This window comes from Podarcis melisellensis, assembly GCF_964234715.1.
Source record: "Podarcis melisellensis genome assembly, chromosome: 14".
Lineage (NCBI taxonomy): Eukaryota > Metazoa > Chordata > Lepidosauria > Squamata > Lacertidae > Podarcis > Podarcis melisellensis.
The window spans coordinates 29,086,966-29,230,587 of NC_138546.1; the positions used below are offsets into that span (position 1 = coordinate 29,086,966).

General features: G+C 45.2%; 2 protein-coding genes and 1 long non-coding RNA gene across 8 annotated transcripts; 1 reads left to right on the plus strand and 2 right to left on the minus strand.

Annotated features, from left to right (window-relative positions):
- Positions 1–8,298: 8,298 nt before the first annotated feature.
- LOC309356956 lies at positions 8,299–14,560 on the minus strand. The gene is made up of 2 exons (XR_014162960.1): positions 9,491–14,560; positions 8,299–9,445 (listed from the first exon to the last, which is right to left on the minus strand). It is a non-coding gene; the product is annotated as an uncharacterized lncRNA (long non-coding RNA).
- Positions 14,561–16,843: 2,283 nt separating this feature from the next.
- Positions 16,844–80,577, plus strand: CHD2 (chromodomain helicase DNA binding protein 2). 6 transcript variants are annotated; one of them, XM_081888368.1, is made up of 40 exons: positions 16,844–17,586; positions 17,932–18,070; positions 33,586–33,805; positions 34,951–35,037; positions 35,696–35,761; positions 41,406–41,467; positions 43,759–43,884; positions 44,523–44,672; positions 46,343–46,476; positions 47,192–47,417; positions 48,259–48,359; positions 48,624–48,668; positions 48,806–48,981; positions 49,623–49,747; positions 51,192–51,408; positions 52,433–52,522; positions 53,607–53,797; positions 55,042–55,230; positions 56,323–56,485; positions 57,586–57,738; positions 58,885–58,956; positions 59,703–59,852; positions 61,064–61,212; positions 61,359–61,455; positions 64,255–64,347; positions 64,876–65,049; positions 66,112–66,287; positions 66,691–66,732; positions 67,768–67,907; positions 68,044–68,182; positions 69,289–69,439; positions 70,405–70,527; positions 71,028–71,156; positions 72,007–72,147; positions 72,354–72,488; positions 72,997–73,175; positions 74,474–74,573; positions 76,050–76,260; positions 77,295–77,544; positions 78,779–80,577. In XM_081888368.1, the coding sequence occupies exons 2-40, from the start codon at positions 18,009–18,011 to the stop codon at positions 79,110–79,112; spliced, it is 5,568 nt and encodes a 1,855-aa protein (XP_081744494.1). In that variant the 5' UTR covers positions 16,844–17,586; positions 17,932–18,008; the 3' UTR covers positions 79,113–80,577. The 6 variants fall into 6 exon arrangements, with proteins under 6 accessions (XP_081744494.1, XP_081744493.1, XP_081744496.1 ...); XM_081888367.1 differs by having other exon boundaries at positions 16,845–17,586; positions 76,047–76,260; XM_081888370.1 differs by lacking the exon at positions 35,696–35,761 and having other exon boundaries at positions 16,845–17,586.
- Positions 80,578–86,759: 6,182 nt separating this feature from the next.
- RGMA (repulsive guidance molecule BMP co-receptor a) lies at positions 86,760–119,584 on the minus strand. Its single transcript, XM_081888674.1, has 4 exons — positions 119,383–119,584; positions 109,465–109,580; positions 89,911–90,422; positions 86,760–88,825 (listed from the first exon to the last, which is right to left on the minus strand). The coding sequence occupies exons 1-4, from the start codon at positions 119,394–119,396 to the stop codon at positions 88,115–88,117; spliced, it is 1,353 nt and encodes a 450-aa protein (XP_081744800.1). The 5' UTR covers positions 119,397–119,584; the 3' UTR covers positions 86,760–88,114.
- Positions 119,585–143,622: the final 24,038 nt, after the last annotated feature.

The following is a 143,622-nucleotide window of genomic DNA, read 5'->3' on the forward strand; positions in this document are numbered from 1 at the left end:
AAACTTGTTTTTCTGTATGTAGGGTGTTGGCTTTTAACTCTTTCTAAACTACCAGTAGAAAAACAGGCTGTGGAAAAAAACTTTACTTTGAAATGATATGGTGAAAATATATATACACAGACAATTTATTTGTGCGTGTGTTTTAACCTGAAAGTGCCAGTGATGCCTTTTTATGCTTTGGGCTTAAGATGAAATATTTAGTGAGCTTATTTAAATGCATAAGGATTTTTGGTATGTGCCAATTGTACAGTTGAGTGAACTTCTAAATTAGAACTGGAAAACATAAGTGGAAAGTGCAGCTTAGTAAAATGGGATGCAGTAGGATAAAAATAAGAAATTAGGAGTTTAAAAGTCATAGAGGGGATTTTTTATTTTAAGTATGTCAATATATCTCAGAAGCATCAAAGTTGTTCTTAATGGAGTAAATTTAATTTTAAAATCTATTTCCTTTTACCTGAATTACCGGTAATAGTAAATGCTTAAAATGGAATATTGAGCAATTGCTTTTCCTTGGCTTCCTGGAGTCTTTTAATACTTGGATGTTATGCCTTAACATTTGGGGTTTCTGTTTGTAGAAGAACTGCAATTATATTTTGTTCAGGTGTTGTGTTAACTACTTTGTCCTTGTTCTAGAATCTTCCTGTTCAGGCTTACCATTTAGGTGGCTTGGACACTGTGTGACATAAGAAATTTATCAGAGATAAAGTTCTACCAATGAAACAAGTAGTTGGTATATCTTTAGCATGTTAGCAAATTTATTTTATATTTTTGAGGCTTATTAGTTTAAACTGATGATAGAACAACTATTTGCCATGCAGATAACTCAGTTTTATTTTTTAGGTATGTATATATAATAAAGAATCAATATCAGTGGTTAATTTAATGTATCTTCTGAAATTGTGATCTTCTAAAAAAGAGGAAATTTATAGTGTGCTCTTATGAATAAAGTTAAGTGTGACCAAGTTACATAAAGACTTCTACATCAATGCAAGAAAACAGATGAATTCAAGTGCAAACATGAAGGTTGTAGAATTTAGATACTTCACGGGACTGATAAAGATGAAAACTTCACAGAGACTCAAAAACAACACTTAGAAGATTATCAGTTTAGGTTGTCTGCTTTGGAGTTTCAAAGTGGTGGTAAAATATTAAGTGTTTTGCTGTTTGATGTAACTACTCAGAATTTTGAGATTAAATACTGTATAAAGGGTAAACACTTTTGAGAGTAAATGCAAAGGGTAAGCACTTTTGACTAATACTTTTATCTTCAGATATACTCACACTAGCTTGAACAGTGGTTTAGGGATAAACATCCATAACGATGCTGTTACTATTTTGTATATGAAAGTACAAATTGAACAAAAAGCCTGTTATGCCTTTATTAGTTATGTTATGCTAAGTTTGAAAATTGCTTAGCTTTAGGAATGCAGCTAGCACAGACAACCCTTCCAAAACATAATATGCCGCTACGAAAATATGAAATACTTTTAGATAAACCTAAACATGCTTTTCCTTGTTTAGGTATTCGTGAATGTTTACTACTTCTGTAACAACTGTGTTTTAGATGACCTGTACAGACTTACTGTTTGTTAAGGTAAGAATGGTTTTGAACTTCATTTTTTATCCTGTACACTGTTTTCAGTATGCTGATTAGTTGTATATAATTTCCCCTAATAAGAATGAAATAATGAATTCTGTTAAAATTGAATGCAGTGTGGTTGTTTCTATTTATCTTCTTAATTTTTAATTGAATAAATAATAAATCTAAGATTTCTGACTAATAAAACGAATAGTGAGAATACCTAATTGGAAATATTTTCAGTTGAAAATCAACAGGACTTTTTCTAAGTAAGTGGCTTATGGTCGCTATCGAAGGTAGCAATAGGATATGCTTCAGGTAGCCAGTGATAAATAAGTGGCATTTACTTCTAAATTTAGATATATTTAGAATTAAATTGCAACTTTAGGAAGTGAATACGCAGTGGGCAAGAAAATGAATCTCAACATTGAGAAGAAAAGGATGGGCGACCTTGAATACCCAATGTAACTTTAGAGAAGACAACATATATTTACTTAAAGTATATTCCAATAAACACCTCAGTAGAATGTTATTGGAATGTAGGACCTATCTGTAACTGTTTAAAAAGTTTTTAAATTTTGTGATTCTTTGGAACAAAACACTCGTGCTCAACAGCGCAGTTGGCTGTGTTGTGTGTTCCTATTTTAACACAAATATGTATGTTTCCTTAAAGATCGCGTCAGGATTCTGGTAACTGGGAAGATTCAGATGGCATCAGAAGAAAACATGTCATGCCCTTCAGGTATGTTAGTTTACCCAACTTCTAACAATAGCTATTTTGTATCTTCTGCGGTTTGCAGCTTGCAAGTTTTTTTTTTTACAGAGTTCTTGCTTCTGTTTAAATTAAATACTTATAACTTCAAAGGCCCTGGGTAGTATTGCCCATGTCATCTTCTAAACAAGGCATCAACCTTACATATGTCTTCTTAAACAACTGAGGCACTAGAAAATATGAATATTGTTTTAGCATTACAAATGAAAGTAGCTTGGAATAAATGTGTAGCTTTATATAGCACTTTTGTGCTCAAAATGACTTGCATATATTAGCTCATTCAACAAGTCATAGGACAGATTATGGGGCCTAATGCCACCCGTAACACGTTAAGGTTGAGCAGAGATTTTAACCAGACACCCCAGCTTATACTTTAAGCCATGACATGATCCCATTTTCTGATGCTGATTTCCAGTAGTCCCATTTCTTAATGCATTGCGTCATATACAAAACTGAAGACCACCACGGTAAAGTACATCCTGTTACTTTACTTTTGGATATCTGTACTTTGGTAATCTCAACTATGTTCTGTCTTGCTCAGTCACTGATTTTTGAATGTGTTGTTTTAAGGTAGTTATAGTGCATAATATTTTAAGTAAATGTACATATTTGTAAGCTGCTGTGGAGCCTTTTCAACTGAAGAGCACTGTAAAACGCTATAAAGCAAATGCAATACAAATTTGGAATCCCAAGTCTGATGGTTGACACAATTTTCAAACTAAATTTATTTGTTTAAAGTCTTTTCATGTTTTGACTGAACAATAGCAAAAGTCAGTGCTGCTTTGTTTAGAAATAATTATTTAATATTCAAAAATATTTCTTATTAAAATGCACCTACATCTTTAGTGCAATTTAAACCTGTAATGCAGTTTTCCCCAACGTGGGGCCTTACAGATGTTGCTGGAGTATAGTTCTCATCTCTTACTTACCATTGCCTGTGCTGCCAGAGACTGATGGGAGTTAGGGTCAAAACATCTGAAGGGCACCAGATTGGATTAAATAAATATTTAATGCTAATGTAAAACACACAATGGAATCCGATGCATGTTTGCACATAAGTAATTTCTATTGAGTTCAGTTTGACTTGGACTCTTGAATGTGCATAGGATTGCAATAATAATTAAATAAAATGGACTTAAATTGGGAATACTTAACTGCAAACTGTCACATCTTTTGTATTATTTATAATACAAAATAATACAATAATTTTATTATTTATACCCTGCCCATCTGACTGGGTTTCCTCAGCCACCCTCAGCCACTCTGGGCAGCTTACAGAATACCTAAAAACATTCTTTGATGTAAAACTCACTCAGAAATCTGCTTTTAATTGAAAGATAAATTTATACTTCCTGTGCCACTCTGGTGAATATCATAGAACACAGACCATGATATTTTAGTGTTGAAAGTTCAGAGGGAAATGCACAAAGTTTATTTGATTCAGTCTGTGCTCTGGATTCAACTGCAAAAACCTTACATAAATCCCTTTAGTATTCTAGATTAATTCCCATGGCATGTGACAGGACATTGAAAAACACCTGTGCTCTCTTGAGGGTCTAGATGTGGTGCAATTGGAAGATAAGTGGTTGTATATGTAATTCAGAGATTGAGTTGAGGAGCTATTTGGATATTTAAATACCTGGTCCAAAGCAGCCCCCCCCCCATTTCTAACTTTTATAGTTTTTCTTGTTGGAAATTACCTGACTCTGGTAATTAAATAGTTCTGAATGAAGTAGCAAGTTATTAACATCTGAAAATTCTAAAATAATGTTAACTTAAGTTATCTTGTCCTTTGAATGTATTTAGTGTCATGTGTTTTATACCATACTTTATTCCCGAATTTGTTAATGAAATAATCTTAGTAGCTTGTTTGGTCTGAATACAATAACTTCTCCAGAAATTAAAAATTCCCAGTACAGCCAAACCTCTAATGTATATTTTTGGAAATGTTCTACTTTTATATATTGAAATTAAGGTTTGCCAGGGGATCTCATTGTGGTCTGCTACATGGTGAGATCATACTATTAATTTTGAACTTCTTGCTCATTCATCTTATTCCTGTTCCAATCTCTAAAACTAAAGCCTTTTCAACAATGGCAGATAAGAGAAAAACCTAAATTGTCAAGCGACTTAATAATGTGTATGCCAAAACTGTTTTTTAAGCACAGCTGTCTGAAAATAAGTTCTGTGAATTTGTGGGACTTGTGTTGAAAAAGTACTCTGGGACAGGACACTCATACTTGAGGTTGATTTCTAACTGAACTCAACTCGCTAAGAAGCCTGGTGTTTTCTTTGGCACACAGCAAAACAAATGGATTCTGCTACAATTTTAGCTACAAATTGGCAACATACTTACAAAACCTGTGCTAATTCCCATACTATTTTTAGATTTACGTTTGGGTAAAGATGTTTTAACAGTATTGCATGTTGGAAACAGTGCATCTGGCCCAAATCTTTGCTAAATGTGTGTGTGTGTGTAATACAGTGGTGCCTCGCAAGACGAAAAGAATCCGTTCCGCGATTCTCTTCGTCTAGCAGTTTTTTCGTCTTGCGAAGCAAGCCCATTGACAGCTTAGGATTAGTGCTACAGCGGTCTAGCGGCTTCTAGCGATCAGCTGTTAAGCGGCTTAGGAAAGGGGGGGAAAGCGAAAAAAACCCGCGGGGACTCGCAAGATTTTTTCGTCTTGCGAAGCAACCCCATAGGGAAATTCGTTTCGCGAAGCGCCTCCAAAACTGAAAACCCTTTCGTCTAGCGGGTTTTCCGTCTTGCGAGGCGTTCGTCTTGTGGGGCACCACTGTATAGCCAGAATAGATTGTGGAATGAGATCCCATGAAGGAACGTGAGTTAAGTGCTGAATATTTTAATTACCAACAACTTTGACTGTTTAGAAAGCAGATGACAAACTATAGTATATTTCACCTTTGAAATGAGGTTTTAAGAGTGCTAGGGAACCTCTTGGCCCTCCAAATATTGTTGGCTTCCAAATCCCCTCAGCTCGAGCTAGCATGGTCAGTGGTCAGGAGTGATAGAAGCTGGAGTCCCAGCAACTTCTGGAGGGCAAATTTGCAACTTGAAATTGCTTCACCTCTTCCTCCTAAAAAGAAAAAAGAAAGGGGGGGGAGACTGGCTGTAAAGGCAATGCAATCACAAGGTCACTTTGTATCTTAAGCAGTTCTGCACACAGGACAAATTCTGGTATTGTTGTACCCTGAGCGAGGGCAAAATTTGCTGCCCCACAAAATATTTCTTATTTTTACAACAATTCCTTTTGGTACAGCTATTTTTAATGGAGGTGGTATTATTATTATTATGATTATGCCCTTTGGCTCAGTGTCCTGTGCAAGGGAACTGTCCGCATCACCCTAACTCCAGTTCTGCTGCACGTCATAATAGTACAGTGGTGGTTCCTCTGTTTTGCTTCCAGAAATTCTTCAGCTTCATTCTGTTGTATTATGCTTCAGGTTTGGCTATGGAACAATAGGACAGGGAAATAAGCTTGCAGGATAAATTCTATATTGTGGTGGTGTCGATTTGATGATAATTTTTGACAGAGGAAGCTTATCATGATGTGAAAATTGTAGGCTGCTATTCAAAACCTGATACATACTGGGGTCTACAATTTTGGGGGACAGATGATAGGATTTAGCTTGGGGTGCAGTTTTGAACCTCATTTAAAGGGAAAGAACACTCACTAAACAAATAGCTTGACTTCTTTGTAGATGTTGACAGAATCATGTTGCTGATGTATTTAAAATCCATTCAATGAATCTAGTGTGTTAAAACATGTCTTTCCAGGTATGTTGAAGATCTGGATGTGTAAAATATCTGATGCTGATTGAAGCACTGGTAAGTTGCTTTCTTGTGATTTAAAAAGTTTTTTTAATCATATATGTTGGATATTTTTATGGAAATGTCTTAAATTATGGATCTCTGGATCTATAATTATAATCTTGATTAAAATAGCCATTCAACAATGATAATTAGTAGAATCAACTGGTAAAACTTATAGAGCTACAGCAACCAACACGGTGCTCTTCAGATGTTCACAGAATCATAGAATTGTAGAGTTGGAAGGGACCCAGATGGTCATTTGTTCAACTCCCTTCAATGCAGGAATCTCAACTAAAGCATCCATGACAGATGGCCATCCCACGTCTGCTTAAAAACTTCCAAGGAAGGAGAGTCAACTACCTGAGGGAGTCAGTTCCACTGTTGGACAGTTCTTAATGTCAGAAAGTTCTTCCTGTTGTTTCGCTGGAATCTCCTTTTTTTCTTTTAACTTGAATCCATTGGTTCAGGTCCTATCCTCCAAAGTAGGAGAAAATGAGGTTGCTCCATCTTCCGTGTAACAGCCCTTTAGATATTTGAAGATGGCTGTCATTTCTTCTCAAGTCTTCTCTCTACCAGGCTAAAAATCATACCCAACTTCCTCAACCGTTTCTCATAAAGCTTAGTTTACAGACTCTTGATCATCTTGGTTGCCCTCCTCTGCACATTTTGCAGCCTGCCAACATCGTTTTTAAACAGTGGCACCCAGAACTGGAGACAGGATAGAGTGGTATTATTGCTTCCTTTGATCTGGACACTATACTTCTGTTAATGCAGTCTAGAAGAGCATTAGCTTTTTTTGCTGCTGCATCACATTTTAACTCATGATATCCTTGTGGTTTCATGCTAAGCTAGGATCCCTCAATCCTTTTCATATGTGCTACTGGTAAGCCAGGTGTTGCCCATCTTATATTTGTGTAGCTGGTTATTACTGCTTAAGTGTAGAACCTTACATTTGTTCCTGTTGAAATTTATTTTGCTAGTTTTGGCCCAGTTCTCCCAATTCTATATTCTGTGGCACTAGCTATATTTCCTAATTTGATTTTATTTGCAAACTTGATGAGCATCCCTTCAATTCCTTCATCCAAGTTGTTTATAAAGATGTTGAACAGCAGGCCCAGGACAGAACTCTGTGGCACCCCACTCGTTACTTTTTTTCCAGGATGAAGAGGAATCATTAGTTAGCACTCTGGGTTTGTCAGTCAACCAGCTACGATTCTACCTAAGTTTCCTCATTCAACCCACATTTTACCAGCTTTCTCGCAAGAACATCGTGGAGGACTTTGTCAAAAGCCTTACTAAAATCAAGATTCACTACATCCACAGCATTCTCCTGATCCACCAAGCTTGTAACTCCTATCAAAAAAAGATTCATATGGCATAACTAGATTTTGAGATACCCATGCTGGGTCTTGGTAATCACAGCATCTTTTTCCAAGAGCTCGCAGACCAAATGTTGAATTATCTGTTCTAGGATCTTTCCTGGTATCTACGTCAAGCTGACTGGTCAGTAATTATCTGGGTCTTCTTTTTTCCTCTTTTTGAAGATGGGGACAACATTTGTCTGCCTCCAATCTGAAGGGACCTTACCTGTTCTCCAAGGATTCTCAAATAGTATAGACAGAGGCTCTGAGATTACATCTACAAGATCCTTTAGTACCCTTGGATGCAGTTTATCAGGCCCTGGATATTTGAATTCATTAAAGTAGCTAGGTGTTCCCTTACTACCTATTCCTATCTTGGGCTGCAACTCCTTATTGCATCATTTATTCTGTTATCACCAGGTTGAGCACTGCTTTCCTTTTTGGTGAAAACTGAGGCAAAATAGTTGCTGAGTGGTTCTGCCTTTCTGTTACCTAATAGCATTTTCCCGTCTTTTCCACGCAAAGGACCTACCACCTGTTTTTCCTCTTCAAACATAGCCAAAGAAAACTTAGTTATTATTTTTAACCTCTCTTGCAAGCCTGAGCTTTAGTCCACCTGACCTTCTCCTTGCAAGTGTTGGCTATTCATTTATACTCTTCCTTTGATATTTATCCTTCCATTTATTATACATGTCCTCCTTAAATCTCAGCTCATCTGTTAACTCCTTATGCAACCACACTGGCTTCTTTTGACACCTCCCATTTTTGTTTCTTGATGGAATTGTCTGCACTTGTGCCCTCAGTATTTCACCTTTAAGAAACTCAAGTCCATCTTGGACTTCTCGTTGAGTAGTTGACTATATCTCATCCAGTAGTTCCTTAAGCTTTTTGAAACAAGCCTTCTTAGAAGCCCACAGTACATGTTGGACTACACTCAACTTTCCCTTGTCTCTTCATCATGAAACCCACAAGGACATGGTCACTTTCCCCCCAAGGTTTCCACTATTTCCACCTCATCGAGCAGTTATTGAGGATCAGGTCCAAGATAGATGAGCCCCTTGTTGCTTCTTCCACCATCTGGGAAGGGAATTTGTCAGTGAGACCTTAAATTCTTGGTAGAGTTCGAGTTCCAACAGATATTAGGGTAGTTGAAGTCTCCCATGACTACTATTTAGCTCTCCTTTTTGAATGTTTGGTAATCTGCTTTAGAAAGACATCCAAGTCTTCAGGCTACCTTGGAGGTGGCAGACACCCACAGTAAGGTCACTATTGTTTCCCTCTCCTACAGTCTTTGCCTATTTACTCTCAATCTGTCTTTCACGCTCCAGGTTGTGGATTTCTTCACTGGTGTACACATTATTTATATATAATGCTATTCACCCTTCCTGTTTAACCTGTTCCTTTTAAACTAGTTACACCCCTCAATTTCTACATTCCAGTCATGAGTCTCATCCACTGGGCTTCAGTAATGCCTATTGAGTCATATTTGCCATTCTGTATAGAGCTCAAAATCATCTTCCTTGTTTCCCATCCTCTGTGCATTAGTATACAGACAACTGAAATGATTCCCTCCAGCTGCTTCCTTCTTGTTGTTTCATTCCCTTTAGCAGGTTTCTGTAGTACCACCTCAGGTTCCTGTGCATCAATGACACTATTATCCCCAGTACCAGGTGTTCCCCTGACATATGTAATATTGTTTCCCACCCCTTCAGGATTTAGTTTAAAGCTCTCCTGATCAGGTTTGCGAGATTCTTAGCAAACACAGTCTTGCCAACCACTGTGAGGTGCAATTTATCTCTTGCCAGAGGTCCTTCCTCAAGGAAGCAGAGACCATGGTCCTAGAGCCAAACTTTTCTTGATGACACCACCTACGCAGCCATTGGTTTACTTCCCGTATTTTCCTCTCTTCAAATGGAAGGAGTGATGAAAAAACCACCTTTGCTCACCTTTCAGTTACTGCCCAGAGTCTCATAGTCCCTTGTTATACATCAAAGGCTGTGTTTGGCAGTGATGTTTGTACCCACATGAATCAGAAGGAAGGGGTTGTGGTCAGTGGGCTTTATAAGACTCAGCAACTTTTCTGTCACATTGTGAATCTTTGTACCTGGAAGACAGCACACCTCCCATGTGTCGAACTGTTCTTGAACTAAAACTTCCATCATCCCTTCCCATCAGCTATGCTGGCTGGGACTGACAGATTCTGTAGTCCAGCAACATCTGGAGGGTACTACATACGCTATTCCTGTTCTGGGGTGGACCACTGTAGGCTGCAGGGAGAGAAATTACACATTTGTATACTTATATAGAAATTACTAAGGACAACCTAGCACTCTGGGCTAGTCTGTAATATGTGCTGGTGTTTTTTACATGGGAGATGTTCAAATGCAAGATTCCCCTACTTGCAGCCCAAATTAGCCCAGGAAAAGCTTTACTCTTCTTAATTCTGTCAATGTTCAGTTTTGTGGGCTGGTTTATATGATTAACATGTGTGTTGATATGCAAGTTCAAATCCGTTGTGCATGTAGAGTACTAAAATTGTTGCCTGTTCCAGACTACTCTGGATTGTGTGTTTAAATCAGTTAGCCACTCTACCTTATGGGACTGAAAGTGAGTCTTAGTGAGAGATATAGTACATAAATTTCTTAATTTTCAAGTATGCTATGATATTTGCAATCCTGTAAGCATTCTAGAATACTTTCTGTCACTTTATGTCTGTTAAATTGAACCTTTTGAATGTGCATACTGGCTTGTATACGTCTTAAGATTTTTTTCAGTCATCTTTTTGTGCAGTAAGCAGAAAGAAGGGTATGCTAGACACTCCTTTAAGTTTAGGAAGTCCAGGCTTTATTTCCCTTATTGTTCCTCTAGTCACAAATGTTGGTGATCAAAAATGTATACTACTGTTCCAGGGTACCAACTTGTTAAATTAATTTGAGACTGGTGGGAAACCTTTCAGTCTTTGGAGAAGAAAAATTGATTTTGCTTAAAAGAAAAAAAATGCTCTCATACTGAACACAAGTAGCACTTGTGTGGGAGAGTCACTTTAAATAGCATGCAGTGGATGTTGCCTTCATATGGATAGCCATTCTTCTAAAGTGACCCACTATATATAGAGAAGGCTAGTGTTAGATCAGTATATGGTAGCTCCGCCATGGAGTGGGTTGCTTCACAGACGCCACTTACGTGGTGTGATTTAAAATAGCTGTTAAGGTGTGAGGTGTTGTGTGGCTTTGCTCAGAGCAGAGATTGGGAACGTGTGACCCTCCAGATGATGTTGGGACTTCAACTCTTATCACTATACCAATGGTCAGGAACTATGGGAGCTGTATTCCAACAGCTTTTGGAGGGCTGCAGATTAGCCACCCCACCAGAACTTAAGTTTCATTTGCTCAACAACCTCATGCCACTTAGGCACTTTTTAGGACATTCAAGTTCGTTTGGTACTCTCTTGTGTTGACTCTTGCAACTATTAAGTTCCTAATTCCTAAGCATAACTCTCAGCATATTGCCATATTCTTAAGCATACTGCAGTATTCTTCAAACAGGTATATTTGAAATTCCACTTTAGCAGTAGATTTTAGATTCATAATTGGTAACTATAAGTCATTGAGTGAAAGTGCTTCCTGTACTAAAGTGCTATTATTCAGCATTTTTTATGCTATCAAGCTATTCTTAACTCCAAAACTATGACATTTATCCGGAATTGGTTGCTTTGAATTGAGTGCCATATTTCAATAAACGTCTGTCAAGACCAGTGCCTTCAAACCTTCTGTCTTCAGGGGAGGCTTTCCTTATCATGCCTGCTGAGCAACCAATAAGTTGCATGGGATTCTGAGCATGTTCTAGGGTAGACAAACACCAAACATGGACAGTGATGAAGCCTGAATGACACAGAGATCTATGTATTAGAACCTGCCCAACATTCCTCTATGCCTGTTGCATTGGAGGGAGTTTGGTATTGGCATCCAGAGTGAGGCAGTCCAAGACATTTTGGTGTCTTAGAAAATCCAGAGGTGTCCGCCCCCATAAAAATATTGGTATATGATATCCCTAATTTGCTATCTTTCTTCACCTAGCAGTCCTCCTTTCAATTAGCTTGCCCACCATTTTGGATCTTATTATGCTTCTGAGGAAACACAGGATTCCTTGGAACATTGCTCTAAGTCAGCCTTTAATTTGTGATCTCCTGCTGACTTTTCTTTACATTATTCACCCCACGAGTCTTCCTGTTGCTAACAAGTTCAAAAGTGTTTCTTAGAGATTTCTGTTCACCATTGGTCTCTTTACTCTTCTCCTTTTCCATGTTCTGTATCTACCATGGATTGCCAGTAGCAATTAGTAATAACCCAAATGTGTGTTTATCTTGGCACTTTGCAAAGTATCAACATGCGAGTCAAACCTGAAGCTTAACATTATATTTAGACAAAAATGTAAATGTTTGTTAAACACTGCTAATTAGTTCTCTTGACCTCTACATGCTACTTTCAACCGTCAGTCTTCTTATAGGAAGCAAAGTATTGAATATGCTGCATAGCTTCCTAAAATATCTGTGCACACACTTAAAATGCTGCTGAGCTTATTTTGCATCCTTTACTTCAGTTTACAATGTTGCTGATTTTAAAAGAACCTTTGTAGAGGTATATCCTTCTGAAAGTACTAAATAATAAAATGTGGAAGAAGGTCAATACTGCAATATTAGTGTACCTTGATCCAAAACACTTTTTTTAGTTTTCTCTTAAGACAGGGAACCTATGGCCCTGCTCTTGTTGGGACTTGCAGCTCGCATCATCCCTGACCATTGGCCATGCTGTTTAGGGCTGATAGGAGTTGGTAGTCCACAACATCTGGAAGGCCATAGGTTCTTCATCTCTGCTCTCCTAGTGCAGGTCAGTAATCACTAAATACTTGGTTATGACTTGGCTGAATTTATGTTTGACCAGTTTTTTGTTGGAATGACCCAATGAAAAATGGATACAAAGGAGTGGTAAGCTGCTCTGAATGCCATAATTGTAGAGTATATTGGAGGATAGGATCACTAAATGAAGAAAGCAGATAGTAGTGTCTAGAAATGGAGATAGGTTTCCTATAACCTACTTTGAGACAAGTGCTGCCCTGAGTTTTTGTGGATGTACCATAAGTCTGGCTATGGTCTTCTACTATGCTGATGCATCTACAGAACATTGTGGTAATGGTAGATCAAAATATTTTTTCTGGGGCTGAAAAAAACACTTGCAATGTTTTTATATCTGGGCGAACCAGTTAAGTGTTCTGTGAGTCCTAGCTTCACTACTCACTTATATTATTAGACTTTCTGCTCGTTAAATTTTTTAATAGTTCCATGTTTCAGGTTTGGCTGCAGCAGGGTTTCTATGCTATAACCTGAAGTAAGGAAATCTCTGGTCTTGATATTGATAATCTTACCGTTTGTACATTAATATTTGGACAATGATTTTGTGAGAAGTGCCAACATGATTTAACGAATTAGCTTAAATTTGAAGTTTTCTTCAAAATTGAATTTGTAATTTCAAGAAACTATGTTGCCCGAGAGCCAAAATATTATTACAACATTCTGTTGTATTGACAAATCTGCTCCAAGTTTAAAATCATCCTTTTTTATTTTATTTCATAAAATTTATACACTGCTTGATGGTAAAAACCCCACATACTTCAAAGCGGTTTAAACCCTGAAGATCTCTCCACCATAATTGGTGCTGTCTCATTCATTAAATGCTATTCCTTGAGACCACAGTCACACCCACTGTAACAGATGGGTACAGTTAAGAACTGCACAGGAAGGAGGTGGCAAATGTGAAAGGGCTACAAAACCAGACCATCCAGAACACCCGGTTGCCCTTGGGTGTCAATATAGAATTGAACCTAGTGAATAATCATTCTTAAATCAGGAGAATTAATTTGAAGGGAATACTTACTCCTCTTGGAATTTGTAGCAGGATTATAAATTTTTGCTGTTCTGTTTATTCTATTCATAGGGATCAAAATGAAACAAACCCATTTTTTCATTTGGATCTTGGGGCCAGTCATATAACCAAAGACCAAGCTGAGATAAATTAGTATCTAGCCAGTTCTACCTTCTAGTAATGTTCTCTGCCCACACCTTCCCATGACTTCTTCAGTCCTTATTAAATCTGTAAGGACAGCAGAACTTGTTTAGTCCCCTAGTAGTACTGTATTGCTTATGTTTTAGGCTATTTGAAATCTTCATTTTGTTGCATCTATATAACATCCAGGTGTAGTGCCCATTGGTGTGGGAGTTCACTAAACTGAACTACATATAACCAGGCCTTTGGCTGATTTTATGGCGTTTTAAATGTGTTCGTGGGAGAATATTATGTATTTTGTGTTCTAAATTTGTATTTTTATGTTGTGAACTGCTCTGTGATCTTCAGATGAAGGGCAGCACACAGATTCAACAAGTTAAATAATATTTAGGGCTGTGTCCCATGCTAGTTCTTCTCAGAGCAGGCACATTGAAATGGATAAAAATAAGGTAGCCATGGGTCTACTCAGTTTTCTTCTGACTGGCATGTAGCATAACCCATAGTCTTAAAAGTTTGGGAAGTGATGTATTCGCCAGCTGTGCACCTTATGAATTAAATGTGTAACCACACAGAATTGTATGAAATTGAACAAAACTTTATGAATTCAAAACAAAATGTTTCTTTTATAGATTTTTTTTAAAAAAATATTCCTTATAGTATTTTTGTTGTGAATCTCATGATCATAAAGACTGTGTCTAGAACCAGTACATTTCCTTTCTTGTTTTAGTGGTTTAAAGTAAAAAATTCTGCCTATGTCCTTCCCTATAGCAATCTTGAAAAATGGCTGGTAATTTTCTCAATACCTTTCAAATGCTCCTCTGACATCACTAATTTTCACATTTTTTGTTATTTGAAAATACATTAAAATGTGTTCAGATATGATAATTCAATGTTGGTTGCTTAGTTTAAGGATAAAATTACCTGTATTCCAACAGAATTTTTCTTTTAATTTTTTTTATAAAGAGTCCAGACAAAGGAAGAATCTCAAAGGGAGACAACGAGTTCCAAATCAAGATGGCAGTTCCACAGATTGAGAGGTTGAGGAATGAACTATTGCATGATTGCTGATTATGTCCAACCAAGAGGGGCACTTTAGGATGAACTTCAGTGTAATCTAAACCAGAGAAGATTTGGGCTAATGATCATCTGATAAATGGATTTTTAAAAAAATCAAATGATTTCTGACCCTTCCAATATAGCTTATTTGGTATTGGGGATGGAATGGGCTGACTGAATTTTCAAACCAGGAATGTATACATACTTTTCTCCCCTGTTGGCAGAAGTGCTGTGCTACTTTAAATGGCTTAAATAAAAGTGGTTTTTTTTACATTTTTATCTTGTTTGTCGTCTTTCAGGCTTAAAGGTTCTTAATGTATTGATCTTTCCTGTCACTGGTTGTGTTGACAAGAACTGTTTGATTACCGAAAGAATTTAATATTTTGTGAAATGATATTTCAAATACTTGCTAACTTTTCAGATTGCTGTCTGTTTTTAGTAGGATCTTATTCTTGGTTGGGGCTTTATATTCTGTGTTTTCTGGCTAGGTGCAAAAGGTTGTATCCTCCTAAGGGTTTCATGTCTGCCTAATCTAGGATAAATGGTGGTAGATGTCAGCAAGACATTTTCAGAACAATGCCACTATCTTAAAATGGTACGAATATGTGGAGTCATCTCACCATCACACTATGACCTAGAGTCTCCTATGACAGCTCTAGCGTTGGATAACATACGCATATTGAAAAACTGACTCTTTTTCTAAACATTTAATTATAGTTTTATTTCCTTATGGTGTGGTATGTGGGTCTGATTTTCTTGATCATACTTAACAGTGTTTTAAATGAATTGCTGTTTGTACAAATCTGTAATGTTTTGATTCTACCATGTTGGTTAATCAACCCTAGCTAGATAAAGAAGTTAGGTTGAATAATTGCCTATGCACACCATTAAAGTTAACCTTATGCATTTTATTGTATTACTGAATACCTATTGCCACTTCATGTCTACCAAGTAACTCAGATCTGGTAGCTTGATACATAATTTTGGGGTTAGAAGGTCCATTTTCTTTCTGACATACTGCTGTGAATAATCATTAAGGGGAAACTTGATCTAAACTGCCAGATTGCTGTTGAAGATTTTTATTGATGGGTATGATGTTCATGTTTCTGATATTAATGTTGTAAAGATGGCAGTTGCGCAATTACCCATTCTTAATGTGTATTCTGTATGGCTTGCCTAGTGGTGGTTTGGGTTTAGGCAAGACACCTGAGATTCTGACTAGTGTGATTCCTTGGATATTTAATTCTGCTTGAGGTACTACTCAGAATCTCAGGTGGCCACTAACTTTGACCCAAAGGTGTTCATCAATTTGAAGACTTGGAACCTACCTTCAAGATTAGCCTTCTTCCATTATAGAGAATTCTCAACTAAATTCTTCAAATTGCTCACTTGAAATTATGTATTTTGTACTAGCTTTGTTGGGCTGAAATAATGTGGGGAAGTGGCAACAGATTGTTTCTCGTGATGGAACTTGTCATTTGCTTGGACCTTCTGCTCTGTCACTGGAGGATAGACATTTGTCCATCCATGGTACTTTTCAATGGTATAACATGCTTTCCATATGTTTGGGGTTATGAGAAATACCCAATATCCCAATCAGGAAGGGAATGGTCACTGGACAAGCAACTCTTGTGCCACCTTTTCCATAGGAGTTCCAAATAGTTTTGTTAATTGTTGATGTTTGAGACGTAAGCTTTTGTCATTGGAGTGTGGCTGAAATGAAGAGCTCAGGAAATGGGTCATAATACCATGACCATGTTAGAATTATTTTACACCCTCTTGGTAACCAGCAAATTGGAATTCCAGCACAACAATTTTGTCCTTTCCAAATAGAACCACTAGGGTGGCGCTATTGAGTCAAAAGGGCTAATAGATATCTCTTTTTGTGCCCATTGGAATTACTTTTATACAATTAATGGCTTTGGGCTATTTGTGTCTCAGTGCCTATCAGAAATAAGCTACTTGAAGAATTGCTTTAAAAATTACCCTTTGGGGGTATTAGCCTTCCCATGTGAACCACTGGTGCCAACCCACTGGATACCAGTCTTGCTTCCATTCCTTCAAAATGGCTTGCTACACCACAACTTCCTGTCCAAAGAGGAAGTAATTGTAGCCCAAGGACAGTGATCTAAGGCAATCCTCTCCAACAAAAGCAACCAATAATATCTCTTTTGGCTTGGAAAGGGTGTCTGAACCAGATGGGGTTAAGTTGCCTCCTCCACAGATTTGAGTTGGGTATGAAGATGCCAGTGATGGGGGGTATGCACCCTTGAGGTGGAGGCTCCCCCTCTCTTTTTGGGTGGAAATGAAGGGGTGGGTCTATGGTACATCACCTGAGTTGTGGGGTAAATGTAGAGAGTGTCAATCAAAGGCAGAGCTCAGAGCTGGGAAGAAAGCTCTAGATGGCGGCTGTGCCTTGGAGAGCGCATTGAGCCTCCCTGCTTTTTTCCCCCTCCTCCGCCACTTTTGCGCAACTTTGCCCAACTTTTTGGCTACCTCAGGGGGCTCCTGCGGCCCCTAGCCTCTCGCGGGGACTGTCGTAGGGGGCATCGAGCGTTTTTCGGGCAGAAAAGCAGCTTTTTGGGGCGCTCTCCCTTCGCCTTGTTGGAAAGAAGCAGCCGTGGAGGCAGCCCAGGTCGTTGTTTTTCCTAGCTTGGAAGCCATGGCGTACCTCCATTTTTGTGCGCTCTCTTAATGAGCTTTTTTCTCCGGATCTTTTTTACCCATCTTTTGGCTCTAATTATCGCCTCTGGCAATTGAACGAATGCAGATCGTTTGGGATTAAACGCCTTATTTTATTGTTTTTCAAAAGAAATCCGGCTTTTTTCTTTCGTTCTCTGTGTTGCCGTTGAAATATTTTGGAGCTAATGTTTTCCCACGACCCGAAACTAATATCGGGTTGGACCTGGCGCCGGTGCCTGAATCAGGTAGGTGGGCGATTATTAATTACCATTTTGAAGGTTTTTTGTCCTTTTTGAATACTTTTGATTCCCCCCCCCTCGACCGGTTTGAACGACCCTGGAATGACGCAATAAAATACCGAGAATACTTGCTTCCAGGGTTACTTTAGGAAAGTTTGTAGGATGCTCCCCAGGGCTGTGTACCCTCGTGGTATTTTTTTTTTTAAAATGTATAATATTCTCCGTTTTCCCCGTGTTGATCAGCGTTCTGCATTATTGTAACAAATACCATTGCAGCGTCAGGACTTTGTTCTTGGTATTGAAAGCCATAGGCACAAACTGGGACCTTACCTTTCTTTCAACTTTTGACAGTAAATACCTGGGCACAGAACTTCAAAGCAAACACAGCCACCTCTCTACCTTTCTCTTAAATATTTAAGAATAAAAAGATGATGAGAGATACGGATAAAAGCCAAGGAGAGGAGGGTTCAGTCCACAGCAATGCTTCGAGGTATGATCTCTCAACTTTATTATTTTTTTATTAACCTGATTTCATTGTTTACCTTTTGACACCCTTGGGTTGCCACCAGGAGAGAAACAAAATATATATTTCAATGCTTTTGATTTTTTTTCCTAAGGAGTGACCTTGAGCTTGCTAATATGCCACACCCTGATTTTCTTTTTTTTGGGTTGCAATTTCTGGAAGTTGTGGTGTGATTGAAAGGCCCCATGCCATAGTTAAAAGGTAAAGCACCTTTCTACAGATGGAACCTTTTCCTGTATATTATGCAAGTTTTAGCTTCTGAATTTTGTGTTTTTGAGGGGTTTGTGCTGTGAAAAATGACCTTGCCTATATAGCCACTGCTGCATTGCACCATTTTACATATAAGGGATTTTTTTTTCCTTTGAAGAATTTGTGAAGTCTAAACTTTAGTTGAAGGCCAGACAGAAGCCTGATAGTATTGTAAATAAGAAACTACACAAAGTTTTATGAATGAAAAAAAATTCATTTTATAATAAAAACCAGAACGCGTGTGTGTGGTTGACACCCTTTGCTTCATATTCAATTTGGCTTTACAGAACTTTGATACTGTTTTAGGTATTTTAATTTATTTTGATACACTTTAACCAGATTTCCCCATTGATAGTAGATTCTTCCATTTAAAAGAGAAATGAACTAAGTGGGACACCTTGGAATCTTGTCTATTTTCTCTTTAACTTGAAGTAAATTTTTATGTTTGGGATTTTTTGTGTATTTTTTTTTTTTGGCAGGTGTTGGGATGGCAAGTCTAATAAAAATATTTTTAATTTGGATCTGTCACTTTTTTGCTTAACCCTGTAGCAAGGGAATTCTAGCTGTGTGTCCCTGATAATTCTGATGATAATTTTCTGCAACATATTTACTGACCCTAGCTTGTTTTGTTACTTAAAATCCCATTTTCAGCTTTTTGTGTTTATAATCCTGAAAATAATTTGTGTACCAACCTGTTCCTTGTTGTAAGTGTATGAATGATACATTGTGATGTTTAGATTTTAATTCAATAGATTATTAGAATTTGAAATAATACCATGTGGTAGAAAAACCCTAGGGGTTGTGGATGTTTTCCTATAGTATGTTATGCACTAAGAGATTCAAAGTTTAAGCAATGTAAAATATTACAGTGGATGTGGATATATTTATTTGATGATTAAAACTGAAGGCAGCTGTAATTTTTGATGGGGGTGAAAAAGCCATTTGATTCCCACACCTAGGTACAAGAAAGCATGGATCTCTTTTTAGGAATCCATAATTTTCAACTCACAATTCAGACATGCAGTTGTGAGTCAAATTGCTGACTTGGTAACAACATTGTTTTTGAAATTAGCTGGTTAATCGGTTAATCCACGTTGATAGAAACCCACTGCATTTTAGTAATAAATAAATGTGATAAACTGAACAAAGGGGTTTAGTATCGTGAGGGGCAGCAAACTAAACCTTTAAAAAGCTGTGAAATGTGAATTGAATTAGAAAATTAGATTAACCACCCCTTTGACACCCTCCCCTTTTTTTCTTCCCCATGGGTATATTATTTGCATAACCTCCACACATGAACTTTTGCTTTCCTGGTAAGCATTATGTTAACACCTTTTGTATTGAAATAAAGATCCCTATTCTCCCCCCTCCCCTTGCAGTTCTTCAAAGGAAGATATTTACTACTAGCAATACTTTCTCACGGGGACCAATGGAAAAAACAATATTTACTGTAAACAATTCCTCCTTGGAGTTCATTTTCTGAGCTGTTGGTTGTCTCAATGTTGTAGAAGGTGTATCTGTGGGGAAAGTACTTTTAGGAAGGCCACCTCAAAATTGTACACACACATCCTACTTGCAACTTCCTTTCTGTATCTGATTGGGGTAGAGAAACGTCATAGATGGTTTACATCAAGGCCTCTCTTGATTGGGAGTTAAGTGATAAGACTGGGGTGCTGGTTGAAGGGTGGGTAAATGTGTATATGAGACAGAGAGATGGGACTAGTCCCATGCTCCTTATATTGTTTTTAGGAGAAAGAAGTAACTTACCTTCATTTGCTTCCCCCACCATGCAAAAATTGGCTCAAGATTTCTTTTCCCTAAGTGTTATGCTTTGGTCCACAAGAATACATTGTACAGAGAACACAATTCCTACTGGGAAATATTTTGAGAACATATTTTGTTCTTGCAGGAAGTTTTGCTTTTTAATACTTGCTCCACAGTTTTGGAATAGGGATTCTATGTGGCTCATGATCTTTAGGGTCACTTGTTCTTCTCTTCTTCTTCAATATGCTATTATATTGGATGGGATAAAAATCCCAAATAATATACAACTCAAGTCCATGTTCTGATGCAGCTTGTCATTGCACAATGGTTGCCTACTATAGTTTCTCTGGTTTTATAACCTTTAATCCTATTCATAATTATAATGTTACACACTTCTTAGCCTAACAAGTGGATGCTGTGAGTGAACAGTGAATATTCTCATGTGGTTATGGGCAAGTATGTTGAATGTAAAAGCTGTGGTGGCATATTCTGCAACAAAACCTGTTATGGTTTAAGTTGGGCGGAGAACCTGTGGCTTTCCACATGCTGTTGACCTACAATTGTCATCATCCCTGACAATGGGCCACACTGACTGGGCCAAAGGGATTTTTTAGTCCAACATCTGGAGGACCACAGGTTGCCCACCTTTGGTTTAGGTTATAAATAGCTTGGAACACTTCCAGTCGTTTCGAAAAAAGATTTCGTTCAAAGCCCAAGCTATTAAGAACTTCACACAAGGTTTGTCATGGAACCATATTATTCCCAATATGCTCATGAACCAATTAATTTTAAATTCCCATACCACTGCATGTCAAAATGTTCTGCAATGCTTACAATAAAAACAGAAAATCAAAACACAATGCAATATTTTAAAAAGAATAGAGAAACACACTCCCTCTTAAAACCTGGCTTAAGTCACAGTCCGATGCATGTTATGTGGAACTAAGTCCTGTTGAACACAGTTGGGCGTCTTGTGTTAATGAAAAGCACTTTTCAGCGATGAAAATGTTTCCTGTTGCTGCCTGAAAGCTAGGGAAGGAAGATACCAGGTTAATCTTCCTGGCAAGGGAATTTGCTAACTGGGGTGCCACCCCCAAGTAGGCTGTTGATTGGGATGGGCCACCAGTGCCTCTCCAGCTGTTGCTGTTCTGTACTTTCCATCATCTTTGATCCTTGGCCATGCTACCGGGGCTGCTTGAGTTGGGAGTCCCAACAGCTTCTGGATGGTCACAGGTTAGTTGCACCTCCTGCAAGATCCTTAGCTACACCATATTTAAGATGGGAGCACCTGCAACAAATACTACCTATACATAAGAAGTTCCATGAGGCTGCACAACCTGACCCTAAGTATAAGTTAAAGAAAACTTGCTTCCAAGTAAACATAGTTGGGATTGGGTTGTTACTTGGAAGTAAGCTCTGCTGTACCCAATGGAGTCCTGGTAATCAGTACACAGGATTGGGGCATTCAATAACACATGAGGGGAGTCTGCATAACGTTACGATTTCTTACAAATAGCTGTTTGAGACTTGTCTTTTGTGCTGTTTGAAATGCATGCTCACATCACAAATTCTTCGGTATGGCAACATTTATGTTTTCCTCCATGCACCACAATCTATAAACTAGTTAAGACTACACAGAGTTAATATAGCATTTTTGTTATGCCCGCTAACGCTCTCCCTGCAGGCTGGGGGCTTTATTTCCAGAGCAATTTCTCATTAAAGCTGTAAGCAGTAACTGTAAGCTGCATCTTGCAGATTTCTGTTAACAAGCACATTCAGCTAGTGGCGGCCATTTTATGAAGCACCACTCGTATTTAAAATGAGGATTTTTAGCTGGGGACAATGAGCAATGAGGGTGGAGGGGAGAGAGGGAGAGAATTACTGGCGGGGGAGGGGGGCCTTAATATCTCTTGCGGTGTGAGGCACAAAGCATTTATTTTGGGGGAGAATAAATGGGCTTGGTGGGTCGGAGCAAAATAAGAAAACGCTAAGCATTTTACTGCAGGTCTGCTTTGTCACAAAATGGCTGTTCCTTTGTGCCGCAGAGCTGACAGACATACTGCATTGCACTGTGTACTCTTTTTTTTTTTTTAAGCACAGCAGGAAGTTGCTGGTGGATAGTTCAAAGGCCATCTTGGGCTGGACGAGAGCTCTGGTTGGCTGCCGGCTCACTTGGAAACAGGAGGGTCAACAACGGCAGAGCTCTGTGTCAGCCGGAGCCCTGCCTTCCTGGTGACATCACAGTACTCTCATTTCTCACAGCCAGACAGCTTTCTGCCTGCTCCAGCCAACCAGGGCGGATTAGAAAGAAGCCTTTTGCATGCAGCGTGCTCACTTCTTACGCGGTGCTGGAAAGCAAGAGGCTGAGAGCAACGCAGTGCTTAAAAAGCATGAAGCTTTTTTACAAAACGAAACAAAAACTGTGTGATGGCAAAATAAAAAAAGGATGTGCGTCTTCATAGCCAGTGGCAACATGACCAATAAACCAGAATATGCCGCTAAAAATTGCTGGTTTTTCCCTTGAGTAATCTACTTCCCCTTATGCTCAAACCATTTTTGGAAGAATAGCAAGAGAACGGCTTTTCAGGCAACATACTTTTTGAGGAACGAGCTTTTTTTCAGGCTAGAGCACGCTTCGTCGGCAGTCTCGTCAGATATTGGGGAGAACCCAACCATTTCTCCCTAAGCTATTTTGCTTTAATGGTTACAGAATGTGTGTATGTTTAACTATGTCTGATCTGGCGGCAGTTTAACAAAGGAGAACACAGTCCTTTATACTGGAAGAAGATTGCTATTTGGGGCAGCCTCACACATTAGATCAAATTTAAACAGGGATTTCACAACAGGAAGGTTATGTTAATACCCTATAATCCCCGGCACCTGGCCAGGTGTGGAATAATTCAGGTGAAGCACTTTTACAAACATTTGCTGAAATGTTTCAAATTGAGATTTAATAATGACATAGGTGTCTGCATTCACAGCTGCTGAAAAGCCACATTGCCTATCCTGGAAAGCTCATAATTTTGGAGGTGTTGTTCCCTCAGGTGTTTAGGGAAATGCATTCTATACATTTTACACATATTTCCTCAAAATAGGTGATGTTCCCTTAACAATTTAAGCCAGCTGGTAGTGCTTTGGCAACCTTTGAACTGAAAAGTTTGTGTTTCCTGTACTGTGAACTCTTGCTACTTAATCCCAAACTCTTTTCTTTTGGATCCTGTCTGGTGCTGCATTGAACTTTCTGAATCATTGCAAAACTCACCCTGATCTCAACACCAGAGGTTTACCTTGTGAAGAGTATAGGTCAGAAGAGTGCCTGTGAAGAACATATTTAATGCAGTTAAAGATGTAAGAGATCTGGAATGTCACAAGACTAGTGTTTGTCTTCCGCCTTCCTCTGACTTCCCCATTGTTTGAGATGTGAGTCACAGATGGCCTCATTCTTGCTGTTTGCAAGCTAGCAATTGCTGCTAATTAATGTAGAAGCAGCCCAAGTAACTGGATCTGGTTTAATGAAGAGAAGAGGAATGGCCTCATTCTGCATAACTTTAAAGTGCCATTGTCTCTTATGCCAATGAACACAAGTACAGGAAAACAAAAAAGCCCTTGCTCTGTGTACACAAATAACGATTGCAGACTGGCAGGTTTTCAACTTGTGTGCCCTGTAACCCTGCCTCAATTTGTAATTGTTCGGTCATCAAAACTGTTCCTACCCCAAAATGGCAAAATATGGATCCGAGTTTTTAATTGCTCTGTGAATTTTCATCCGTCTTGTGGGCACTTCACACATGAAATGGTAAACGCCAGTGGGTGATATTCAGTAGGTTTGTCTACTCTAATCAGGACTATTTTGATCTATTGGTACATGTGCACCTTAAATCTGGTAGGCTGCTCGTCTACAAATGATTCATTGCTTTCCAGGCACATTTGCCAAGGCACCTGGGTAGTTTCCATCTTTTTGAGGTTTAATTATTTTTAGCAGACCATGCCCACAGCGGCTCACAATAAATATTTTTTTAAGAATCAACAATTAATCACCAGGCATGCTGACAGCTTCAAATAGGACAGAGTCAAAAAGTCAGCTTCAATACTACAGTGACTAGAGAGAAAATGCAAATTTCAAAGGGGATTTGCATCTGATGGACTCTAGTCCATGAAAGCTTGTGCCACAATAAATATGTTAAGCCTTTAAGATGCCACTTTTAAGGTTTTAATGAAGTGCAAATGCAAGATAAAAAACAGCAGCGAAAACAAAAAGACTAGCTAGCCAAACTCGCAATTCCAGTGCTGGTATTGCTGAACTCCAGGGGAGCACAGAAGAGTTCAGTCTGAATGCAGGTAAGATATTGTCAATTTGGAGGGAAGATAGGCTGTATGCCCGAGTCCCTTCTAATCCCTGGATCCAGCAAGGGTTAAAATCTAAGCAAGGATTAATTTGTTGGAATAGCCAGGCCAGCTTCTTTGTAATGGCTCCCTAAGTATGGGTCATTAAGGTAACAAAGGAAGTGGCTCTGTGCCAGAGGCGAAATAGGTGCCCCCCCTCAACTGGCTGGTAGTTAGAAATACAAAGTCCAGAGTAGAAGCTAGAAGCAGGAGGCAGGCCAAAGCCTGAGAGACATGCTTGATTTCTGCTTGAATCCAACTCTCTGGCTATGGGAGAAGCAAGACCACTTTGGGGTGTTAATGCTTTCAGCACCTCTAGCATAGGCTTAGGTTGTATATGTGTGTAAATAAACCATATATCTTAAATCAGGCATAGGTAAACTCGGCTCGCCAGATGTTTTGGGATTATTAACTCCCATCATCCCTAGCTAATGACCAGTGGTCAGGGATGATGGAAATTGTAGTCTCAAAACATCTAGAGGGCCGAGTTTGCCTATGCCTGTCCTATATAAACCACAGTCTCCTCTGTACCTCATTCTGAGGAAACTAAACCCTGGGTAAAGGTAAAGGTACCCCTGCCCGTACGGGCCAGTCTTGCCAGACTCTAGGGTTGTGCTCTCATCCCACTCTATAGGCCGGGAGCCAGCGCTGTCCGCAGACACTTCCGGGTCACGTAGCCAGCATGACAAGCTGCATCTGGCGAGCCAGCGCAGCACATGGAACGCCATTTACCTTCCCGCTGGTAAGCGGTCCCTATTTATCTACTTGCACCCGGAGGTGCTTTTGAACTGCTAGGTTGGCAGGCGCTGGGACTGAACGACGGGAGCGCACCCCGCCGCGGGGATTCGAACCGCCGACCATGTGATCGGCAAGTCCTAGGCACTGAGCTTTTACCCACAGCGCAACCCACGTCTCTGAACCCTGGGTAGGCACCTGAAATCACCCACTACTCAGAGATCGGGGTGGCATGCAACAATACATTGGGTATGGGTACCAAGCTAGCTTGTTTTCACTTCGGGGAGACCCTTGTGGCATCTGCAAAGCAGGCAGCCTGGGAACATAGGGAGCTGCTCTATGCTGACTTTGGTTCCTCTAGTTTAGTATTGTTCACTCTGATCATAGGGTATAGAATGATTGGTAGCAGCTATCTGGCATTCCAGGCTGCGGTCTCTCCCAGCCCAAACTGGCGATGCTGGGAATTGAACCCAGCATTCTGCATTCAGAGCAGGTGTTCTACCGCTGAGCTACAACCCTTTCCCAGGTTTATGGGCAATGGTTTAGGGTTAGGCTTAATTCTACAGCGAACCTGGTGATGTGGGTTTAATGTAAAATTATGAATTGGAAAATTGTCCTATGCAGATTAGTCTAATTTGATTAGGCTATGTTGCGTCGGGAATTTTCCAGCTTATATTGGAAACATTTTTGATGCTTCAGAAAGTGATCCATTTTAGCAGGTTTATTTGTGTTTGGCAAAACTTCCAAGTTTGTTTAGTGTTGTATTTGCAATCACTGTGCATTTATTGTTCTTAAAAAAAATACTTGCCCCACATTCATGAAAACAGGAAGCCTCCAATGAAAATGGCAAAAAAGGCAGATCTGTCTCAAGGATGCTGAATAGCAATGCTTTTATTAGTGGACATTCATAAAAAGTGTTACTCTTCAGCTTCTTTGAGATTGATTTGCCTTTTTTGGTCACTAATTAACTTGTGAAATGATTCCCACCCCCACCCATTCCATACGACCTGACCCTGCTTCCAGTAGAAGTGCTTGATTGTGGGCTGTGACTCACACCAGTGTTGCTTCCTAAAGGTGGTGAGGTGTGTGTGTGTGTGTGTGTGTGTGTGTGTGTGTGTGGAGAGAGAGAGAGAGAGAGAGAGAGAGAGAGAGAGAGAGAGAGAGAGAGAGATGGCTCACAATTTCAGAAATTATGCTTAAACCTACTCAATTTGGTTTCCCTTCCTGTTCAAGAAGACAAGAGTTTGCAAGATTCTTGTGAGGAGTTGTGGTTTGTGGGTTGGTCAGAGTCTTAACAGAGCCAGTGATGCCACAGACCAAAAACTTGAAGAAGTGATACAACTTCTTTAATTAGAATTATAGTTGCTCAATATTCTGGCCGTGAGTTTCTGCAGTCATTGAAAGCAAGATTATTATTATTATTATTTATTTATTTTAAAAGCTGAATTTCCTTGGTTTGGGTTCGAAGAACACAAAGTTCTACCAAGTTAACATTTTCCATGAATTTGTGTGTTTGTAACTTTGAGCCTGGGTTTTATCCACCTTCAATGTGCGTTCAAAGCAAATTTTCACCCTCAAAGAATTCTGGGCAATGTAGTTCACCCCTCACAGAGTTACGATTCCTAGCAGCCCTTAAACAAACCACGGTGCCCAGAATTCTTTGAGGAAAAGAGTGTGTTTTTAAAAATGTCGTGTGTACCCAATTTATGTCACACCCAGAAATCAGTTGCATTCAGTTACGTTATACTCAAAAATAAGCCCACTGAAATTAATGGGCCTAAGTTAATAATGGCCGTTAATTTCAATTGGATGCAACCCTGTATCTCCCCCTCCCCATGCTTATGCCTGAAAAAAGTATTGTGTAACTTGAAAGTAAGCTCTCATCTGTTGGGGTGCTCCCCACCCCCCATCACATTGCTGGGACAATTACTTCATCTTTTGAGTCCAAAGTAGCCTTTGGTTTTTCCTCTCTCTTTCGTGAGTGTGAACTGGGAAGAGGCTTCCTATAGAAGTTGTCAGAGATGCTCTTTAATCATGGGTGGTGGTGATGGGCCATTATGCTTGATCTCTTTCTTTGCTGCACTTTTTGTTCACTCAGTAAAACATCCGTATCCCTGGCAACCTATTATTCCCTGATGGAGGCCACATTCACAGGGTTAAATCCAAGCAACTCCCCCTCTGGATGTTGAAACTCCAGATGTCACAGAACAACGGAAATCTTGTGGCCTTGCAGCAAAAGCAGCCTATGGGGGCGTATGCTCTGGAGTCAGGCCCCTCCAGTTTGCATTCAGTGGCTGTCTGGGAACGGGCCTGTGTGATGTATTAGGAAACTGAAAAAGAGGGTGAATATGAGGATCCTAGAGGGTTTTTTGGGGGTGGGCAGGCACAAAGAGGAAAACGGTTATGAGAAAGTTTCCTAAAAGCAATGCAAACCATGAGAAAAAGTGTGCTGTGACAGTGTGTCGTATGGGGAAGAAAAGGAACTTCCTAAAGGTTATGCCATAGTAAGTTTTTTAGTCTTCAAGGTTCCGCAAGAAATCTCTTGTTTTTGCTGCATGACGCTAAGGCCACATTCATACATTTAAAGCACCGTGATACCGCTTTGAACAGCCAGTTGCTTTTACTGGGATACTCTGGGAATCATAGCTCTCTGATCTACACCCTTCATGATACACAGTTTCCAGAATTCTTTGGGGGAACCCATGGCTCTTTAAAGTTGCATCACGATGCTTTAAATGTATGGAGTGAATGTGCCCTTGCTATGCAGATAGGACTGGACTAGATGGGGGCAATATGGCAAAGGAAGGGTCTTTTGAAGAAGCCAGGCTTCAACTCTTTGGAAGCACATCTCGCTGGAAGGGATAATCTGTGGAATAAGATGGCCATTTTGAGAGAGCCTTCAGGTGTCCTTGGAGGAGAGAAGGGCCATCATCACTGTCCTCTGCAGGTATCAGCTTAGCAGGAGGTCAATTCACACAATAGAGGAACCAGGCCTTGAGCTTTGTGGCACCTGACCCTTGAAAATTCCCTCAGGTTCATTATCAGACAGAAGCTGTATCTGTTACCTTTTCTGTACCTTCTGAAGACAAACCTTTTAAGTCAGGGGTCAGCAACCTTTTTCAGCCGTGGGCCGGTCCAACGTCCCTCAGACCATGTGGTGGGCCAGACTATATTTTGAAAAGAAAAATTGGAACAAATTCCTATGCCCCACAAATAACCCAGAGATGCATTTGAAATAAAAGCACACATTCTACTCATGTAAAAACACCAGGAAGGCCCCACAAATAACCCAGAGATGCATTTTAAATAAAAACGCACATTCTACTCATGTAAAAACACTGATTCCTGGACTGTCCGTGGGCTGGATTGAGAAGGCGATTGAGCCGCATCCAGCCCACAGGCCTTAGGATGCCTACCCCTGTTTTAAGTGGAGATGTTTATCCCAGTCTATATCTGCTTTGGAATTGTCATTAGTACGTTTTATGTTTTTGTTTCGTCAGTTATGGATCTGCAGCCCTGGCCTCCTTAATAATGTTGATGATGATGATGATGATGATAATCATAATCATAATCCTCATCGTTCAAGCTGGCTGAGGCTGATGAGTGTTGGAGTCAAACAAAATCTGGAAGGCACCACTTTGGCTACCCCTACCAACCAAAGTTTGAGTTTAGTACTGTACTACATTTTCAGATGAATATACATAAACAGAGCAACTTTCTTGTGGATGAAATTGCTCGAGAGACGTGTTTATGAAATGCACTCAGAGATCAGGCATGTGCACCACCACTTTTAAGTTTGTTAATAGCAGCTTCCTGCAGTTGAAGGGGAAATCCCCTTTTCTACCAAAAGATGCATCACAGAACTGGGTGTGTGGCTAATTTTGCAGGTCCTTAGACTGCTCGGTATGTGGTTTGTGTTAGGAAGCTGAAAACCCTTTAGATTTCTCTGGGGAGGAAAAGTAGCTTCATTGTCCCATTTAAATCTTGCCTGTGGCTCTTGTGTTTGGCAGAGGCTGAGCCTTTTCAAATGCTGTCTATTTTCCTGTATTTACTTTAAAAACCTGTTGGTCCTTAAGAAAAATTCTAAAACGTTTATTAGTGCAATATCTTTATTAGATCAACCAAATGAACACAAAATACTCAAAATATTTGCACACTATTTTTGGGACATTTTTGGTTGGTCTAATAAAGATATTGCCCTAATAACTATTTTGGCTTATTTAGCGTTGCCCTATTTCAAAAAGTAAAAACCAGGGCATCCTGAAAGTTGTTAAAACCCCCCCAAAATTTGGAAACCCCCCCCCCCCAAATTTTGTAGTACCACCTTTCGGAAATCCCCCTCTGGACGTCAATTCTGCCTTTGAAATCCTGGTAATATGCGGGGAAATCCGGACCTATCCAGCCCTAGATCATTTATTTTTGGTAGCCCATTGAGATACTGATCTACCACAAAGTAGCCCATGTATATTCTAATTACGTTTATCCCCACTTCTCCCTAACACAGGCTGCACACTCTGGTCTGCTCTTTTGCCTTTAGTATCAGATTGATTTGTATAAATTGGAAAATGGAGATATTAATCTCTGTGCCATGAAAAACTCCTGGTAATTCTTACAGATCAGTTCACAGCTAGGAGGGTGCCAGCTGAAACTTTGGTTACTCTACTTTTTGCTTGGCAGCACCAACTGATCTCTAAGCTAGCATTCACAGACCCTCTTCAGCAGAGGCATAGCTAGGGGAGGCAGGGGGCACTGGGTGCCACACCGTGGAGGGTGGCACTTACCGCGGGGCCTGCAGCACGCCTGAGCTGCACGTTTCTCCTGGGAGTAATGCAGTGGCTTGGGTGGCGTGGGGCTTACGTCTGCCTGCCTTTTCGCTGCTCGAAAAAGCGCCGCGGGCCTGCAGCGTGCTTGTGTGGAATGTGGTTTGGACACTGGGATTCTGGCATGCCCTCACCTCCCAATTTGGAACATCACAAATGTGCTGAAGAAGAATAATCACTAGAAAAGTGCCTCTAGGCACATGCAGAGTGCATTTGCCTCGCACTTGAGCAACCACAGCTTCCTGCATTGCAGCTAGGATTAGGAAGAAAGGCCTGAGGATGAAATTCAAGCCCCAGGGTGCTCTATGTGGCCCTCAGAACTTTCACCAAGTGGCACCCAGCACTGGCCCGTTTCCCCCCACACTCTTGGTGACTGCTTCTGTCTGGTTGGAAAATGTGTTTGAACTCTGATAATGTCTCTTTCTTGTCTGGATGGAAGACACAAGAGGGATGTCTTTGTGTAGAAACCAGCCTCTGCCCAACCCACCACTAGTGTGTGGCCAATGAAAGGTTGCCCAGAAGGTAATATGGCCCTTGGGCTGAAAACAGTTGTCCCACTCCTGTTGTAGGTAAACAAACAATGGCTGGGCACATGCTAGCTTCTTTTCCCTTGTGAAGCTGAACAGTTGTGTTTTGATAGCCTTTTAAGGTGGTGACCTTTGATAGCCTTTTAAGCTAATGTGGTGACCTTCAGATGCTGCAGGACTTCAGTGTCCATCATCCCTGGCAACTGGCCATGCTGCCCAGGGTTGTTGGAAGATGGAGTCCTATAGTATCTGGACATGGAAGTCCAATAGCAGGCCAGGATCATTCAGTGTGCACCTTAAAGGGTTACTTCTGTTAATTTGTCAACTAGCCAAGGGGTGGCAGCAGAGGTGTTGCTTAGCAACCAGGTAGAGTTGCATGATCTTCACTGTAGTAGCATGTGCCCTGATTGGTTGTATAGTTCTGAGGGAGTTTTACCTCTGTACATTTGGTTGAGTACCTTCCTTCTATGTAAAATACCTGAACTAAGAAAGAAAATCTCTTATTCCTTTCTCCTCGGATTGTACTGTTTTGTTCATTTTCCTCAGTTATCAGGTTTTCTTCTCTATTTAAGTGCTAACATTCTGGCGCTCACTGCATGGGCTGCCCCTGACCTAGTTTTATTTACTGCCAGTTTTGATATGTAACATCCTTTAGCCTTGCTGCCTGCATCCATGACTCCTGCTCCTGTTTCATCCTCACAGTAACCCTGTGAAGCAGGTTAGATGTACGTGTTACCCAGGGATATTTATGGAGAGTTTGAACACTGCTCGCTTTGCTCCTTGTTCCAACACTCAACTGCTCAACCGCATTGCTTCTTTTACTCTTTCCCTCCAAAGACCCTGAGAATTCATGTCAAACTCAGCAGCCTTACATACGGAGAGTTTGGGGGACCTGGGGTAGCTCAGTGGAAAGAGCACGAGACTTTTAAACTCAGGGTCATGGGTGCAAGCCCCACCTTGGGCAAAAAATTCCTGCATTACAGAGGGTTGGACCAGATGACCCCCGTGGTCCCTTCCAACCCTATGATTCTGTGTCTCAACTGAATCAGTCAAGACGCTGAGGATTAAGCAACTAAACATGGGGGCAACTCCCCTGGTTAGTTCAGAACACTTGATGATTGCAAAAAAGCCAGGAAATGGGATTTTATTCCTTTTACTCTTTGGGAGGAGGGCTCGTGAACATATATTTGTTGCAGTTTGAATGTCCCCTTCTCTAGTTCCCCCAAAGAGGTAACGGAGGGAAGGGCCATAGTTCATTGTTAGAGTGGCCGCTCTGCATGCTGAAGCCCAGGCTCGGTGCCTAGAACACCCTCTTGTCTGAAACCCTGGAGAGCTGCTGCCAGTCTGTGTGGGCAATATTGAGTTGATGGGCCAATGATCTGACTTGATATAAGGCAGCTTCCTCTGTCTAGGAAAGGGCTGCAGTTCACTGGTGGGGCGTTTGCTCTGAGTGCAGAAAGTTGCAGGTCCAATTCTCAGCATCTCCAGGTAGACTAGGAAAAACACCCACCCACCCACCCTCTGTTTAAACAGCTGGAGTCAGGACTCTTGGCACTTTGAAGAGCCTCTGCTGGTCAATGTAGACAACCTTGAGCTAGGTGGGCAAAGTTTGAGGCAGCTTCCTTGTTCCATGCTCTGAAACAGGCAGTGAATACATAGCTGCTGTCCAGTTCAGCAGCTAGTGTGATGCATGCAGTTTTCTGAATCCTCTGCACATTTTTCTTAAATTTGCCTTCTGTCCTCTCAAGTGTTTTTCAAAGGCCATTCTGCTTAATTGTGCTTTTCACAACACACTTCTTCCCTTTGGGTTATCGGTGAAGAAAACAACGCAGGGAGATCTGTAAGATGGTGGAGAGAGGAACAGAGAATCTTTTAAAATGGCTTCTGGCTCTCTGCCTCTGGAGCTGTTTGTGTCTGTTCTCCCCACCAACTCTCTGCCTGAGTACCTCTATATTGCCCTCTGCCAGCTTCCCAAAGAAATGCATTTTGTGTTTTTGACCTTTTCCCTCTTATATTAAAATATTTCAACTTGTATTTTTTTTTAATATTGTGTTAAACCCTGCTGGAATAACATTCCAACCTCTGTGCCAGATATCAGTTTAAAGCCATTTCGTATTTTAGCCACAAATATTTGGATTTGAAGTATTTCTTAGTTTATAACCTCCCCCTCCCCCTTTCTTAAAAAAAAAACAAACACCACAAAAAATGCAGTTGGCAGTGGTTCTTGAACTTTCTTTCTCTTTGGGCCACACTTTCAGGAGAAAAAAAATGCTTGCACCACAACAAATTTTTATTGATGAGAAATACATTGGAAGGAAACAACCCATAGCAGTGTTGGATTTCGAAGAGATATTTGTTTGTATTCTGCAAATAAAATCTATATTTTGATGCTATACTATCACGTACCTACTTTAGCAAAACAAAAACAAAACAAGGCCATCTAGAGCAGTTCAGGTTTACAATCAAAAACTGCCTTTCCCATGGAAAATGAGCGAGGTCCCAACCAAAGAAGAATGGCAACTTAAAATGATGCAATATGCGCAGCTTGTGGACCTAACTCATAGAATAAGAGAACAAGAAGAACATAGGTTTAAAGAAGATTGGACAATGTTTATTGAATATATGGGGGGAAATTGTGTACATTCGAAAACGTTGGCAGCATTAAGATAAATTCAACAGTGTAAATAAGTTTTGATGGATGTAATAATGGAATACACTGAATGGTTTAGTTTATATAAGATATGCAGGGATTTATGTTACGCAAAATGAACCAGGGAAAGAGAAGAAGGGAAGTCGTTGATATTTTATGGTAGTCCAGCAGCATCTGAAGCGCACTAGGTGACTCACACCTGCTTAAGAATAATAACAACAATGACTTTATTATTTGTACCCTGCCCATATGATTGGGTTAACCCAACTACTCTGGGCAGCTTCAACAGGTCTTAAGTGTGTGAACTTGCAAGATGGTTGACAATGATGAAACCCTCTCTTCTTCCTCCACAAGTCACTCGGCATCAGAAGAGGCCTCGGGGTCTGACTCGGCCAGCCAGTCCGACAGCGAGCAAGGAAGCGAGCATGGGAGCGAATCCAACAGCAGCTCGGAGACTTCCGAAAGCCAGTCTGAATCCGAAAGCGGCTCGACGGGCTCAAAATCTCAGCAGACGCCTCTGGAAGCCAAGGAGAAACCAACATCCAAGAAAGAAAGGCTCGCCGATGTCAAAAAAGTATGTTGTTCCCTTGCTGGTGGGTATGTCTAACTCAGTTGGGTAGCCTTTGGCGGAGGTGGCAAAGCACAGCCTGGTCTCTTGCCATCTACTACAAGGTCTTCTGTTTCCGGGGTTTCAGGTTTTGGTTTGATATCCTGATATTCATCTGCCTTTGCCAACCTGCTGGCTATGGCTGATGGGAATTGTAGTCTAAAAGGTCTGGAGGGCAATGACTTGGCAAAGCCTGAATTGTGTACCCTTCTGGATTCTTTTGTGTGTTGTCGGAATTTGGCTGAGTTGCCTCTTTGGTACCGCTGAAAGAAATTCTGAAAAGAAGGGACAGTTTGATTGGAAGGTTTGCAAAGAGCTAATCATGATGCGTTAAAATAAAATTTAAAAAGTGGCAGGGAAAAGACATAGAATGAGGAATGTATTAAAGGTCTGCAGAATTAGAAAGAGTTTGTAGGAAATTCTATCTTGAAGGAGAGGCGAGCTTGCAAAATCCACACACTCCATGCTATTCCTACTTTTGTTAGATAAGAATTTAAGGGTTTCTCTGCTGGATCAGGCGAAAGGCCTATCTAATCCAGCATCCTCTTCTGACAGCAGCCAAGCATTTGCCACTTTTGGAAGCCACAAGCCATCCTTGAGTGCCGGCGATGCACCAATATAGGGCTAGAGGCAAGGAGCTTGTAATCAGTCTGTGGAACTCACTGCCACAAGATAATTTTGTTTATTCATTATTTATTTAGCATATGAGTGATGGCAGGCAACCCATCTGCATGGCTTTAAAAGCAGATTGGACAAAATCACAAAGCCTTGGTATGTTAGCTGGCCGTGATAGTGGAGTTGAACCTCCATGTTGTTGTTTTTATTTTGATTATGTACTTTGCGATTTTATATTCTGATTTTATCCTGTGAATCGCCCTGAGACCTGTGGGTAGAGGGCGGTATATAAATTCAATAAATAATAATAATAATAAAGTTCTTTTGAGTACTGATCCCTGGTTATAAGTGACAAGAGGAAGCCATTGGTGTCTCGCCATTCTTGCTTCTAGCCTTGTAGAGTTCTTGGGAGCATAAGAAAGAGGGAACATCTGTCGACTGCCCTGAATCCATGGATGAAGGATGCAGTACAAATGTGATTATGATTTATTTTGCAGATGTGGGAAGAATATCCAGATGTTTATGGGGTGAGGAGGTCGAACCGAAGCAGGCAGGAGCCCTCGCGCTTTAATATAAATGAAGAGGTAAGGGGAGGGAGGATAAAGAGGAGGGGAAAGACATTATTGGGAATGGCCAAGCCATTCTGTTCAGTGTTGCCTTTGAAACACAGAGGTGGCGCCATGGCAGTTGCATTTTTCCATTGGACGTGCCGTGCGCCATTCCTGCAGTCTGACCTGAGCAAGCAGCGCCCATGGAATGCCCCTGAACTTTCAATGTTATGGTTAAAAAGTTCCAGTTGCACAATCCGAATTGGAAGTCTGATGTGGTTGTGATGTAAATGCTGGGAAAATGATTGCAGGAACGGCTGTGCTTGGAACCTCAAGAGGGACCATTGAGATGAATTCATTTTGTGTGTATGTAGGAGTGTGTGTTTGCATGATGTTTCATTTCACTAAATCATTTCCCTCCCTTTCGCACCTGTAGATAATTAGTCATCTCTTGAATTCAGTGCATGAAATGAACTCAGTTTGGGGTTTTAATCATCTGTTGGCTGAGACATTTCTCTCCTTCCCTGCCTTCCATCAAATTCTGCTAAGAACAATGTGGTTCTGGAACTTGCGACCTTTTATTTGCTGTCCATTTTGTGAGTTGCTTTTTTCTCCCCCCTCCCTTCAATATTCCCCCACAGCCTACCAATTTTTAAGGAGGGTAAGCAGTGGTTTCGCCTTCTGTTTTTTACAGATGGAGAAAATGAGGCTCAGGAAAGTTCAGAGTCACACTGAAAATGTCCAAGTTGGAAACCCAAAGGTAGGCACCTAAATTTATATTCAAGCACCTGAAAATATAAGCGGCACCCGCATCTCCCATTCGGGAGTCCTCTGAAAATGGGTCCATTTATGCTTGGGTGCCTATATATGGATTTAGGTGCCTAGCATCAGGCACCCACGGTTGAGCATTTTGTCTCAAAATGCAAATTATTGTTCTTGGCCACTTGCGGCCAACTCGGAGCTGAGTTTTGATTAGATTTGGCTTTCCTCCGTGTGCAACTTGATAGCACACTGACTTGTGTTGCATCTCCAGGGTCAAAGCTGGGATGCATCTGAGGACCAGTTGCTGGGGTGCGAGGGAAAGTGCTGTGGCATTCATATCCTGCTTGCAGGCTTCTCAGATGCATCTGAGAGCATGCTGCAGGACTAGATAGCCTGTTGGTCTGATCCAGCTGCCAGGCTGTTCTTACATTCATAAAAAAGGTGGTGCAGAGTTGGCCAGAGATGGTCTTGTTTCCTACCTTTTAATACAGTCTACCTGCCAAAACCCTCGAGGCAGTTTACATTTTTATAATAAGCACTTCTGGATTTAAGATCTGTCCATCAGGACAAACTCACATACTAACACATAAGGTCAAACACACACTTGCATATTCAGGTTAGGGACAGGGCGCCTGTGGCTGTCCATATACTCCTGGACTACAACTCCCAGCAACCCTGACTATCGGCCATGCAAATTGGGACTGATGGGTGTTGGAGTACAGGCAATTCCCTGTTTGCGTGGGAGTTGCGTTCCAGGTCATGGTTCGTGTTGGCGGTTGCGCATCAATCGAACACACACAAAATAGCCTCTACCTGTATATCAGCATCTCGAGGGCCACAGGTTCTCTATCCCTACAGTATATATATCTGCATTCTGCAATGTTTCTCCCGCTTGACTCCCCAACACTTTCCACAAATACCAGCTGTGTTTTACTCTGTAATGCATGGGGTGTGTTTGTGTGTGGACGCAAGGAAAGTGCTTAAGCAAATGCTCCCCTCTATTGTCCACCCAACTTCCCCTCCTTTTTCTGCTGCTCTGGGGAAACCCCCCTCCCAAGTCCCAGATGTGGGTGGTCCAACATCCCTTCCTCTTATTGCCTCACAACAGTAATTAAGCAACCAAGCGCCCTTTACAACGGTGCTGCCTGCCAAGTGCCAAAGCCTTAGGGCTGCCTCCATGTTTTGTTTTATAACTTTCACAGTAATGGTAAGCACATATTCTCATCTCCCATATTACAGGTGAGAGAAAACAGACTTGCTCACTGAGTGAGTTAATGATGGAGGCAGAATTTGATTCTCAGTCTCCTAACTATCACACTGAGCCAGCTCTCAAGATGCTGGCAAAGAGATGCACCCCGTTTCTATACTACTCACCCATGGCACCCATTTTTCTGCAGTACTCTGTGGCCAGATTGTTGCTCCCTTCCTGTCCTATGATACTTAGTGATCCCACGATCACAGATGGTGTGTGTCCCCCACTTCAACTCCTCCACCTCCCAAACTTCCTAGTTTCCATTATGAGATGGGAAATGAGAAAGCCAGGGGATACTTTGCAGACCATTGTAGTTGTTTGCTTTAGGGGTGATCACGCTGCCTATGGCCCTTCAGAGGCTGCCAGACGTCCAGCCATGCACACAGGACAAAAATGAACAATGAGATTTGCTAGCACAGGAGATAGTAAGGGCCACCAACTTGGATGGCTTCAAAAGAGGATTAATTGAGGAAATGGCTATCACTGGTTACTGGCCAGGATGCCACATTATGCCTCTGAATACCAGTTACTGAGAATTTCAAGTGTGGAGAGGGCTGTTCCATCCAAGTCATGCTTGTGTGCTTCTCAAAGCCTTCTGTAAGAACAGCATGCTGGTCTAGATGGGCTTTTGGCCTATCCACCAGGGTTCTTCTTATCTTCTTAACTCTTATCAACACAGACCATCATCCACATTGGTGGAGGCTACTGGGAGGCAGATTCCAAGAAAGTCTGGAGAGTTACATGTTCCCCATTATTGACAAAAATCCACAGATCCTCCCTCCCCGTCCCCCAAGAAAGGTCAGATCCAGTGGGCTGTTAGCATGCCATTTATGCCAGCTTTTGTTTTCCTTTTTCCCAAGTTCTGCAAATACTAGGCTCTCTCTGTAACGATGGCCCAGCATGCACTGTGCTGGTGATGTCACACCCACCTCAGATCTCCGCTGCAGACGAAAGCAGCTCCCTCTAGGGGCTCAGGTAAGTCCTGTCCTTTTTTTGTTTTACAATATTATGTGGTCTCGTAACTATTGGGCCCATTTCCTCCATTGCCATTGGCTATGCTGTAAGATAAAGAGTTGAAAACAAAAACAAAAAAATACACACATATGTGTCGTTCAGTAGGAAACTTTTGCTTATACCACACAATATTGTAAAACCCAAAAAAGAACGCTCCTCTTCCCTTCTGAAATGGAGGTGGAAACGCAGAGTAGGCCCATAGCTCACCACATGGAACAGATGCTTCCTTCCATGGAACAAGGAATGGGGAAGTTTGCTGGCGCACAGTTAGGAAGCTGTGGGAGATTCACTGCTCCCTCACTCCTGCCACCAAGTGATGGTTTGGCTTAGTGTTGTGTCCCAACCTGGGTTCGGGATTGGTCTCACTTCAAAGGAATCACAAGCAGTAAGCTGAGAACAAACCTTGGTTGCAGCTTGTGGTTTGTTTGGAGCGACACAAAGCCCAGTGCCGGGTTGGGACATAGTGCTAAGCCCGACCTGTGCAAGTAGTGAAGCGGCTGCAGTTTTTGTCACTGTGCGCCAGCATGCTTGCTCGCTTGCCTTAAGCCATCGTTTGCCCCAGCACTGTGTTACACCAGCCTCCCTCAGCCATGGATGGAGTTCAAATCAGTTAAACTGAGCTGATGCAAAATTTCTGCATGTGGACACTGTGGTTGCTAAACAAGAGGCATTTCTTCTTAGGCTGTTCTGGGAATTCTGTCTCACTTTATGTTTTTTAAACCAACACCATTCAGTGAAGGAACACCTTCACTTGCGTCAATTTGCACCTAATCCCAGAAGACACGAAACCTGTTTCTAACTGGGACATAGATACATGAGATCCTGGGAAATACATATTTAGCGTTCTCTTAGCTGTCTCCCACCCCCAGGTTCACTATCAGGATGGTCTCCTTATCTGATTGGAACAGGACAAAAAGGGGCACTTAAACCTCCCCCCCTTGGGCAACTTTCTAATTGAAATTGCCCCTCCCAGTCCATTTCCCACTGCTGTTTTGCCCATGTAACCCTAGAAGATTCCTTGCTGTCTTACCTCGTTTGTCTTTCATTTAAAAAAGGTGCTTTTTTCTTCATTATTATGTACACAAAATAAAAATGAAGGAGACAACACCTACAAGCATGTGAGGAGTCGTATGGGTGGAAACGAGACCTTTTGTCTTGGCCTGAAAATGTCTGAAGTAGACACAACGGGTGTGTAGGCAAATGTTGGGGAAGGACCCCTCTCCAAAATAAGCCACAGAATGAAACTAAGCTCTTCCATGTCCACTAGCAGTGGTTTGATTTTTGCTCATATGTTTTGGATTAGACCTCAGGACTTCTGTGGTTTTCAGGTCCACACCGGCCACATGGCTGCCACTTTCTTCTCATCTCCTCTCCTGCCCCACCCATAGTGACATGACCCTCCACTTTTGTGTGGGTGTTGGCGGTTGGGAGGATTCTGCGAGTGCCATCTTAGGGTAGACCGGGCACGAGATGCCCTACTAGGCTTCTTGCCTGATGACAAAGCTCTGAGTTCAACCTCTGGCCTCCAGATACTGTATTTTGGATGACAGCTCCCTGATAGGAGTTGCCTTAGACAGCCAGGACCTGAAGCAAAGCTTGGGGAGGCTCTTATCTGCAGCAGAGAGTGCCAACGAAGGGTGAGACATGCCCACTAGCACAGCACAGAAGCTTTGTGGTGATCGGTAGCTGGCAGGTGGGACTGCCTCGTGTTTTGGGGCAGGGAGCATTGAAGTTGACAAGCCTGGGCCTGTACGTTGGTGCATGTTGGTGCTTGCAAAAGGGGGCTTGCTTAGGGTTGGCTGACATGTCAAGCATTAGCGGTTCTTGGGAGGTGAAGGTTGCTTAAAGTAAGCAAATGGTTCACATCACAGAGCCATAGAACTGTAAGGTTGGAAAGGACTCCAAGGGTCCAGCAGCTCAACTCCCAAATCAAGGATGTAAGTGACAGTGAATAAGCATGTTCCCTCGCCTTTGAACTCTGCAAAGCTCTATTTCATTCTGTTTTGGGTTTTCTTGCCCCCGATGTGCCTGCCTCAAACCCCAGAGAGCTGCTGCCTACCCGTGGAGACAACACTGAGCTCTCACACCCCCTTCTTGACCATCTCCCTATCCCCTCTCATATGACTCTTGCTTCTGCCCCTCTTCAATCCCCCCCCATGGTTGCTGATTGCTTTCTCAAGGATCTTGCTGGTATGGGGGCAACTAGGGGTGTTTTCTTGCCATGGTGCTGTGTGGTTGTCCATTGTTGAGAAGCTACTTCTCTTTGCCTTTTAATTGCAAACCGCACTTGTATGTAACACATGCCCCCTTCTTTGGGGTCCTGCAGAACAACGGTTTGAACTTTCTGGAGAGGGGTGGCTGACCCTCTTCTTCCCAAGGGACAAAATTCAGCCTTGGAAAAGCCTTTGGGGGCTACATGCTAGTGATGGATGTGACCTCACACACAAGAAACCCAGCTGCCTTCCTCATCTTTGTGGATCAGCTGAGGAGGGTTTTTCCTTTTCGCTCTTGCTCATCAAATGATTCATCTCATGACCGGGGAGGGGGCATAATTGGGGTGCTCCACTGGGTGGAGATATTTCTGCCTACCCTAGTACTCTTTTTGCATTTATTTTTATTTTTCTACCACTGACAAAATTGGTATGTTCTTACTGGAGAAGAGAGGAGATGCAATGGAAACAATTTGCTTGGGAGGCTGAATCGGGCCAGCTCTGATCTAGAGCCTAGCCTGTCACAAACTTTTTTAGACATGGAAGCCCATGCCCCTTAGAGAGGTTGTCAGAGTCACACGTGGGGAAAGGCCGTAGCTCAGTGGTAGATCATCTGCTTGGTATGCAGAAGGTCCAAGGTTCAATCCCCAGTATCTCCAGATAGGGCTGGAAATGCTTCCTGCCTCAAACCATGGAGAGCTGCTGCCAGTCAGTGCAGACAATACTGAATGAGATGGACCAAGGGTCTGACTCTGTACAAGACAGCGTAAAGGTTATTGATAGATTGCCTTGTGCACTTGGTTTTGTTCTGTTACTCATTTTAGTCTCCTTCCCTTTTGGGGTTTTTATTCCTTGCTGTGTACTCCCTTCTTCACCCATTTGTGCACCTGTAGCAGAATAGACCTTCTTTTTGGGTCAGGGCTGCAGGCGTTCGGGTGCTTGCCCAAATGGCAGATTTTTAATTTTTTTGCTTAGGCAAGGAGAGCCATCTTACTAGTGTTTTGTCCCTGGTAGTTTGGTGTTGCAGCTTTTGCAGTTTGGGTGTGAACGACTTCCATGTCCGACCACCGTTAGCTGATCGTGAGCATTCAGCAGCAGCAGCCAGGTTGGCCTCCTGCGACCAGCCTCGTTCACGGTTCCCCTTCCTCTCTCCTTTTTCGTTTAAGGGAAATAGCGAGTCTGAGAGCGAAAGCCCCAAAAGAAGAGGCCAAAAGCAAATGAAGAGAACGTAAGTTTTGAGGGCCCTGTAAAACTCTGCATCCTTATTTCTATGATTGTTTGATTGATCACATTCTAAACCACCACCTCAAGGTGACTTCCACATAAGAATATTAAAAACAGCTAAGAACACAAAAAACAACAAATGCATTTATAACAAGACTAAAACCCTAACAGATTGATCCTCATTGTGAAGGCCCATTTGTCCAGCTGAGAAAACCTGTTGGAACAAAAATGTCATCCATTGATTCCAGAAAGTACAGCTAGGCTGGGAGTGGGCTGTCATATCTCAACAGGAATGCTGTTCCACAAAACATGGGCAGTCACACTAAACACCGTGCTCGCTGAGTTCTTTTTTCAGGAGGGTTCTTGCCAACCCTTTATGCTTGAAATGTTAATCCCTCTTGAACATAGTAGAATCATAGAATTGTAGAGTTGGGAGGGACCACAAGGGTCATCTAGTCCAACCCCCTGCAATACAGGAATCTTTTGCCCAACATGGGGCTCAAACCCACAACCCTGAGATTAATACAGCCGCTCTCAAACTGGTACCCACCAGATATTGCTGGACTCCAACTCCCTTGAGCCCCAACCAACATGGCCAGTGGTCAGGGATGATGGACATTGTAGTCCAGCAACGTCCAGAGGGCATTGCAATGTATTCTTCATGTCCTCTGTGCAGCCTACATATGAATTGTGTGTCTACTCAGAGCAACATTTGTGGCATTCTAGAGCAGAGGTAGCCAATGCCAGGTCCTCCAGATGTTGCAGACTACAGCTACCATCATCCCTGACCAATGGCAATGCAGGCTGAGGCTGGTGGGAGTTGTACCCCATTAACAACTGGAGGGCACCACTTTGGCTATGCCTGCTCTAGAGCAAAGGTGGCTAGCCTGTGATCTTCCAGATCAGGGTTTCCCAAACTTAGGTCTCCTCTCCAGCTGTTGTGGGACTACAACTCCCATCATCCCAAGCTAGCAGGACCAGTGGTCAGGGATGATGGGAATCGTAGTCCAAAAACAGCTGGAAACCCCAGTTTGGAAAACCCTGTTCCAGATGTTAGACTCCAGCTCCCATCATCCCTGGCCATTGAAAGTGCTGACTGTGGCTGATGTGAATTAGGGTTCAGAAACATCTGAAAAACCACAGGTTAGTCACCCCTGTTCTGCAGGGAAGCCAGTCAAGCATTTTTAGGTATGATAGCCTATAACATGGGCTATATTGTTTTTAATGTTTCGATCTCATATGCCTTTCTCTCCTTCTCTAGGGCAGGGGGATCATATAGCCCTCCAGATGTTTTCAAGCTACAGCTCCCACTATCCTTTGATCCATTGGCCATGCTGAAGTCTAACATCTGGAAGGCTACAGGTCTCCATTCATACTCTAGATGCAAAAGGGGACATCTTCTGTGTAACAGTTGCACAGAAGAGAGAATTTTGGATGATGCAACTTTTTCCTCGCTCTAAAAGCAAAGAGCCCTCCTTGTTGTTGTTTCGTTTTTAAAAAGGAAAAAAGGCAGGGGGAAAGTTCTAGCCAAAGGAGTGGTGGTAATGTTTTTCAGTGCAGTCTTCCACCCAGGCCAAGCTGTGAGTGCTGAGCTTCTGGCTGAAGACCAGTAACTCTATATCAGTGGTATTTCGTAGTGCAATGGTCAAGAGGCACATAGAGCACATTATCCTAATGTGTATAATAGAGTAAAAAGAGTCAAATCAAGTACAGTTTATGTATCCTTCCGGTTACATAAACTTCAGGACATGTAAGCAGCAAACCCGGATGTATATTTCCGGGTTTTTGCCACACACACAGAAGCGGTTCCTCTGGTTGCGGAAACCTCGGGATCCGACCGGCGCTCCAGAACAGATCCCATCTGCAACCGGAGGTACCACTGTGCAAAAAACACACCATAGAATGAAATAAAATGAGTGTCAACATTTTGCTCTGTTCGCATCACAAACTCCAAAGAGGAAAAATGGCAAAATGTCTGGGGTCAGTTCCTGGTGGGTTTTCCCTTGCTTGCAGCTTAGTACTTGGCCGCACCGAGCACGATAGATGCCTTTTGATCTGAGACAAGTGAAAGGACATAAAACACATCTGATCATCCTGGCAGATTTGACGAGAGGGGCTCTGCAAATGTTTTGTTGCACATCTCAGTAAAAAGGAGCAAAGCAAGGAGGACCTTGGGTCACCGACTCAACTTCTCCAGAGTTGCAGGAGTGCTTGTGCTCCTGGCATGTTGTGTGTTCCCTCCGGAACCGGACATTATAATGATAACCCTTGTTGGGGTTTTGCTTATAAATCTAGGGAACGATGGAAGAGGGAGGGCTCTGAGGACGATGGTGAGGAGGAAGACGGACAGGAACAAGGCACCAGTGCAGAAAGCGAACCAGAGCAGAAGAAAATAAAAGCTCGGAGACCTGTCTTGAGGAGGTAAGAAGGGGTTGGGCGGGTGCTGCCTTCCTTGGGTTTTCCATGCTTCCCTCACCCACCCATAGACTCTGCTTCTGGGCTCTTTTAACAAGCAGCCTGACCTACATATATGTGCAGGAAATGAAAATTTTCCTGCCCTTCCCTGGCTGGGCTTGAGGCTCCCAGGGGAGACTGGGCTTACCTCCCCCTATCCTCAACTGCTGCAGTTGGGCCCCCTTGCTCTCCCCAGCTTCTCCCCTCCCCGACACACCTCCCCCCAGTAGGAACCACCACCGACAACAACAACCTCCCACAAATATAAAATGGTGGAAACAATTATTGGGCTCCCATTAGCCCCAGACAGCACAGTTAATAGCCAGGGATGATGAGTGATGTAGTCCCAACAAGAGCAAACATAGGCAAACTCTGGCCCTCCAGATGTTTGGAACTGCAATTTCCATCATCCCTGACCACCGGGATGGTCTGTTAGCTAGGGATGATGGGAGTTGTAGTCACAAACATCTGGAGGGCTGGAGTTTGCCTGTGCCTTATCTAGAGGGCACCAAGGTTGGGAAAGGCTGTCCTTGCTCAGCTGCTCCCTTTGTATCCCACGGTCTGTATAATACACACCGTGGTCTGTTTTCATGCTCGTTTTTTAGAGCAGCGAGCAAAGCGATTGCGAAAAAGGTCTACAAGCCCCAGCGTGGAAAGAGGCGGAGGAAAACAGAGTCATCTGAGGACGAAGATGATGATGAAGATGACGAGGCACCCAAAAGGCAGACCCGGCGCAGAGCAGCCAAAAACGTCAGGTAATGGCGGGCAGGAGCCCTGGTGCACGGAGAACGACCATTTCTAGATTTGTATATGGGCAGAAGCAGACCAGTGTCTGCATGTGAACCCCTGTGTTGTCTTCGGTCCTCTACTAAGAGTGGCCTCTTGAGAAAATTCCCAAAAAATGTTATATTGATGGTATTTGATGCCTTGGAAAGTATTAAAAAATGTACAAAAATGTCCCAAATAATTGTTGGAGATGTGGGGAACCAAGTGTCAATATGTTCCATATGTGGTGGGTGTGTAAAAAGATTAAAATATTCTGGAGTGATATTTATTTGGAACTAAAAAAAAAAGTTAAAGGTATCCCTTCTTAAACAAACCAGAATCATTTCTACTCGGTATAACAGGCCCTGACATTCCTCAGAACGTAAGAAAGGTTTCCCTATATGCTACAGTAGCTGCAGGAATATTTATTGCTACACACTGGAAAAGTGATAAAGTCCCCTCCAAATCAGAGTGGCTATTGAAAGTTGTAGAATATGCTGAGCTAGATAACCTTTCAGAAAGAATCAAAGATAAGCCAAAGCAGAAGTTCATCTCAAATTGGGAAGTTCTCAAGAACAGCTGAGAACAGCTGCTGTGACTTAAATTCTGTAACAGCCTTTGAATAACCTCTGTAAATAATTTCTACAACAAGAGAATGATACAATTATTTGTACTTTATTACTAAACAAATGGACAAATCTATGCAATAGGTTTCAAGAGAACAAAATATGGAAAAGACGGGAAGTCTGACGCTTTGGAAGAAAATTTATTGTTAAAATGTTAGTTTTCCCCCTTTTTGTATCAGTTTATTGGTAACAATGAACTCAAGTTTATGTTGTACAGTTGTAAATAAGTGTAATAAAGCATAATGAATTTTTTAAAAAAGAAAAAAAAGTGGCCTCTTGAGGGAATGTTTTGTGTATCAAGTCGGAAGGTGCTTTACACTGAGTCAGATCACTGGTCCATGTAGCTCAGTACTGTCTACATCAGTAGTTCCCAGTTAGCTAAGTACTACAGACCCCTGTTTTTCAAAAGCCAAGCCATGGGCCCCCTGCTTTTGAAGATGTTTATACAGTGGTACCTCTGGATGCGAACGGGATCTATTCCGGAGCCCCATTCGCATCCTGAGTAGAATGTAACACCCGACTGCATGTGATGTCATTTTGAGCGTCTGCGCATGTGCGAGCGGCGAAAACCTGAAACCGGGTCGCCGCGGTGTGCAACCCGAAAATGCTTAAACTGAAGCTACTTCAACCCGAGGTATGACTGTACTTCTTTGGCAGTTTTTGTTATGTGAATGGTGCCACCATAACCTCCAACACATATCAGCGCAAACCTGGGGCGCACTTCCATGCAAGAGCGTGACACCCCAAAAATGAGTGTTTTGGGGTGCCGCAGTCTCATGTGAGTCGTGCGTCTTGCACGTTTTGGGGTGCCGTGCTCTCATGCTAAGTAGGACAGGGGACCCAACATGTCAGCAGCCATGGGGGTTGAACCCAGCACTGTCTTGTGACCTCGCCACTCCAAGAGGGATTGGAGCCCCACAGCACAGCAGAATATAAGCACATTTGTGTGTATATATATATATATATATATATATATATATATATATATATATAGAAAGAGACTTATGCTGTTGCCTTTTTGGTCCTGCCTGAAGTTACAAGGAAGACGATGACTTTGAGACGGACTCGGACGACCTGATTGAAATGACAGGAGAAGGGACTGAGGAACAGCAGGATAACAGCGAGACCATCGAGAAAGTGATAGACAGCAGGGTGGGCAAGAAAGGAGGTGAGTGTCTCCAAGAAAGGAGGTGAGGGGCACCTGCCTTGTGCCAGTGGTCTCACTTGGTATATTTAGCTAAGCTTGGTCAACTCCCGACAGGGTGATGCACAGGTACAGATAGAAAAAAAAGCCCCCCATGCAATAGCGTTCAGCAATAAAACAACATAAACGCAAAAAACAGCAGTGCCATTTAACCAACTGAATTATAAAACAAAAAACTTAAAACCAGCTGTTCAATATGCTGGAATGTCTGGCCAAAAAAACAGAGGCTTCAGTTGGCTGCGAAAAGGACAGATACCAAATTGGGATGATTTTAGAAGGGGCCAAAGAGACAACAGAGAAGGCGCCCATTTGGTATTTAATGGGAGGGAGTTCCCAAGCATTTTTGCAGGTTTGAAGTTTTCTCACTGCAAAACTCACTTCCGCAGGAGGCCGTGATGGCCACCAACTTGGACGGCTTAGGAAGTGGATTGGGCAAATGCACAGAGGACAAGGCTTTCTGTGGCTACTAGCCAACGGCTACGCTCTGGTTGGAGCCAGATGCTGCAAACCAAAGGAGTTGGTGGGGGAAGAGTGCTTTTGTGCTGCATCCTGCTTGCTGGTTCCCCACAGGGATCTGAGTTGACTCCTGAGAAAACAGGATGCAGGACAAAGATGGGCCATTGCCCTGACCCGGTGGTCTCTTCCTAACGTTGATTAACTTCTGCTGTCTCTTTGACAGCCACTGGCGCTTCCACCACTGTCTACGCGACAGAAGCGAACGGCGACCCTTGTGCCGACTTTGATCCTGAGAAGGAGGAAGGGGAGCTTCAGTACCTGATTAAGTGGAAAGGCTGGTCGTACATCCACAGCACGTGGGAGAGCGAAGATTCCCTGCAGCAGCAGAAGGTCAAAGGGCTGAAGAAGCTGGAGAACTTCAAGAAGAAAGAGGACGAGATCAAGCAGTGGTATGTCTCCTCTGTATTCAGGGGTCCTCTTCCCAATGAAGGTCACTTGCACGAAGCAGGATGCAGGTCTAGCCACACGGAGCGAGCTCCCACACCACTTCCATGTTGGTGTAGTGGTTAGAATGTTTGACTAGGACCTGGGAAACCAGGGTTCAAATCCCCACTTGGCTGGGAAGCTCTCTGAGTGACCTTGGCCCAGTCACGATCCCTTAGTTTAGTTTAGCTTCACAGGGGTGTTGAAGGTAAAGGGATCCCTGACCATTAGATCCAGTCGTGACCGACTCTGGGGTTGTGGGGTTGCGGCACTCATCTCGCTTTATTGGTCAAGGGAGCTAGCATACAGCTTCCAGGTCCTGTGGCCAGCATGACTAAGCAGCTTCTGGCAAACCAGAGCAGTACACTGGGGCCGTGGCATAACACAAGATGGCTGCCACATCTGAAAGAGCAGAAAAAGAGAGAAGGATACAAAATGGTGCAAGACTACCAAATCAAACACACTCATCGGTGAGGGGGAAAGGCACCTATTGTCAGCCACTGCTCTTACAGAAAGAAGCTCCTCTTCTCTGTTTAGAATAGAAGAGAGGGTGGACGTTCAGTTTTGGCACCCAGTAGAAACATGGTCACATTTAAGAGTGTGTGTTCAATGTAAGAGAGACTTAGCCAGTGCAAACAGGAACTGAGCATGAAGAGCAAACAGTCTCTTTCACATTGTGGATTTTTGAGGAGTTAGGTTTGGAGACCTTTTGTGGGCACCTCAGGGCAGCACATTGGCAGCCTCCTGTTCTAGCTTTTACCTGCACTCACTCTGCAAAGGGCCTTTATCTGTCTCTTTCCTGCACAGGCTGGCAAAGGTGACTCCCGAAGATGTGGAATACTATAACTGCCAGCAAGAGCTGGCTTCCGAGTTGAACAAACAGTACCAGATAGTGGAGAGAGTGATTGGTGAGTCCAGAGCTCTGTGTTCGCCCCAAGTATGCCACTGAATGCTAGTTACCAGAGTCGCAGGTGGGGAGAGAGTGCTCTTGCACTAGAGTCCTGCTTCTGAGCATCCAGTGGATGCCTTTAGCCACTGTGAGGACAGGGTGCTGGACCAGATGGGCCTCCTTTGGCCTGATCCATCTTCAGGGCCCTTCTTACATTCTTTTGATGGTCTTCACAGTTCTACATCGCTGTATTTATTGGTGCTGTTCTGTTCTTGATACGCAGCTGTGAAGACGAGCAAATCGGCAATCCCCGGGTCTGAATTTCCAGGTAACTTTTCACGCTTTTAATGGCTTCACTGAAACAAACGGCGCCAGTTTTTTCAGAAGGGGCCTCGTGTAGGGTAGCACCTGTCAAAGATGACACCAGGCCTTTCCTGTTTTGTTGTTTTGTTTCAACACCTGTAGCTCACAACCGCAAATCCTCCTCCACTGATCCCGAATACCTTTGCAAGTGGATGGGGCTTTCGTACGCAGATTGCAGCTGGGAGGATGAGGCCTTGATAAGCAAAAAATTCCAGCACTGCATTGACAGCTTCAACAGTAGGAACAACTCCAAAACGATGCCCACCCGGGATTGCAAGGTTTGTCTGCTTTTCCTTTACCTCTCTGGACTTTGTTTTGTCCACACACACACAAAATAGATTTGATTTCTCTCCAGTGGATTGTCGCCAGCTGGAAAAACCATATGCTTTCCTTCGTAAATGTTGGTGAACCTTTCAACTATGTGATGCACTCTTTGTAATGACAACAATAATAACAATTATTATTATTATTATTTATACCCCACCCATCTGGCTGGGTTTTCCCATCCACTCTGGGCGGCTTCCAACAAAATATTAAAATACAATAATTCATCGAATATTAAAAGCTTCCCTAAACAGGGCTGCCTTCAGATTTCTTCTAAAAGTCATATAGTTGTTAATTTCTTTGACAACTAATGGGAGGGCGTTCCACAGGGGGGCACCACTACCAAGAAGGCCCTCTCCCTGGTTCCCTGTAGTTTCACTTCTCACAGTGAGGGAACCACCAGAAGGCCCTCGGTGTTGGATCTCAGTCTGGGTGGAGATGCTCCTTCAGGTATACTGTACCGAGGCTGTTTAGGGCTTTAAAGGTCAGCACCAAGACTTGGAGAACCTGCACGGAGAACCTGATTGCCTTTTCCAACTTTCAAACCCTTCAGTTTTATTCAGTTGACCAAGAGTCGATTATCTTGCCTTCCCAGGTGCTGAAGCAGAGGCCTCGATTCGTTGCCTTGAAGAAACAGCCAGCTTACATTGGTGGTGAGAACCTGGAGCTCCGAGACTACCAGCTGGAAGGCCTCAATTGGCTGGCTCACTCGTGGTGCAAGTAGGTGAAAGGAAGTTGGCTGGAGGGATGATCGGGTTTGAACTTGAGAGTGAATCCAAGCTTTTCGGGACCCTTTTCCTTGGCTTTCCCCAGTGTTGTTCAACCTGGGCTGGTGGTAGTGGTTCACCTGCAAATCACAGGCATCCTCTGTTGTCATCAGAACAGAGGGGGGGGCTGCTTTATCCTAAGTCAGACCTTTGGTCCATTTAGCTCAATGTTGTCTACACTGACTGGCAGCATCTCTCTGGGGGTTTCAGAACAGTGTGTGTATGTCTTTCCCAGCCGTATCTGGAAATGGCATGGATTTAACTTGGGACCTTCTGCATGCAGAGCAAATGCTTTGTCACAGAGTTAAAGCCCAAAGCCCAGATTTGGGATGTGTTCCTATCCATGCCAATGGTCCACTTAACTTCACCTTTTGTTGTGCCCCTGGCATGCGGACCTGGGAGGTTAGCTATGAAGGAGCTCCAGCTGAAAAAGATCCCCCACCCCTGATGTAGACAAATGCTGAGCTAGATAGTCAGCTTCCTTTGCAATTACCCTTCTGAAGCATGTACACTTCTGAAAAATCTACTGCTTTTGTATATTCAGTGACTGGGGCCCATTTTATTTTTTTTAATAGTTGCCCACTGAGCAGAGTTGGGGGTTTTTTTGGATATAATTGTTGGAGGTGGATGGGAAGTGTCTGCCGTTTCCTGAGCTCTTTGCAGGATCGTTTGGATAAAAAAGCAATTAATAAATGAACTAGAAGTACCTGCCAAATGTGCAAATATGTTTTCTTAAAAAAGAAAAGAAAAGGAGACTTTGACCTTTGCTGAGAACATTATATAGTTGTTAAAAGGTTGTTTTTTTTTAAGTAAGCATGAGACATGCTCTTAAAGGGAGATGCCCTCTTCCCCCAAATCTGTAATACTAATATACTGTTTCATCTGATGAGAAACGCAGGCTATTCCCAAAAGAATGTTCTTAAGGCACTTTGCATTTTTGCAATGCAATCTTTAATATAACTTGGTGGAGGTCTTGGAAGCCTCGCCATGACCCTGCTAAAATCTCTTCCCTCCCACTTTCCCTTTCTTGGAAAGCAAGAAATGGCTCCTCTGGCTATTGGCTTCGTCAATAGGAATCAGTTGGTGGATTTATTTCGGATTCTTTTACGCTGCTACTCATGTGTGCAAGATTCTTGTGGTATCCACACGATGTTGTCCTCATCAAAATGTTTCTGCAGAGTTGGTTAAAACAAAAAACCCTTTCTGTATTTTCCAGGAAAATGGTAAATCTGAATTAAAAGAGGAAAATAAGTAGGACAATGCTTTGATTAGGATGGCATGCATGAAGAAGAAGTATAAACCTTCTGGCTTATACCAGAAATGCGTTGGAAATGTGAGCTGACCAGTGAGTCGTGGGCATTGATCGTTTCCTCCTCTCTTCTCCTGTGTCCTTTCAGGAGCAACAGTGTCATCCTGGCAGATGAGATGGGCTTAGGGAAGACCATCCAGACCATCTCTTTCCTCTCCTACCTCTTCCATCAGCACCAGCTGTACGGCCCCTTCGTGATCGTGGTGCCCTTGTCAACGCTGACCTCGTGGCAGAGGGAGTTTGAGATCTGGGCCCCGGAGATCAATGTGGTCGTCTATATCGGAGATCAGATGAGCAGGAACGCTGTAAGCTACAGCCCAAGAAGCTGGGTTAACAGAGAACGTGCAAATGGGAGCGTATCTTGGGGTGGGTTTTGCAAACACAGGGTCAAAAAAACTCAGCATTCCTGAAGGACTGGGCTGGCAGTGCATTGAACAGATAATTACTTTTGTAAAAACTTCAAACTGTTTCATGTCAATGTGTTTGGCTTTTCTAAAGAAGTAGTAATGCAAAGTGAATGTTGAATCGTCCTCCCCAGGGCAAGCCTATATTGACTGTGCAATCATTATTTCTCTTTTCTCCTTATTTGTATTCTTCTTATTTGTAAGAAAGTGCTGAAGCCCCACTAGAAATCTTGACATACATTCAAATGTGGGGAATATTGCATTAGTTTTCCTCACTACCGTATTGGCCTGAATATAAGCGACACCCGCAAATAAGCTGCACCTTTAAAATTCAAGGGGGAAAAAGAAAAAAAAGTCAACAACCTGTATATAAGCTGCTCCCTTAAAATTGGGTTACAGGCTGAAAATTGCTGTGGTTGGTAGAATTGTAACTCCGAGCCAATTTTAAGCCTTTGATCTTGTAAACCCGCAAAAGTTATCGTACAATCGCTAAAATCGCAAATCGCTATTCAATTGCTACAGTTCTGCAGGCACTCACACCCATAAATGGCAAATGTAGAAGAAAACCCTACGGGTTAATTTCACAACAGTTTCAAGTTCGCAAACCAGCAATAAAGCATTTTTTTTGGTTCCGTTTTACCGTATGTCTGTTTCAGCAGTGATATCATAAAAGCCCATTTTTGTAAGGTCACGAATTTAAGCTGCACTTTAACTTCACGGTTGGAATTTGGAAGAAAAAAAGCGTGGCTTATATTCGGGCCAATTCGGTATCATGCTAGCACTGCTTTCCTTTCACACTGATGGAGCAGCTGCATTGCATCCCAGGTCCAATCCTTGGCCTCTCTGGGTAGAGCTAGCAAAGACCTCCGTCTAAGAACGTGCCTTGCAAATGAAGCTCATGCTTGAACTTTTGCCTCCTCCTCAGATCCGTGAGTATGAGTGGATCCACGCACAGACCAAGCGGTTGAAGTTCAACGTGCTCATCACAACATATGAGATTCTCCTGAAGGACAAGGTGATTGCATAGACAAGGGCAGGACTGTTGTCTTTCTCCTTGGAAATGGGCACTCCTTCGTATACCACTGGTGACAAGAACCTCCTCCTTGTTTTCATTGGCTCTCCTCTTGCAAAACGTCTGTGTTCAATGGTACATCTTCAGCTTAAAAACAGGGCATGTGAAATAAATTGCGGAGCAAGGATTTTAACCTGGGTCTTCTGGGCCACAAGGGACTCTGACTTGTTAACGCAGCTTCCTTCTCTCCATGCAGCTCCTTCCTGGGCTGCAATACTTGGGGGGCCGAGTACCCTCTGTAAAAAGCGACTTGCTTGCTTTGTGTCCCTCAAGGCACCATGAGGTAGCCATAGATCTCCTCCTTGCTCCCAGAGACACAGCACTTAAGTTTTGCCCTGCTCTGAAGTTGCCATTCAGACATGGAGGATAAGGCAGCTAGCCACCATGGCTCTGCTCTGCTGCTGCCATCTGAGGCAGTTACAGTTCTGAATATGCTGGAAGGGGAGAGAGTGCTCATGTGCTTGAGGGTATCCAGCTTCCCTGAAATGGGAAGGGGGCCAGGTCTCAGCAGCAGAGCAGATGAGTTACGTGCAGAAAATCCCCAGCTCAATTCCTGCAACAAGCTTGTTGCAGGGGATGGGAAAGTTCTCCTTCTGCCCAAGACTACAAGGAGCTGCTACCAGTCAGAGTAGACAATTCAGAGCAGGATAGAACTGCTGTTGGTATGTGGGCAGAGTGTGTAGCCTAGAACGTCCCCCAGAAACTTCTGCAACACACTGTGGCCCCACCTGCATTATAAAGCAGTATCCCAGCCCTTTAAACAGTCAGGAAGAGTGACTGATGGTTAAACCCTTCTGGAAATTGTAGCTCTGTGAGGATAGTAGGGGTCGCCTCACAATTCTCAGCACGAACTACAGCTCCCATGATTCTTTGGGGGAAGCTGTGGCTGTTTAAAGTGGTATCATAGTGCTTTAAATGGAGATGGGGCCTGCGATTTTCTGTGCAGAGTTCCTTTGGCAGATGTAGAAAAGAGCTTGCCAGAAGAGCTAGTAGGTTTGAAAAAGACCTTGTTGATGTGTTGCTCTAGACCGTTCTGGGGAGCATTAACTGGGCCTTCTTGGGTGTGGACGAAGCGCATCGCTTGAAGAACGACGACTCCTTGCTGTACAAGACGTTGATCGACTTCAAGTCGAACCACCGGCTGCTCATCACTGGGACGCCCCTTCAGAATTCTCTCAAAGAGCTCTGGTCCCTGCTGCATTTTATCATGCCGGAGAAGTAAGCCTCCTTACTATGCATCAAAAGTTACACCTGCCTCCAGGGCAAATGGAGCACAAAGGGCGCAGAGCGATAGGAGCATGAGAGTTTGGAAGAAGCTGTGGGGGTGTTATGAGATGTTGCAGAGGGAGCCACCAAAAGTGCAGGGATAGGTATTCTGAGCAGTCTCTTAAGCCTTCCTTCCTTTGTTCCTTTTTTGGAAAGGGCTTCTAGACCCTATGGTCAAAAGTGAAAATAATAATAATAATAGTAATAATAATAATTTTCTCATTATTTATACCCCATCCATCTGGCTGGGCTTCCCCAGCCACTCTGGGCGGCTTCCAACAAAATATTAAAAACAGTAATGCATCAAACCTTAAAAGCTTCCCTAAACACGACTGCCTTCAGATGTCTTCTAAAAGTCTGGTAGTTGTTGTTCTCTTTGACATCTGGTGGGAGGGTGTTCCACAGGGTGGGTGCCACTACCAAGAAGGCCCTCTGCCTGGTTCCCTGTAACTTGCCTTCTTGTAGTGAGGGAACTGCCAGAAGGCCTTCGGCGCTGGACCTCAGTGTCTGGGCAGAATGATGGGGGTGGAGATGCTCCTTCAGATATCCTGGACCGAGGCCGTTTAGGGCTTTAAAGGTCAGCACCAACACTTTGAATTGTGCTCGTAAACGTACTTGCATGCTTCTAGTCCTTAATGCAGAAAGAGTTGGCTTGAAAGGACATTGCCAGTGGCTGGGCAGGGAGCTCTGTACAGAGCTCCTTGCCCCCTGCCCCCCATGATTAGCAGCAGAAGAAAAATAGAGAATAAGATAAAAAAGAGAGAGAGATGCAAATGTACTCAACAGAGCTCCAGTTCTTCCAAGCACAGAAAATGGCATAGGAGTTTGTGGCTGAGTGTGAATGCATGCATGGACATGGGTGTGTGTGTGAGCATGTGCCCAGGTGAGTGTGAATCCAACTGTGTGTGCCTGTGAGTACAAGCGTGCATATATGTGAGTGTGCAGACTCGGGGAGGATGCCCAGCACCTGCCCCTTTCATCTTCACCCTGCAGCCTCTTTCCTTCCTTGCCAACACAAAGTGAGAATCTGCTGCAGATGGTTTTGAAAGCAATTCTGTTCTGAACCTGCAAACTAGTGCAGAATTTGGGTAGCTTTTGATATTTTTTGAGGTTGGGTGGGTCAGAAAGAGGAGGAAGAGGGAGTCCTGCCAGCTCATCTTCACCGTCCTTTTTTTGTGCCCTGTTCTCACTGTCAGGTTTGAGTTGTGGGAAGATTTTGAAGACGACCATGGGAAAGGGCGCGAGAACGGCTACCAGAGCCTCCACAAAGTCTTGGAGCCATTCCTCCTGCGCAGAGTGAAGAAGGACGTGGAGAAGTCTCTCCCTGCCAAAGTGGAACAGATCCTGCGGGTGGAGATGTCTGCCTTGCAGAAACAGTATTACAAGTAGGTGCCTGGTGTCACGGCCAGGACTTCCCAGAGGCTGTGCTGTAAGAAAGATTCTCAGTACGCCTCAATGCACCATGGGGAATAAGGTTATTAGATAAAGGCCCCTGTGAACCCCAATATCTCCCCACAACCCGAAGAGGTTGCCTGATGTATCTCTGTGTGATTTATCCTTTCCCCATCTCTGCATGTGATTTGGAGTATTTGTTTCCCTCCTGATGCAAAGATAGAGTAGCATTAGCTCCCCGCAGGAGGTTCCCTGTTGCATCTCTGCATGAGTCACTGCCAGAGTCCTATCTGGGCCAGTGACTCGTGTAAGGGCACAGGAGGCAGGTTCCTCCAACACTAGTAGTTTTTGCTCCTGGCATCCTCTTTGCCAGCCTGGTCACCCTCTAGATGTTTGGGCCACAAGTTCCACCAGCTTCAGCCACCTGTGGTTCAAACTGTCTGAAGGGCAGCCTGTTGACAGAAGCACAAACACCCTTTCAGCTTTACAAGTGGCCTCTGAGTTTTAATTCAGAACCAATGAGGCCCTCTGCTTTCTAGAAGACACGGGGTTTGCGTAACGTCAGGCTGTTTAAATTGCAAGTGGCAAAAGCTGCATTGTGGATGTCCTTAAATTCCAGGAAGCAGGGAATGCCTTTCATAGTTATAAGTGAAATCTGCTGCAAAATGCAGCAGTATGGAGTTTGCCCGGTCAGCCACACCCTCGTCCAGGATACTCCATTCCATTCTCCCCTGCCCCCCTTTTATCCTCCCATCAAATTTCTGTGTTCGTGGCGCTTTCTCTGTTTTCATAGTTCTCATTTGGAGGGCGCTCCCGCCACCTCAAATACCTTGAGGGTTTTCCTCCTAAATATTATCTTTTGTACTTTTGCAAACCTCCTGGTGATACCTTTGCTTTGAGCATGATTGCTACCATTGTGGCTGAATTCAGGACCCATGCTCACATATGAATTCCTCACTTCCCTTGTGCTCAGTTTCTGTGAACTTGCAGCACACCCACTTGGTTAGGATCGTCTCCCCAAGTCCCCTTACTAGCCTTGGAAGTAACACAGTTGGGAGTTCATGTCTTCCTGGCTTGCTCTGCAGGTGGATTTTAACACGCAACTACAAAGCGCTCTCTAAAGGCACGCGCGGGAGCACGTCCGGCTTCCTGAACATCGTGATGGAGCTGAAGAAGTGTTGCAACCACTGCTATCTGATCAAGGCCCCCGAGGAGAATGAGAGGGAGAACAGGCAGGAGCTGCTGCTGGTGGGTAACGTGGAGGGAGGGAGGGGGACAGCAAGGAGGGAGCACATTGGCCCATGTGCTGGTTACATAAGCCTGTGGTGCGGCTGCATTCAGAATGCTGCTGCACATCAGCTTCACTGCAGCAAGGTCTTGCAGAGTTGGAGAAGGGTCAGAAAAGGGGAAACCAAACGGTCAAGGGCATGGAGCAACTTTCCACTATGAGGAAAGATAGTCGCATTTGGGACTTTTTTTTCCAGCTTAAAGACAGGTAAGAGGCAACATGATAGATGTTTATACAATATGCAGCATATAGTTAAACTGTGGAACTCCCTCCCACAGCATGGTCACCAACTTGGATGGCTTTAAGAGAGGACTGGGCAAATCCATGGAGTAGACTTATCAGTGGTACTAGTCATAGCGGCTATGCTTGTCCGTCATGCTTCTTACCACAGGTGGAGAGTGTTCTTGCACTTGAATCCTGGTTGACGGTTTCCCACAGGCAATCTGAGAACAGGATGCTGGACAAAATGGCCCATTGGCCTGATCCAGTAGGCCCTTCTTATATTCCCCATTGCACACTGCTTCTGGACATCTGCTGTGTTAAATGTGTACAGATGTGTAACACTTGTATAGCAGTTTTAAGTGTTTGAAATCCTTCACATGCATTGTCTAGCTGTAATCCATGGGAGAGCTTCGTAAGGCTCTGTTAGGCTACATTCCAGTAGCCCCACACGACCCAGAGGTTTCCTCACACCTAATTTCTTCACCCAGGCAAACAGAATCACAGTGCAAGAATGCTTTCCGGCCATGCAGAAGTACATGAGCAGGATATGTGAGGTCTGTGGCCTGGGGCAAGTCCTAAGGGCCAGATAGATTTTCCTAGAGGGTCATACTTGGCCCCTGGCTCTTAAGTTCTCCACCCCTGCTGTAAGTTAAGCCAGCAGCATTGTCACCCATATTACAGATGGAGACACTGAGGCTAAGACAGATCGGCTTGCCTAAATCCCCCTATGTCAGTTCACGGCTGACTAGGCGAGATTCAAACGAGGGATCTTCCTGATTTGTAGGGCTCAGTCCAGGTTGGAAGCGCCATTTGCAAATGACCACCATGTCCCCTTCAGTCTTTAATCAGGAGCAGCGGGAAGCTCATCCTCCTGGACAAACTCCTGAGCAGGCTGCGCGAGAGGGGCAACCGAGTCCTCATCTTCTCCCAGATGGTGAGAATGCTGGACATCTTGGCAGAGTATCTGGCCATCAAGCACTACCCTTTCCAGGTGAGGCTGCCATGGGTGAAACAGGCATGAGCTGCTGGCTTGCTTGGTTCAAAGGAGACGGTCTTAGATAAGCTTCAGATGTGGAAACCAAAGGTGTATGGGAAGAAAAGGAGGGGATTATGCATTTTGTATTTTTATTATTGAATTTATACCCCACCCTTCCTCCCAAAGAACCCATGTACTCCTTATGCATCACACATAAGTATGCAGAGGACTTCCCTTTGATGTTAAGATACTGTGGGCATACAGAGACAGTGTAGTTCGGTTTCCTGAGAATCTCGGCTTTTATTTTAAAGCGAGCAAGTTTCTAGTCCTTACAGTGTTCAGGGGGCACATCTCAGCCCAGCAAAAGTACTTTTTAACTGGAGACATTTGCTGGTTTGGCATGGGACTTCATCCAGTGAAGCTGAATGATGGAATATTCAGGGTGGATAGAAGAAAGTCATTCTTCATACAGCACATCATCAAACTATGGAACTCACTCCCACTGGAGGCAGCGATCAGATGGCTTTAAAAGAGGATTGGACAAATGCATGGAGGAGAAGGCTATCAATGACTACTAATTGCAAGAGCTGTTCTCTGCTTCCATGGTGAGAGGCAGTAATGCTTCTGAATACCAGAAGCCACAGGGCGGAGAGTTCTCTTGGCCTTGGGTCCTGCTTCCCACAGCCATCTGGTTGGCCTCTGTAAGAACAGGGTGCTGGACTAGATGGGCCATTTGCCTGATTCAGAAGGGCTCTTCTTATATCCTTATGGGACCCTCTGCACTGAAATCTGCCACTGAGCTTTCCCCTTTCCACGTGGCCTCTTGTGTCTTATGCCTCCTCATGCATTTTTTTTTTAAATAAGCGCTTCCACAAGCAGTTCCTGGCTCAGGGCTTGTAATGGGAGCTGCGGAGGCACCTGGTGCCTGTTGAGGCTTCCCAGGCACCGTCCCCTGCGGCAACAAGGTTATTTTTAATCACTGTTATTTTTAAAGTGTTGCCTTGCTCCAAGCTGGTAGAAGCTGGACAGGGATTTGAGTTTCTGAACCATTCACTGCAGCAGTACCCAGGGCTTTGTTTGTTTTTGTGTGAGTGTGTGTAAGTGTGTAAAAGCAGTGATTCCACCAGTGTCCTTTGATTCAATCCCTGTTGTTCTTTGCAGCGCCTGGACGGCTCAATCAAAGGCGAGATCCGAAAGCAGGCGCTGGATCACTTCAATGCTGACGGCTCAGAGGTAATGATCATTGTGACCTGCCCATTCAGAGGGAGGGCAGCAGCTGGCAAGGTCTTCTGAGGGAAGGCAGCGAGTACCACAAGGGCATGTCGTGTTTATCATCTTTATCAGCCCTTCGTCGCTGATAAAGATGGTGGATTACACCGAAATGGCGAAAATGGCCGGGAATATCAGAAACCAGGAAGATAGAAACTTTAACAAGGAATGGGGGCAATTTATAAGTTATCGAAGAGAACACTGTCAACGACTAAAAACTTTGGCAGGATTATAGTAACACTTGTAATGTATGAAAAACTAATGTAAAAATGGATTTTTAAGATAAATGGAGAAACTATAAGATGCAATAAAAAAAAGTTTGACAGTGGAAATCATGGAGGGATGGAGGGAAGCCTAAGGGTTCAGGAAATGATTAATGTTTAAATTCAAATGTATATTGTAAAACTGAATTAAAAAAATTAAAAGAAAAAAAGAAAGGGGATATCGTTGCAAACATTCTGCAAAAAGTTTTTTTGGGGATTGAAACTTTTCCTTTCTATCCAAGCTTTGTCCCTGGCTAGCCTACCAGATCTCTTTTTCAGCCTCTTATCAGAAACATCTCTGTGCAGAAATCTTCCCTCTAGTTCCTCAAAGGTTTTCCCTCCAAAGGAATACGTGTGTCTATGTGGTTATTGTATTGCATATCACTTCTTTGGAATGCCTCAGGGATTCATGTGCTTAGCGCTGAGGCCCTTTTTTCTTCTCCTCAGGACTTCTGCTTCCTCCTGTCCACGCGAGCTGGTGGCCTGGGGATTAACTTGGCCTCTGCCGACACGGTGGTCATTTTCGACTCGGACTGGAACCCTCAGAATGACTTGCAGGCTCAGGCCCGGGCTCACCGGATAGGGCAGAAGAAGCAGGTCAGAGAAAGAGCCGAAGCTCTCATGTTGCAGCCATGGCTGGGTGGCAGCAGCCCCTAAGATTCTGGAACGCCCACAAAGTTCCTGCAGGCCGTTTTCCTGGGTTGTTTTTCTTCGGACATGACAGTTACCTCTTAGTTCTGTGCCAGTTGTTTTCTTCATTCCGTAGGTGGAGAGGGAGACGGAAAGATAGAATTTGAGGTAACACCAGGAGAAAGGGATATTTTCTGCCCAATTTCAGTCATGGAATCCTTTTTTGTTTTTGTTTTTTTAGAGGTTTAATAAGATGCTATTATTCATTGTTATTATTGAATTTCTATCCTGTCCTTTCTCTCAAGGGTGCCCAGGGCTGCAGACATCTAAAAGTTTAAAAGAGGATGAGACAGATTCATGGAGAAGCTTTTTATTGGTATTTTAAAAACAATATGAAGACCAATAATAATAATAATAATAAACATTTGAAAATCATCTAATAACAGTCGTGGCGCTCCCCAAAGAATTAGTTTGTTGGGAGACCCCCCTATTTCTTTCCCAGAGCTATATTCCCAGAGTTTTCTGGGAAGAGGGCTTGATTGTTAAACCTCCCTGGAATTGTAGCTCTGTAAAGGGAATAGGGCAGGCATGGCCAAACCTGGCCCTCCAGCTGTTTTAGGACTATAATTCCCATCATCCCTGACCACTGGTCCTGTTAGCTAGGGATGATGGGAGTTGTAGTCCCAAAACAGCTGGAGGGCCAAGTTTGGCCATGCCTGGAGTAGGGGGTCTCCCAACTACTCTCAGCACCCGTACCAAACTACACTTCCCAGGATACTTTGAGGGAAGCCATAACCATTTAAAGTGGTATCATATTGGTTTAAATGTATGGTGCAGACGGGAGCCTTTGTAGAGAGGTAATTCCGCAGTTGGTTCAGACCTCTACTTTAGAAGCAGCCACAGTCGTAAGGCATTAAGGGGAAAGAAAACCTCTAAGCTGTTTACATGTGGCACCTCCTTCGATCTCCTCTGGCTTGCAGGGCAGGAGTCAGGGGCAAAGTAGTAGCTCATCAAGCAGAAGGACCCCTCAGGTTCAGTCTTTGTCATCTTCAGTTAAATGTTGCGTTTACGGGAGCAAGAAAAGCTTTTGTTGGCTTTCATGCTCTGGGGTAAGAGAGGAACCGGTATCTGACTCTCTGGAAAATGGAGCTTTTATCTGTACCTCCCCCCCCCCACAGGTGAATATTTATCGATTGGTTACCAAGGGGACGGTGGAAGAAGAGATTATCGAAAGAGCCAAGAAGAAGATGGTATTAGACCATCTGGTGATACAGCGCATGGACACCACTGGTCGAACTGTTCTGGACAACAACTCTGGCAGATCCAAGTAAGGGGGATGAGAGAGGATGGGGACAGGTTCTCTTGAGGACTACAGATCCAAACTAACTAGTCTCTCTTGGGTGTATATCAGCCTTCCTTGAGATGCTGCCCTCCGCTAGGTCCAACGTCCACTTCCTTCTTGTTCCCTTGCAGCACAAACCCCTTCAACAAAGAGGAGCTGACGGCCATCTTGAAGTTCGGTGCGGAAGACCTGTTCAAAGAGCTGGAAGGGGAAGAGTCTGAGCCACAGGTGAACCCAGCCGGAAGGGTTTTTGGTTGGCACACTTTGTTAGAGATGGTTTCCCCTCTGAAGGTTGTATTCAAAGCTACAGTGGTACCTTGGTTTTCGAATGTCTTCGTCGACGAACATTTCGGTTTTTGAACACCGTAAACCCAGAAGTAAATGCTTCGGTTTTCAGACGTGCCTCAGAAGTTGAACTGGAAATGCTGCTTCCGTATTGAGTTTTCCGTTTTGAGGCTTCCATACTGAGTTTCGATTTTGGAATTCGAATGGTCTTCTGGAACGGATTACGTTCGAAAACCGAGGGTCCACTGTAGTCCTACCCAGACCAGACCCATAAATCAAATCAAATCAAATCAAATCTTTATTGTTACAGTCAATGACCAGTATTCAGTAGACCCATGAAAGTTATTAGAGCTAAGATAGTTGCGTTAATTAATTTCAGTGGGTTTACTCTGAGCAGGACCATCCCAATGAAAAGGAAATGCAAGAAAGCAAAGTGGCTGTCCAACGAGGCCTTACAAATAGCGGGGGAGAGAAGGCAAGCAAAATGCGAGGTAGTGAAAGATACAGGAAATTGAATGCAGATTTCCAAAAAATAGCAAAGAGAGACAAGAAGGCCTTCTTAAATGAGCAATGCAAAGAAATAGAGGAAAACAACAGAATGGGAAGAACCAGAGATCTGTTCAAGAAAATTGGAGATATGAAAGGAACATTTCATACAAAGCTTACCATGATAAAGGACAAAAGTGGTAAGGACCTAACAGAAGCAGAAGACATCAAGAAGAGGTGGCAATAGTACACACCAGGTAGTGTGGTTGCTGACCTTGAGCCAGACATCCTGGAGAGTGAAGTCAAATGGGCCTTAGAAAGCACTGCAAATAACAAGGCCAGTGGAAGTGATGGTATTCCAGCTGAACTATTTAAAATTTTAAAAGATGTTGTTAAGGTGCTACACTCAATATGCCAGCAAGTTTGGAAAACTCAGCAGTGGCCAGAGGATTGAAGAAGCTCAGTCTACATCCCAATCCCAAAGAAGGGCAGTGCCAAAGTGCTCCAACTACCGTACAATTGCACTCATTTCACACGCTAGCAAGGTTATGCTTAAAATTCTACAAGGAAGGCTCAAGCAGTATGTGGACCGAGAACTCCCAGAAGTGCAAGCTGGATTTAGAAGAGGCAGAGGAACCAGAGACCAAATTGCAAACATGCGCTGGATTATGGAGAAAGGTAGAGAGTTCCTGAAAGACATCTACTTCTGCTTCATTGACTATGCAAAAACCTTTGATTGTGTCGACCACAGCAAACTATGGCAAGTTCTTAAAGAAATGGGAGTGCCTGATCACCTCATCTGTCTCCTGAGAAATCTCTATGTGGGACAAGAAGCTACAGTTAGAACTGGATACGGAACAACTGACTGGCGTTCTCTGGTCCATGGGGTCACGAAGAGTCGGACACAACTAAACGACTAAACAACAACAACAACAACAACACTCTGAGCAGGATTAATTTTTGATACAAGCTTGTATGTTTCTATGATACCAACAGAGGTGAACAACCCATACCAGTTCCCAAGCTGGTGTCCCACAAGGAATAAATCGATTTCATTTTTTATTCTTTCATTTATAGGATTCCTTACCTACCCCTTTCACCGCAAGGTCCCAGGACAGGTTACGACGATATTATAATACAGTTATAAAATCAAATAAATCAGTTTATGATTGTAAAACTAGCAAGACCATTATAAATGGAACAGGGGACTTTAAATTCAACAAAAGGAAGTGGATCCGCCAAAACAAAATACGGTGGTACCTCGATTTAAGTACTTAATTCATTCCAGTGGTCTGTACTTAACCTGAAACTGTTCTTAACCTGAAGCACCACTTTACCTAATGGGGCCTCCTGCTGCTGCTGCGCCACCAGAGCACAATTTCTGTTCTCATCCTGAAGCAAAGTTCTTAACCTGAAGCAATTTTTCTGGGTTAACGGAGTCTGTAAACTGAAGCGTATGTAACCTGAGGTACCACTGTACCTTAAGTTCCAAGGGTCAGGGAAAAAGAGGTGTGTCTTCAGCACCTGGTGGAAGCTGTGGAACAATGATGTCAGGCATTGTGGGGAGGGAGTTCTAGAACTGAGGGGCCATCACAGAGAAATCCCTCTCCTGGGCTACAACTGCCAACACTTCTGAAGGTGACGGAGCGACACTTAGGTACTCCTCTGCCAGTAGCCTGGGAGGGCCTGTAGGCAGGGATGGAGACAATTTTTCAGATATTTGGGGCCTTAGTAGTAGTTGCTCTGTGAGCAATGCAGAAAATTATTTGTGAATCTTAATTTTGGTGTTGAAAGGGGCACATTCCTTTACAGTCGTACCTTGGTTGCCGAACGCCTTGGTACTCGTACGTTTTGGCTCCCGAATGATCGAAAACTGGAAGTGAGTGTTCTGGTTTTTGAATGATTTTCAGAAACCGAACGTCCGGTGTGGCTTCCAATTGGCTGCAGGACGCTTCTGCAGCCAACCGGAAGTTGTGCCTTGGTTTTCGAACAGTACCGGGACTCTCGGAACACATTCTGTTCGAGAACCAAGGTACGAATGTACTTTTGAAAGAAGCAAAAAACCAGGTGTCTTTGCTTTTAGAAAGTTTGGGAAATGCTGGACAACGCTATGCGGTCTCCTTCCATCTTCTCTAAAGCACTTAGCACACTTGTCCCACATCCCACCCCACTGAGTTCATTCTTACTCAATATTCGGTTATTGCAGATTCTCTCTTACGGGCTGTGATTCCCTCCTGTCTTCCCCACCCCTTCCAGGAAATGGACATCGAGGAAATTTTGCGCTTGGCCGAAACCCGAGAGAACGAAGCATCCACGAGCGCCACAGACGAACTTCTGTCTCAGTTCAAGGTATGGACCTGTGTGGGTGGAGCATAATGCAACGTTAGCATGCTTTCAGTTATTTTTTATTGAATTTATATCGCAGCCTTCCTCCCCAAGGAACCCAGGGGCAGAGGATAAGACAATTTAAAAATGAAATGAAAGCATTCTCAAATAGGAGCCCAGGGGTGGAATATGACCAACCCTGTGATGGTTTCAGATCTTACAAGAAGTACCAGCACAGATGGCAGATAATTTTGCCAGTGGCAGTAGAGCAATTGTGTCCAAACTTCATCCCCACCTCACTCCGGAAAAATTCCTGCAGACACTCATGATTGTGACCCGGGTTCAAATTCCTTCACGGCCCCGGTGGCCTTGGAGAAGGCATGCACTCGCAGCCTCAGTTTCCCTTCGTCTTAGCGGGTTCCTTCTCACACGGTGTCATTGTGAGGAGACACACACACACACACACACACACAGAAGCCATGGGATTGGTTCGAAATATTTTTTAACCTGGTGATGAGGAATGAAACCAGGCACATGTTTTATCCTTTGTAGGTGGCCAACTTTGCAACGATGGAGGAGGAGGAAGCCGAGCTGGAGGAGAGGTCTCAGAAGGACTGGGACGATATCATCCCGGAGGAGCAGAGGAAGAAGGTGGAGGAGGAGGAGCGGCAGAAGGAATTAGAGGAGATCTACATGCTTCCCAGAATCCGCAGCTCAGCTAAAAAGGTATGGCCACGGCAGGGCGTGTCCTCCTCAAGTTGAACCCAGACCAACCACTGCCATGTCCCAACAGCTCTTGTCAGCTAAAAATGTAAGAAGAGCTCAACTCATTCAGGCCAAAAGTCCATCTAGTCCCCCTGCAACCTCTCGGGTGCCTTTGGGAATCCCGCATGCAGGAGCTGAGTGCAGCAACGCTCTTCTTTTCTACATTTAAGGCATTCACACAGAGCCTGCTGCTTCAGTGAGGGACATATGGCATTTATTATTTCCTCTTAACAATGTGGGGCACTTGATAGGGAGATGTAAGCAAAGGTGGGTGATTGCCCCCGAAGGGTTTACATTATAAATTTAGGAAGTTGGGAACGTCAGAGACTGGGCTTAGGAGGTGTGAGAGAGGGCAATACAGGACTGGAGACTGCAAAATGGGTTAAACGGGTCCCTTGCAGATTTCAGTTTCCCCTCTTGCACAATCTGCTTTTTGAAATGCAAAGCATGGCCCCTCGTTGGGAAGGAAGATAGGAGGCTGACTTACATTGAGCCAGACCATCAAGCTCAGTATCACCTACTCTGGCTGGTAGCTGCTCTCCATGGGTTCAGACTGATCTCTCCCAGCCTTGCCTAGAGATGCTGGGGATTGCACCTGGGGCCTTCTGCCTGCAAAGCAGATGCTTTACCACTGAGCTGTGGTCCCGTACCTTTAAGGAATATCAGCCTTAAACCAAGTCAGACCATTGGCTCATCTAGCTCAGTATCTTCTACACTGGTACCAGCTCTCAAGGGTTTAAGGCAGGGGGCAGTCCTAGCCCTAGCTGGTCTCAAACCCGGGGCCTTCCTCATGCAAGCAGATGCTTCCCACTGAACAATGGCCCTTCCTGAACAAGTGGGTCTGCTTTTATAGGCAATAGCCAGCACATCAAAGCTCCAGCTGGACACTGGAAGCCTTTCACCCTCCTCCTCTGCCAAAATATCTGGAGCATCCTGAAGTGATGAGAGCCCAGGGGCTAAGATACCTCCTGCTGCAAGCAAGCAAGCAGCCTGGCTGATCTGTTGTCCTTTCTGCCCCCATAGGCTCAGGCCAATGACAGCGACTCGGATGTTGAGATGAAGAAAAAGCTGCAGGGGTCGTCCGGCTCGGAGAGCGAGACGGAGGACTCGGACGATGATAAAAGACCCAAACGAAGAGGGCGGCCCCGCAGCGTCCGGAAGGACATGGTGGAAGGCTTTACGGACACAGAAATCAGGAGGTCAGCACTGATGCCTGATGGGGTTTCATCTGCATTTATTCCTCCCCCTGCCCAGGAGTCTTGAGCAGGCTCCGATACGTCTTAAGCTCATTTTCATTTAAGCGAAAAAGCCCTCCCCTTTTTTTACAATCCAGAATTACTTTATATACCAGGCAGCTATTTCCCCCCCCCCCCCACGCAGCCCAGCAAAGTTTTGTGATAACCCTTGGAATTCCAGGGAGATTGTGGTACTCTTGGGATGGTGGCACAATCATGATTTGGGAGCTGGAGTTAGCAGGATCCCTGAGTGCCTTTTGCAATAGTTAGGTGACCAGCTCCACAGAACAAGTTTATTCAAGTAGGAATGCACTTGCTGGAACTCTTCTGACAGCTGTTGCCCCATTCTTTTGTTTGAATCCCGCAGGTTTATCAAGGCCTACAAAAAGTTTGGCGTTCCCCTGGAACGGTAAGTGCTGATCTATTTAGTTGGGGGTGCCAGGGATTACACTGAGGGTACTGTTACTATTTTTTATTTTACTGGATTTTTCATCATGGCTTTCCTCCCGGCGAAGCCCAGGGCAGCAAACAATACATTTTTAAAGCAAAAACATTACAAAACAGATTAAAATATTCTAAAAACAATTTAAAAACATGTTAAAACAATTAGAAACATTCATTTATTATTTTCTTATACGTCACCTTTATTTACGATGTAGCATATTTTTATAAAAAAATTATAAACAGCAGCAATTGCAATTTAAAAACAGTCTTCCATCCCATGATCTTGAGGTTGCCACAACATTTGTGGGCCACCAATTTTTGGATAGACTGGATAGTTTTCAAATTATGCCTGAAAGTTGATAATGATGGAGGCAGGCATACCACACTAAGGAGGGTAATTCCCAGAGTTCCCTGGGAAGAAGGATTGATTCTTTAAACCACTCTGGGAATTGTCACACTGTGATGAGAATGGGGGTCTCCTCACAACCCTCCGCACCCTTAACAAACTACAGCCCCCAGGAGTCTTTGGGGGAAGGCTGTAGGATGTGGCATTTCATTTCATTATTTCATTTTTATTGATTTATCAATAGACATGTGGTACAGACTAACACATGATACAAACCATAACAGAATGATACACGGAGCATATTCAGTATATAAGTCAAATTAAAGAGATGCAATTTAATATAGCCAGTTTCTTAAGATGCGTCTACGTAGCCCAGGAGTGAGTCATAGGAGGAGTACATCTATGGGTCTCCCTATTTATATAATTAAAAAAAAAAGTGGAGACCTGTCTGCGTCAAAAATGTCTGATTTGGCTCTGCCCCAGATTACACGTCTATGTCTGAACAGATGTTCAGATAAAATCACATCCCATACATTGATAAACGATGACTCTGGAACTTCTGATGAGTTCCAGTGTGGCACTGGGCTATGAACAGTCTGCCGCCACGAGGGAGCTGTTTCCATTCACTTCATTGTCCTCTTCTCCCTCTTCCAGGCTGGAATGCATTGCCCGAGATGCGGAGCTGGTAGACAAATCGGTGGCCGACCTCAAACGCCTCGGGGAGCTTCTTCACAACAGCTGCGTTTCGGCCATGCAGGAGTACGAAGAACACCTGAAAGAGAACCCTGCAGAAAGTAAGTGGAGAAGAGTCTTGCATCCAGGAAAAAAGGATTGGTCAAAGCACTTGGATCCTCATGCTTTTCAGATAAGCAACTCACCCCTTCCCCCCTGTTGCTTGTAGCTGAAGCATCTGTGGCTCTTTTTTTCCAGACAAAGGACCAGGGAAGAGAAGAGGCCCCACCATTAAGATTTCTGGCGTCCAGGTGAACGTGAAAGCCATCGTTCAGCACGAAGAGGAGTTTGCAATGCTGCACAAGACCATCCCAACGGACCTGGAGGAGAGGGCAAGGTGAGTCTGAAGGTTCCTGGGTACGCAGGGAAGAAGAGCGCAAGGAGGCGAGAGTTGGCGTAGAGCAGGGGCAACAGACTTTCAGCTGCTTTCCAGATTGCAGCTTTGGTTAACCTGTAAATTAATGGGACTCATTGAGCTTCAGGCTCACTCCTTCATCTTCAGACTCCCAGCTTACTTTCCTTTCTTAAATGAGATAGGCAGAAGAGAATATTCACGAGGGAGCCCTCAGCGGGTCCAGAATGGAGTCCTGCCTCTCAGAAGGGGTGTTCATCGTATGTTACATTCAAACCAGTGTACCATCTCTGGACATATCTAGTTGGGGTGCACAAACAGTTGTGCTGTGGACTCGTGGTTATTTGTATGTAACACTCAATGTATCTAGCTGTGTACACACCATAGTGGAGCTGTGCTCAACAAGTGTACACTCTTTTCACACACCACCACTTGTACATGTGGAGAGGAAGCTTGCACCTCAGTGTAATGGGTGAAGAAACCTAAAACACTGGAAAGTTTAAGTGAGAACAACACAAATTTGTGCCTTCTCTCTCTCTCCCTGTCCCCCTTCTGTTGCAGACCTTTAGAGGCATAGAAAAATAACTCTGATGTAAAAAGTGAAGCGCCTGCCAACCTAGCAGTTTGAAAGCACCCTCGGGTGCAAGTAGATAAATAGGGACCGCTTTCTAGCGGGAAGGTAAACGGCGTTTCCGTGTGCAGCTCTGGCTCGCCAGAGCAGCGATGTCACGCTGGCCACGTGACCCGGAAGTGTCTTCGGACAGCGCTGGCCCCCGGCCTCTTAAGTGAGATGGGCGCACAACCCCAGAGTCTGGCAAGACTGGCCCGTACGGGCAGGGGTACCTTTACCTTTTTAAAAAGTGAAGAGAGACAGTGTCGTTCAGTGGTTATAGTGTTGGACTTAGACCTGGCAGGCCTGTGTTCAAATCCCTACTCAGCCATGGGTGACCATAGGCCAGCCACCCTTAGCCTAGCTTACCTCACAGGGTTGTTGTGAAGATAAAATGGGGAAGGAGGAAAACCATATATACCATCTTGAGCCAAACAACAAAACCTCTTACCTGTTTTTCTGCTCTCCCATTAAATTGCAGGTTCTGCCTGACTTGCCGTGTGAAAGCTGCCCATTTTGATGTGGATTGGAGTGTGGAAGATGACTCTCACTTGTTGGTGGGAGTATATGAACATGGCTACGGGAACTGGGAGCTCATCAAATCAGACCCAGAGCTGAAATTGACCAACAAGGTACAAGAAACCTCACCTGCAGAGGGAGGCCTGGTTTGCATGTATAGCACTAAGCCACGGTTAGTTTAGCCAAAGAGTGGTTTATTTGGCTGTGCAAACTCAGCCAACAGACTAACTGAGGTTTGTTTCCTCCCAGCCAAACCACAACGTGAAGCCACAATTTGCTGTTGGCTTACAAACTGTGACATGTTACAGCTATGGTTTAGTGTTATCTTTGAAACCATAGCTTTGCTTAACCATGGTTTGTTAGGCCACTCCACCCTAGACGCTCACTAAGCTGTGGAGGCAAAGCTAGCTGGAAAACGAAAGCTTTGGAGAAACAAGATGCGCCTTGTTTTCAGGTCTGTGAACATGGTTTGTTGAACGAGCCATAGCTACAACAAACCATGGCACACTGTCATGTGTGAACGCAGGCAGTGTGTGTCTGCAGACAAGTGTTTGGCTTCCTCCAAAGACAATTCCAACCCTCCACTGAGCAACCAGGCTTTAATCAAAACAAGTAATAGCAAGAATGGTGTAAAACAACATGTCTAGAAGTCTGTTGTGCTCAGGGAAACTGGGTATAAATTCTGTGGTTCAACTGGCAATGTATTTTGCTGTTGACTACACCCCGCAAAGCTCACGGAAATCTGGGCAGAAGAAAAAGAAACGAGGAAATAGGAAGCAGAGGGAGGGTTTCTGATTGCTTTGATCCTGACATGGCGTGAGCTTCTGTGCAGACCTGGCCATTTATTTATTCTCTTAAAGAATGCTGCCTCCTAGAGCAGAAAACACTGCTCTAGTGTTTGGATTACTGATGGGTGTCCAATTCCCCCCACTTTGAATTCTTAGTCCACTTCCCCATTTTCTTAGTTGTAGCTTTCTGTATCTTATAATTGGAAAGTATATGGGGGGTTCTCTTGCTGTCAGACCTTTGCTTTCGTTGATGCCCATGTCCTTAAAAACATTTCTCTCCCCCCCCCAAGATCCTTCCTGTTGAGACAGACAAGAAGCCTCAGGGGAAACAGCTCCAGGCACGAGTCGACTACTTGCTGAAACTACTCAAGAAAGACATGGAGAAAAAGGACGGAACGAAAGAGGTGGAAGAGGTCAGTTCCACCATGGATGAATCACAGCAGAAAAGGCAGAGTCACTAGACCAGGCCTTGTGCATTTCACACATCTGACTTGGCACTTCAGTAGTGCACAGGCCAGCTTTCTAGTCCCTGTGGAGGCAAATGCATGCTTTGGAAACATATGGATGGGGCTTTGTAAAATCTCTCAAACCAGAATGAGGGCTGAATAGGACCCCCAGGTTTTTTAAAGCATCATATGCCAAGCCTGGTGCCTTCCAGTTTGGACCACAGGTCATCAGCCTCAGCCAGCACAACTGTGCTTCTGTTAACATCAGCATCATGCAGCCATGCCGCCTAGGGCTGATGTGAGTCGTAGCCGGTCCAGAACTCACGAAAAGGGGGCACCATGTTAGCAGAATGCGCCGTGCGCTACGAGGCTCTGCATCTGGGTCTGTGTGTCATCTGGGAGGGAAGCTTTCCTTGGGAAGTTGCAGTTCTCCTGCTCTTGACTGACTTCTTCTCCTCTCGCCTTAGACCAAGGCGAAAAAGAGGAAGCCCCGCACAAAGAAGGAAAACAAGTCTCTCAAAGGGAGAGATGAGCATGGGAATGAGGTCTCCTCTCCTCGACACTCAGACAACCCCTCAGAAGAAGGAGAGGTCAAGGTAAGCCCAGTTTGGCAGGTCTCCTGTGATTCCACATGCCCACCTGTGCAATATCTGATGTGCGGATTCTATTGTGTTGAATAATTTTTTTTATATACAGCTGGCAGATGAAGAATCGGAAGTTCTCTTTTTTCTGTCCTTCCTTCCTTCCTTCCTTCCTTCCTTCCTTCCTTCCTTCCTTCCTTCCTTCCTTCCTTCCTTCCTCCCCCCCCCCTCTCTCTCTCTCTCTCCTGGTCTGTGTTTTTATTTAGATCAGCTTTTTAGCTTTGATAAAGCAAGTATTTGATAGTTTTGTATTCCTTTTAAAATTTATCCCCTCCCCCACAAAAAAAATCCACCAGGAGCCAGTGGCTAAGATTATGTTTCCCAGATGCCTCACCTCAGGCACAGCCAGCAGAGCCCCTTTCCCTGTTCAGCTTCTGTAGTCTTTCTCCGCTCCCCACAACAATAGCTTTGAAAACCAGGTTTGTTTGGTTTTTTTAAAAAAAACCCAATAATAGCTGTGCACATTAGCCTCATGTAGATGATCCATGCCATTGCTGTTCCATTCAGATTATGGCTTGTATAGACTATAAATTGGCTCTTCAGATGTTTTGGACTACAACTTTCATCATCCATAGGCAGAGGCGTTATCACACTTCAAGGATTCATTCCAGCTAGGTAGAAGCACTTAAGGGCTGGTGAGGAAGAGAAGGTGGGGTAGAGGAGGGGCCTGGATAGAGTCACTAGGGCCCGATACAGAGGCGCAGGGGACGAAATTCACCACCACCTAACCTGCAATCCCTCAGCCCTGAAATAAATGAAATAGGTTTGATTTCCCCCCCCTTCCTGCTTTCCCCCTTTCCTACAGGAGGATGGCTTAGATGGCAGCCCTGTGAGAAAGAAGCCGAAGAAGAAAGAGGACAAAGAAAACAAGATAAAACAGACGGCAAGCAAGAAAGAAAAGGAAGAGGAGAAAGAGAGGAGGAAGACAAAGGGCAAAAGAGAAAAGGTACCGGAGATTGTCTTTGCTCCACAAGGAAAAATCACATAGGAATCAGTTTAGCAACCCTGGGTGAGATACTGAGTAATAATTTCTCACGCAGAACTGTATCAGGAACTGGCTTCAGGCTGGCCTCATCTCTCTCCTGTGTGAAACTGCTGCAAATTCTGTGCTTTGTTTTTATGTTTGCCATGCCTCGTTTTGTCTTTTTACAGGCCAAAGGCAGCGATGCCAAATCTGCAGGCAAAGGGAAGAGATCTCAGGGCCCCGTCCACATTACAGCTGGGAGTGAGCCCATCCCCATTGGAGAAGAGGAAGAGGATGACTTGGACCAGGAAACCTTCAGCATAGTAAGTTTTTCCTCATGGGGTCAGAGAGGAAGGGGTCCCATTCGTCATTCCAGCCCCGTATGGTTTAGACTAGTTGATCTCTTGCATCTTTGGGCTTCAGAATTTTTGCAAGCTACTTTATTCAAGTCAGCAGCATGTACCCTTTCATTCATTTATTTAGAAGCATTTTATATATGGCTTTGTATTTCAAGAAACCCTTAAGCAGGGCACAGTAGGCAGTGGTATGAGCAGGTTGGGTTTATGGCGGGTGGTTTGGACTACAACTCCCAGCATGCCTTGGTCAGGGCTGATGGGAGCTGTAGTTCAAAACATCTGGAGAGCACCAGCTGTCGAAAATGTTGAAAAGGCAGAATGAATGATGGAAGTTCTGTCCCATATGTGGTGGCATGAGCACAAATAATCCCGAATTCACAATTTTCAAAAGATGGCTAGGGCCGCTCCCTGTAGGAAGGCAGTAAATAATCCTCAATAACGTGTAGCTTTGCTCTCTCTGCTGCTCCCCTCCCAGTGCAAAGAGCGGATGAGGCCTGTCAAAAAGGCTTTGAAGCAGCTGGACAAGCCAGACAAGGGACTGACGGTGCAGGAGCAGCTGGAGCACACGCGCAGCTGCCTGCTGAAGATTGGCGACCGCATCTCAGAGTGCCTGAAAGCCTACTCAGACCAGGAGCTCATCAAGCTCTGGAGAAGGTAACCAGCTCCACCTACCCACTTGCCTTCCTGCCTGTCAGACCTTCCACTGCGCTCTCACGCTAGTTAGCTACTGAGGTCAGGTTTAAGGAAGCTGGCTTGGCCCACCTAGCTTGGCTCACCAGGTTTGATCCCTTGGAGATCTGCCGGTCAGTATGGACCTTGGTGGACCATAGATCTGACTTGGTATGAGGTAGTTTCTTCGGTCCCTATACCTTTGGGGGAAAGAGCATCCAATTTGTGTGCAGAAATCCCCAGATACAATCCCCAGCTATTCCTGGTAGGGCTTGGAAAGACTGCCTCTCTAATGCCCTGGAGAGCGGCTACCGGTCAGTGTGGACAGTATTCAGGTAGAAGGATCAGTGGTCTGCTTCTTTTATAAAGAAGCTTTCTGTTCATTTCATTTATTAGACTTACTAGTTGCTCGTCACCTGAAGGTCTCCAAGCAACTTAACAGCAAGGACAAGATATACAGCGCACCCTGTGCTGTAAGCTACCCTGGCAGAAATGTAATATAAGGAGTGCAAAATGTAGGAAGTTGCCTTATACCGAGAAAGACCATTGGTCCATCTAGCTCAGCATCATCTTCTCTGATTGGCAGCAGCTCTCCAGGGTTTCAGGCAGGGGGCATCGTGTCCCTACGTAGAGATGCTGGGCATTGAATCTGGGACCGTCTGCATGCAAAACAGATGCTCTCCCACTGAGCTTTTACATTGCAAAATATGTTGGCTTAGAATTTAGATTTAGGGTTTTTTTTAATGAAAGAGTTAATGATACCAGAGTTTAGACAGTAAAAGCATGTGTTGTAAAACAGCTAATAAAATGGAGTAAAAAAACAAACATTAGGGAAGGGCAGGGTAGGGTAGGAAATCAAGAAGAAATAGGTTTTAAAATGTTTAACTTTCTGGAATATTTTTGGAGGTTTAATAAAAATGATTGGGGGCGGGCGGGAAGAATTTAGATTTAGTTTTATAAGAATAAAAACTATAACATTACTGGCACACACAGCACGGCAGGCTGGATTTCTTGGGTTATATTTGATTTGACGTTCTGCATGGCTCAGGCCTTGAATGTACAAAGTAATCCCAAAGAGAAGATATGCTCCTGAGCATATGCAGAGTGTGCCTCTCCAGTCTCAGCTGGGTGATCTCCAGATAGGCTGCATTCAGGTGGAATCAAGGGATGGGGTCTCATCCGGGCTAGACTGATAGAGGAAAGGGGTAAGCAAATTGCTGTTCTGTCAGTTCGCTAAAGGGGGCGGAAATGAAAAAAAATGAAATCCATTCGCCTCCTTCCAGGAACCTGTGGATATTTGTGTCCAAGTTCACAGAATTTGACGCGAGAAAGTTGCACAAGTTGTACAAGATGGCTCACAAGAAGCGGTCGCAGGATGAGGAGGTGAGTCTGAAAAGCAGAGAAGAGTGGGGGGTGGGTGGGAGAGAGAGAGAGAGAGCGCACACTAGGCTCTTGTCACTGAAAGGCAGGATACAAATATAATTTTAAAAAAATAAGCAAAGGAGATTTGTCCTGTAGAACAGGCTTTGCCAAGCTGGTGTTTTCAAGACGTTTTGAAGTACAAATCTGGACAGCTAGCTCTGTGATGCTGGAGCTGATGGGAGTTGTGGTCTAAAACGTCTGGAGGGGGCACCAGGTTGGTGAAGGCTGCTGTAGAAAATAGGCGGTGCCCTTGAGATCCCTTCCACCTCTCTAGTTCTGTGATTCTGTGATGCACCCTTAGAAACCAGAAGGAGCCTGGGCAAAGCTTTCTTGATTTGGTCTGCAGATGTACAGTATTCTCTTTTGCTTCCAGACACTCTCTGCATCTTTTGCATGGGCTAGCTGGGAGTCAGAAGGCTCAGTAAGGAGACTATAGAGCCAGAAGAGGGCTGGAGCAGTGGTCCTTCAAGGAAAAGTTGCTGTTTTGGGGAGGTCGTTTGTTTGCTTTGATAAATAAGGGGAGATATGCTGGATAAGAGGTATATAAAGCTATGTGTGGTTTAGAGCAGTGGGTCCACAAGTGAGTCACCAGGCCGTGTAGGATTCATCAGCGAACACAGATGGCGTGCTTACCTGCCCATGAATAAAAACTCTGAATAACTTTGTTAAGTACTATAATAATTTCAATGAAGTCCAGATTGATAGGGACGTTAAGTAAACTTTTTGCTTGGAGGCCTCAAGTAATGGCAAAAATAGGCAAACCAGCAGTTAAAATGCACCAGATTGATGGATGCCGAAGATGCAAAGTTAAAAATTCACGTGACAATCGAATCAATGGGTCGCCATTCTGAGTAAATTTGGACCAGCAGCATACCATAGTTAAAAAAAGGTTGGGATCCTCTGGTGTGGAGAGACAGTGAGCAGAGGAATGTTTTTCACCTTTTCTCGTAATACTAGAGCTCCATTGAAGCTGAATGTTGGGAGTTTCAGGACAGACAGAAGAAAGGACTTCCTCATTCAGCAGTATAGTTAAACTGTGGAACTCACTCCCACAGGAGGCAGATTAGCCACCAACTTGGACGGATTGGGCAAATGTGTGGGTTGTCAATGGCTACTAGCAATGATGGCTATGCTCTGCCTCCGCAGTCAGGCCTTATGCCTCAGTACTGGTCTCTGGGGCTCACAGGAGGGGAGATCTACTATTGCACTGAAGTCCAGCTTTGGGGCTTCCCATGGAGGCCTCTGGTTGGCTGCTGTGAGAACTGGATGCTGTGCTAGAAGGGCCCCTGGCCTGATCCAGTTCAGGCTCTTCCTATGTTCTCACGACAAGATTTGTGTGGGAAGGGCCCATTTGCGCTGTCCTCAGGTGACTCAGTCAGTGCCAGGAGCCTTTTATTGTGAATTAACTGCCCCCCCTCCCCTCGTCATCCTCAGCAGGAACAGAGGAAAAGGGAGGAGGCCCTGGGAGGCAAGAAACCGTTTCGGTCGGAGGCATCCGGGTCCGGCCGAGATTCCGTGATGTCTCAGATACCTCATGGACCTCATGCTCAGAAGCTCCACCAGCCTCCGACATCGCATCCTTCCCAAATGCACGGGCACCAGAGGGAGAACTACAACAACCCAAACAAGAGGCATTTCAGCAGTGCAGGTCAGAGACCAAGCAGGAGCCCACAGAGCCTCCTCTCCTTATTCCTCTAGGTAGAACTTCTGCCTCCCTCCAGATTGAATGGATGGCCATTGCTCCCCAACCTGGCTTCTTCCAGGTGTTACTCAAGACTGTCAGCCCCAGCCAGTATGGCCAGTTAACAGGGAGGATCCATCAACCTCCAGGCTGGACTACTATAATGCACTCTATGTGGGTCAGCCCTTGAAGGCAGTCTGGAAATTGCAACTAGTGCAAAATACCGTGGCAAGAATGCTGGTAGGGGCAGGAGGCTCTGAGCTTATCATTGTCCTTTTAAATTTTTTTGCCTCAAGATGCCTTCAGGAATCCTTTATTGTAAAAAAAAAATGACATTTCAGAAATTGTGTTTATTTAGCTGTATACCGCTTAAGGGAGCGGGTGGCGCTATGGTATAAACCACTGAGCCTCTTGGGCTTGCCGATCAGAAGGTTGGCAGTTCTAATCTGTGTAATGGGGTGAGCTCCCGTTGCTCTGTCTCAGCTCCTGCCAACTGAGCAGTTCAAAAGCACGCCAGAGCAAGTAGATAAATAGGTACCGCTGCGGTGAGAAAGTAAACAGCAATTCCGTGCGCTCCGGTTTCTGTTGCACCAGATGCAGTATAGCCATGCTGGCCACGCGACCTGGAAATGTGTCTGTGGACAAATGCCAGCTCCCTCGGCCTGAAAGTGAGATGAGCGCCGCAACCCCGTAGTTGCCTTTGACTGGACTTCACTGTCCAGGGGTCCTTTACCTGTAACCTTATACTGCTCAGTGCAAAACAAGGCTTATAAGTGCTTCACAAAGTATAAAAGCCTATGATACATTTTGGCTTAAGGGTTTGTACGGAGGGACAGGCAGGCTTTGTACAGTCCATTGTGACAATGCCCAGGACTGATCTGATCGTGGAGAACCCCCGCCGCGCGCATCAGCTTCCAGGGACCCCTAGGGATCCTGTGCTGCCCATTCAAGGGCGTTTCGTGAAACCGAGTTGAGCCTTCCCCTCCCTTCCATTTGTGCAGAGCGAGGTGACTGGCAGAGAGACCGCAAATTCAGCTACGGCGGCAACAGCAACCAAGTGTGGGGTGGAGAACGGCATCATCAGTATGAACCTCATTGGTACAAAGAGCACCACTACGGAGACCGCCGGCCGCGTGGTGAGCCTCGTGGTGAACCTCGCAACTACCGGCTGAACAACCCAAGCCGCAAGCGGCCATATGAGCAGTACAACAGTGACCGAGATCACCGGGGCCACAGGGACTATTACGACAGGTGAGCCACCAGCAGCAGAACTTGGTCGGGTAGCCGATTCCCTGCACTCAGCAACCAGGCCTCTCCAGCTCGGCCCTGAGCTGTTTCGTGTCCTTCTCGCCCCCAGGACTCGCCACTAGGTGGAGGCCTGGCTTTGTTGAATGAGGTGACAACTTAATTTCTAGCCAGGCCCCAGCATCGAGCAGCGACGTCAGAGTATTCCAACAAAAATGGGAGAAGCGGGAGTGGAGATGGCCAATGTTGGCTTATTCATCCCACGTTCAGGACTGAAATCAATCCAGTAAATGCAATCTGTATTCACTGTTGTTTTTGTTTTCAGTTCGCAAACCATACGCAGTTGATTAGTAGGAGTAGGAACAGTTTTGTTTAGCTGTAAGCCAAAACAGAGAAAAAAGACAGATTTGAGCCACAAGCTTGGCTCTTAATTTCCTGTCAGCTAGTGCGGTAGAGAAACATACAAGGTAACATCGTTTTCCTTGTCCGTCTGCAAAAAGCACATGCGCTCACTTGGTGGAACAACACCCCCACCCCGGTCGCTAAAGGCAAACATTAGATTACTCCCCCCCTTTATGCACTGCATTTCCTTTGCATTGAAACGAGCAGGGTGGAATAACGTCATGACGATGGAATGCATTTGCATAATTAATTATGTTAGTCGTGTAATTTCACCACAGTCAGACAAATTACATGGTTCTGGGCAGAAGACGACTTGCAGTGGACTGGAAGCAGTGCCGCATGTAGACCAGCAATAGGATGATCTCCTGCTCTCAGCTTCCTCCTGTCAATTACTGTGTCTTGAGGAACTCGGGGTGGGGGGAGCCAGTCAGAACACCATTACAGAGTGAGGCCAACAGAGATCGGGGGAAGGCAACTTTCCCTTAAGACTGGCTGGAACTCTAAATGTTTTCTTGATTATTTGAATGGGTTGGACATAGTCTTGTTTCGGTAGACATGGAGCCCTGCACTTCCCAAAAAGAGGCGAGGGAAGAGCTAGTTGGGGACTAGGGGACTGCTTTCTCCCATACAAACTGCCCCAGGTCACTATGGTCTGCAGGTGGGTCATTGCATGCGGACATGGGCTTGTGATTTGCTTCTCTCCAAACAAAGCATGTTGAGAAACCAACCTGGTGCCCTGATGGCCTATGGCTCAACCCAGCCCCGGCCATCTGGGAATGGGATGTTTCCTCAGTCCCCACTTCTGAGCCGACTGCTCTCTGTGTTTGCTTCTGCCTAGGCATCACCATGATTCGAAGAGACGGAGATCAGACGAGTTCCGGTCTCAGAATTACCACCAGCAGGACTTCAGGAGGATGCCTGACCATAGGCCTTCCATGGGCTACCATGGCCAGGGTCCCTCAGACCATTACCGGCCTTTCCACCTGGACAAATCGCCGGATTACAAACAGCTTCTCCCCCCTCCTCACTCCCAAGTCTCGGACCCTCGCTCCCCACCCTCACAGAAATCCCCACACGACACCAAGTCCCCTCTAGATCACCGGTCACCCCTAGACAGGTCATTAGAACAAAAGAACAATCCAGATTATAACTGGAGCAGCCGGAAAACTTAGATTTCATGGTTGGGAGATCAGGCGAGAACCTCATCTGAGGTAATTTGGCCTGAGGTAAAATGGCAGCTGCTGTGGTTCGTAACCAGAGACTCTGAACCTGCTGCTGTTGGGTCCTACATTTGCAGAAGGATCATAAGAGCTGGACCAATTGTGGGGGGGGTTGCCTGGATTTCTGCCCCAATCTCTCCTCACATAATCCTGCTGGCCAAATGTTTGGGGAGTTGACTTCCCTTCACTCGAGTGACCTGTTGCGGGGAAAAGGCCAGGCCCACCCTGGGTTTTTGTTTTGTTTTCTGTGTCTCGCGGCCTAACTGGTATCTCATGGAACTTGAATCGATGGCTGCCTGAGGCACAGATGGAGGAAGGAGACCTGTATGGCCTCGCTATGGAGATCCAAGTCATTGGCTGGGATGGAGAATGGGAATGGAGGTGCTGGCCTGTGTGGGTTTGCCCCTCTTGAATGGTGGAGGTTTGCAATAGGGGTGAGGGATGGGTGGAGGGGAACAAGTCCTGAGGTGGCTGGCGCAGCCTTTCAGTAACAGGACCTGAACATCTCCAACTGTAGGTGCCCGAGACTTGCACATATATATATATATATGCAAGTCTTGCACATATATATAGATTATATGCAAGTCTTTCACACAGACACACACATATATATATGCAAGTCTTGCACACACATATATATATAAGCAAGTCTCTGGCGCCTACAGTTGGAGATGTTCAGGTCCTGTTACTGAAAGGCTGCACCATTCATCTCAGGACTTGCTCCTCCCCACTCCTCCCTCACCCCTATGCCAAACCTCCACCATTCAACAGGAGCAAACCCACAGTGCCCAAGCCTTGCAGGACTTTAACATCTCCAACTGTAGGTGCCCGAGACTTGCATATAGTCTCAGGCACCTACAGTTGGAGATGTTCAGGTCCTGTTACTGAAACACCAGGGCTTGGGGGGGGGAATGCACTCCCCCACTGTAGGTTGATTCTCATTTCTCGTTTTCCCAGGAAAGAACATTAACTGCACATGTTAGAATCTGTATTGTCTGCTGTGTGCCAGGATTGAGGAAGTAGCGCTGGGTTTGGATCCCAGTTTGGATGAATTCTTGATGGATTTGGGAATGGGGGGAGGAATATTATTTCTGGGGTCCATTCCCAACATCTGCATGGCAGTATTGTCCCCCACCCATTTTCTCCAATATCTACAGGCTGGAAGGACTAAGCTGTGGATTTTTGAGGGGGAGGGAGAAACAGAACGTTACCCCACCGGCTAAAAGAAAAACAACAACAGCCGCAACCAGTTATTGATGATTAATTTATATTTGTGACAAAAAGAATTGCCACTGTCCTAGTGATTTCTGATGTAAATATGTTTGTTTATAGAGTATGTATTAAAAAAATTTTCCTACATTGTAGGCTGTACTTTGGATTCTTGTATATTAAAATGTGACATGGACATTTTCAGAAATCGGACTGGCTGCTTGTTTTCTGTTTGCTACCGCCGCGCGATGAGTTCCTTGTGTCGGTTTGTTGGATGGTTTTGAGGTTTGGCTTATCTGGACTGATTCCAGGCTACAGCAGACATGTCCAAACACACTCTCACATGCAGTCCTGCATGTGCAGGCACATGTTCTCACACACATACTTTCTCTCACCCATGAAGCACTTGGCGAGGGGGAGAATGCTCTGTTTCCTCGAGTTCCTTGGATGAAAGGCAGGATATAAATCTTGGTCTTCCCTGTTACTTCCTGTGCAGAAAATGCAGGACATTTTTCTGGATGAACCCACCATGTAGGCACACGTTTTCCAAAATGAGGCTCACCGCTTCATTGAAAACCTCATTTTATGTGCACATGTAACAACGGGATGATGAGCGAAGGGTATCCCGCCTTCCAGAATCTTAAAAAATGCTCCTTAAATCGTTTGTCAGATGCTCAAGCTCCAAGCTGCAGAATATTCTTGAATCTGACCTTTTCATCAGATCCTGCACCAACTCACCATCTGTGTTGCAAGCACTACATCTGTATAAAGCTTGCCTGACCAATGACCTTGCATGGGTGTTGTCTCCTGGCTAGTACCTGAGCAAAGTGGCTCAGTTCCCAGGTGCTGAAGAGGCATGTACATAAATACACTGCAATTCAATAGATCAGGATGGAGAACCTCGTCTGAATGGGCAACTTTAGGCCCCAGGTTTGGCCTCCAAGTCTATATATGGCCCTCAGGATTCTCTGAAGCACGCGCGCGTCTGTGCACACACACACACAAATAAATTCACCTTGCTTTGCACTTTCCTGGTTTATTTATTTATTTATTTTTGCCTGGCTGGCCCTGTGTGCTTGAATACTCACACAACTTTTTGCCTGCCTGGATTGAGGCTAGAGAATTGCGGCCCTCAGACTGAAAAACCGCTCGGATGACTTCATGGGGTCAGCCAAAAATGCGATAAATGAATCCATTGATGTAGAAGACAACAGCTATAACATGATGGTATGTATCCTTATGGCAATATTTTAGAATCTTGAGTTTTAGTTTCCGTATTTGTGGGCATTGACTACCAGGCTTCCATTAAACTGAAGGTAGTGGACTTGCTGGAGGTTTTCAAGCAGAGGTTGGATAGCCTTCTGTCAGGGATCCTTGGGCTGTGATTCCTTCTTTGCAAGGGGTTGGACTCGATGACCTTTGAGGTCATTTCCAACTCTACAATTCTGTGATTCTATGCTTTTATGAATCAATCATTTCTTCAGATAACATGAAATGTCACCCTGCATTGACAAGTATATATGTAGGTTTAGAAAGGGGCAGACATTAGCAACTTGGAGGGGAAGGGAATGCCTTTGGAGTTGCCTCTTTCTGGCTAGAGCTGTCTTTCCACATCACTTTTTGTAGCAGAGGCTTTAAGGTTTAGTGACAGGATGTTGGACAAGAGGGGTCTTTGGCCTGCTCCAACAGGACTCCTTCTTAAGTGGCAGTGGAGCAGCGCTCAGCAGAATAGGATGCCTTGAGTACATCCTGGCAGCCCTGGTCTTTAATCCTCTGTCTTACTTCGCCCCTCCAGGCCAGTGCATTTTACAGAACACACACCTCTGACTTCTGTCCCTTGGGCAGTTGTACATAGCACAACAGATGGGGGAAGTCCACCCCTAACTAACTGGCTTCCTGCCTTCAGAAACAGTTTTGTTTGGTTGTTGGTTGGGCTTGTTTTCTTGGAAACCTGGCTTTGTTGAGACCAAAAGGGATTTACTGGCCTTGCCCTGTTGCTCAACTCTCACAGGTGCTTAACTTGCCTGGCTGCTTCCCATCTTCCGTGAAGCTTCCTCCACTGGGGCTCTGCCTTACACCCTGGGATTCCTCAGAGTTGAGTAAGAGCAGAAATAAAAGCATTTTCATGCAGCAGGTCATTCATGGCGAGAGGACAGGAGGAGAGAGCCTAACAAAGGATTTTCCACACCTGTAAGCACTGGAACCAGGAGTGAAATTTCACAGCTGAGACGTGTTCCCCATAGAGACAGATTTTATAATGGAAACACTGACTCAGCCATTTATTCCAAGAGTCTTGGCAAGGGCGAGCAGTCTGGTTTCGCAAGGAGGCCCAGAAGTGGAAGAGAAGGGGGGTATTCAAGGAGGGAGATTTCATCTGAAACCTGTTGGGTCTGTGGGAGGTATTAAACCCCTGTGTAGTTATTATTAGTGTGGATCGCACCCTTTTAGTTCCATAAATGCTCTATCTAGAAGTTTGGTCGTCTTATTCTTGTGATAGATCTCCAAAGGTATACAATGGACACATTTCTCTAGAAACCCAGAACATACATAAGTAAAGCCCGTTAAGTTTTCTGGAATTCTGAAGTTTGTGGATGTTTATCCGGAGGTGGCAGGCCTCCGCACACCAGTTGCCAGGAATGGTAAGTGGGCAGAGCACTGTTGTGTTCATGTCTTCCTTCAGGGATTCCCAGAGGCATCTGGGGCTGATCACTGTAAGAAGACGGTGGACTGAAGGGGCTGCTGTCTAGAGCCAACAGGGGCCCTTATATTTTTACAGTTCCTAGATCACACTTCAGCTGAAACATACTTGGCAAAAGTTCTAGAAATTTGACGGCCGCAACTCTAAAAACTCACTCAAAAGGAAGAGCTATGGGGTGGTTTTGTTTCGTACAAAGGGGTGGCGGGGAGGAATCAATGTTAGTTCCTTAATAATTTAGCTGGAAGTTTCAGTAAGCTGATTCACACAGAACACAGGTACAAGCTGCCTCTACATATACACGCTTGTGGGGAAAAGTGTATGTTTGTTGATCTGCACAGAGCAGCTAGAAAGTACACAGGTACCCAAACTGTACACATGTGAGCATCTCTAGGGTTAGGACAGATTGGGAAGACATTTCAGTTCTTTAAGAGACCTCACACTGCCTGGGGCTGATGGGAGCAGTAGCACAAAACATCCAAACACCACTGGGTTGGGGGAAGTTAGGCTAAGCAGTTAATGAAAAGGAAAGGAAGGCACATGGTTTGCGACTTTTCTCACTCCTACAAAAAGTGCATCACAAGAAAGGAATTCACTGTCCATATGGTTGGGAAGAAAATGTTTTACTTGCACTTTTCATCAATAAATAATTTACAGTATTTACAGACAAAATTCTACACACAAACACAAAAGAAGCTGGGAAGGAAAAGGGTCAGTGAGGCTGGAATTGTGTCTCCCCCCCCCCTTGTGTTTTTGTTTTTTTTTAAAAAAATCCATTGGGTTTTTATCGGCTTCACTTCACCTGCAAGCCAGAATGAGCCCTATAATGTAAACCAAAATAAAGTGCTTAAAAAAATATTTTTTAACATTAGAGATATTCCTATATTGGAAAACCTTGTTGAACTTTTTGGACTGTGAGGTCAACTGGAGAGGAGGAGGAGGAACTGCAATGGCAATGAAGAAGGGCCATCGCTACCTAATTTGAAGACCTTACAAAGGCCATATACATTTAAAGCACTATGGTACCACTTTGGTCAGTCATGGCTTAACCCCAAGAATTTGGGGAGCTGTGGTCTGTTGAGAGGTATGAGGAGACACCCTAACTCCCTACCAGAGCTACCATTCTCAGATTGTTAAACCAGTCAATCCCTCTTCCCAGGAAACTCTGCGAATTGTAGCTCTGTGAGGGAATGTGTGTTGAGGTCTCCTAACAACTCTGAGAACCCTTAACAAAATATGGCTTCTGGGATTCTTTGGGGGAAGCCACAACTGTTTTAACATGGTCATCACAGTGCTTTAAATGTATGGTGTGAACGTGGCCTCCATTTTTCCAAGGAAGACAATTTTGAACTAAATATGGTGAAATGAAGCTTATGAGCCTCGTCTCCAATATTGCTCCTACTCAGAGTATGCCTGTTGAAATTAATGGACATGGCCAACTTGGGTCTATGAATTTCATTGAGTCTACTCTGAGTAGCACCCACAATTTTGAAACACAAGCAGCATTAGCTGTTGCGAGTTGCCGGTGGATTAGAATGAACCACCAAGGTGGTGAGCTCAACTTGCACACAGAGAAGCTGTGGCCCTCCAGAGATTGTTGGGACTCCAACTCCCATCAGCCCTGACAGTTGACCATAATGACTTGCATGCCGATGGGACTTGAAGTCCAGCAACATCTGGACGGGCAATACTTTGTAGCCCCTCTGGCTACAGTGAGCGCTTCTAGAGTACATGGAGGCCAAGTCCCACTTTTCAGTCTTAGCATCTCCCAATCTCCTCGTTCCTTCCACATGACTCCCGAGTTTGCACACTTCACAGCTCAAGTTGAGAGCTCCCAATTTCAAGATCAATGATGAAAGGAGGAGGAAAGGGCCATCGGTGAACAAACCACATAGAATGAAACAGTCAACATGTCTTTTTCTTTAAACCGTTCAGGAAGGAAAAGAAAACTACACCCCTGTACAGTCACCAATGTGAGGGCACTCTATATATTAGAAGACACAATCCTATACATCAAATGGCTACTAAATTGTGTTCCTCTGCTGCTTTTTCAGTGTGGGCAGCAGAGATGCTGGTGGGTGGAAGTTTGACTGCTGGGCAAATTTCAATTGATCACCAAGTATTATGGGGGTAGCACCTTCCATGTGAGCTGGTTCCTCAAAGATGCTGCTCTTTGATAGCTTAGTCCTCTGGTCCACTACAGGGGTCTCCTTGGGGCAGAGGAGATGCTGTAGCAAACAAATGAAAGAATTTGGGGTTATGAGCTCCATCTCTTTCCCACAGAGAAAGAGCTTCTGTATAGGAAACAGCACAACACCCACACAAAGGTTGCCACATGTGACATTTTTGCATATATGCAAGTCACGGCGTGTACAAATGATGAAATACACAGGTGTGCAGTCACTGTGGAACAATGTCGATGGCTGTGTTTTATGGGTGTGCATCTTCTGGGCTTTGGGATGGTCCAAGGAGCACCTCAAGCTTGTCTTCCGTGGTTGACCTGCTGGCTGGACACATCTGGGAACTTACACCATAAAACTGGCATGGCTGGTGCACAGATTGCATTTGACATGTACAATGTGGCCCTAAGTGAGGATGGGAAAGTGGAAGAGGCTTGAAATGTCACACTGTGAGCTGCCAAAGAGAGTCAGGGGGCAGGGGATCCAAGCTGAAGATGCCATTTGCCTGGAATCTCTATCCAGGGTCAGTAAGAGTTTTCCTAGACACTCCCTGGCTTGGAAACTTCTATGCAGGAAGACAAGGTGATGAGACACAAAGGAGAACAGGCATGCCAAACTGTTTAAGACTTTTCCAAAATACTGAGGCTTACCTTCCCTGCCCCCCCAAAAAAACCCCCAAATTCAAATAGAGGTATGGTTTGCTCTCAAACCTGAAAAGGTCAATATTTTGAATAGTGCTGTGCAGAAAAAAACAACATTCCTGCATTTTATTTGACCCTTTTCTACCAATTAATGAAAAAGGGGGGGAATCAAAAATTATCACAGGGAAGAAATACTTCTGATTAAATTCTCATGAGTTGAGTGCAGGGGTTTTTGTTGGGCTTCCTTTACTTTGGAGGTGGTTAAGGGTGCTTGTGAGTGACCTTTCTTTCATTCCACAAATCATCTCACCGGTGGTCTGTGCTCTGCAGCCTTCCTGGGTGCCTGCATTGTCAATCAAAGCCCAGGGGAAGACATCACAAGGCAACTCCTCCCTTGGGTTTTTTTCAGATCAGGATGCCCAGGCAGCCGGGGAGGCTGCAGAAAGGCTGGAGAATATTACTGAAAATAAAACAAAGACTACTCTTGGCCACTATGCAACCATAAGTCCCAAATCTTGCACACACGGACTACTGAAGCACCCTGAGAATGAGGTATAAAAACTGAAGCACCTTTAGCAGGGGAAGAAAACAAAGAAAGCAAACTGGAGGACTGATATCAGCACAGCACTAGTTTAAAGTGAGCAATGGGAAGAATTTACTCATTTTCTAAGGAATCTACTTCCTGAATTTCTGCAAACCCAGAGCAGGAATGCAGAGATCCAGCAGGTAGCCTCTTCAGAGGGCTTCTCTTCAGCAGGAAGGATGGATCATCGATCACCACACCTGTGGCTCATGCATAAAGGAGGATTTCAGGGAGCAACTGCAATCTTCAAACTTGGGAATCAAACTGGAGTGTAGGGAAAACAAGCTTGGGAATCAAACTGGAGTGTAGGGAAAACAAGCACGTCTTTTTGGAACTCTGAAGGTTCTCGCCCGGGCTCCCGATGGCTTGGTGTGATTTGTTCTCTACAGCACAAAAACCCCAAGGAGCATTTTGGGTCACCTAAGCAAAGGACTTTGAAAGGAAGCAAGTTCTTGATGCCCATTTCTTGGACACTACGGTAGCCTTAGTTGTACCAAAAAGGAAGTGGCACTTTGGGCCACCAAAATACTGGCCTTGTTTTACCCCTCTGAAAGCACCAGAGGAGGATAGGAGGAAAGAAGAATTAGCAAATAGACAGCAATCCTTGAAGAAAAACAAAGATCTGAGCTGTAGGGAAGGCCTTCTACAAAGGTAACGCTGGATCAACGTCAAAAAGCACAGCATCGTCCCACAATGCCTTCCCTATTGGAATTCTGTTCTTTCCGTTAAAAGGGACTACCATCCCCTTAGGGCTCCCCCACTGCTGGATGCTGAGAAAGTGGTAAGAAGCACGTTCTTAGAGACTGGGTCTCCTGTACACCATCCTTCTGGGGCCAGAGGAGGCGAAGGCCTAATACTCATCCTTTTCCCCACCCACCTGTGCAAAGGCAGCTGCCAGCAGCTGCATACAAACAAGATCACAGAAACTGGGTGTGCACCCACAGCTGTTTGCACGTGCAATGGCAAGTCTCACATGTATGAGGGTGTGAGCACGCGAGAGCCAGTTTGCCAAGAGCGTTCGGCACACCCCGGGAAAAGCAGGTGCATTGAACTAGAAGCCAGCTGTGGGGGAGAGAACACGACTCTTCTGCTGCCCATGCCTGACTAAGCTCTGCTCGCACATAACCCTTTGAACGGATCTTTCTTTCTTTCTTTCTTTCTTTCTTTCTTTCTTTCTTTCTTTCTTTCTTTCTTTCTTTCTTTCACCTCTGTTCAGTCATGATCCTGCAGTTCATTTCTGGAACTGGCAACTTGCCACTGCCTGTCTAAAAAAAAGCAGCAGCCTACTTTGACTTTTACACAAACGCCAATGTCACAATCACCACAACCATTTGTAGTACAGCAAACATGGAGGGATCGGGGTGGGGGGACAGTGAGAAGCCTCCCATTATCCTTTCCTATCAGAGGAGGAAGGGAACAAGAGCAGGGATCAACCACAAGTTCAGAACTCTTTAACATAAAAGGAGGCCTTCACTTGGAAAGAAGGTTCAAACCTATTTGATCAATTGCTTTTTCTGGGGGATTTTCCCCCTGGAGAAAAAGCAGTCACTAAAACTGTTCGCTCTCAGCTGGCTCAGCCTCTTAGTTACCCAGTACAATTGTTCTCTTGTTTTCCCCGACTCAGGAGGTCTGCCACAGAGGACGGCCTATAGGAAAACAGCTGTCCACTGGCTCAAGCATGCCAACACCCCCAGAAAAAGGAGAAGTGTGGGAGGCTCCAAGGGGGCCGTATTGCCTGTCTCCAAGTCTTGTGTCCGTTCGTAGAGGTGCAATTTGTCTTTGTTGGAGTGCAGCATTTTGACGTCTTCAAAGGCATAGTAAGCAGCAAGGGTAAAGTTGACGTCGCCCGTCGTCAAGAGGTCGAAGACACAGGACTGGAAGTATAAGTCCTCCACCGGAAGCTTCTCCCGGCACTTTGCTGTGGCTGTCTCATAGGTGAAATGCTCTGGCGGAGACGGAGAGCTGGCCCCTTTCTGGCGAGCCCGGTTCTCTGTGGTCTGCGCGGTCGAACGGAAGGCCTGGAAGTCTATCTGCTGGTTAAGCGGGCAACCCCAGAGACAGAGGTAGAGGCCCTGGTTGTCTCCGTCTTCAACCGCTTTCACCACCTCTTCGGGCATCCTCACAGCAAAGGTGAGGTAGCGACCCACCTGCCTCACCACAATGGTAGTGCCAATATACTTGGCCTGGATCTCAATGTGTTGGCCGGACACCTTCTCAGTGATCTTCAGGCTGTTGGCGCCATGCTTGTCGCCACCGTTCTTGGAGCCATCGGCAAAGGCCGCTGGGAGTTCATCCGTTTCGGCCTGGTAGACTTTCTGCTCCACGCATTCTTGGAAGCTCTTGAAAATTATGGTGAGCTAAATAGGGAAGAAAGGTTGGAGGGTGGGGAGAGAGATGGTATGAAAAGGGAGAGTTACTGAGATTGGTAAGAGCTCATTGATCCAACCATAGCCACTCATACACTTCTGTCCCTTCAGTGGAGGGGTGGCTAACCTGCCCCCCCAGTCCCAGCCAGCATGGCCAATGGCTGGGGATGATGGGACCTGTAGTCCCAGAACTCCCTAAGGAAAGGGGATTGATTGTTAATCCACTCTAGGAATTGTAGCTCGGCAGGGGAGGGGAGAGAACAGCTCTCAGCACCCTTAACAAACCACAGCTCCCAGAATCCCTTGCAGGGATAACGTGACATCCCAGTGCTTTAAATACATGGTGTGACCAGCGTTAGAAACTCAGATACATAACCTAATCGCCAAATGGCACCTTAAATCTAGGTTGAACAATGGAATGCCTAGGAAGCATTTCCCCCCCTGTGGAATTTAAAAAAATTTCTATTATTATTCATTTCATTTCTAATCTGCTTTATGTTTGAAGAAAAATAATCTCCAAGTGGTTTACAATATATTAAAACATTGAATACAACAATCTAGAATAAATCAAATTCAAGGGAAATATTTTGGATCCTTCTCTAAGTGTCATTTTGCTTTCCCTGTATTTTTTTACCTACTTAATTTATAGAGCTGCTGCATAGCAGAAGTATTCTAGGAAGCCAGTGTGGTGTAGTGGTTAGAGTGTCTGACTAGGACCTGGATCAGGGTTCAAACCCCCACTAGGATCAGGGTTCAAACCCCCACTCACTGGGTGACCTTGGGTCAGTCACAGCCTCTTAACCTACCTCATAGGGCTGTTGTAGGTATTAATTGGGGAGGGGGTAAACCATGTACTCCTTGGAGAAAAAGGTGGGATATAAATGCAAGAAATAAGCTCTTCTGGACCCATGCCAATTGCAAAATGCACCTGGCACCTGGGGAAATTTCAAACATACGGCGTGAATGTGGACCTAGAGATGTGCCTACTTTATTCAGCTATGTGAGAATTCTCAGCAAAGCTGCTGTGAGGCATCGTCATCTTGAAATAACAACCACTGAATAGGTCACGCCTTTACCTTGCTAGTAGCTGTCGCCGTGGAACCGGGCAAGACAGGTGTGTTGGTGACCTGCACATTCAGGTAGTTGTTGTTGATGAGCGGCCATGCCCCTTGGACTATGCAAGTCTGGAAACTGTCAGAAAAAGTCCTCAGGTGGGGGTCTCCAAACAGCCCACAGTGCGTATAGTTGGGAGGAGGAGAGTGTTTGTGGAAGCTCTTCTCATAATGGCAGATTTCCGGGCTGTCTGAGCGCTCCTGGCTGTCACCTCGGGGCAGAGGGCGGACCCGCGGCTGGGAAGTGGGGCCGTCTTTGGAGCAGTTGTGCTGGGCCATCAGGTCGTCGATGCCGTGGACAGCGGAGTGGTAAGCCAGGTCTCCGCGGCAGGTGCGGGCGGTGCGGTGAGTGCAGTGAGCATAGGCTCGGAGGGCCGTGCAGAACTCGGGGGTGTCCTCTGCCCCCACGTGGTGGGGCCCCGACGTGGCCGCCAAGAACTCAGAATTGCACTTCATGATTTTACACTGAGACGTCACTGTGGGGGAAAGGAAACAAGGCAGACACCTTTAAAACATGGAGAGATTTTGAGAAGTTTTAGGCAGGGGAAGGAGAGAGAAGAAACTGTTCGAGGCCAGTAGGGGGAGATGTTTTCCTAAAGGTTTTATGTAGTTTTAAGTTCTGGGGAAAACAGCTTGATGTGTTGTTTCACATACACGTCTCCATATAAGGCCAAATTTCCAAAGCCAGGTGTCATACATAAACTTTCAAAAAGACGTGTGTGTATTAGAGAGAGAGAGAGAGAGAGAGAGAGAGAGAGAGAGAGAGAGAAGAAAAAGAACAAATGCAAGAGCCATACTTTCCCCCAACCTCTCAGACTGTCACTATTTTGCAGGACAGATTCAAACACAGGCTAGAACTTTAGGTTTGTGCTTTTAAAGTGAAATGAAACACTCGTGTCAACCTAACACAACAAATCCACTTTAAACACACACACACACTTACTTTTTGCTTATTGGACAGTGACAGGGGAATGCTCCGAAAAGTGTGGAATAAGAAAAAGCAACGGGACAACACATTGGAAAAGTGCGGGGTGACCCTTGCTTTGATGCAATGTTGTCTAACCTCTCCACAAGCAGATCAGAATGTGTGCTCACTGAACAGCCAATGTCATCTAATCTCCCTACGAACCAGGATGAAGACTCAATAAGCAGGTCATCTTAGAAGCAGCCCCTTCAGCTGTAGAATGGAATAACGGGCATCTTCTCCTGTAACTGACAGGCGGCATGAAACTGCCTGATTGGCCAAGCCTGGTATAAATTCCAGGAGTCAGTCCTGTGTGCTCTTTCCTCAACAAGAGAACCTTCTCCCTGGAGGGTCAGGAGCTGTCTAAAATACTGAATCAGGTCATTGGTCCAGCTAGTTCAGTTCTGTGTCTACATTGAACAGCAGTGGTTCTCCAGGATATTGGACGAGTCTGTGTCATCAAACCCTCCCCCTGCCCCCCCCTGAACGAACTCTCATTAATGCACCTGATCTGAGAGCTGGAAGCAGCCCCTCCTCACTCAGCTCCTCTCTCCTGCTTGAAGGAGATAAAGGCTTTTACTGAGAGTTGAGCATCGCTGGGCCACTCAACCTCTGCTGCAGCTGGTTGGCCATCCTAATTGGTTGACAAAGGGCCGCCTTCAGCACCTCTGCTCAGTGCCAATGCCTTCAGATTGCAAAACACCAGCGTGACTCAACCCCCTTGGCCCGCTAGTGCAGAGGAGTCAAGATCCCGCAATTTGCTGTGTGTGTGTGTGTGTGTGTGCGCGCGCGCAGAGGGAGGGAGACATGTGGAACGAGTAGCACAAAACAGCAGAGGAGAAATCTATTACAGCAACTATGCTGACACCCCACAATACCACAAGGGAAATCCAGGCTGGATAGTGGTGTGAGAGGTGGTGATATTTATCTTAGCCGAGAGCCAGAGGTGTAAATCCAGAATTCTCTGCTCCGAAATCTCCAGCTGGGCAGGATTGTAGGTGTACAAAGCACACGGTTCACATTATCTCAATCATCCTTGCAGCAGAATTTAAGGACCTGTGTAGGATATAGATAGTATAAAAGGGGAGGTCCCTGCCCCAACCAGCTTACAGTCCAAGGATTGTTGTAAGGATTACTGCAGGAGTGAGGAACCTCAGCCTTGTGACGTAACTACCTCCTCCCAGGCTGACCCTTGGGAGTCTCCACAAACCATTCCCTTATCCTCTTGATGTCTGTCATCTCCAACATCTAGAGATAAATGCCTGGGGATCATGAATACCACATCCTGTGAAATTCTATCAGTTGTATTTTATCTGCACAGTCATAATGAATTTCAGGAACCCAAATGCTTTTTCTGTGCAGCCTGAGAACAATGTTATAGTGAATTGTCATCACATGTCTTCACTTACCCACCTGCCCGGCTCACAGGTGTGAAAAACATTATTACATTTTATGAATGGTCCACGTCACCATTAAGAAAGCGGTAGGAACAGGCCTATATAGATGTGGACTGTCCCTGGATCAAGTGACTTTTCTTCTTTTACGTTCTCAACTTTCTTAACCTAGCTCAACGCTGCCATCTGAACAGAATCAATCACAGTCGTGATTGAAAAACAAGACTTTTGGGCAGCCTTGCCCCCAAATGGCAACTAGACGTTCAGTTTGGGTGACTGTAACCTTGGTTGAAGGAGCTATTTGGCGCCTGGCTTCAATATCTGAGTTTCTAACACTGGCCACTGCAGCTGCCCCCAATTGCTCTGAGTCAAGAACCCTGCGGGATCAGGCCAATGGCCTATCTAGTGTAGCATCCTGTTCTCACTGTGGCCAATCAGATGCCTGTGGGAACCACACAAGCAGGACCAGAGGTCTCTCCCTGCCTGTGGCTTCCAGCAACTGGTATTCAGAAGCATTTACAGTGGTACCTCGGGTTAGTAACTTAGTTAATTCCGGGGGTCCGTTCTTAACCTGAAAGTGTTCTTAACCTGAGGTACCACTTTAGCTAATGGGGCCTCCCACTGCCGCTGTGCGATTTCTGTTCTCATCCTGAAGTTCTTAACCTGAGGTACTATTTCTGGGTTAGCAGAGTCTGTAACCTGAAGCATCTGTAACCCGAGGTACCACTGTACTGTCTCTGGCTGTGGAGGCAGAGCACAGCCATCTCTGGCTAGTGAATCGGTGCAGTCTAGATGGTGGGGATCCTGTCTTCCCACCGCTCCCCCAGTCTCCCATCTGGAATCTGGGCAGGGCTAATGCCTGCTTGCCGTAACTCCATCTCCTCCCCTCCTCTCCACCCACCCTCAGGGCAACACGCTCCGTACAGCCAGCAGCTTTGGCGCAGCTCTGGACAAACGGATTTGATCCGAAGCCAAGAAAACCCTGTTTGTTCAATTTCACATAATCCATTTTCCATCAACTACATCTGCGTTTCGGCCGCGGATGACTTAGCGCAGGAGCAGGCCTCGCTGGCTCCAAATGCTCAGGGAGAAGGAAAAACTGAACCACAGGACTTGGGGGTGCAGTGGGGGGCAGGCGGCGGGTGAGCCAAACGAGAGGCTGCCCTGTGCCACAGTCTGTGCAAAAGCAAATCCAGTATTATCTGGCTGTGTGCACGGTCTGAGTCCGCACGGGCACAGAGGATAAATAAATGCAGGATGTTGCTGCAGGCTTTAATCCCCGGGATGTTTGTGTTTGCTTTTCAAACGGCCACGTAACCATTACACACATCGAAGATAGGCTTCCCCAAACTGGTGCCCCACAGATAGAATCACATAATTGTAGAGTTGGAAGGGACCGTAAGGATCATCTACTCCAACCCGCCGCAATGCAGGAATCTTTCACCCGTGGGGTTTGAACCCACAACCCTGAGATTAAGGGTCTCATGCTCTGCCGATGGAACTATGCTGCCTGATGCTTGGGGGAGTTGTAGTCTAAAACATCTGACGTGCAGCAGGTTGGGGAAGGCAGCTCTAAGCTTTAGCATGGTAGCCTGCATATTTCTCTTGCATTTCATGGCCTTCTAACCCAGTGATTGCCAAACTTGGCCCACCAGCTGTTTTGGGACTACAACTCCCATCATCCCTAGCTAACAGGATGATGGGAGTTGTAGTCCCAAAACAGCTGGAGGGCCAAGTTTGGCCATCACTGCTCTAACCTCACTGCTTGTCATGCGCAAGATAAACCCATGTGCTGATCTGCCAATGAAGTGAACTTTAGTCTACAACAGTGTCTGCCATAATGCATTGGTTGGTCCAAAATACATACATCAGCTCCAAGGTTGGCACATATTTTTCCAAGTTTGGGAGTGTGGATACCAGTTGCTGAGAATCACAAGTGGGGAGAGGGGCTGTTGCACCTAGGTCATCCCAGAGGCTGTGAGAACAGGTTGCAAGGCATACAAAAGGCAGAGAACATCAGGCCATCCACACCATACATTTAAAGCAGCCTTTTAAGCAGCCATGGCTTCCCCTAAAGAATTCATAGAATTGGAAGGAAGCCCAAGACTCATCTAGTCCAGGCATCCCCAACCTGTGGCCCTCCAGATGTTTTGGCCTACAACTCCCATGATCCCTAGCTAACAGGACCAGTGGTCAGGGATGATGGGAATTGTAGTCCAAAACATGTGGAAGGTTGGGGATGCCTGATCTAGTCCAACTCCCTGCAATGCAGGAACCTTTTGACCAAGATGGGGCTCAAACTCACAACCCTGTGGTTAAGAGCCTCATGCTCTACCGACTGAGCTGTTCCAACTGCTGCGTATTATATGAGAGGGAGACAACCTCTTCCCTATGCACTAACTACTGTTGCCCGGAGCCTCCCTTGCCCCAGCCCTCCTGCCCTGGTGGTGATTGATGCCTGCTTTGAACAGCGCCCCTCCATAGGCATGGCAGGGCTGAAAGGGACCCACAGGAGGCAGGCCGGTCCTGCCAATGACCAGAGCAGGAATGAATGGGGTTTGTGGGCCGGCCCTGACAGGCCATTAAGCTTCTGAGCCTTTGAACTGCTAATCATTGAGCTGAAGACCTTTGCCAAAGAATAGGGCGATTATCACAGGCTTGTTTGCATGACAAAAAAAATCAGGGAGCAGGGGGGAAAGGGTCCCATAAAACTGATTTGAAGGGGGGAAAGGGACTGGGGGAAGGGTGGGAAGACCCCCAGAGACCCTAGCTAAGGGGTTGGCTGAAGGAAGAGAGACAATGAAATCTGCAAAATCTTTTGGGTGAAAAAGAAAAGGAGGACTCCAATACAGGCCAATAAAGTTACGACCACGTGCAAAGGAATCGGGTCAGATTTCAAGAGCAGAGGGAGAGGCGTGAAAGTAGAGGAGGGGGTGAAAACAGAGCCAACATTCCTTACATGGCAATTTTTATTGTGTAATGGAGCAGAGGTTGCAGGGTGCAGAGAGGAAAGAATCTTTTTCGGAGGCAGGGGGGCACCTGGAAGATTTTAGGGCTGGGATTCCACAATGTTCTTGACATTTGCATCCTTCCTGCCTTTCCTCTTAAAGCGGGGCTGGTTTTCCCAGCCTGAGTGACACATTCCCATGTGGACAACTGGGCATCATGGACCAGAAGCGAAAGTGGGCAGAGGGCTGGTAAGGAATATGGTCTGAGGAGAGTCTCAAGACCTGGATACAGAGAGTGCCTCACCTGTGCTCTAAGGAGCTGAATATCCCTCCTGCAGGGGCTCACTTAAACTCAAGTTAGTTAGATTTTTTTTTAATTCCTTTAAAAACTAAAGAGATATTCTGCAAGGATGTGCTCTACGGGGAGCCAGCTTCAGGGATCAGGCCCGTTAAACAGTATGCAAATTTGAGAAGAAGGTTGGCAACATCAACCTCACCCTGTGGTTGCAGACAAGAGAGATCGTCAGGTTGTGTATCCACAGCAATGACCAGAGAAGGAATGATGGTGGGGAGGAGTGCAGAGAGAAGAAACACCATAGTGCATCTGTAGCAGCACAACTGGACGCCTTCGTCTGTCCCAGCTGAAACTAAATATGTCTCTCCTGCATCGGTCTCCACAACCGCAGCAGGTAACCTTCAAACAGTCTGACTTCACCCCCAAAGGCCCAGCCCCCTCAAATACTTTATTGTGGGGGCCGAAGCCCCCATGGCCCTTAGGAGTTGGCTCCTAAGGACCAGAACATGGTTCCTCTAGAACACAGCATCTCACTTCCAACTTTTCCTCACTCTGTTTTGGGACTACAATTCCTATCATCCCTGACCACTGTTCCTGCTTGCTAGGGATGATGGGAGTTGCAGTCCAAAGTTTGAAGCTGGAGTCCAAAGTCTGATGATTCAAGTTTGCGAAACCCTGGCATAAACAGAGAGCCAACAATCAAAGCAAGGCATCCTCATAGGCAGGGAGGAATACCTCACCCCCCCCAAAAAAACTGCAAAAGGTAAACTTCAAAGCCTTTGGAAAAGCAGTGTTTATAGGAAGTGAAATCATAAACCTGGGCTTGAAAAAATGATTTTTCCCTTTTTTACATTACAGACCTGAATGGCACCGCCATGCCCATGGCTGATATAGTAAAACATTTTAAAAGAGGGTACCTCCCTCCCTCCCCCCGCTCTCTCTCACACACAAAATCTTCCCTTAGCAGCTAGAATGCAACAAGGGACACTTCAAGACAGTCCCAATTTTCAAGCAAGATTCAATCACATACCAGCAACTTCAGGTTGCACAATTACAGCTGAATGGGAGGTCTTGCACAATGAATTTGCTTCCCTCCAAAGACTGGATTTTTTTTGCGATAAGGAAAGTTACCAGAAAGTGTGGGGCAACACCTTCATTGATGCAATGTCATCTAATCTCTGTGCAAACAAATCAGGATGTGTGCTTGCTATACAGCCATTGTTTTCTATTCTCCCCGAAAACAAATCAGAGTAGATAAAAAGGCCACTTGGAAATGCCCCAGGCCTGGCAAAGATTGGTTTAATGTGCTGCCTGGGGCTGATCGGAGCTCTAGTCCAAAACAGCTGGAGGGCACCAGGTTGGCAAAACCTGGAGAAACAGCTGCTGTGATGGCAAAACCTTTAACAGTAAGACCCCTTTTTTCTCACAGTGGTGCCTACCCTGTGCCAACTCAGGTATATCAGGAGGACCCACCAATATAGTATTTTAGGCAACTAGTAAAGGTAAAGGTTTTTCATTTTCTGTTCCTATGTTTTAATCCCGATTGCCCTTTTTGGAATTGCTACTATAGTTTTGGCTTTGTTTTTTAAAGTTGATTCTTTGATGTTATGACAGGGTTTGGAAGCAGGGATTGCAATATATATTTTAATTTTGTTATGATGTCTGGATTTGTTAGATGCCTTGAGTTTCTTCTGAAAATCAGGTGGGATGCAAGTTAAAATAAAACAATTTAAAAAAAAAAACTTGTTCTCTACTCTGGGCGCCTCCGTGTGTAGACAAACAGTGCAGATTCTATTGGATTCTTGCAGTAAACAATATTGCATTATGGCGGAGATTTTGCATATAAATAACACCTGCATATTTCACTCCAGCTCCAGGGACTTCAAGAAGCTTCAGCTTGCCTCCACCATGAAATTATTGGCAGCAAGATGCTTCATTGTGGGAACTCATGCTTTTGGATTGTTCAGCTCAACTCAATGCGCGCGCGCGCACACACACACACGTTTGCTCTGCCTTGCACACATGCAATCCCAACGGAGTACAGGTAAAGAGCCCCAGGCACATAACTCTCAACAAAAACAAATGCATACAACAGATCACTGCCAAAACATTGCAGCATTCTCAGGCGGAGGTGTTGATTCCAGTGAAGGGTGGGGTATAAAGGATCAAGAGCTGAAGATTAAAAAAGAAGAATAAAAATGGGTGTCTGGCAGAGCACAACAACTTGGGCTTCTCAGCAAAATTGAGAGGCAAATCGTTTGCGGGAAATGGGTTTCTGCTGATGTCCCTGCTCCGCAAAACTCTCTTCCTGTCCCCACTCCCTTAGAAACTCACTGGAACATCTCTCAGAAGTGCTGAAGTATTATTGCAAGATCTAGCTGTCTAAGCAAGAGCTGTCTAAGCAAGAGGTTGGTTTGGGGAAAAGGGCACTTTTAAGAAGGGCTTCATGTGTTAAGAGAATGTGTCAGCAACATTCATCAGCCAAATATCCACGCCAATAACCTACGCAAGTTACTAGGCCACAGTTTTTAGCTGATCGTCACACCTGCCCAGATGCTGTGACCAAGAAAGGAGAAGAACTGGATCCCTTCAGAGCTGATTCTTAAATAGCCACAGCAACTGGAGATTTACAACCTTGATTTAAAGATGGTTTTCCTTTCAAGTGCACATCCAAAGGTTGCGGCTAGGACCATGTCTGGGTTCCCCCTCTGTCCCCCTCATAGCCCTCCCTTTCTCCTCCTCTCCTGACACCACCTATTAGTCAGTGGAGAGCCAGTGTGGTGTTGGAGAGCCAGCGTGGTGTAGTGGTTAAGAGCGGTGGACTCGCAATCTGGTGAATGGGGTTCGCTTCCCCGCTCCTCCACATGCAGCTGCTGGGTGACTTTGGGCTAGTCACACTTCTTTGAAGTCTCTTAGCCTCACTCACCTCACAGAGTGTTTGTTGTGGGGGAGGAAGGGAAAGGAGAATGTTAGCCGCTTTGAGACTCCTTAGGGTAGTGATAAAGCGGGATATCAAATCCAAACTCTTCATCCAAACTATTAGTCAAGATGCCTACGTTCTACCTCCACTGTTGGAGGCGTTATTGCCTCTGAGTACTGGTTGCTGGGAATCCCAGGTGGGCAGAGGGCGGTTGTCCGTGGTCTTAACCACAGGTATCGGGTCAGCCAGTGGGAGAACAGGATGCTGAGCTAGATGGATCATTGGCCTGATCCTGCAAGGCTTGTCTCCTGTTCTTATCTGTGGCTATCACTGACAGGGAAGCCGTGAGTAGGAGGACAGCAAGCCAGGCAGCTGTTTCTACATCATATCAGATCAGATCATCCAGCATCACCCAGAGTCCTGTTCTGACACAAAGCCCTCCTTAACAGGGAGGGGAAAATCTGCCCATGTTGGTTTCTCTCACTTTCTCATTTTTCCCGTTCACCTCTTCTTCATCAGTTTGTAACATTTTTTTTTTAATGAAAAGGCATACATTTCCCTCTGCATTCCCAATGCACACATTTTTTCGCCCCTAATATCGTGCATTTTTATAGTGCATTGGTTGGGCAAAAGATTCCTGCATCGCAGGGAATTGGACTCGATGCGACCCCTTCAAACTCTACAATTCTGTGATTTTAAGACTCTATGATTCTCTAATATAATGCATGGTATTTTCACGAACATGCATATTCTCCCATGCACACCTTCCCATAACATGTGCTTTTTTGCACCTCCTTTTTTTGCTTGAAAGTGGCATTGCAACATTTAGAGAAGCAGAAATTTCCAAGGATAGCTGTGTTTCAGTTTTATGTGGACTGAGATTTTGATTTGGCAGTTGAACATATCTACGCAGCCACCCAGGGCCATCCTCACTCCTGAGGCATTCTGTTGGTGCGCAGAGTTGTAGTTCTGGGAACAAGCGTACTAACTCTGCCTGCTTGCCTCCTGTACCTGCGGAGGCTCACTTTCCCCTGGCAGAGAAGGCTCCATCTTTCAGACTGCCGCTCTCCAATTGGCAGAGAGCAATGAGAATGGCAACTGGGGTTGCTGAGGCAGAGCAAGTGAGCTTCTCCATCCAGTCACCCCTTGCAGGCTGGCTTAACACACTGGACCACAACAAGCCAGAAAAAAATGCTCCATGCGCTGGTAACCCCTCTGCTACACTGCTTGCCTATTTGCTACCAGGCCGGTTCTTGGGTTCATTCACAAAGGCCTGAACAACTTGGGCCCAAAGCACCTTAAAGACCATCTGATCCTTCAAGCTCCACCTTGATCACTGAGACTCTCCAATGGGGCACTGGATAGCTCACTTGGATAGAGCGTAGTGCTGATAACGCCAAGGTTGCAGGTTTGATCCCCATATGGGACAACTGCATATTCCTGCCTTGCAGGACATTGGACTTGATCCTCAGGTTCACTTCGAACTCTACGATTGTAGGATATCTATGATACCTTCTGGAGAGGTTTGGTTGACCTTGGGAGTGAGTTTTTATTGTGGCAAGCACTGCCCTGTGCAGACCCTCAGCAGCTTCTCCCTGTATTATTTAGACAGGCCTTCGCAGTGCTTTGTTTCTTTTATTTTCAACTAAAATAAAAGAACAATTTCCAGTGTTCACTGGTGTTTTCTTGATGTTTAACTGATTTTATTATAATCCTGCATGTTGCTTACCACCTTGCTGTGCCTTTATGAAATGTGGGTTATAAACACACAAACAGCACGCATTGAAGAGGGCTCGGGTGCTTCTACGAAGCCTAAAAACAGATGAAGACAAAAGATCCTCTTCCATGTGGTTTCCAGGGGTATACTGCATATGAAACTGGAGGTTTGACTAATAGTCACTGATAGGTCAAGTCTTTTCCCTGCCTTTGAGAATCCCCTACCAAAGTCATCTCAGCCAGTGGCCATCATCAAAACTCCTGGCAGTGACTTCCATAAATAATGTAATGAAGTCCTTCCTTTTCTCCACCCTGAATTTATTTGCCGTATTTTTCGCTCTATAAGACACACCAGATCACAAGACGCACCTAGTTTTAGGAGGAGGAAAACAAGAAAAAAAAATATTCTGAATCTCAGAAGCCAGAACAGCAAGAGGGATCGCTACACAGTGAAAGCAGCAATCCTTCTTGCTGTTCTGGCTTCTGGGATAGCTGTGCAGCCCGCATTCGCTCCATAAGACGAACACACATTTCCCCTTACTTTTTAGGAGGAAAAAAGTGAGTCTTATAGAGCAAAAAATACGGTATACACTTCCCCCTGCCCTCACCATGCATAATCTGTTCGGGTGGAGGACCTTGACCCAGGACCCCCGTTTTGCTGGCAGCCCTGGGTTTCTTACACTATATCTTTGCGCCCACCCTTACGCCACATCAGAGAGCACACTGCAGAACCTTTCTCGTGGTGACTCCATGCCTTGGAAGTGCTCTCCCCAAGAAGACTTCCTTGCTATCACTTTAGGTTAGTGGTGAGGAACTGGAATGCGCCCTTGAACCCTGATAATGCCCCTCGCTTGTCCAGATGAGGGGTGTGTGAGCATGTGCGGAAAATAGCCCTACTGTACAAAGGTAAGATTCATATTTGTGGCCCCGCCCACCGCTGGCACGTGTCCCCCCTCCCAAGATTGCCCCAGAGGACAATACAGCCTTCAGGCTGAGAAATGTAAGCTCCTCCACACCTAACTGAGGAGCCAGGCAAAAACACTTCCGTTTTCCCAGGCTTATAAGAACAGCTAACGTAAGCATTTAATTATTTTTTTAACTCTTAAGAGCAATTTGATTTTGCCATCCATTTGAACGGGCTGTTGTTGCTTTAGTTTAGTTTAGTTTTCTTTGTTGGATGTGTTAAGTCAGAATGCATCCGACTGTACCAGGATTGCTGTATTGAAGTGTTAGTTTCGATGCACCCTGTTCCTGGGACTGTGGTTCGTTTTAGCTCAGCGGCTCTCAAACTACGGACCACTCAAAAATCACGGAGGGTCTTGGTGGACCACTTAATAATTTGCATGCCTGTTGTAGCAACTGTTATGTGCTGTGTTAGATACTGTATGCTTTTTAATTCTGGTTTTTACAGACACACACACACACTGTGGACCACATGAATAAAGAACTAATTGTGAACCACAACTTGTTTTAGACCTTTGTTTTAGAGTGTTTCAGTATTGCATCTTAACTTGCTGTAACCCACATTGGGACCTTACGGCAAAGGGTGGGTAACAAAGTGAATAAATCACCATCATCATTGTACGTTATTTGTTTTTGTTGTTGTTGTTAAATAACAATAAATTATTATTATTATTTCTTACTGCTCTGTTAGCTGCTCTGGGAGCATAACTGTAATTTGAAGGTTGGGGTATACAGTGGTACCTCAGGTTACATACGCTTCAGGTTACATACGCTTCAGGTTACAGACTCCGCTAACCCAGAAATAGTATCTCGGGTTAAGAACTTTGCTTCAGGATGAGAACAGAAATCACACGGTGGTGGCAGCGGGAGGCCCCATTAGCTAAAGTGGTGCTTCAGGTTAAGAACAGTTTCAGGTTAAGAACAGACCTCCAGAACGAATTAAGTTCTTAACCCGAGGTACAACTGTAAATGATAAGTAAACGCATCAAATAAGTGTGTGAACTAGCGGTTAACAAGGGACAAGGAAGGCTATTATGGATGTCTTTATGCACAACTTTGTCGCTGTCATCCGCCAGACTTTTTTGTTGGAAACCACAGTGGGCATCAGGTATGATAGAATTGTTGGGTTGGAAGGGACCCTGAGGATCATCCAGTTCACCCCCCTGCAAGGCAAGAATATAAAGCTGTCACTTTTCCTTTGATCTCATTCAGCATGGCAGCCCTTATCGCTATTATTACTAGCAGCGATTGTTAAATAGAAGCTCTGCTACTCGAGGCACTAGCCCTCGGCTATCTGCTCTGGCTTGCAAGCTTTCAAAAAGGCTAGAAACACTAGGAGACAGAACAGGTAGGGAGGTCCTTTGGCATATTCCACCTGTGCAATCCTGAGGTTCACTTCCCACTGCCAAATTACCCCCATCAAATTTTACTGCCTGGCAGTATGGAAGGGCCATAGCTCAGGGGTAGAGCATCTGCCTTGCAAGCAGAAGGTCTCAGGTTCAATCCCCACCATCTCCAGGGAGGGCTGGGAGAGAACCTTGCTTGAAAACCTGGAGAGCTGCTGAACTAGAAGGACCAATTGTCCGACTCCCTACAGTAGTACCTTGGGTTGAGAACTTAATTCGTTCTGGAGGTCCGTTCTTAAATTGAAACTTTCTTAACCTGAAAGCTAACTTTAGCTAATGGGGCCTCCCACTGCCACCAGAGCACGATTTCTGTTCTCATCCTGAAGCAAGGTTCTTAACCCAAGGTACTATTTCTGGGTTAGTGGAGTCTGTAACCTGAAGCGCCTGTAACCTGAGGTACCACTGTATAGCTCCCATGCTTATGGTTGTGAGGAGAGAGTCAGTCCCACACACAACTTCCTCCCCATCGCAATCACACGTGTGTGAACATGTGGATGCATACATGCGGATGAGCCTTTGTAGTTATGTAGCCCTCTGGCAAGCGGCCCCTGACTTCCCAACCATTGCTGCATGTGGCCCTCGGGGACATAAAGGATGCTTGCCACTGCTCTATAAGAATAGCCAACTAGCATTTTCTGTGCTAACAACCCTGTGACGTCACCCAAGAAAACACATCTGCCTTGGAATTCAATTCCACCGCAATGACACCAACACGCCCTGTGGAAGCCCTGGTTAAACGGACAGTACCTTCCCGGATGTGATCATAGGAAACTGGCTTCTACAGAGTGAGATCATTGGTCCATCTAGCTCAGTACTGTCTACACTGACTGGCAGCAGCATGCCAAGGATTCATGCAGGGGGTCTCTTCAAGTCCTACTCAGAGATGCCAAGGACCGTCTAGCAGGGGTCAGCAAACTTTTTCAGCAGAGGTCCGGTCCTCTGTCCCTCGGACCTTTGTGGGGGGCAGACTATATTTTTTGGGGGGAAATGAACTAATTCCTATGTCCCCCAAATAACCCAGAGATACTTTTTAATTAAAAGCACACATTCTACTCATGTAAAAACACCAGGCAGGCCCCACAAAATAACCCAGAGATGCATTTTAAATAAAAGGGCACATTCTACTCATGTAAAAACATGCGGATTCCTGGACCGTCCGTGGGCCGGATTTAGAAGGTGATTGGGCCGCATCCGGCCCCCAGGCCTTAGTTTGCCTACCCTTGGTCTATAGTTCTCTTCTGTCCTTTTCTGTTCAAAATGGATGCAAAGCTGTGCTAACATTTACTCTAGGCTGGGTTGTTCTTTTTTATTATCATTTTTTTTTAAAAAAATGGCACTGTTACGGGATTTCCATTCTTAATTACGATATTTGACAATTGCAGGTTGCAGAGCCTTTAAAACTATTTTACGAGCAAATCTGAGTCCCAGTGAAAGGAGCCGGGGCCCGGCGCTCATTAAGCTGACGAGTGAGAGCAAATCCAGCTCCTCCGAGCCAAGCGAGCTGCGCCAGGGCCTCCGTCCCGCTTCCAGCCTCTCGCCTTCATGTACCACAACCCCAATTTTGCAGCACCCTCCTGTGGTTTTTGGCTCCTACGTCTCCCTTCCCAAAACCCTGCCCACACAGCTCATCCAAGGCAACAGATGCTCTCCCGGTTCCTGCCACCTCTCATCCACAACCTGTCCGTCCTCCAGGCCAGTAATTCCAGTCTCAGTGACATATTTATGCACACACACACACACACCCCATACTCAAGGATGAAGACCTCCCCAGGATCACGTCACTGCGAAAAGGTTTACGCTGCATGGGTGTTGCAGTTTTGCTGCCAGGCCAGGCTCAATATTCTTTTGTTAATTCACAAAGCTCTAAACAGCACAGGGTCAAAGCACCCTAATGATTGCCTGGTTTCTTATCCTTCACCTCCACCGCTGAGGTCTTCTGATGGGGCACTTCCAGTGGTAAATTCTTTATTTCTTATTCCTTGGATATATATCTTGCCCTTCCTCCCAAAGGAGCCATGGACGGCAAACGGATACACGATTTATAAACAAAACCCTTCAAAAACAGCTAATCCTTCCAAAAACAATGACATCTAAGAGCAGTTACAATTTGAAACATTCTGAAGCCAGTTAAAAACATTATTTCATCCAATCTTAGGGTTGCCAAGAACGGTATTCTTCAGCCACTTGGATAAACAGGAATGTTTTCAAATTCCTTCTGAAAGTTACTAATGATGGAGACAGGTGCAACTCAGAAGGGAGGGCATTCCGCAACCAGGGAACCACCACCAAAAAGGCTTTGCCACAGGTCAGCACCAACTTAACAGCCCCTAGTGGCGGCATCACCAACATGACCTGCCAATCACAGGGTTGATATTGAAGAAGGTGCTCTTTTAGGTACTTGGATCTCAAACTATATAGGGCTTTCTATGACACCACTAACACCTTGAACTGGGCCCAGTAGTTCACCCGGAGTTTATAGTGTGGCAAGTACTGCCCTGTGGAACTCCTTACCAATACAAGTTTGGAACGAGCCATCCCTGCTCACTTTTAGACATCTTCTAAAGACAGGTAACTCACAACTTGCATGCATTTAACAAGCACAATTTCAGGTTTACGCATTTGGTGGGCGGCCAGCTGAAATCACACAAATTAAACGCACACAGCAGAGAGCTTAAAAGCACTTCACTTTGCATGGGAAAGCTAGGGATGATTGCACTGGGGCAGGGGACGGGATAGAAGTTCTGGTGTTGTTCTGGCTATACGTGATTTCAGCTTTTATGCACAGTACCCAGAATATAACCCCCATGCAATCTGTGAGTCATGTGTATTATTCAAACAGGCCTTGGAGAATTGGAGAGCCTGCGCCATTCAGGTCTCACAGAAGCGTCTGACATTTTTATTGAAATACTGTGTCTGCATAACTGCCTTGTGGTATTGTACAGGAAAGCATGATCTGCAAATGTTTAAATAAATTAACAAAAATCAATCAACAAATAAGGGCTGTGCGTCATGCTCTGGCCAAGTCAGATTGCAGATCCATCAAGGCCACCGCTGACACTCTATGGACCAGCCTTCCCCAACCTGCTGCCCTCCCATCATCCTCAGCCCAGCAGAGTCAAATCATCAGGAGAGTACTTGGTAGCAGAAGGGCTCAGTATGGCCACATTCACACCACACATATAGATGTGGAGAGGGACCTAAAGAATAAAGAACCCATTTCATACCTGTTAACACCAGCAAGAGGAACTGTGGCAAAACCCTGGGAGACATTTGATTCAGATAACTTACGATTACCAGTATTCAAAAGTCTGGCAAACTGCTCTTCTAGAAAACTTCTACCCAAAAGTTGAAAGTAGCTAGAGCATATGCTGTAAGAGACTGTTGTTGTTGTTTTTTTGGTCATAGGACATGGCTTTTTATTTTATCTACCAATAAAGAAGTCTGTAGCCATATGGCCTCTCCTGCTTATTCCAAGGGGTGGATTTTGTGAAAATATGTTCAGGTACGTTTCTGTTGAACTACTACTAATTGGGAACAAAGGGAAACAATGATGTTAACTCTTCGTTCCTTCATTTTTTTTCCATTTGGCAAGTCTGTATGTGAACTCCTTAGTTTAAGGAAGTGCCAAGTTGCACAGAAAACATTGTAATTGTTTTGTCTTCTGCCGGATCTTATATTACATATGATTTTGGCACTTTGTTTTCTTGTTATTTCTTTTATGTAAAAGTTTCCCTTTTTTGCTATAATTTACAATTTTTTAAAAGAAAAGTATGTCCATATTCACAACTTGCATTATAAACATTGTGGTGCTACTTTAAACAACCATGGCTTCCCTCAAAGAATTCTGGGAGCTGTAGCTTAAGAGTGCAGAGAGTTGTCAGGAGGTCCCTATTCCCCCTTACAGAACTACCATTCCTGTAAAAACTGCTCTAGAATTGTAGCTCTATGAGAGGAATAGCAACTTTCTAACAACTCTCAGCACCCTTAGCAAACTACAACTCCCATAATTCTTGGAGGTGTGGTGGAAACCATGAAGTGTTATCATAGTTCTTTAAATATATGGCATGAATGCCTCACAAAAGTGCTTTACAATTCTTTGTTGTGCCCAACAGACTCCTTTGAGAAATGATTTTAGAGTCACCGAGAAAATCTCTCTCTCTCTCTCTCTCTCTCTGTGTGTGTGTTTAAAAGCTTTCTTCTTTCTGATGTGCTCTCAAAGCAGGAGCAGAACAGGGGCAGCTCTCCACTCTCAACCTTTCAGAGATGTGACAGAACTGGGCCAACAACACTCCCCACTTTCCTTTCTCCTTTTATATCTTCTGAGAAGGGAAGCACAGCAGAGGCCGTTTTTACCAAAAGGAAGGCCTGCGTAAAACTTCCCTCACTAAACAACTGTGCCCAAGCTGGGAATGGAGCCTGGCCACTTAAGTGAATGTCTAACTGAGTAGGATTTGAACCCAGACCAGCCACTGCCGAGCACAACACTCTGTCAGCTAGGAATATAAGGAGAGTCTGACTGCTGGATCAGGTGGGCAGCCCATCTAGTCCTGTTCTTACAGTGGCCAGTCAGACACCCCAAAGAGAAGACTGCAAGAAGGACTCAGTGTGCAACAGCAATGCTCCCCACTTATGTTTCCATGGTTAGAACATAGCCATGATGGCTAGAAGCCTTTCCCCCCATGAATTTGGCTAATCCTCTTTTGAAGCCAGTGCAATTTTGCAGCATATTTTCTCAGAACTATTAAGAAGCTGTGTGTATGTGTCAGTCACTAGGAGCAAGACAACTAAATCCTACACCATCCTTGTAGGGTAACACAAACCCCTAGTTGTCATTCCCACCCCAACTCCCAACCAACAGACTACTGACAAAGGGAGGCCCCGGAGCCAATCGTGATTAATACAGCTTAATTGCCGCAGGGGTGAATAATAACGAATCGCACACAATCTGCTGCACATCCCAGATCGAAGATCAAGTTCCTTCTTGCAAGGTGATCTCCGGCTCCAGCACGTTTCTCAGGGAAAGAATTCAATAATATCTCAGATCAGATAGCACCTTCCCAGCAAATCTGCATGAAGGGAGAGCTGGCTTGTGCACACACTTGGAAAGGCAATTCCAAGGCTGCGGAACCGAACTCTCTCGAGTTTTTCCAAAGCATTTCATCGGAATTGCTTCAGTGTGTGAAGGCTTGGAATGGATTTGAAGTGGGGTGGGGGGAGAGAGAGGAGAGATTTTATTTTGTTACATGATCAACCAAGACAAACACCAAATAGTCAGGGTGTTGCTTGTGTGTGTGTGTGTGTGTTTTAAAGGATACTTCCCTCCCCCCCCATCCAATCATTTCACACTTTGCAAAGAAGAGTTTTGCAATAAATCAATATACGCACAAATGGCAGTTATACCAGGAGCTCCAAGCCCTAGAGCAATTAATAATTCCTTCTGCTCTCTGCGCCCCCCACCACTTGCCTCAACGAAAAGGGGGGGGGAGAGAACCTTCGAGGTAAAGGAACTGGAGAGTTTTTTTGGAAGGGAACAACTCTCCCTGTGTGAAGTTACTTTCCCCTCCCCCAACAAAAACAAGCCTTCATAGCTTGAAGGAATTTGCAAGCAAGAATCCGGCAGAAACACGGTGGAAAAGCCAATGGGGGGATTCATTGGAAACAGATGGCGTTTTCAGCTGTGATTCTGAAAACCCGCTCCTTTTTCTGACACCGTAAAAACAAACCATGGGATTAAAAGGGGGGGGGGACGATGGAGAGGAGGGGAGCGAAGGAGGTAGACCCAAATGTTAGCAGAGAAAAGCTTAACTCTGGCTACTAGAGAAAACATGCAAATTTGCAACAGCAAATAAGTCAGGCTACAGGTCAATAATAATAAAGAGGCGATAAAAAAACCTGCCAGTGTATCCCCCTCACAGCGGGCAGCCCCCCTCTTTTTTTCTTGCTTTGAAATATTGAGTAGATATTTGCATTCAGCAAAGGTTTCCAACTTAGCAACAAGTGGCAGGTTTGAGCAAGATCAATGCATCTGCCAACATGTCCCAGAAAGAAAGGAAGAAAAATGTGTCAAGAGGTTCATTCCTTGCCTATCTGGGACCCCAGTCTTGGATCTGGTTTATTCTACATCGCAGGTATAACACAGCTGAGCAACACCACCAAACCCAAATTTAGGTACACACATATATTCCAGACATGCACATGTAAACATTTGGTTCAAGAACTTTCCCAACCAAAATCACCTGAAAATATCCTTCTCACCATCCCTCTGGCTTTTAAAAGTCTATAAGTCAACATTTGCAAAACAAACAAACATAAGAAACAAGGTGCCAAATGGTGTGTTTTTTGATCTTTCACTAATGAGGAGGAGTACAAATGCTTTCTCTCGATCTCACAGCCATCGCTAAAGCCTTTAACGGAAGAGTAAGGTAGTAGTCAGGGATCCCCTCCTGCTTCTCTGTCGCAGAGACGCGCAATTCTCACATGGGCACTCAAGTAAAATGCTCTGGGGACGGAGAGCCTATGGGACGGGGAAACTTTCTCGGTGCCTTTTGTTAGCTCTGAAGCTCAGCTACAACCCCCCCTGATACATCTGCCCTCTCAGTTATGCTGAGCAACAAAGGCATCTTGATGAGGCGGACAAAAGTCTCTAGGCTAACCGATGCGAAGCAAAAGAAATTTGCAAAGAGGTGGGTCTGGTGTGCCTCTGATCGATTCAGGCTGGGTGCCTGAACACCACCAGGTTTTCCAACATGTGGCTAAGTGCTGTGAAATGAGAGCAAATGGGAGGCCCACAGATTGGGGGCTTGAGGGAGGGTGGGAGAGAAACCGAAAAGGCAGTTCTTGGAAAGCTGGTTCCCCCCCTACAAATTTTTTTTAAGCAAAACAGAAAAAAGCGGGGGAGCTGGTGCTCCTTACCTGTTGGGAAGACGCAGAGAGAGAGAAAGAGGGTCTGGATCAGTCCAAGGGCTTGGCCGCTTGCCCCTTTCCCCATACCCATCCATCCAGCTTCAGCTCTAACCACTAGCCTCTCCCTAGAAGAAGAGTTTTGGTTTGCAAAAGGAGAGAGGGAAAAAGAAAGAGAAAGGTAAGAAGGAGGGAGGAGCGGGGAAAGAACTCAACTGAACAGGAGAGGAGGCATGGAGGGGAAAATAAAAAGTAAAACACCAGCACCAGCAGGACACAGAGGGGAGGGGGAAACCGGAGCCTGGCTCTGAGCGGGGAACTCCAAGCGCCCGGGCAAGAAGTGAGCAGCGCGCACCGAATTCCACCCGCCCCGTTCTCCCTGGAAAACAGCCCCAGCCATCAATCACCGCGCGCTCCCTTCCAATGCGTAAAGTCTTCTCCTTGCTGGCAGGGCCTGGCCACTCAGAGGCCTGGTCCCGCCCGCGTAGTCAAGGCACGTATCCGGTTACAGAGCCAACGTGAAGAAGGGGGGTTGGGAGAGAGGAGAGATGTGTTACAGCTGGATTCCAGCACTCCATCTAGACTAGAGACAGAGAAGGCTCCCCCCCCCCCGCTCTCTCTCCAACACCCCTTCCAAAGGAAGCGAGAGGAGAAGGAGGGCAGCTCTGGGGAAGGGCTGTGGCGCAGCAGGGGTAGAGCATCTGCTTTGCATGCAGAAGGTCTCAGGTTGGATCCCCAGCGTCTCTCTGGGTAGGGCTGCGAGTGGCCCCTGGCTGGAGATCTGTTGCCAGTCTGTGCAGGCAGTACGGAACTAGATAGACCAATGGTCTGATCCAGTCCAAGTCAGATTAATTGGCATGGAGTTGCGGCAGATGGGGAGAGCATCTGCTTTGCATGCAGAAGGTTCCAGATTCCATCCCTGGCATCTCTAGGTAGACCTAGGAATGCCCCCAGCCTGAAGCCCTGGAGAGCAGCTGCCAGTCAGTGTAGATGGCATTGACCTAGCTGGACTAAGTCACTAGTGGAGAAACCTTTGGCCCTACAGGTATTGCTAAACTACAACTCCCATCAGCTCTAGCAAACATGGCTAATGCTCAGGGGTGATGGGGAGTTGTAGTTCATGACATCTGGAGGGTCAAAGGTTTCCCCAAGAGCTGGGCTGAGTAGAAGGCAGCTTCCTAGGTTCCTGTGCAGAGGCCTCCGAGCCAAATCTGGCCCTGGCTGTTTGGTTTCATCAGCATCGCCAGCACACACACCCAGGACCAAGAGGGAAGAGGTGGCTGCAAGATTTGTCAGAAGTCTTCTTCAGTCAAGCTAGTTGCTGAGAGGGGACATGTTAATATGTCAACATGGGGAAAAGAGATATTGGGGGATCAGGCTGAATGTCCACCCAGTCCTCTGCTTCCAACAGAGGACCGCTGTGTGCCTCTGAGAAACTCTTAAGGCAGGGCACAGAAGTGTCAGTCATCTCTAGGAGTTTATTCTCAGCACTGGATATTCGGGAGGGTCCATTGCCTCGGCTGGGTGGATCATAACAGCCTAATGCCATTAAAAATGGGACAGAAGAAAGTTTTGTCACCGACGCCTTACTTTTATCAAACTTGTGTTGGAAAACAAATGCAAGGGTCAAGGTGTCATTAACAGCCAGGGGGGCCGTGTGGCCTGTTTTACAGAGGGAAGTCCTCTGTTTGAAAGGCTGTCAGAGGACAGTCCTCTATCTGAAGGCGTTGTCTGTCCAAGTCCAGTTTATAGATAAGGAATAATGAAGAGTGAAGGGGGCTGTGCAGTTGTCCATCAACAGCCTGTGCCTGGATAGCAAGCCAAGCTGGTGGATCCAGGTCACCCAACCATAGCCTTCCCTACTGTTTTGCCATGTATTGCTATGCCAAGTATTGTCATGCTTTTTAAAATTACAGTAATTGAGTGGTATGAATGTGGCACAGATACGGGTGGCGCTGTGGTCTAAACCACAGAGCCTAGGGTTTGCCGATCAGAAGGTCAGCAGTTGGAATCACTGTGACAGGGTGAGCTTCCGTTGTTGGTTCCCTGCTCCTGCCCACCTAGCAGTTCGAAAGCACGTCCAAGTGCAAGTAGATAAATAGGTACCACTCCGGTGGGAAGGTAAATGGGGTTTCCATGCGCTGCTCTGGTTCGCCAGAAGCAGCTAGTCATGCTGGCCACATGACCCGGAAGCTGTTTGTGGACAAAACACCGGCTCCATCGGCCACTAGAGCGAGATGAGTGCAGCAACCCCAGAGTCATCTGCGACTGGACTTAACGGTCAGGGGTCCCTTTATCTTTACCTTTTAATGTGGCACAAGATACAGACTGGCAACTCTTGGGGCAACAATGCCTTTACAAAGAGGGTTAGACAAGCTCATGGAGGATAAGGCTGCCAGTGGCTACTAGCCACGATGGCTAGGCCATAACCCTGTGTGTTTGAAGGCAGTATGCCTCTGAATATCAGTTGGTGGGAATCACCAGGGGGAGACTTGCTGTTGATCTCAGGTTCTGCTTGGAGCTTCCCATAGGCTTCTACCTGACTGGCCACTGCAAGGACACCATGTCTGCCTACATCAAACTTGGGTCTCCAGCTGTTCTTGGACTACAACTCCCATCATCCCTAGCTAGCAGGACCAGTGGTCAGGGATGATGGGAACTGTAGTCCAAAATCAGCTGGAAACCCAACTTTGGGTTAGATGGACCATTGGCCTGATCCATTGGGGCTCTGAAATATACTCGGAGTCGAGTGTGGATTTCATGCTCTTTATTCAGCTCATAGTAATGAGGAATGGGGATGTTTCCCTGAACTGTCTGCTTTATATACATTAAATAATGGGCCCCACATGATTGGCTAATTCCAGGTTTCTCCTATAGGCCAATCAGGTTGTGGATTCACTACCACCTGGAGTTGGATTGGGTGGCTCCTGCGGACCAATCAGACTGCTGCATTCTGAATCCTATTGTTCTAGGACTAATCAGACTGCTGCAATTTGGATCCTATTCAACTCAGTACATAACAGGCTCCTTTTATGATCTTAAGCCTTTTCTTGCCCACACTTCCTCAGCAAGACCCAACCACACATAAAAGGGCAGGAGGAGAGCCTGATGGATCTAGGCCCATCTTATCCAGCAATGCCTTTGGGAAGGCAGCAAGCAGGACAACAGCAAGCAGCAAGCAACAGCGACTCTCCCCTCCTGCTACTCCCAGGCAAATGTTATGCTGACTGTAGAGGCAGAGCATGCCGTCCTGGCCAGTAGCCGAGGGACAGTGGCCCCTTCACTAACCTCCTCCCTGACAGGGCAGAGAGATATTTGCAACAGAACAAAGCCTTCCTTGTCAACACAGCTTGGCAGCGGGCACTGCACTTGCCTCCTGCGGGAGACCCGCCGTTACAAAACGAGATATAAACTTCACACATCGCAGGCTTTATTCTAAACCGTTCATCAGAGGGTTGGCTGGGACTCTCCCTCTGTATATTTTGTTCTCTGTAGGGAGCAGTCTGCCGTGCACCCCCCCTATCATTCCTCCCTCAGAGCCAGTCCTAAACAATACTCTCCCCTTTGCACACATTTCACATCTCAGCAAACCTCTAATAAACAACTGGGCATCATCGGTGCGTGGAACCGGAAGGGGAGGCTATGAAGAAAATGTATCCCACTGTGTTACAAACCTGGAGGATTTTTGAGCTGGAAAATAACCCAGAAAACCCAAAGACTTAAAATGTGGCAGTTGAAAAAGCCTCTTCTTACATAATTGATCATATGGGTGGAATGATGAGAAATGAACGCTGCTCTCCAGGACCAAATGGTCAGATTCCAGTTTTGGGGTTTCCCAAAACTCCCCCAGAAAAATGGCAAAGGCTCTCTCACAAAGAGGAAAGGCAGGATAATTTCATGGGACAAATATTCAGTGTGCTTTGAGACTCCTTAGGGTAGTGATAAAGCGGGATATCAAATCCAAACTCTTCTTCTCCTCCAAGGATTTTAAACGGCAACTCAAAGGTCTGCATACTCCATTAAGACATGCAGAGCTTGACACTACAACCAAAGTGTATTTAGGATCTGGGTGTTGAGGCAACAAGGTCTGGAAGTAGGAACTCTTGTTCAAAATTCTTATTTATTTGATCTGCATCAATAGATCTCAGGGCGGTTCACAAAATAAAATTTATGGTTCTCAACTGACTAGAAAAAATGCAGCCTGGCCTGCTCCTGTGCCTTTAGCGTCAGCTTTGATTTGCTGAAATCAACCAGCGAACTTTTTCATGGTGTAGAGATAAGCACCGCCATTGGCTAATTCATTCATGCTTAGCTGCTGGTAACAGCACAGGAACCCAGGTCCAGTAAGAAGCTGGCAATCTAATGCAAAGTTGCTTTAACTCAGAGGTGGGGAACCTGCCTCATTCCCTAAGTTCTTGGACTCCAGCTGCCCCCATCCCTCACCATTGGACATGCTGGTTGGGGCTGAGGAAATTTAGAGCAGAACAACATCTGGAAGGCCACAGTTCACCATCCCTTCTTTAAATGAATGCCAAAGATTATCGAGTTAGCCACGGTCTAACAAAAAGCTGGTTGTAGTCATCATTACATTGATACCCCATGTCCCTTCCAAGGAGCTTAAGGAAACATACATGGTCTTCAATTTTATCCTCACAACTACCCTGTGAGGTAGGTTAGACTAAGAAACAGTGATTGGCCAAAGGTCACCCAGTGAGTTTCATGGCTGGCTGGGGATTTGAACCCGGGTTTCCCAGGTCCCCATCAGACACGCTAATGGTTAGATTTTGTCTGGTTTGTATTTCTTTCTGAACAAAGAGTTGATGTGACTTCTGGTCAAACACAGTCCTCACCCCACAAAAGAAGCACCAGCATGTTGACTACATTTGAAGAGAAGTCAAATCAATTATGTGGCTTGTTCACTGTTTTAAAATTACAAGTGGTTGCTTTCTTCCTAAAGCTTAAATACAGTTTGAGGTTCATTGGTTCCCAGTAGATGGCACTGCTCTCCCTGGTCTGCTTGCGGGGGTGGGGGTTGGGGGCAAGAAAAAGACCTGCGCCTTGAATAAATGCAACCCTAAGCCTCCTTAAACCACATGACATAACAGCCGTTTGTGAGCTTCCCATTAAAATCTCAATTTGGGGAAATTGATTCCACCTCGAAGCAATTGCAATGCAATTACTCCTACAGGCAGCAATCAAGAATCACATCTAAACAACACCAAACTTTCATCTCTTGCCTGAGTAACACAAGCAAGAACGTCATACTCTCCCAGACACATGCCTTTGCAAGCACAAAATAATGCAGATTTATTTAAGAAACTAATAAATATTGCAATCTGCTATAAAAGGAGGGGGGGGGAGATCACTGCCACTGTGACTCCTTATTAAATGTCTCACTATGAATTCTTATTAAATGCCACTAACATCTGACATGTGTGTGATGGTTGTATCAGCTCCAATTACCTGTGACAGCTACACTGAACCTCCATAGATAGGTGCACTATATCTTTAAGTACCAGGTGCAGGAGGTAGTCAATGTGTTCATTCTTCACCTCCATGTGCTGTCTGTGAGCTTCAGCAGATCATTGTTGGAACCATAATGTTCACCAACCTGGTGCCCTCCAGATGTTTTGAATGGAGGACAGCAGATTGGAAAGCTGCTTTAGGTGGATCTTTGGTTGTGGCCCATAGAATTATACAATTGTAGAGTTGGAAGGGACCCCAACGATCATCTAGTCCAACCCCCTTGCAATGCAGGAATATGCAGTTGTCCCATACAGGGATCAAACCTGCAACCTTGGCATTATCAGCACCATGCTCTAACCAACTGAGCTATCCATCTTATACTATCCTTAATGCTCTTGCAAGCCACTTGATCTGCACATATTTGTAAAGAGCTGCTAGCTTCTGCACATCAGGTTGCCATTAATGGCAGAAAAGCACATCAGGCTGCCTGCCCTCCATAAGTTGGCAACCTTATTTGACATCTGGACTTCCTGCAACCAGCGGGCAGCTAGCATGCATTTATCAGTTAATAACTGTCAGGGAAATTGAGCTTTACTCATCTGATTCCCACCCTTCCACCACCTGGGACTGTCCATCATGCTATTTAACTTTTTTTTCATTTAACCCCCTCCTTACAATTAGTGATATAAATCAGGAACAATGAACCTGACAGTAACTGTATTCTGCCTCCTGCCCAGTGCCATTTGTAAATGTACATATTTCTATATATTTTTATATGTTGCTGCTTCTTTTAATGTGAAAGCAACACCATATTTTTTTTGGGGGGGGGGGCAAGTCTTTCCTGCAGGGGCAGCTAACCTGTGGCTCTCCAAATGTTAAGACTGCAGTCGGGATTTCCAAAACTTGCTAGCTGTTTTGGACTACAATTCCCATCATCCCTCACCACTGGTCCTGCTAGTGAGGGATGATGGGAGTTGTAGTCCAAAAAACCCAGCTGTAGTCCCAAGTTTGGGAAACCCTGGACTACAGTTCCCACCATCCCTGACCATTGGCCAAATTGGCTGAGGCTCAGTCAGAAAACATCTGGATGACACCAGGTGCCCCAAAGAGTATTCATTAATGGTTCCTTGTTATCTTGGGGAAAAGTGACCAGTGGGGTGCCTCAGGGTTCTCTCCTGGGCCCATTGTTGTTCAACGTCTTTATAAATGACTTGGATGAAGGAATTGAGGGGATGCTCATCAAATTTGCAGATTACACCAAACTGAGAAGGGTAACTAATGCCGCAGAAGGCAGAATCATAATTCAAAATGTCCTTAACGGACTGGAGAACTGGGCCTAAGCTAACAAAATGAATTTCAATAGGGACAAATGTAAGGTTCTGCACTTAAGCCAGAAGAATCAGATGCACAAATATAAGATGGGGGACATCTGGCTAACTAGCAGCACATGTGAAAGGATTTTTGGGTCACAGCGCACCACAAGCTTAACATAAGTCAACAGTGTGATGCAACGGCAAAACAAGCTAATGCCATTCTGGGCTGCATCAGAGGCACACAGCTGTCCTTTGTTGGAAGCAGATGGCTAGGCTAGGTGGACATTTAACCTGATCCCCCAATATATCTTTTCCCCACGTTGACATATTAACAAGTCCCCTCTCCGCCACTAGTTTGACTTCGGGGAAAGTGGTCACATGGAAGAGGAAACAAACTTGTTTTTTCTGCTCTGGAGGGTAGGACTCGAACCAGTGGCTTCAAGTTACAAGAAAGGAGATTCTGACTAAGCATGCAGAAAAACTTTCTGACCGTAAGAGCCGTTGAACAGTGAAAAGGTCTTCCTTGTGAGGTTGTGGACAGTTCTTCCTTGGATGTTTTTAAGCAGGCATTAGATGGCCATCTGTCATGGATACTTCAGTTGAGATTCCTGCATTGCAGGGGGTTGGACTAGATGACCCGCGGGTCCCTTCCAACTCTACAATTCTGTTGCACCTGGAAAGGCCTTTTCCAGCCTGCCCCCTGCCCCCAAACTAACCTCATGGCTACAACACCAACCTAATTTCTGGATTTGCCCCCCTCACTTTCATCCCAATCTCCCCCTGCTTTGCGCAACATCTTGTCTGGTTAAGAGGCCCAGAGAATTCAAATGCTTGCTCCACCACTGTGACATTGTGGTTTGTCCCAATGGAGCAGGGATGGCTCACCAGATGTTGCTGGACTGCAACATCATCCTTGACCAGTGGCTATGCTTGGTGGGGATGATGGGAGTTGGAGTCCCACAATACCAGAAGATACCCTATTCCTGCTATAAGGGCAGCCCACTGTGAATTTGTGAGGGGGGGCAATTCTTTCCTGCAGGGGCAGCTGTTCCTCTCAAGGGGTGCCAACTTGAATAAAATATTGGGGGGGGGCAGGTAAGCCCAGTCCCACATAATCAATCACATGATGTGGTGTACACACACCATTTGAACGGCAATGGCCATCAACTTTATGGGGGCGGCCCCCTCAAATATTTTATTTGAGGGGCTGAAGACCCCTAGGAGTTGATTCCTGTTGACCAATCTTTGCAACTGCAGCCATGTGCATGTTGAATTGCAAGACAACCCTATTATTATGATTATTATTATTAATTGAATTTATATACTGCCCTATACTATTGAGAAGGGACATGGGTGGCGCTGTGGGTTAAACCACAGAGCCTAGGACTTGCTGATCAGAAAGTCGGCAGTTCGAATCCCCGCGACGGGGTGAGCTCCCGTTGCTCGGTCCCTGCTCCTGCCAACCTAGCAGTTCTAAAGCATGTCAAAGTGCAAGTATATAAATAGGTACCACTCTGGCAGGAAGGTAAACAGTGTTTCTGTGTGCTGCTCTGGTTTGCCAGAAGTGGCTTGGTCATGCTGGCCACATGACCCGGAAGCTGTACGCCGGCTCCCTCGGCCAGTAAAGGAGATGAGCACTGCAACCCCAGAGTTGGCCACGACTGGACCTAATGGTCAGGGGTCCCTTTACCTTTATACTATTGAGTTTGATGAGTAAGTTGCACAGGCCTGCAAGTTTTAGAATGTCCTCTTTCCCCAATTTGGGGCCCTCCAGATGTGGTTGGACTACAACTCCCATCAGCCCTGACCATGGCCATGCTGACTGGAGGGAGCGGGACTTCAACAACCTCTGGAATATCTCTGGTTTGGAAGCTGAGAGCAATTCTCCCCTAATGCTGCTAAATCTCACACTTTCAGCGTAGCAAGCAAGTATTAAAGAGGGAATGGGGAATAATACTTTGGGAGGAGGACTTAATATTGTACAAATAGGTATTATGTTATTGCAGATGAATCAATGGCAACATGTTGCTTTTAAACACCACTTGTGAGATCCACCTTCCCGCCCCCAAAGGGCAAATCCAGAGGGGAATCTGTTTAAAATTCTAAATCGGTGATTGCACAGTCACTCAGGACTCATTTGGTACCCGGCGCATGGAAAATGGCAGTGGAGCAATGCATGTCTAGCGTGCCCTAAAAGACATGCCTGCAGTAAAATGTCATCAGTGTCAATGGGGCAGGTTTGTTTGGAAATAGGAGTAGGATGGAAGATTTGAGAGGTGTGTGAGAGAGATGCATTTAGCATAGGAACACAGGCAGCGTCAATTTAGGTGGCAGGAATAGAGAGTGGAAGATCAAGGAAGATATCTGAGCGGGTGGGGGTGGGGGAGAGGGAGGAATACCTGTCTTTTTCTTCTCTTTTCTTAGGAAAAGAAAGTTGTATAGTTTGCATGCATGACTAAATTTGGAAATGGCAGAGGACGGGGGAAATAGGGGAAAAGATATTTTCAACAGGAATTACGCTTCTATTCGAATCGCTGTGCTGACATTTCCTTAGGAGCAAGGAATGGGAGCAAAAATGGGGGGGGGGGGCTGGGATACGGAGTTTTAAAGCGCGGATCTGTGCCTGGAGAGAGCGGGTACAAAAGGTAAGCGTGAATCAGCTCCAGCAAGGAAGATGTCCAGCTAACTGCGCCATCCTATGTCTACTCAGAAGTCAGGTCCTATTGCACTCAACGGGACCTAGTCCCAGACACATCTGTTCATATCACTGCAAAAAACTGACTATATTAAAAAAAAGAGAGTGAAACTCAATTCCAGCGGAATGCAAACACCAGAGTGATCCTCAACAGGTTCCGCGTGCAAATCGGATTAGGGGAGAGGGAGGAGGCTTTGCATCGGAGAGATCAAGTGTCGAAAAGGGAGTTGGAAAAACGGAAAGTATGCAATTCAGCATGAGAAGCAGAAAGCAACGGAAAAGGGAATTTTCCTTGGGGGATGGAGAGAGATGCAATTAGGAAAGGTGCAAAGAGGACATTACCTCTTTTTTTGTTTTGTTTTCCCTTCATACCCCCCCATTAGACCTTGCATGCCGGAAATTCCCCAGTCCCCCCTCCCGCACGCCCATCCTTCTCACCCACCCACCGCCGCTTACCTTAGCCGCTGCATGAGCCTTGCACCTGAAAGGGAGGAGAGGGCTGGAGCCAGCTGCAAACGCCCCTCGGATGCACGAGACCTGGAGAGGGAGGGGGCAGATGTGCAGGATGGTCCACGAGAGAGCGAGCCCCTCCTCCTCTGCAGAACCTGCTGCGCCCCTCTCTTCCCTGTAGAGATTGCTACGCGATGCCCCTCTTCACCCCACCCCACCCCTTTAGCAACCGCAGGAGCCAGCAAGGAGGTCTGGCATCTTCTGTTGTTGCACCAGCTGCATCTCTCTGCAAAAAAGAGAGAGAGAGGAGAGAGGGAATCGCAGAGCGATTCTCAATGCAGATCACTCGCTGAGGCTGGGAGCCCAGATTAGGCAGGCAGGCAGGCAAGCAAGCGAGGAAGATGCGCCTCTCTTGTGGCTCTCCGTGGGTTAGGGTGAGGAGGGGAGCTATTTGCAGAACAGGCAGCAGAGGGGAGGTTGGGGAGGGCAGGGGGGCTGCAGGCCAAGGGAGAGAAAGGTGGGGAGTGGGCAACGGCCACCAACTTATATGGCTTTAAAAGAGGATGTGGTGACTCCATTGGGGGATAAGGCTAACAGTGGCTACTACAGTGGTACCTCGGGTTACAGACGCTTCAGGTTACAGACTCCGCTAACCCAGAAATACAGTGGTACCTCGGGTTACAGACGCTTCAGGTTATAGACTCCGCTAACCCAGAAATACAGTGGTACCTCGGGTTACAGACGCTTCAGGTTACAGACTCCGCTAACCCAGAAATACAGTGGTACCTCGGGTTACAGACGCTTCAGGTTACTGACGCTTCAGGATACACACTCCGCTAACCCAGAAATAGTACCTCAGGTTAAGAACTTTGCTTCAGGATGAGAACAGAAATCGTTCTGTTCTCATTAGCTAAAGTGGTGCTTCAGGTTATGAACAGTTTCAGGTTAAGAACGGACCTCCGGAACGAATTAAGTACTTAACCCGAGGTACCACTGTACTAGCCACTACGGCTGTGTTCCACATCCACAAATGCATGTAGGATCAGGATGCTGGGAATCACAGGTGGGCAGAGTGCTGTTGTTGTGCTCAGATCCCTATTTCTGGTTAGGATGCCTGGCTGGCTGAATTCGGCAGGCCCCTGGCCTGATCCAGATGCAAGGGGTCTTTATTGAGCTCTGAGGAGAGAGCGTCCAACCGCCACATTTCACAGGTTGAAAATGGAGATCCCTCTCCCCCGTGCATACATAAGGAGGTGGGAAAGATCTGGCCAATGGTCCATTTAGATGAGCATCCCGGCTGACCAAATGCCCTGCTAGGAAGCCTGCAAGCTGAGGTGCCAACAGGAATAAAATATTGGGGCGGGGGCAGGTAAGCCCCACCCTGCATAATCAGTCACAGGATGCAGTGCATGCACACCATTTGAATGACAATACCCATCAACTTGGGGAGGGAGGGTCCCCAGTCCCCTCAAATATTTTAGGGGGGGTTTGAAGGGACCTCGGCCCCTAGGAGTTGGCTTTTTTGACTGCAAGCTCTCCCCACTTAAGTCTCGTGCACAATTCTTCTTGTCCTGCATCTAGAAAGCTCAGGTCCAAGCAGTTTTGTCTATGCTTTCTAGCTATGGATCTAAGCGCTCTTGCCAGGCAGGGAGTAGCAGCAAGACGTTGGAGGACAGAGCTCAAAGTGCCACCTGGTTGCCCCCCTAAGCTACCATACCTCCCATGGAGGACTCTGCCCTATTGGCCTGCTTATTTATATCCCACTTTTCTCTTACATTGGGGTTCAAGGCAATTTACAACATTGAAAAACAGCATTATAAAATACAAAGGAATAAGAGCAAACTGGTTAACAACGATGATTTTAAAAACATCAGAACACATGTAGTGCCAGCAATTAAAATATAGTCTGCCCTGCCATTTTGGCACCCGAGGTGGACCCCAAAATGGTGTCCGTCTCCCTGCCAGGGAAGAAGGGGTGAGGGGAGATCTACATCAGGAACAAGGGGGGGGGCAGGGAGAATGTTCACAACTGAGATCTGCTGCCTCACTTTGCCTCATGTGTGGGCTGGCCCTTATAAAGATCTGCCCCTGTGGATCCTGTTGCCTGAGGCAGTCCCCTCACTTTGCCACACGGGTGGGCTGGCCCTGGCCCTGACGGTAATCCAGTGATCAGCAGCATCTGCACCTTAGTTTTCAAAGGCCTTTCTGAAGAGGAAGGTCTTAACCTGCCAGCAGAAGGGTAACAGAGAGGGAGGCAGTTTGACCTTGTTTTGGGAGGGAATTCAACCACATGGGAACAGCCACAGAAGAGGCTCCTTCTTGCCTTGCTTCTGATGTTGATGGGAATGAGAGAAGGTGCTCATCAGAGGATTCTAGCACCTGGGCAGATTCATCTAGCGAGATACGATCTTTCAGATAACTTGGACACAAACCATTTAGCATTGTTGGCATCAACCACCTCCCCCAAATTTAATCTTAATTTACTTATTTACTTGGGGTTTTTTTGGGGGGGGGGAGAATTCCACAAAGGAAAACAAAAGTTCAGCTGCCAGCGACCCGTTTTTGATATCTTAACAACCCATTTACAATTATGAGACCCCAATGGGACATGCCCAGAGAGAGGGAGAGAGACCAAGATTGTAAGGGTTGCCCTTCACTTTCAAATCAATAAAAGCCAATCTGTTTCTAACAACAGATAGTTTACTTAACCTGTGCTAATATTCTGAATGCGTGGAGGCAAACACACATTATTGCTATTGCTATATTTATTTATATCTTGCCTTTCCCCCTGGCAGGGCCACATAAAGGCAGTCAGTACACACCCTTATCTATAGACACCCAACAGGGTTCTTTTTGGCAAGCGCTATGAATGATCCCACATGCTCTCATTGTGATTAGGTATGCACATACTGCAAACAACTCACTAGTTAAAGCACATAGATTGAACGTGTTCAGACACGTTGTTTTTCTGTCTTTCTCAGTGCAGGAAACTAAAACCTTAAGCAAGCCAAGCCACACAATTGAATTATTTTGGGGGAGGTGGGGTGGGAGGGAGAAGATACTGGGAGCGCCTGTTTTCTCACATAAGGTTTCTGCCCTAGTTGATTCAATCCTTAAAAGAGAAAAGAGAGAGCGAGCTTTCTGGCCTCTCCAGACTGGTGTTTTCTCTGGGTGTATTCAGATGTGGCAAATCTTGATTAGTTTTCCTGATTATAATGCTAGTGCTTTTGTCACATTTTCCAATGTTCTTTTCACACTGCAGTACCTGTTCTGAACAGCTTTTTGACTGAGATACCATCAGGTTATGCTAAATTTCATTCACACCAGTGGGGCAAGGTGTGACTCAACAACAAACTCCCCTGTTCCCCCACCTTTTCTGCAAATGCATGCTTCTGTTTCCTCATGAGTCAGGCATCAAAAAGGCAGGGAAGCACCGTGTGCTGGTATGCCACCCCAGATTTCATTACTTTACTTCCGTGATTTTCTGGGTTAATGGGTTGCAAGTGGATTATATATGGAACTGATTCACATGGATATGAGCACTAAATTTCTCCGATACTCTGCTAGAATGCCAAACGGGCTTTTACGTCACATGAAAGCTCAAATATAATGCAGAAATTAACAGGAAATGGGATAAATTGCTGCATCTATGCAGCCTCTCACATGTCATTGTACATTAGTCGTGGGCTTATTCCCAACCATCATTCCACTTGATTAGTCGTTAGTATTATCATTCCACTTGATTAGTAGTGCTTCCCCAACATGATTGCGTATCAACATGACATGGAGGGGCACTCTTGTGCTATAGTGCAACACTGGCATGCTTTCGAATTGCTAGGTTGGCAGGAGCTGGGACAGAGCAATGGGATCTCACTCTATTTACTTTTATAGTGCAACAAAAGTGGGATAAAAATAATAATAAAGCAACACATTTGTGGGATAAAATGTTACAGGGTTTCGGCAGGAAGTTACAGCACATGCACTGATTGGAAATGAAACACAATGTCCATCCTGAAAACTTTGCAGGCACAAAGGGTATTGAAAGCGGGTTCATGTATGGCCGGTATATGATGGGCGTTCATTAAAGATTTCCCCTGATGTACTTCCCGTGGACTGAGACAAACGAAACTGGGCACAGTTATTAGTCCTTCTCCACATAGCTACCAGCAAGAGTCAAACACTTCTCCCTATGGCTTTATGCAGCTGTGGAGACCTCCTCTGTAGAAGTCGACAGGTTGCGTCAGAAGCCACAACTTGACCTCAGAAATAAGCATTTCATCGTCTGGAAAAAGCTTGCCTTTCAAAAATAACTTCATGGTTGGAAAGAGGTGGTTTTTGATGGTGCGAGGTTGGGAGAATAAAGGGGGGGGGTGAGGAAGGATTTCATAGCCACAGGATTTCATAGCCACCGGGGCATTATCCTGCACCTTTGGTCAGCATACCACACCTCTCGATTTTGATGGTCTTCTGCAATTTCTGCAGCAGTGAAGCATAGTATGTCCCAGTAATTGTAGTACCCTTTGCCAGGAAATCCATCATCACTACTCCATGCTGGTCCCAAAAGACTGTGAGCATGACCTTGTCCGCTGGCACTTGGACATATGCCTACTTTGAAGGTGGTGAGGCAGAGTGCTTCCATTGTTTGGACTGGAATTTAGTCTCTAGGTCATAATGATGGACCCATGTTTCGTCCTGAGTAATTAGTCTGGCAAAGAAGTCATCATGGTTTTCGTGACACATGGCCAAAAGAGCCCGTGAGCATGTGACTCATTCCTGCTTCCGGAAAAGCGCCAGGAGCCGGGGAACCCACTGTGTGGACACCTTTCCCATGGTCATGGATGGTTTTTTCTACAGAGCCCACACTGATTTTGACATCTGCAGCTAGTTGGTGAATGGTTATGTGGCGATCCTCCAAAATGGTGGCTTCCACTTGCTGGAAGGTGTCTTCATCAGTGGCGGACTGTGGTTCCCCAGGAATGGGAGCCATTCCACCAAAGTCCAACCACACTTGAACTGATGATGCCAGTGCCGGACTACATCATACAATGGGGCATCCTGCCCATAAGTCCCTTTCATTTCACTGAATATCTCCCATAGCTGCGCCCTTTCAAGTACAGGAACCTGCATTCAACTGGTTCCATTATCAGATGTTACTCCATGTTAGCACCTGTAGCAGAGAAACTGTTAGGAATTCAGAGCTACAAATTACCACATTACCTATGGAGAGATGTATCATTATACATGTGCAATTTCATCCTCCTATGATAACCGGAAGTGGGTCAGGAGAAAATCTTTAATGAGTGACCCTTGTACCTATGAATCAGTTGTAGAAAATCACAGGTTCTTATTTTGGGCTTCCCATTCACATCTGGTTGACCACTGTAAGAACAGGACATTGGACTTGATGAACCACTGGTCCAGCAGGGCTTATCTTATGCTTTTATGTTAACCACCCCAGTATCATCATGAGCACAAATGATCATGAATTCACAATAAAAAAGGATGTCTGGAGGACCTCTTTGCAACCTCTCAAAAGGCAAAGGAGAATGCAAGCTAAATGATAAGTTAAAATGAATAAGAAAGACAGATTTAATATTCTCCTAACAGGTTCTCTGGCAATTTGCCTCCTCCCATTCTCAGGTGAGTAAATGTCCTATGTATTAAATCAAGTTAATATGAACTGAATGTGGAGCCCAGCCCTACGAAGACGCATCAGACCCATTTAGTGTGGACAAGGTTATCAAGAGTTCAATCCTATACCTCTTCACTTGGCAGACAAGGTACCCTTTAACTGTTAAATCACTGCAACAGAAGGGATCTTCCTATTTTTGCCCAGCTATGTAGGTGTGATGTTTAAAGGTTCCAGAACACATTGAGCGGTGCTCACCCCATGGCTATTGCCCACATATCCAGCATCTCGAGCCATATTATTCAACTTTACATCCCTGAACATTGGCTAAGCTCGTTGGGGATGAAGGATGAAGATCCCTGCTCTACATGCACTTTGCCAGAAGAATATTGTCTCATAGACGGCACTGAAACACATCCAACCGAATGTTTGGTTTGAAGCAAATATGGAATTGGGAACTGGCAACCAACCATCTTCCTTTGATCAGTATCCTTGACCAATCCTGCATTAGGCAACTTTTATCACCATAGGTCAGTTCTTAATGAACCCTCTCCCCATCCTTTTGTTTTGTTTTGTTTTGGCTGCTAATGAACTGTACTGATGAAAGACTGGGAATGTTTCAGCCCTAGAAACCATCGGATTAATGAAGAAAAACCTCAGATCCTATTATCAACATGGTGCTGTTTTAAGAGAGCTAAATAGTAATGGCAACACTTGGCGGATTTGTGTGGCCAGCCGCTAATTAATTGCAACACTCCTAGATCTTGTCATATACTCTCATGATGCAGCTGCTTCTCCAAAAACACACTTGGGTGGTAACAGCTAAGATTGTGTTTGGATTTTTTTTAATAATAACTGTGGAAAGAGGAAGTGTTACACCCACCCACCCCTATCTCTGCAGCTAGGCTTTGAATAAAACATAATACCAAGTATGTGTTAGGTGCCAATTGGAAAACAGATGTGAATTAATAGTGCAAATCTAAACACCCCAGAGGGCATGGCAGACTAACATCAGGGTTGAGACTTTGCCTTTGCCCAAAGACTGTTCTAAGGGCTTGCACTTGATCCCAATAATGCAATTTCACCCTCTTTTTTTTTTTTTTTTTAAAAAACTATTCTTCATAAGTTAATAAGAAAAGAAATAATGTTTGGAAATTATTAATGGGAAGAGAAACTTTCATTAAAATTCTCATGGGCAGGATGCGGAGCTTGTGTTGCGTACTTTGCTTTTGAGGTAGCTGAGGGCCAATTGCCTGTGTGCTAGTTTTCATTCTGCAAATCATCCCACAAGTGGTCTGAATGCTGTATGTAGTCTCCCCTCCTTCCAGTACTTCAATCAGTGGTGAAGTGGTCTGGGTTGCAGGGGTTCAAAGACCTGCTTCTATTTCTGCAGGAGGGTCCCTATCTCCAGAGTCTTAGACCCTCTCAACCAACATGAAAAGGGAGGTTTTTAGCCACTGAGAATATGTCTTCTCACCCTTTGAGAGTGAAGGGAGGTGAGTCAGCCAATGAAGATTGACTCCTAGCGTCACTCTGGAGAAGGTGCATGGGAAAAACACTGAGGAGTTGTTGTTCTGCATGCTCCAGAACTAAGCATTTAGGAACACTTTTCGAAGAGATAATGGTGTGCAAATTCTGTTACATACAATGGAACTTCTTGGAAAACAGAAGATCCACTCCAAATCACTTTAGTAGATCTGACATGGAGGTCTGCACTGATCATTGTAATTGATCCCTAACTATAGTGTAGCTGTGAGTGAGCTTGGATGTCTATCATGAAGGGACCCTGAACTTCTGAATTTTCTGCTACCCTACTGCCTTCTCTGAAGGTGGCATTTTCAGATCAGGAAGTCAGGGCACCTCTGTACTGCAGAGGACAGCTGTGCTTGAAGTGACATAGCTGGCTCAAAGGGTATTCCATAATACAAACCTGTTGCTTTAGAGGGTATCCAAAACACTCTAAACACCATCTCTTCCAAGTCAGAGAGCTATCTACCCAGGCTTGGGACATTTTCCTGTCTGAGGAGAAGACAAGATGGTGGCTCTCTCCTATTCCATGCACTGATGTCAAAGGGACAGCACCGGTGTCTTACTTCAGCACTGGTGATCGGACAGCATCCTTGACCAAACCTGAATAACATAGACAAGCTTAGAGTACAGGAAAGGCTGCGTAGAACGTGCAGCAGAAAGGATTGCAGCTCAGGATTACATGCAGAAAGGAGGCTCAGATGCAATTCTTGGCAACTCCAGGTACATAGGTCTGGGACAGACTCCTGCATGAAACTTTGGAGAGCTGCTCCTGTCAGTGTAGCCAATACTGACACCAATACTGCTTGGTGTCAAGCAGCTTTATATATACACCTCCAGGCTAAGGACCATAGATCAGTGCTAGCATAGAGACTTTGCGCCTGCCCATTAGGGGAAATAGGAAGCCACGAACATATATTTTTTAGATGTCCTTTTTATGTTGAGATTCGTAGAGACACCATTGATCCTTTGCTGAAGAGGCTCGCTGATCTTTCAGTCAAGTCTAAACTTAATTCTCTCCTCAAATATCACAAGACAACCTGGCTGGTAGCCAGATTCTGTGCCCAGATTTGTAGGCACAGATCATCCTCTAGAATAAAATAGCTTACTAGGGAAATGCTGAAGTCACCTTTTGGGGTGCCTCAGGGTCATTTTTTATGATAGCCCAAATCTCAGTTGTACGGGTGTATGTATATATCTCAATTTTAACCCATGATCTATTGCTGAAATCTGTTCTGATTGTATATTTTATCTTTATGAACGCTGTTTTTACTGTGTTATGCAAGCTGGTCTTTGACCGTAATAAATTATCTATCTATCTACTCAGTGTTGCTAGGATGGGTGCATTGGCACCTGGAATGGAGCATGGAACAATTCACAAGAAAACAGTTATAGATAGCTCAGATATCCTAGCATTGGTCGGCTAATTAGCACACGCTGATTAATTAGTGCACGTAAGAAAATTATAAGCTCACTCTGCTTCACCCTCTGAGAAATGATGCCACCGCAGCCCCATTTCTTGTTTCCGCTCCAGCATTTTCGCACTATTAATACACAAATTAGGAACCACTGAGGCATATGAGCCGGCCCAGCTGTCCTGTATTATCCAGACTCAGCCACCGGCACAACAGCTTTTCAAAAGCTTCAGAGCCCTGCTACCAATTGCTGCTGAATGACAAAGGAGCTTCTCGCCTATCACAAAGACCCATTATTAGCATCCTTATTGGAATCAGCCACATAATTTCTTGGGCCAGAGGAGAAGGCTTCCTTGCAGGGGTGGGGGAAGAAAACTTGATTTCCAATTAAGTGGATCTCTATCCTTTTTATTGCAGCACTTGTAAGGGTGGAGAAGATGGGTGTGAAGGGTCTTATACATAATGTGTGGCCTGTACATTTCTGGAAGAAGCCAGTGTTCATGAATGTAAATGGGATAAGTTCACCTGCCGATATGAGACTGCTTCCACACGACCTGTTCATTGAGCATTCATTCTGATTTGCTTGCAGGAGGATTATATGATGTTGGCTATTTAATTCATACTGATTTGTTTGTGCGGTGTGTGTGTGTTATCCAATGAAGCTGGATTCCAACACGATCTGATTCAGGACAGAGAAGAAAAAAGGCATTCATACAGCTCATCGCTAAACTATGGAACTCACTTCCAAAGGAGGCAGTGATGGTGACCAACCTGGATTGTTTAAAAAGAGGATTGAACAAAAGCATGGAGGAGAAGGCTAGATCTACCAGCAGCACAGTACTGAATCACAACATCACAATTTTTGGAACACCTGAGAACTGGGAGGGAGGCAAGTAACATCTCTGCTTCATCTGGTACCTCCTGTATCTGCCATCAGCACTGGAGCTGTGGGAGGTGTCAGTAGCACCCACCAAGTGAGGACATCCTGGCCTGTGTGGGACTGGCAACTAGGCTCTCCAATAGCCAGGAGACTAAGCTGCAGAATGGCATTTGCTGGGACATTCAAAAAGAAGAGGAATGGGGATGCATACATCGTGCCTCTGCTGTAGTGACTACAGTATTGCATCATTGTCTGTTTCAATTTATATTTGAATATGTACTGTAAGCTGCCTCAGGAACTTCAGTTAGCAGTGGGGTATAAATACACATAAATCAGAAAATGGAAAATAAGAATACATGGTTACTAGCCATGATGGCTAGGCACTGCCTCCATGGTCAGAAGGAGTAATGCTTCTGAATACCATTTGCTGGAAACCACAGGAGGGGAAAGGGTTCTTGGGCTCAGGTCCGGCTTGTTGGCATCCCAGGTGCATGTGACTGGCCACTGTGACCACAGAATGCTGGACTAGATGAGTCATTTGCCTGATTCAACTGGGCTCTTATGTCCTTTTGAATTCCCCAGCCTAGGGGCTGCCATGAAGAAGAAGGAGGAGGAGGAGGAAGAGGAGGAGGAGAGTTTGGATTTGATACCCCACTTTATCACTACCCTAAGGAGTCTCAAAGTGGCTCACAATCTCCTTTCCCTTCCTCCCCCACAACAGACACCCTCTGAGGTGGGTGGAGCCGAGAAACTTCAGAGAAGTGTGACTGGCCCAAGGTCACCCAGCAGCTGCATGTGGAGGATCGGGGAAGCGAACCCGGTTCACCAGATTATGAGTCTACTGCTTCTAACTACTACATCACACTGGCTCTTTCCCAGGATTCCACTCCAAGCATCCAGTTTTGATGTGGAGGTTCTCCAGAGCAAATTCAATCTCACCCTTAGTTCCTGCATATCAGTTGAGTTCCTCTGCTGTTGGGTTTTCCAAGTTCCAGAAGTGGTCCAATTACCTGTGTCAGATTTGTGGGATCCCAACCTAGGAAACAGACATGCAATTTGAGCATTCTTCCATGCTGCTCCTAACCACCTTGAATGCTCTGTGCAAAGTGAAAATGATTGCCCTGGTTGTGTGTCCACTTAGAGCCCCTGCAGGTACCTGACACAGCCACCTTGGGAGCTCATCCTACTGACTGCACAAGTAGCAAAAGGACTAGCTGCTTGAAGTCACGGCAGAGAATCCGGCACTTGCGCCTCTCTTTAAGAATCAGTGAGCCCCCTGTGCTTTGTTAAGAGAGTGTGCACACTGCTTTTGTGAAATGAGCGGCTGAAGGCTGTAAATGATGCATGAAATGAGAAATCCAAGCTTAATGCCCAGGGAGAATGAGGGTCGCTCGGAAGCAGAGCTGCTGCATAATCCGCTGCCCAACGTACTTGAGCAAAACCCTAAACAACAGAGCAGGAAAATCATCAAGAAGCCCAAAGCTGTCTAAGCTCAATTAAGTCCTGGGATCTTAAGTCAGCCCTGCTTTTTCTTTTTTTCCCCCTCCCTTCTTTTCTTCTCTCAGTCAATTTTCACCCTCCAGCAAAACTTGCCTCTTCAGAAAGGTCTTTTACGAATGACTAAAAGGCACTGCATGGCGTATTAACCTCGGGGAAAGGAGGTTTAAGGCACTGAAAGCCCCATGCATCTCAGAAGGCTTTTGAGCAGGTTATGTTCTGGGTGCTGCAATGGAATGGGAAAGGTTCCTGAGCTCTTGCGATGGGGAGAAGCTCTGGCCTTAGAGGGAATGAGGGGCAGAACCCCCAAAGATTGCCTTGAAATCACAGGTGGTGATGCTACGTATGAAATGGATGAGAACCTCCAACAACCAGGCTTGAATTGGTTGCTGCTACCAGCTCCAAGTTTTGAGGATCCCTTGGGTGAGGTGCTCCACCTCTGTAGCTCCACTCCTCTCCAAGGCACCACAGTCAAATTGATTGGACCTCTCCCTCTGTGGAACATAGGGAGTCAGACCACTGACCTATCCATCTACCTCAGTGCTGTCTACACTGACTGGCAGCAGTGCTCCAGGGTTTTCGGACAGGAGTCTTTCCAAGCCTTCCCTGGAGATCCTGGGGGTTGAACCAGGGACCTTCCACAGACCAGTTCCAGCCCACATACAATATCAAGGAAGTCATAAAACGCGATAGGGATACATTTGAATTTGCAATTAGGTATAACAGAGACAATACAAATATGTTGTTGTTGTTGTTTAGTCATTTAGTCGTGTCCACCTCTTCGTGACCCCATGGACCAGAGCATGCCAGGCACTCCTGTCTTCCACTGCCTCCTGCAGTTTGGTCAGACTCATGCTGGTAGCTTCGAGAACACTGTCCAACCATCTGGTCCTCTATCGTCCCCTTCTTGTTGTGCCCTCCATCTTTCCCAACATCAGGGTCTTTTCCAGGGAGTCTTCTTTTCTCATGAGGTGGCCAAAGTATTGGAGCCTCAGTTTCACGATCTGTCCTTCCAGTGAGCACTCAGGGCTGATTTCCTTAAGAATGGATATGTTTGATCTTCTTGCAGTCAATGGGACTCTCAAGAGTCTCCTCCAGCACCATAATTCAAAAGCATCAATTCTTCGGCTGTCAGCCTTCTTTATGGTCCAGCTCTCACTTCCATACATCACTACTGGGAAAACTACAGCTTTAACTTTACGGACCTTTGTTGGCAAGGTGATGTCTCTGCTTTTTAAGATGCTGCCTAGCAACTGTTAAAAATATATATACTGTAAATTAAAACTTATTCACTAACATGTAACCTAAAATTATCATTTAAAATCTTAATCATTATGATAGCACAGCTTGTTCCCTATGTTTTATGGTAATTGCACAGAATTTGGCTACCCTTAATGTGATCTCAGGATCCTTGAGGGACCTACCACATGCAAGCAGATGCTCTGCCCCTGAGCTATGCCCATCCCCACTGGCAAATTTGCCCAGACTGCCCAGAGGGAAGCTTCCTCTGCACACCTGGCATTCCTTGCATCCTCAGAGAAGGCAGGTGAAGAGGCAGGGGTGGCAAAATGGAAGAGGAGAGTGGCAGTGTGCCCCAAAGGGGATAGAAGCCTTGGTAGGTGCCCACAGGTGCCTACTTCTGCCATAGGTTGCAATATCAAGTAGTTTGATCAGCTAGACGAATTTGTTTTAAATCCTTTTATCGCCTTAAAAAAAGGTGGCACTGAATAATTCTGAAAGCAGACACTCTGCCCCTCTGAAATTTTAATATTGTTGAATACAAGGAGCCACAAAAATCTGTAGCTGCTGGCACTGACTTAGAAAAGGAAGAAGGAGTTTTCCTCCCAAAATAAATGAGGCTTCAATAGTTTATATACACAAACCGCCAATGTGGTGTTGTCCAGATGTTGTTGGACTACAACTCCCACCCACCCTGGCCAGCATAGCCTGGGAGTTGTAGTCCAGTGATATATGGAGGGAACCATGACAGTTAGAGAAGGCATTCTAGACTAGAGTCCCCTCCCCTCCTACCCAGGGCCCTATGGCTTCCTGAAATCTCATTTGGCTTTCTAAACTTGCTCCCAAGTTTGTTTTCTTCTCAGGCTGAGTCGGGGCTTCTTGGGAGGCAAAGGGTGAAATGGAAAGCCACTAGCAAGTGAGGAAGAGGGAGGGTTGGTGTGTGTTTGTGTGATTGGTGAAAGCTAATTTGAAGCCTGCAAAGCCCTAGAGAGTCAGGATCATTAATGCCTAATTATCAACTCCTCTAAAAGGTGATAAAGAGTGTGGTGCTGAATATTCATGTGTTAGGCAATGAGTTGGGTCTTAACCTTGTCATTCCAAAGATAAGTCTCAGCATCCTCTGTCTGGGAGCTGGGAAGAGACATTTGGCTCATATAGCATGCAACTGCTGAGTCAAAGGCAGCAAATAAGGTTGGTGTGGACTGAGATCAGGCTTGGAGAATCCTACAGCCTGCAGCATTTCCCAGATTAAAATTGAGACATTTGAGTATACTTGTGACATCCTTGTTCTCACACCAAGGATGGCACACACCCCAATTAATCTTAGCACAACACTGTTGGCTGCATGTTTGGCTTTATTTACCTTGGAACAATAGCTTCCCTTGCCCTGGTTTGGAATCAATTTGCAAAACGCAAGCACTCCAAAATATAGGAGGGTGTTCTCTCTTGTACCTTTCAATGTGATACCTTCCATTCGCTTTGATGGGAGATTTAGCGGACCCCCTATTTAAATAGGTTTTTGTCTTTGTGGTTCAGAAGAAATTGAAACAGTAAGTCATGTCTTATTACTTTTATCGAGATCTCCAGAAGGAGCTGATTAGTTCATTAATCACTTTTTATCCGGGAAGATTGTCTGAATATTGTATTTCTTCTCTCTCTAATAAAAACAAGCTTATGAAAGAAGCTGTAGCTACAGTGCCAATAAAATAATGGGGGGGGGGGCAGGTAAGCCCCGGCCTGAATAATCAATCACAAGATGCAACACACCCACACCATTTGAATGGCAGTGCCTGTCAACTTGGGGTTGTGGTGGCCCCCTCAAACATTTTATTGGGGGAGATGAGAGGAGCTTGGCCCCTAGGAGTTGGCTCCTATGTTGGTCATTGTGAGATCAGGATGCTGCCCTTAGATGGGCCATTGGCCTGATCCAGCAGGCTCTTCTTTTTATATGAGTCAACATTTAATCCAAATGAGTGTAATCATGTTTTCCCAAACTTTCAATGGAGACAATTGACAATATTGTGTACGTTAATTTGCATAAATGCATAGTGAGATCTGTCAATTGCATCAATAAATTGATGGATTTTAAAGTAAAGAAGGTCTCTTGGTAAAAAGGCGTTCCAGAAAAGCACCATTGGTCTTACACAACCATTCAAAACTATTCACATCAGAGAGCGACTTGTGAATTTGCAGACTGTGTTTTACATGATACCGTAGCACTTGAGGGTGTACATTTAATACATTTGCACAGGTCAGATGTGTCTGCTCCTCACTCGTGGGTCTAACTCCTCAAGCCTAGAATTTAGACAGAGATCCTGGAACTATCTGGAGTTATGACCTAGAGCATGGCTTCCCAAACTATGGCCTGTGGTATGTGAGCTTCATGCAGGTGATCCATGACAGAAACTCTACAGAATGATGTAGATGAGCATTTGTGAAGAACTGGGTTGTGTGTGTGTGTGTGTGTGTGTGTGTGTGTGTGTGCAGTGACTGCTCCACCATTTTTTTAGAGCCTGGTAGTCCAAGCAATTAAAATGGATTAAAGCACTAGTGCAACAAATCCGTTGTTAAATAAAGAAATATTTTTGTAGCTAGGAAAGCGATGGGGAAACACAACGGAAAGTGTGGGATAAATGAATGATTAAAGGGAAGATGTAGAAACACAATAAGCAAATGAAGACAAATGCTTATTGCCATATAATGACCCCACAAACGTATCAGCACAGCTGCATAAGCTTTGTGCAAGCAAATCAGGATGGATGCTCAATCCACAGCCCATCTGGAGGGAAGCCTAGTTAGCGATGAATATTGTGTTGTTCTCTGATGGTTCGTTTCGTTTATTCATTTAGTCCTGTAATAATAATAATAATAATAATAATAATGATGATGATGATGATGATGATGTTATTTGTACCCTGCCCATCTGACTGAGTTGCCCCAGCCACTCTGCGCAGCTTCCAACTGATATAAAACCGCAATAAAATATCAAACGTTAAGAACTTCCCTAAACAGGGCTGCCTTCAGATGTAATTGTTTTATTGTCGCATCCATAGGGCTCATCTGCACTACAGCTTTAAAGCAGTGTCACGCTGCTTTAAACAGTCATGACTCCCCCCCCCTCCAAATCCTGGGAGCTGTAGTTTTTAAAGAAGTGGTTTTTTAAGGAGCTCCCCTATTCCCCTCACAGCGCTGCAATTCTCAGACTGCAATTCCCAGTCAATCCCTCTTCCCAGGGAACTCTGGGAATTGTAGCTCTGGGAGGAGAATGGGTTTCCCTGAGCCACTCTCATCATCCTTAACAAACTGCAGCTCCTGGAATTATTTGGAGAAACCCACTACTGCTTCAAGTGGCATGGTACTGCTTTAAATGTAGAGTGCAGACGGGGACCATGTGTCTTGTGGATTTATTGCAGGAAAGGCCTGCATAAATGAACCTGACAGTGATGATGCAAGTCACCAAAATTGCACTGAAATTGGTTGATACAGGGAAGTCTACAATGCAGTAGTCCAGTTTGGAAGAGTCACTGGTCAAAGATTTCCTCCTTCCTTAAACAGCTGGTGGGGAAAATAGCAGTAATTAGTTGGGTCCTTCAATCAACATTCCTTTGCAAAGAATCTCACTGGTATGCAATAAAAGGGAGTTTCTTGGAACAATAAAAAGCACCCCTTGCCCCAAGGAGGGCACTTTCTGTGCTGATTGTGGAGCAAAATTTTTATGCTGGAGATGACAGAAGGGCGGTAGTGTGTAGAGGAAAGCTAAAAGTCTCCTATTCTGATTTCTCCCCCATTTCATTTGTAAAAACGAAATAGCTGCTTGGAGCTATTCATGTCCCACAGGCAACAGAGGAGGTGCTTTGAATAAACACAGTTGACAGTTCATAGAGGAGGTAGCTAGTCTCTAGAACGGCAACTTTTGCCAAACTGCTGTCGTCCAGATGTTTTGGACTACAAATTCCTTCAGCCCCAGCAATGGGGCTGATGGGAATTGCAGTCCGAAACATCTGGAAGGCCCCAGCTTGGGGAAGGTTGTTAAAAAGAAGAGAAATGCCAAGTTCATTTGAGAAAAGTTGCCTAATTTGTAGCTTCTGGAGGAATTATAGAATCATAGAGTTGGAAGAGACCACAAGGGCCATCGAGTCCAACCCCCTGCCAAGCAGGAAACACCATCAGAGCACTCCTGACATATGGTTGTCAAGCCTCTGCTTAAAGACCTCCAAAGAAGGAGACTCCATCACACTCCTTGGCAGCAAATTCCACTGTCGAACAGCTCTTACTGTCAGGAAGTTCTTCCCAATGTTTAGGTGGAAGATCGAGCTCGATCCATTAAGCCTTACAGCACCATCTTGGGGGCTGGATCTGATGTAGACCCAGTAGAGGAGGAAGAGGAGTGTGGGGGGAGCGCACTGCGCCCGGCAGTGCGATCCCGGTGGGGTGCCATCGCGGCTGCTCCACCTGCCCACTCAGGGCGCCACACCCCCGGGACGCACGCCAGCTCTGCCCTGCCTGTTCTCCGCCACCCCACCCCCCGAGCCGGAGCATGAAGTCTCCGCCACTGTGTATACAGTGGCACCTCAGGTTACAGACGCTTCAGGTTACAGACTCCACTAACCCAGAAATAGTACCTCGGGTTAAGAACTTTGCTTCAGGATGAGAACAGAAATCGCACGGGGGCAGCAGGAGGCCCCATTAGCTCTGTAATAAAAATCAGATGGAAGTTTTGAATAGCAGATTATCCAGTATGGGGTGATAAGGGTGTCCAAATAGGAGTTGGGAGACCAGGATTCGAGTCCTCACTTGGCCATGAAGTTCACTGAATGTGACCTTGAGCCAGTCACTGCCTCACAGTCTAACGCACCTCACAGGGTTGTTGAGGGGATTAAATGACAAGGGGAAGAACAATGGACACTGCCTTGGAGAAGAGGTTTGGTAAAAATAAAACAGAATAAAGTTATCAGTTAACCATTACATTTTTTTAAAAAATTAATTTGCCTGTGTAAATAAGGTGGCACAGAAAAATCTCCAGCCAACATTTAAAGGTTAATATATAGACAATGGCTGCTGAATCTCTGGGCCAAATAGCCAGCTGCTCAGGGCTTTGTATTAATATGAGGACCTTTCATTCCGCTCTCTGAACTTGGAAAGTTTAGAATATTTTGGGATGGACTGTGGCAATACACATTCATACTCAGCAAAAATCAGGAAATGAAAAGGTATTTATGGTTGAAAGGGAAAACTGATCCTCATAAGAGTCATGAAGAAATAAAAATGGAAAACAAGGCTTTTTGCTCTGGATTGAAAAGAAAAACGGAGAGCCTTGGATATGTATCATCAGCCTGGAAGTAATAATGTAACAGAACAAGATGTGCATGTACATATTTATAATAAAAATAATAATCTCTTGGATTCTGAATTTAATCTGTTCTACAAATTTTGTAATGGAATCTGATTCTGGGGTGGAGCTGCAAAAGCGTGAACAGAATTCCTTGTGGGCTAGTAACACTGGGAAATTTAAGCAGGGCAAACTTTAACTTGGAGTTTGACCAGTGATGTGGTGTTGGGTAGTGAAGTTTGCTTCAGAAGGATACTGTTTCAGCTGCTATGAAAGTGCTGATTTCCTTTTGGAGGGCTGGATGGCTCAATGTTTTGGGGCGGAACTCTTTGATTTCATGGAATGTGTTCAAGTTAAATCCCCATTCCATTAAGATGGAAGGCTGTTGAAATATGTTTGGCTGACCCGAAAGTCCCGGGGAGGAGCTTAATGTGTTAGCCCAGGTCTGTTAACTCTTCCTCCCCTCCTCCATCAAAGTTCTTATTCCTGTAACGGACAAACAGCAAGAGAAATAGTTCAGTGGGGTGAAGTTTTCTTTGCTTCAGGATGAGAACAGAAATCGCGAGGCAGCAGCAGGAGGCCCCATTAGCTAAATTGGTGCTTCAGGTTAAGAACAGTTTCAGGTTAAGAACGGACCTCCAGAACAAATTAAGTTCTTAACCCGAGGTACCACTGCATAGCCAAATGAAATTGTAGGCAGGACTGGGAATATAACCAAAAGAATGAGAATGATAAAGGAATGTAAGGAAGGATATATGTTATAGAGAAAGGTATTACATTTAAGGTAGCAGATAAAAGATTTGAGCAGAAACCTCATGGAAGTAAGGATGAGATGTCAAAATGTTAAGGGTTATGGAAGCGGACTTGAATTTGTTAAATTGTATGAAAATCGAAAATTTTTTTTGGGGGGGAATGTTCTTTCTCCACAGCTGGAGGTAGCAGTGCTTTGGAATGCCAATGCTCTTGTGCTCAGGACCTGCCACAAGCATCTTGTTGGCCACTGTGAGAACAGGAGCTGAACTAGATGGGCCATTGGCCTCACCCGGCAGGAGACCTTACATTCTTCTTATGGTGCTGATGTGGGCTGGGCCTAAGGTTCCCCACTGTGGGGTTGTATAGTGTGAGGAAGTCAGCTTTTTGTACCTCCTCAGCTAATCTTGGGCTGCTTTTGCATCCCTATGAATCCCAAGCACACACTCCTAACAACCTTTTTTTTTTGAGGGGGGCTGTTCTCACTCATTTCCTCAGGGGCCTAAAAAGGGCGTGCAACCAGCATTCAGAGACAACAACTGCAGCAAACATCCCTTTGCACCTGTGCTGCCCCCAGGAAGCACAAAAAACCCAAAAGCTGGAGAACAAAGCGAAGCACTCTTTAGCCTTTGAAAATGCCCTGTGCATAGAGAAAGGGAGAGGAGGGGCTCAGCTTGACCAAGGCTTAGTGAAAAGAATGGGGTGGTGGTGGAGGGGAGAAAGTCTCATAATGAGGAAAAAGGAGAGAAGGACCAGGGCGGGAGGGGAATGCAATGTGGGCAAGCAATTGTGCAAAGGCAGTGACTGGGTCTCTCAGATTGTCCAGTCAATGCTGGTGCTTGTTTGCAACCCCTAAACTTTTCGCCAAAACCAAAGCGGTGGCTTAACAAGGCCTGTTGCAGGTCAGTCAAGAGAAAGGGAGAATACTTTTGAAGCTCTTCTAAGAAAACAAAGCCTAAAATTTCCACAAACGGACTCTTTTTAGAGGATGCGGCTAGTGGCAGAGCAGGACCTTAGACACCCCATCCCCAATTTTCCGTAATCTGCTTTTGGTGCTTTCTCAGAACAGTGGCCCAGAAATATATGTGAGTGTGTGTGTATACACACACACACACACACACACACACACACACACACACAGTGGTACCTCAGGTTACATACGCTTCCGGTTAAAGAGTCTGCTAAGCCAGAAATAGTGCTTCAGGTTAAGAACTTTGCTTTAGGATGAGAACAGAAATCATGCAGCGGCGGCAGCGGGAGGCCCCATTAGCTAAAGTGGTGCTTCAGGTTAAGAACAGTTTCAGGTTAAGAACGGACCTCCGGATCGAATTACGAATTAAGTACTTAACCCGAGGTACCACTGTGTGTGTGTGTGTGTGTGTGTGTGTGTGTGTATTTAAAGGAAAAGAAATATCTATTGAAACTGTGGTTAGCTGGTGCTTTGGGTTCCTTGATTAATGTGGGCCTGTTTGAACTGCAGAGGCTGAGAATTAAGGACATGTTTATTAATGTTTCAGTGACATTTTAGGTGTTTTTTTTTGTAACAGGGAATCAACTGAGGGGAGGGGTGTATGATCAAATATTATCTTTTCTTTTTACTGTGAATGACAGCTTTTGTATATTCACTTTTACACTCTCTGACATGTTCGTCAAAGTCTCAGAATAGCTCCGATGTTGAGATTTGGGTAAGGGACAACCTTATTTAAATGTCACGACTTGATTGACTGATCAATTCATTTAGAGGCCAATCATTAATCAGTGAAGAACTCTTAATTGGTTGGATCCAAGCAACTTCCTTAAAGGGATATCCATCTTGGTGGATATATTAAAAAATGTACATTTATTTCCACTTTTGAGAAAACAAAACAAAACAAAAATGATTCTTGACAACTTTAAATTGCTTGAGAACACCTGTGCCTAAACTGTGGGTGTACCTTTGTAACAGCTCAAGAAAGCAAGGCTCACAGCATCCAGGAATAACATTTGGAGCCCAAAAGGTTAATTATTTCCCTCAGATCCTCAGGGAATACTCCAGTGCTGTTAAAAAGACGCTGATCATCACCCCCCTTCTCATGTAAAATTGGTCTCTGTGGGACAGCACAGCCAACATCTGTGTATGATTTTCCATGCTATGAGGCTATAGGCTGAAGGCCATGCCTGCACCTGTGGATTTGCGCAAAAACAAAGCAGATTTTATCCACAGACTGGGGTGGGTGGGGATGCGAGAAGGAACCATCCATAAGCAAAATTCTCCTACTTTAGATTTCCTTGCAAAACCTCAGATTGCCTCTCTTTTGCAAAAAACCCTAATTCTCTTTTTGAATTCATACACTGGCTTAATGCAAATTATTCAGCTTGTAACTTGAGTAATGACCAAAATGTGTGTGTTTGGGGGGTAAGTAGAATGCTTGGATAAACCTCAGCACTGAAACTAGACAGTTTAAATGGTTTGGCAGCCTCAGAGCGCTACAGCCCTCCCTTCCTGGGAACTGGTGCACAGGAAAGTGAAGAATGGTTATGGGTGAAATTCCAAGTTCTCCCTGTTTGATAGACTGTTCCCGCCCAGAAGATGTTTCACAAACTAGGGCCACATCAGCACGAGACTTTAAACAGTCATCAAAGCATCCTGGCAATTGTAGTTTAAGGGCACTGAGAGCTCCTAGGAGATCCCTATTTTCCTCACAGAGCTACATTTCTAATAATAGTTTAACAATCAATTCCTCTTCGCAGGGAACTCTGGTTTTCCTCACTCCCCTCGCACCAGTGGTATAAAATGGGGGAAATGGGCTGCACTGGATTAAGCTGCAGGCACAGGGAGATTGAGAAGCTGAAAGGGTTTCACTCTGGTTTAGCCTGCTGCTCGGACTAAGCATTTGAACTTGAACTTTGAACTTCTTTGCACTTGGAATTTTTTTGAACTTAGAACATTGAACTAATTTGAACTTCTAACTTTGAACAAGGCTGGGGGGCAGGACTAAGCATTTGAACTTGAACTTTGAACTTCTTTGCACTTGGAACTTTTTTGAACTTAGAACATTGAACTAATTTGAACTTCTAACTTTGAACAAGGCTGGGGGGCAGGACTAAGCATTTGAACTTGAACTTTGAACTTCTTTGCACTTGGAACTTTTTTGAACTTAGAACATTGAACTAATTTGAACTTCTAACTTTGAACAAGGCTGGGGGGCAGGAATTGAGGATTCCAGTTCAATTCTAACTCAGGGAACTGAGGCTGAACCATTAATAATGTGCACCATTTGCTTTCATTGAAAAGCCTCATAGTATAGCCTAAGACATGGTGCCCTGAGACCTCTGCTTGTCTTGGGATGTATAAAGTCTGACATGTCACTGTGCTTCTCCTCCCTCTAGAAGTAAAATTATTAAGTAGGCATTGCCAGTGAGCCAATGGGAAAGGGGGGGGGATAAGTACAGGTAAGGTCTGAAAGCAGAACAGGGTTTTGGGGAGTATGGAAATCTTTATGGCTGCTATATGACCTAGTCAGCTTAAGTTTAGGTCTCCACCAATTTTGGCAGCAGTGGCAAAATGAAAGAGAAAAACCATACAAAGTAGATGCGGCACAGGGAAAGGCAGAGATGTTTAAGCCTGTCCATCAGGCCAAGCACCCAAATTACCTATTCTGTGGTCATCAGAGCAGTCATCTGAGGAGCAGAGTGTGGGTGACAACTCCCCTCCTCAACTAATCTTCACTGAAAAACCAATTTGCCCACCCTGTGTCCTGCTTGCCATAGGTGTAGCCGGGGGGTGGGTCAGGGCGACAGCTGCCCACCTGATCAAGTAAATCAGCAAAAATACTTAACTGAGGCTATGTCCATGCTGCTCACTCCCTTGTGTGTTGGTCTCCATCGTGCTCTTAAGAGGCCCTTCTCCTCCAGAATCCTATTTTCAACAGTGACCAGCCAGATGCTTGTCGGAAATTGCCTGTCATCAAGTGGTGTGATGGCCTGGGGCTCGGGCTCGGAACCAGAGGAGTCTCGGTCCGCACCAGATCCTCTGCCTCAGGTGGCATCTGAACTGAGTCTGGGGCCTGATTCTGAAGAGCCCCAGTCTGCACAGGTTCCCCTGCAACAAGCACCAGCTGAGCTGAGTCAGGGGCCTGAGCCTGCCCTGGCTCCAGATGCAGGGATTACCTCGTTGCCCTCTGCTGGGCAATCACGGGCAGCTGCTCCACTACCAGTTGGGTCAGGAGAGGCTGAGGCGGCCTCTGGGTCTAGTAACCCACCAACATCTCCCGAGCTGCAGAGACTCAGGTCTGAGAGAAGGAGAGACCTGAGTATAGTGGTACCTCGGGTTACATATGCTTCAGGTTACATACACTTCAGGTTACAGACTCCACTAACCCAGAAATAGTGTTTCAGGTTAAGAACTTTGCTTCAGGATGAGAACAGAAATCGTGCTCCGGGGGCGCAGTGGCAGCGAGAGGCCCAATTAGCTAAAGTGGTGCTTCAGGTTAAGAACAGTTTCAGGTTAAGTATGGACCTCCGGAACGAATTAAGTACTTAACCCAAGGTACCACTGTACTCACAGGAGGAGTGCTCGCCTTCAGGCAAGACAGGGAGGTGAGTCACTGGGGGATCAGGACCGGCCGTTACCCTATTAGAGATAAAAGGCTGCTGGACCCCGCCCCAGGTTGCGGGAGCAACATTGCTGCTTGCTGGAACCTGCCTGTTACCCTATGCCTGACCTAGCCTGGTTTCCTGCCTTGGCCCTGTTGGACTGACTGCTTGTGAAATCCTTGGATTCAGCACCGGACCTGGACCGTGTTTCTCGGGGTAAACCCTGGGCCCAGCACAAGTGCGTAGCTAGCTGCTTTGGCACCCAGAGCAGTGGGTGCAGGGTGAGCCGCTCACAGGGGCAGGGCAGCAATCTGCGCATGGGGCAGCATGGTAATCCAGGCATGGGGTTGGGGTGATCCGTGCACGGGGGTAGCGTGGCAATCTGTGCATGGGAGTGGGGCACTACTCACATGGGGTGGCGTGGTGATCCGTGCACGGGGGCGGGGCAATCCATGCACAGGGGCGCCGGGGCAATAAGCCCAGGGGGGTGGCATTGCGATCCACCCAGGGGGGCGGTGCAGCGAGCTGCTCATGGAGTTCGCCTGGCAGACACAAGCCCCACACTCCTGTTTCAGGCAGCCCGGGGCCCCAAGTCACCACAACAGTCCCAGGAGAGAGGCATGGCTTGGGTGTGCTGCAGGCCAGGCCCTGTGGTAAGTGTCACTCCCCGTGGTGTGCCATTTTGTCACCCCCTCAGGGATGACACCTGGGGTGGACCGCACCCCCACCCCCTTCCTACGCCCCTGCCTGTTGTGCAGGACCATGCAAGAGCCCTCTCCCCTCCTGTGGCTTCCAGAAACTGGTCTTCAGAAGCATTAGTGTCTCTGACTGTTGAGGCAGAGCGTAGCCATTGTGGCCACAGGTAGCCTTATCCTCCCCTTCATCTGTGCCTTCCAAGTTGTTGTACCAGGCTGGTGGGTTTCAGTCTTCCACACACACCCTGAACGATTTCCCCTCTCTTCTCTGCTACCTTGATTTTGACAGGCCCGGTTGAAAGCAAACCTTAAGCATTTTTATTTTAGTTCTATGAGTCACAAGGCATTGCAAACAAATGGATTTCCATTTCTATTTTGGGCACCCAAATGCCTTAGACATTCTCGCTTCGTCAGAAGCAAATGAAACAAAATTACAGTTAATTGCTTCTCGGAGGGCAGCGAAATGTAATCTAGCATGACAGTCTTTCTCCTCTTCCTTGTCAGGTGAATGAGTTTGGAGCTCTAATGTCGCAAGTTGAAAGAGACTTGGGGATTGCAAGTGTGTTCAATTCTGAGCATCCTGAAAACTGCGCTATTGTGGTGAAGACATACAACCCGAGGACTGAAAGTGAGCAGACAGCATCACACGGGATTGAATGCATCACGCAATGTGTGATTATTACACAACAAAGAAGGATTACCAGACTTTA

Coding starts and splice junctions, on each gene's coding strand:
- RGMA (XM_081888674.1), bottom strand. Junction 90,423..109,464: donor TCTCTGCGTCTTCCCAACAG/GTAAGGAGCACC, acceptor TTTCCCCCACAG/TGACGTCTCAGTGTAAAATC. Junction 88,826..89,910: donor CGGCGACAGCTACTAGCAAG/GTAAAGGCGTGA, acceptor TTCCCTATTTAG/CTCACCATAATTTTCAAGAG.
- CHD2 (XM_081888367.1), top strand. CDS start 18,009: ATGATGAGAGATACGGATAAAAGCCAAGGAGAGGAGGGTTCAGTCCAC. Junction 49,748..51,191: donor CTGGCTCACTCGTGGTGCAA/GTAGGTGAAAGG, acceptor GTGTCCTTTCAG/GAGCAACAGTGTCATCCTGG. Junction 58,957..59,702: donor TCAATGCTGACGGCTCAGAG/GTAATGATCATT, acceptor TCTTCTCCTCAG/GACTTCTGCTTCCTCCTGTC.